Source organism: Enhydra lutris, unplaced genomic scaffold (assembly GCF_002288905.1).
Source record: "Enhydra lutris kenyoni isolate GAN:26980312 unplaced genomic scaffold, ASM228890v2 scaffoldscaffold5, whole genome shotgun sequence".
NCBI classification, from domain to species: Eukaryota; Metazoa; Chordata; class Mammalia; order Carnivora; family Mustelidae; genus Enhydra; species Enhydra lutris.
Genome location: NW_019154089.1, coordinates 50688018 through 50832196, shown reverse-complemented (window position 1 = coordinate 50832196; position 144179 = coordinate 50688018). Strand labels below are relative to the sequence as shown.

At 39.7% G+C, this 144179-nt stretch overlaps 5 protein-coding genes and 1 pseudogene across 10 annotated transcripts in view; 1 reads left to right on the top strand and 5 right to left on the bottom strand.

The window, feature by feature from the left end:
- Positions 1-877, bottom strand: part of LOC111141212 (UDP-glucuronosyltransferase 3A1-like) — a 54477-nt gene extending 53600 nt beyond the window's left edge. The window contains exon 1 of one of the 2 annotated variants that reach the window (XM_022493619.1): positions 773-877. In XM_022493619.1, the coding sequence (XP_022349327.1) occupies positions 773-877 (105 nt within the window). The remainder of the gene's footprint in view (positions 1-772) is intronic. The other variant, XM_022493622.1, reaches the window with a different exon arrangement.
- A 2969-nt stretch (positions 878-3846) lies between these two features.
- Positions 3847-24124, bottom strand: LOC111141186 (UDP-glucuronosyltransferase 3A1-like). Of its 3 annotated transcripts, none has more exons than XM_022493566.1 (7): positions 24004-24124; positions 22185-22286; positions 13408-13522; positions 10021-10552; positions 7596-7824; positions 5879-6098; positions 3847-4417 (listed from the first exon to the last, which is right to left on the bottom strand). In XM_022493566.1, the coding sequence occupies exons 1-7, from the start codon at positions 24122-24124 to the stop codon at positions 4141-4143; spliced, it is 1596 nt and encodes a 531-aa protein (XP_022349274.1). In that variant the 3' UTR covers positions 3847-4140. The 3 variants fall into 3 exon arrangements, with proteins under 3 accessions (XP_022349274.1, XP_022349275.1, XP_022349277.1); XM_022493567.1 differs by having other exon boundaries at positions 24031-24124; XM_022493569.1 differs by lacking the exon at positions 22185-22286 and having other exon boundaries at positions 24031-24124.
- A 7949-nt stretch (positions 24125-32073) lies between these two features.
- On the bottom strand, positions 32074-37279 carry LOC111140782 (annotated as a pseudogene).
- A 7974-nt stretch (positions 37280-45253) lies between these two features.
- Positions 45254-88490, bottom strand: LOC111141158 (LMBR1 domain containing 2). The gene is made up of 18 exons (XM_022493518.1): positions 88213-88490; positions 78167-78403; positions 77811-77908; positions 76165-76260; positions 72826-72993; positions 71379-71589; positions 69243-69317; positions 68082-68195; positions 67531-67714; positions 64292-64473; positions 63620-63753; positions 61990-62095; positions 61230-61327; positions 57528-57631; positions 56077-56123; positions 54773-54878; positions 51824-51953; positions 45254-50891 (listed from the first exon to the last, which is right to left on the bottom strand). Exons 2-18 carry the CDS (start codon positions 78338-78340, stop codon positions 50831-50833), a joined length of 2088 nt encoding a protein of 695 aa, XP_022349226.1. The 5' UTR covers positions 78341-78403; positions 88213-88490; the 3' UTR covers positions 45254-50830.
- A 179-nt stretch (positions 88491-88669) lies between these two features.
- Positions 88670-121937, top strand: LOC111140933 (S-phase kinase associated protein 2). Its single transcript, XM_022493198.1, has 10 exons — positions 88670-88929; positions 89414-89685; positions 100476-100587; positions 102972-103115; positions 105037-105171; positions 106814-106912; positions 108051-108181; positions 115057-115108; positions 115298-115405; positions 120552-121937. Exons 1-10 carry the CDS (start codon positions 88886-88888, stop codon positions 120763-120765), a joined length of 1311 nt encoding a protein of 436 aa, XP_022348906.1. The 5' UTR covers positions 88670-88885; the 3' UTR covers positions 120766-121937.
- Positions 121938-138548: 16611 nt separating this feature from the next.
- The window catches only part of LOC111140960 (NAD kinase 2, mitochondrial), a 44182-nt gene continuing 38551 nt past the window's right edge, over positions 138549-144179 (bottom strand). For all 3 annotated transcript variants that reach the window (XM_022493235.1, XM_022493236.1, XM_022493237.1), the window contains 2 exons: positions 143177-143300; positions 138549-140620 (listed from right to left, as the gene is read on the bottom strand). In XM_022493235.1, the coding sequence (XP_022348943.1) occupies positions 140482-140620; positions 143177-143300 (263 nt within the window). In that variant the 3' untranslated portion in view covers positions 138549-140481. The remainder of the gene's footprint in view (positions 140621-143176; positions 143301-144179) is intronic.

Below are 144179 nucleotides of genomic sequence, written 5' to 3'. Positions count from 1 at the left end.
AAGTTCTAGGATCCCCAGATTCACAGGGATCTAAAAGTGATCCTGGAAGACCCCTGTCTTTTCACAATGGATCCAAAAACTTCTTGGGGAAACTCCATCCTATGATACCTCCTTATCCTGATAAATGTTCCTGTTTACTTTCTGTTCCTTTGGGGGGCAAAAAATAAAGGAAATAAAACTGAATTCCCACAGAACTACTTCTCTGTCTTTCAAAACCTTCCACCACCAAGGGTGAAAAGAGAGAGGGGCTCCCAAGATCATGATTGTCCTAGGGCCCCTTCCTCTGCCTTGTCAGTTCTCCAGGTGTCCTATTAATGACACATTCCCAGTCTATACAGCTGCCCCCAGAAGCTCCCATCCTTGGCCTCCAAGAGCCTGAAACTGACCTCACCTTCCACTTTCTACTGGCTTCTACTGCACACCCCCAGACTTTCAGGGTGTGCACCTGAAAGTCCTGGCTGGTGACCTGGAATAGGCATCTCTGGCTCAAGGTCTCCAGGTCAGCACTGGAACTAAATTCTGGCCCCAGCTATGCACAGTACACAATGGGAATCACCTCCAGAGCAGACAGAAAGAGAGGAAAGGAAACTTGCTGTTTTCTCCAGAACTGACTTCCCCAGCACAGCAGTGGGACCCCTCTCTGCCACACAGGCACGCCCACTTCTCCCTCCTCTAGCCTGAGACACAATCCTTTTTCTGGAAAACCACATAGTGTTTTGTGCCTGAGCCCTGGCCCAGGTGCCTAGGATGCAACTTTCTCTGGTTCTCCTGCCAAGCACTCACCCAATTTGGATACAGTCAGAATTTTCACAGCCTCTGAGAGCAGGAGTCCAGGCAGAACAAAGCCAGCTAGCCACAGTGTCCTCTGTCTGGCCATGTTCACTCCTGTATCAGCTGTGGAGCCAAGCCCTATGCCCAAAGCCCTGCTGCCTGAGCCTGGCACAGCGACCAGTGCACTCATGGGACACGTGTGGTGCTGGCAGCCAAGGAAACTCACAAGCCAGCAGATTGCGAAGAGGTGAGGGGTGGATCCCACCTGTCTGTCCTTCACTGGCTACTGCCCTTTGCTCCTCCTCCCAGGGTGCCTGCTCTACTGGCTACTCTGTCCTCACCCTCCCTAATCTGGGGCAGTGGGAAGGAGGGGTTAGTGAGCTCTCTTTAACCCCTCTCTGTCCTTGATCACCACACTCTCCACAGAGAAGATTCTCTGAACCAGGAATGTAGGGACTTTAGAAAGTTGCTTCCAAGGTCGTTCCGCCTCCAGATGACTCAGATCCATCTCTATTTTAGGGAACTTTTTCCAAATTTTCCCACTCCTAATGGCTCTTTTGACTGCACACGCCATCCCCAGGCCCCATTTCCCAGGTAACTGCTTAATATCTCTTATATTCCAATCTCAAGATCCCAGAAGCTGATTCCCATTGGAAAATGCCTACTCTTACTGCTCAGAGTTTCTTTGGAAAGTAACTTACTGGTGTCTCAGTAAGTAAGTACTTAGTAAGTAAATACTTAGAAAGTAACTTAGTGTCCCCTAGTACTTAGTAAGTACTTAGAAAGTAGCTTAGTGTCCCCTAAGTGTTAAGCTCTACGGGAAGGCCAGAACTTGACTGAAGCACTGAACCTCTAAAGGTCAGTCTATAATTCTGAATGGGCATGACAATATAAGAGAGGGCAGTGGGCCCCAAAAGGTTCTATTCTTATAAATGTTTCAAATTATTCATTAGAAAGATTTTTAAACTCTCTCAATATTATTCCGTTATTTCCCTTCAAGTTCTTTCCGTGTTTTTGCTATGGAGTCTTTGAGAACATGGGTCACATGCATACACATTCACAGTTATGGGTTCAGGTATTCTATCTTCCCAGGGAAAAAAAATAATCTGCATTAGGAAAGCACCATTTAATATGAATCTAATCACATTACTTTATCTGCAAATCTTATTCCAATTCCTCCAATTGTCCGATTAATATCCTCTGTTGTGCTATGAATTTGCTGGTGCAGGAGCTACTCCAGGATCACACATTGCACTGAGCTATCACACCAGTTCGTCTCCTTAAGTGAGATTGGTTCTCAGCCCTTCTTTGTCTTTCAAGTCATTGATATGACTCTTTATTTTATATGATGGATCTGAAGTTGAGTTTGCCTTCTCATTATGCTTCAGGTAACTAGGGAGTTTGGTGGGAATACTATAAATGTGGTGTTGATTCCATCTCAGTGAATCACGATGGGAGGTATGTGATATCAGATGGTCCTGTTATTAGAGATGTTAACTCTATCCCTTGTTTAAGGTGGTGTTTATTTAATCTTGGTATTCACCAAGATTCTCCACTGTAAAGTTCCTTTTTTTTTTTAACCCTATAATTAGGAAATAAGATGTGAGAAGACATTTTGAAATTGAAATTACATTCCTCATCAAATTTCCCTCCTTTTATCATCTTTTATATTTCTTATCTGATTCAAGTATTACTGTCATAGTGGCAAATCAGTGATTTTTATTTATTTATTTATTTATTTGACAGAGAGAGAGAGAGAGAGAGAGAGAGAGAGCACAAGCAGGCAGAGAGGCAGGCAGAGGCAGAGAGAGAAGCAGGCTCCCCACTGAGCAAGGAGCCCGATGCGGGGCTCGATCCCAGGACTCCGAGACCACGACCCGAGCTGAAGGCAGCGGCTTAACCCACTGAGCCACCCAGGCGCCCCAAATCAGTGATTTTTTAAATCAGCAGAATCCTGGGAACTGCAGTAGTACTGAACCTGAGGCCCCAAGACTTCACACAGAGGTCCAGGTTCTGCACTTGAGGTCTCCATGACTACATTTTTCAGAGTGTTAATCTTGAGAAGGGAAATGTGGGAAGTGAAAACCACAGCATGAGCTATGGCCCAAAGGCAGCCTCCAACTCTGACCAGCAAAGCAGGTGCTCTTTACAGGAGGGACTCAGGACAGAGACCAGAGGTGGAATCTTGGCGGGAGGCGGAGGGGGGGGGGAGGCACACCTGGCTAACTGCAGGACAGAGACCAGGCTTCCTGAGCTTGGAGGTGAGGTGAAAAGGAGATGCAAGAGAAAAGGCCAAAATGGAAAAACTGGCCAGTATCTTATATCATATCATGAAAAGTGAAACAGGTAGAAAGAAGGAGAGAGACTGAAAGTTTCTGAGACAGAAAGTCATATACTTTCTGTCTCAGAAAGTATATGGTTCTTAGTCAGAATCAGACTAAGGCCATCTTGAGAAATTCCACCACAATAACTGCTCTGTGGCCTAAAACCTTCTTGAGTACAGCCCCTTCCTCCATTCTTTTCTTTTGTTTAACACACCCTTAAGTACACCCTCCAGGCAAAGCTTCCTTCATCTGCTCAGGATATGACTCCTCCTGGTAGCTCCCAGCAGGTACTGCCCAGTCTTCAGAGCCATAAAAGCAGGTCTAACTGGAGATGGTATTGTGGAGATCTACTCATCTTGTGGCAGCCCAAGACAGGCTTCTGTTCATATAATAATTGTTCCTAATAAACCATTTCTCATCAAGCTGGACCTGTTTGCCTTTTACTTCAGTGTCCTGGCTTCTTTGGCCTTTGAAGTCAGTTTTGCATATAGCTCCCTTTCAGGGAACAACAGGATGACTAGGCAGGGCATTGTGTCTAGGAGCAGGGAGTGGAGAGGAAGCTGGGGGCTGTCTGCCGAAAGTTTGAGTCTCAGTGAGGAGTCCACTGATGAGGGGTAAGTTAAGAAGCCTGAAACTCATAGACACAGAAGGTAGAACAGGGGTTTTTAAAGAGTCAGGATGGGGGCATGGGGTAGTAACTCCCATGGGGGGCATGGGAGTTATTATTTAATCAGTGCGATTTCAGTTTGGGAAGATGAAAAGTTCGGAGATGGATAGCAGTACTGTTTAAACCACAATATGAATGTACTTAATGCCCTAAACTCTATACTAAATGGCTAAAATGGTCAATTTCATGTGATGCATATTTTACCACAATTTTTTTGAAAGACCTTCAAGCGTGCTTCACAATAATTTCTAAAAAGAGGCAGAAAATAGTGTGCCACCTTAAAGTGCCAGTATGGAGAAGACACCAGGGGTGCCCTGTGCTGGGGAAAGCCTCCTATAACCAGTGGCTCCCCAAACACCCATCAAGACAGCACCTCCATCAGGCCTTCTTCAACTTCCTGGCCCCACACAACCATCTAACCACCATACCCAGCAGCTTCCTACAGAACCACAGGGTGCCCAGGGTGACCACCAGCAGGAATAAGAAGACGTCCAGCAGGTACTGTTCATGCCACGGCTGCTGCAGGCCATGGGCCTTGAGGTGGGCCGCACCCCCTGTTTGGAGGATGTGGTCAATCCAGCCCACCAGCCTCTGGGCAGGAGTCAGGGGGTGGGATCGCCTGATGATGCTGGCGGCCACAGCTGCTGACTTGTACCTGTTGGCAGAGACAGAGGTTGGGTATTACTCATGTGGTCTCAGAACCCTTAGAGACCTTTTCTCTCTCTCTCTCTCTCTCTCTCTCTCTCTCTCACACACACACAAAACACACACACACACACACACACACACACACACACACACATTTTCATCCATATGCACAAAAGACTCAGTTTCAAGGAAAGGTTGTTGGCCTGGCCTTGCCACAGTCTAGCTGGGTCCCATGGAAAAGTTCAGACTGAACCCTCCATACAAAGGTCCATGCTTTGTGCTAAAAGTGCTAAATTATAAAAACTGACTAAGTCTATAAGGGCTAGTTCTACCCAAGGAGGCTTATCACATACTATAGAAAATTATATGTATAAGCAGCTATGTTATGCTGGTATCTGGGCTAGATATCAAACAGGACTGTGGGGACTGGGGCCCAGGACAAGTCTGTACTTTCCTACCTCTTCAGAGCATCATATTGGCCAGCACTGGCTCCATGGACTACCCCCTACACTTTTGCTCAGCACCCCACACTTAGGTCCTATGCTTGCTTTAATTCTCTGCTGCCATTGTCTTAAAATTCTTAAACTTTATAACGATAGGCCCTACATTTCCATTTTACTTTGAGCTCCACAAATTATATACCCAGCACTGATGCATAATGTGTAGGGACCATCCCAGCCTAAATGATTCCATCACAGGGCCAGCAAATGATGGACATTTCAGGTCTAGGTCTTTGAATAGCCAATGAAATTCACAAGCTCATTCTTCAGAAGCAAACATTTGCTACTCATGAGATACCAAACATAATGAAATGTCTGAGGTTATCTGACCCCCAGAGTTTACAGTTTTTCTAGGATTAAGAATCATATGCTATGTGGTGACTTCCAGTCATCTAACAAGAACTCCTTTGGGTCTCCTTTGTGCAAGGTAAAATAAGTCTTGAGATCTGAGTCAGTTTATGCCCTTGAAACTTTAAGTTATTCAGTTCTTCTTATTTTTGAGGTAGAAAGAATAAATTTTTCCTGCCTCTCTGAGGAGAGGACATTGGAGGTAATTCTGACTGTCATTAAGGAGCCAGCATTGTAAAAAGAAAGGAAGGGTGTTCTAGCAAACAGCACTGATAAAGGGCCTGAGGCAAGAAACACTGTGACATATTGGGGGACAGAAAGGCAACCTCCTGACTCAGTTGGAATTCTACTATAAGCACCCCCAATACATAAGACCCCTCAGAAACCCTGTATTCATAGGTCACAGGGTCTTCACAACACTTAAGGCAGAATTGTTCTCAACATCTGAACTAAATTGCCTGGTCTTCTTCTCAGAGGAAACACGTCATTTGTAAACATCAGCACATATTATTCTGTGTCTTGGATGTTTCATCTTTTATTGTAAAAAGTGTCAAACATTGCCATTTGTGTTTGATGTCTTCATTCAGTCTAAGTGACCATAAGCTTCGAGAGCTCCATACCTCTTGTCTTCTATGATTTGCTTCATCTTCAGAGTTAATGTCTCTGCCTTGATCTGCTTCAGCTGGATAGAGACACCAAACTTTTTGGCTTCGACATGGTTCAGGTTTTCAGGCTGGTCTCCAAAAAGAGGAATCCCCACCATAGGTACACCATGTTGGATGGCCTCCATTATGCTATTCATCCCACCATGGGTGACAAAGAGACGGATACATGGATGAGCTGTTCCAATTAAGAAGTAGAGCAGAATATTTCAGATTGAAAATTTTCAGAGTGAAAAGTTTCAGAAAACCGTGGAAAGCAGAAAGGACAGAAGAAAATACAAAAGGAATTTCAAAGTCTGTTGGAGTCATTATAAAGATATTTTGCTTGGACACATCCAAGGTGCATGTTACTAATATACAGGATTCCAAACCTTGCCTTTTTATGGAAATTCCTTGCCCCAGCCAGAACCCACCCAGGACTCAAACCCAGGGGACTCCAGACAATACTCCTAAGCAAGGTGTATATCCCTCTCCATCCACCCATCCATCTTTCTCTCTATCATCCTAGTCATTCCCTTTGTTTTGCTCATCTGTATTTTCTCATTGTGTCTCTCTGTCTCAGTGTCTCTCTCTTTCTCTTTGTCTTGAGCACTCTTCTCACCTGCCAACTTATTTCCCTCTTCTCTGAATTCCTGACCATTCATTAGCATCATAACTCATGTGTCAATCATAAAAATTATACTATATGCATTTTCTCCTCAAATACATGATTAGCCACTTGAAAGCAGAGACTAGACCCTACGTTTGAGTATTTCCATTTACAGCATTTCCATCCCACCCTATTTAAAGCTAACTAAGATTATTGTTGAAAATGAAGAGTTCGTCTCAGCCTGTGTCACTCAACTGGGATGTGTGTCAGAATCTCCTTATTTCTTTTTTGAAAGAAACACCATGTGCCCACTCCAGACTTAAAGAATTAAATTTGCAGAAGTGGAGCCAGGAATCTGTTCCTTAATTCTCCAGGTTATTCTGAGTCATTGTCTTAATCATGAGCCTTTGATTCAGTCAGTGGTTATGACAGTAAGGAGTCTGTAAAAAGCAGCACTGAGCATGAAGAAAACCTATTGGTGGGGGTGGGGGCAGGGAGAGAACTCTGGTACCAGAGACGAAATGGACCAAATAACTGACTATGAGCTTGTTCATCTTGGCACTCAGGTATTTTGGCACATCCTAAAGACACTATTGACATCAAATGCTGTGAAGGTATGAATTGCTCCCTCCTTAATATCTAAGAAAGGTGTGTTTGCAGGAGAAGTGAGTGTATATATACATGTAAGTGCACGTGGATGAACAGTTACTCTTGAAGCCACTAAATACAGTGGCAAAATCCTTCCAGTATGTTTTCTTTAGAATCCATAGGTTGTTTTAGATTGTGTTTGGGTGACGCTGTTCAAGAAAAGGCAGTAGATCAAGGTGATTTGATGTCTGCTGACATCTGGCCTGGAATAGAAAACAATGAAGGGGAGATGGCTGTTTGGGCACTGATTTCATTAGAAGTAGAGTCTGATGCCCCAAGAACTCCAGCTGGCTGCTCTGTTCCTTCCTTCTACAGACTTACCTTTAGCTATTAGCAGCTCCTTCTGGTGCAAATGGGATTGCCCTACTAGAGGTCAGAGCCTGATGAGTTCTAAAAATACGTAAATGAAAAGGTGAAGCAGACCTGAGCAGCCCTTACCCAGGAGATCATTCTGAGGAAGCCAGTTCACAATTTTCACATTTGCTGACAATCTGATGTCTTTGGGCCAATGAGATGGTTTATATTTCCATATAACTCCTTGAGAGAGATGAGCAAAGGCACTGTTCATCTCCCTGAGAAGATCCACTTGAAAGTTGCTCACCATGGAGCCCAGGGCCACAAGGATAAAACCTGAATCTCCAAACTTGTTGATGAAATTCTCAAATTCCTGGAGAAAGGTAAGAAAGGAAAAGGAGTTGAACAAAGTTGTTCATGAAAGCCTAGACAGCCATGAAATGAAAGCCAGATATTTACCAAACACGCTCTCTTGTCCTTCTCTGAGTTCATAGCCCCTGGGACAGTACCCTGTGCATGCTGCTTATGCCCATGGTGTTGGTGGGAATATCTTTCTTCTTTAAAATCTTGATGCTAGTGTCAGGGTCATCCTAGATCCTCTGTTCATCGTAGGTCAATGGAGACACGGTTACTTGGGAATTTTCCAAGGCCACCAGAAAATGGTAGTATAGGAAGAATACTGGTGGGGTGCTAGGGTCCAGCAGAGGGAGGTGCTACACTGGAGAAGCCAGGAGAAAGCCTCTGGTGTAAGAAGTGGAAGAAATGGAGAAAGACTCCTTACCACTCACACTCAATGTACCACGTGGAGTGCTTTGCTCTGATACATTATGATATTCTTATTAACTGATCTTTGTAATTCATCTTCTACCTCAGTGGCTCACCCACATGACTGCAAATTATATCCACATAAGAAGACAAAAAATGGTAGTGCCCAGTCCTAACTCCAGCTTATTTTTTAAAATCCTCAGGCAATAGTTAAGAAAAGTTGAGATTTAATCTTGTAATCTTGGCTTTAACCCCATTTTGGTGAATCTTGCTTCAAGTATTTCTTCAGACCCTGACTCTGGACTGCTGGAGCTCTCCTCCCCCAGCTTCTAGACTCTCATCCCTATACTGATTCTGTGCAGCCTAACACTGCCTGATTTACCACCTCAAAGGACCACTTTAACAAAAGCTTTGTTGTTTTTTTTTTAATTTAAAAAGCTACATGACACACTATATAAAAACTAGAAAATAAAGAGAAAAAAAATTTTTTTAAGTCTCTATTATCTCACAGCTGTTACAACCCTTACTCCCATTATGTTCCTGCTTGACAATCCCCTCCCCCTACCCTCTAACCAAGGCATACCCCAACTTCCTATCAAGTAAAATCTCCTGCAATCTGGTCTGGCTACATTTATGTAATTGAATCTTCTAGTCTAATCTAGCTAGAGTCACCAAAGGAACCCAGAGTCATGCCTGTCTTATTTTGACTTTGACACATTCAGCTATTCATTCTTTCTAACTGAAATTCCTTTCCTCCCTAGCTCCATCCGTAAAAAATCCTGCCATCAACCTAAAGCCCATCTAGCCCATGGATCATTCTCCAATTCTCCCTGCTTACTCATTTCAAGGTCAGTAGATAAAGGGTAGATACTAGGGTGCCTGGAAGACCCAGCCAAATCAAGTCTTCCTAACTCTGAAATGAATGGCAGTGGGAAAGTCACTTACTCCACCTGAATCTCTGTATCCTTGTGTATAAAAATGGAGATCATCATACTTCCTTCCAGTTGGTAAGATATTAAATAAGATAAATTCCATAAAATGTCAACCAGTGCTGATAGGCAACAGGAAGCCAACTCAGCTGAGCTCCTCTCCATTTAAAAACTTCTACTTCAATAGTTCTGACTTTAAGCCTTCAAACGAACCTAGCAGCTTTCACAATTCACAATCCTCAGGACTGACCCCAGATCAATCAAATCAGAAGGCCTAGGTGGAATTAAGAACTAAGGCTCTTCAGGCTGGGGATGCTGGTGATGATGCCCACAGTTCTTACTGTCAGTCCCACCACTCCCACCTTGGTTTCATAGTGTTGTGTGTTTCATTGTGAGTAACTCGTCTTTTCAACAATTCTCGCATATAATGGATGCTTGCCACACAGTTACTACACATATGTTCATGTTCACTGGACATAAAAATATTAACTTACTAAAAGGCTTATCCCAGGGCACCTGGCTGGCTCAGTGGAAAGAGCGTGCAACTCTCAACCTTGGGTCTTGAGTTTGAGCCCCATGCTGGGTTTAGAGTTTATTAAAAAGAAAACATTATTTTAAAATTTAAATCTATCCCACCAGCATCAGAACTGGAGAGGACCCTGGGTATACTATGTAAAGAGGTCCTCAATCTCAGGGTTATACAAATCCTAACACTCCAATTGCATGACCCTGAAAGTGATTCATCCTTAAAAGGTATGTCTTAGGTGCAGTTGCCTCACCCTACTCTGTCCCAGTTCCCACTGGCAGGGGAGCCATCAGCTCTGCAGTGCAGAGCTCTGCCTGAAGTCCATATTGAGACCTCAGGTTTTACTTACTTGTGGTACTGCTTTAACAGGTCTCACCATTAAGCCGCCAACATACACAGTGTTGGGAAGCAGAGGCCGAGCAAATTCAAGGGCAAAATCAGAGTTAACAAACCACAGCTCTGCTTTCTTTAGAAGATGACACAATACTGGCCTAGAGCCTTCTGGGAAATGTTCCTTGATGGTGTTGTCATATGTAGACTGGATTTGCCATTGTCTTATGGAAAAATCAAAGAACATCAGAAAATTCTTCACTCGACCCCAGAAGTCCATGTGGTCACTTAGGAAGGAATGGAATACTGGAACATAAGACAGGGGGTTTGGTAGCCCAATATCTATAGCACCAAACGAGGAAGAAAGAATGGACACAAATGGTTTTCCAAGCTTCTCAGCAACCAGGAAAGGACAGTAGTCAAAATTTTCAACTATCACGAGGTCAAAGTTCACATTCTTTAAGGTGTCCATGATATCCTTTCTCCTTAGAAAATGACTGCACTGAAGCCCCAGTTGTTCCATAAAGCTTAAAAATTTTCCAAATGTGTATCTGTAAGAAAGAAGATAAATGATAAATATTCACTGGAGGTGTTAATTTCACAATACATAAAGGAAACTTGGGCTAGAAAGAAAATAACCCAGGTGAGAAAGACCACATCAAGCAGTAGCGTACCTGTCCTACCACTGTCCATAAATACCCTCTCAGTCACTCTGAGCATGCATTCTGCTCTGGAAAGTGTTCCCTTCCTCCCCTCCTCTTCCCTCTCTCATCCAAATCCCAAGCACTCTCTATGCTACATTATTCAAAAAACTATAACTTTTGAGTTCTTAATTCTTGAAATCCATGGACACAACTGAACTATGTTAACTGAAAACAAATTGTCACTTTTGGACCTTCTGCTCTGGGAACCTTCTCTGATCATAGCAAATCTCACAGAACTCTTTCTACTTGATAAATTCTGTAATGTTCTCATTAACTTTCTTTTACATACTGACTTTTTATGAGTGATTTTCTTGTTTACTCAACCAAACTGTGGAAGTCCCTAGATGACACAGTTCCATAAATATTGGTCATATAGGCTATTTTTAAAAATCACTGCGATTCTAGGGCACATGATATGATGAGCACTGAGTGTTATATGCAACTGATAAATTACAGAATACTACAAAAGAAAATCTACTGAAAAAAAAATCACTGTGTATTCTGAATGTGATAGATAACCTCACCCAAGGGATTATTTTATCACATTAGAACTCAAATCTCAACTAAAATGGGAATTCCACATTTCAATGCCCACAAGTTAAGCAATTAAAGAAAAGAAAAGACAAGACAAGAAAATAGAGAAGAAAGGAAAGCAAAGCAAGGCCTGGTTAATAATAAACATATTACTAGCTTTTCTTTTTTTTTATATTTTATTTATTTATTTGACACAGAGAGGGAAAGACACAAGCAGGCAGAGCAGCAGAAGGAGAGGGAGAAGCAGGCTCCCCACTGAGCAGGGAGCCCGATGTGGGGCTCAATCCCAGGACCCTGGGATCATGACCTGAGCTGAAGGCTGTCGCTTAACCAACCAAGCCACCCAGGCACCCCTCGCTTTTCTACTACAATAGATTGACATGTCCAGAGAAGATAATAGAAGATAAAGATAATAGAAGGTGAAGAATATTAACATGTAATTAAGACTTGGTGCATGGGACTATTCCAGGGACCTATCTCCTTAAAATGCTTTCCCATCACTGCCTATATAGAATGTGACTCTGTTCCCTTCCTGTTCCCTATGGGGAAATAGATAAGAATGTCCTCCCGCACTTTAAGGTATCAGAGGTAACAAGTGCAAGAACTCAATACATCATTGGCTGCTGGCTACATGGAGGACCAAGAGAATCAATACCCTGGCACCCTGTAATTGTTCACTACTGTACCATTGCACCCCAGATAAAGAAGGACCAGAAGTGAAGAACTTATTAACAATACACAGATCTCTGCCTGGTATTTAGGAACAACTTCAAGTCATACAATGGAAGTGATTGGCAGAAATCACCCTTGGCTGTGTATTTTTGAAGATTTCAAGTAACAAAAGAGTGTGATTGTCAGATATTTTAGATAATTTCAGGAGTGCTATAAAAATTCCTAGAATATATCTCATTAATCATATTTAAAATTGAACTAACAAATAGAAAAAATTGTTTAAGAATACATGGCTACCTATGCCTGTCTCCAAAAATATTACATTAAGGGAGAAGAGACAAAGCATGTATTTAAAATATGTAACTAACCATGCAAGATAATATAGACTAAGTATCAAATGAATAGTTTACATCAGATCTTGACAGGGGGCACTGTGGCTTCCCAATTTGAAGAAGGAAAAAGACTTTCTGAAAAAAGGCAAATGTAAGCAAACCTTGACTAGTAAGTAAAAGTTTCAAGGTAAAAAGAAGGTGGGTGCCTGCATAGCACAGTTGGTTAAGCATCTGACTCTTGATTTCAGTTCAAGTCATGATCTCAGGGTTATGAGATCAAGCCCTTCATCAGGCTCAGCAGGGAATCTGCTTGAGATTCCCTCCCCCTCTCTCTCTCTGCCTCTCATTCCACCCCTTCCTTCACTCTTGCACTCTCTCTCTCTCTCTCTGGGTTGCCCCAGCACATAAATCTTTTTTTTTTTTTTTTTTTGCTTAAGTATTTTTTTTTAAAGATTTTATTTATTTATTTAACAGACAGAGATTACAGGTAGGCAGAGAGGCAGGCAGAGAGAGAGACAGGAGGAAGCAGGCTCCCTGCGGAGCAGAGAGCCCGATGCGGGGCTCGATCCCAGGACCCTGGGATCATGACCTGAGCCGAAGGCAGAGGCTTTAACCCACTGAGCCATCCAGGTGCCCCATTGCTTAAGTATTTTAAATGACCAAAAATTTTAAAAATAAAATAAAAGAGCTTTACATGGCCAGATGTTCAATTACTACAAAATCAATGTTCATAAGTCTTCCCCCCATTAATAGAATATATGTGAAGAAAAGAAGGAAAAATGAATGGAAGAAGGTCACTTTCATTTCCCTATCAACAGTGAGAGATTGAAGTACCTATATTTCTGTGTTGGGGAGGTTATAAATAAAGATGTAAGAGAAGTGTTGAAAGGATGTTCCAGAAGAAACAATCTCTACTTTCTACAGAAATCCATTCATGGAAGAGGGACAGTACAGAGCAAAGAAGACTCTCCAGTGACTGAACGGGACAATTTGGTGTGAGTGCTTGTTTCCCCAACCATTCACTCATCATGAATTCCTTCATTTATCCACCCATCCACCATCCCTTTCTTATGTCTTCAGTCCAAACATCCATCAATTCATCCATTCATTTGTATCGCTAAAATAGTGACTCTTTGGTTCAAATAATAAAAAAATAAGACTTACCTGTCACCCAAAGCTTCTTCCATAAAAAAATCAAAATTGTCCTTCAATCCTTTGTTATAATCTTCGGGTGGAAGCCAAGAAATAACTTGGTATGATTTTTCCTTCTCTTTAAAATCTAAAAAACACCCATGGGTTAAAAATGTTAAATATGTCACAAAACATGGATTAACATTAGCGTGAAAAGATCAATATTTGTTTGCTCAAATAATTTTTATTTATTTGAATGTTTGCCTTTTGAACTATTTTTATGTGCTTTGGTTGCATTCTCATTCATTCTGTCTTTTAAAATGATAACATGTACTGAGAACCTTACACTAATTAAGGAGTGCTTCTCAATTTAAAGTCACGGAAGTTTCCTTTTTTTTTTTTTAAGACGTATTGTTTTTTGAGATAGAGCACATCGAGAAAGGGAAAGGGCAGAGGGAGAGAGAAAGGGAGGGAGACAATCTCAAGCAGACTCTGCTGAGCATGGAGACCAATGAGGGGCTCCATCTCAGGACCCTGAGATCATGACCTGAGCCTAAAACAAAAGGTCATATGCCTAACTGACTGAGCCACCCAGGCATACTGGAAGTCTCCATTTCAAATTTCCATAATGGGGCACTTGGGTGGCTCAGTTGGTTAAGCATCTCCCTTTGGCTCAGGTCATGATCTCAGGGTCCTAGGATAGAGCCCCACAACGGGATCTCTGCTCATCAGGAAGACTGCTTCACATTCTCCCTCCACTCCTCCCCTCTGCTTGTGCTTTCTCTCTCTTTCTCTTTCATACTCTGTCTCAAATAAATAAATAAAATCTTTTTAAAAAGTTAAAAAAATAAAGCTTTCATAAGATATAGCTATTTGTCTCATTTTACGGGTGAGAAAACAAAGGTAATTAAAGATACAAAGGTAATTATCTTAAGCAAATTAAGATAATTTGTCAAAATTGCACACATAGGAAGTGATAGAGCCTCTGCCCTTTCTGTTTTAGAAAAGCTCATTTTCATTACTTAGAGTGATAAATCCAAATAGTTTTTTTATTTGATTTGATTTATTACCAGCATGGCTTCACCCACATATCCATGTGTAATGAAAAGTCTGAGTCCATTTCTGATGTTTGACTGCTGACAGTTTTCAAACCCTATCTCCCACTCCCTCTTCAGTACTTCATCTGGACAAACTATTAAGAAAGTCAGCATGCTCCTACCTTTGGCCCTAGTGGGAGTTTCAAACCATGCAAGTGAAGGCCAGTGACAGGGAACCCTCAACACATCCCAACTCTCCACCCACAATAATAACTCAAACTAGTCATCCCTCCCTCCTCTGGAAAACCATTTTTCAGATTTGCTTAGGAGCCTGTCCAACTCATCTTATATATATATTAAAAAAAAAAAGCTTTATTATTTGAGTAACAAAAATTCCATGCTCTCTTATACATGTATGCTTTCATCAGTCAATAACCTCCGATCAGATTGTGTGTAAACTGAAGATAGATTAATGCACAGCCTTACATATTAAAACTACCGAGCCCAATCTTAGTGAAATTACTGCTATCCAAGTACGTACTGGCAAATACTTTGCAATCATAGATTTGGCAACTATGTTCTTCAGTACCGGGTCAACAGGCTTTGAAAGTTAGTTCCTTCGCTTTGGAAAGGACACAGTGCACATTTAACTAATTGTCCATGGGGTATTTCAACAGTCCTACCATTGGCCACGATCTTTACTGGCAAGACCGTAACCACATCCAACTTTCACCAGGAACCCAGGTAGGACGTTATATTGAAAATAGCCTGCTCTAGGGGCGCCTGGGTGGCTCAGTGGGTTAAAGCCTCTGCCTTCAGCTCAGGTCATGATCCCAGTGTCCTGGGATCGAGCCCCACATCAGGCTCTCTCCAGGGAGCCTGCTTCCTCCTCTCTCTCTCTCTCTGCCTGCCTCTCTGCCTACTTGTGATCTCTGTCTGTCAGATGAATGAATAAAATCTTTAAAAAAAAAGAAAAAAGAAAAAAAAAATAGCCTCCTCTAAGGAGATTCATTTGACATAGTCATTCAGGACAGAGAAATATTCCCAAAGGAGCCCACACAAAGGGATGTGCCATTGCCCAACACAAAGCTCAAGGGATAGGACCTCGTTTAAATTCCTGGGAATTATTTAATCAGTTAAGGCCTCTCTATCCATGACACTATCAAGAAACAACTATTGGGTCACCTGGGTGGCTCAGTCGGGTTAAGCATCTGACTTCAGCTCAGGTTGAGATCTCGGGACCCTGGAAATCCAGCCTCAAGTTGGGCTCCCCTTTGAGGAAGGAATCTACTTCTTCATCTCCCTCTCCCTCTGCCCCTCCCACTGCTTGTATGTTATCTCTCTCTCTCTCTCTCAAATAAATGAAAAAAAAAATCTTTTTTTTTTTAAATCCAGCCATATATTTTAAAAGGTTAATACATCACAACCAATTGGAGTTTATCTCACAAAATCAAAGCTGGCTTAACATTCTAAAAGCACAGCCTAAACAAACAAAAATAATATTATTACCTTGATACATGAAGAAAAAGTGTTCGATAAATTTCAACAGTAATTCCATTAATTCCTGTTAATACTCCCAGCAAACTAAAAATAGATGGAAAATTCCACAATATGCTAACAGGCATCTACAAAAAAACCTGACAACTAGTGTCATGTGTATTTTTTTTTTTTTAGGGCTGAATTCATTTTAATTATACAATAGATGGTTGACTAGAAGATAGGGCAAATATGATGAGCAATGCCTTCATGTTTTCTTTTGTTTTTTTAATTTTTTAAATTTACTTTCAGTGTAACATTATTCATTGTTTTTGCACCACACCCAGTGCTCCATGCAATCTGTGCCCTCTCCAATACCCACCACCTGGTTCCCCCAACCTCCCACCCTCCGCCCCTTCAAAACCCTCAGATTGTTTTTCAGAGTCCATAGTCTCTCATGGTTCACCTCCCCTTCCAATTTCCCTCAACTCCCTTCTCCTCTCTAACTCCCCTTGTCCTCCATGCTATTTGTTATGCTCCTCAAATAAGTGAAACCATGTGATAATTGACTCTCTCTGCTTGACTTATTTCACTCAGCATAATCTCTTCCAGTCTTATTAAAAAAAATGAAACACCTATTGACTCACATCATAATATCTCAACAAGTCCAACAACTTTTAAGCCTTTTTGCAATCTAGAGGCAATGTATTTCTGATTTATACATTTTCCTTAAATTTATACTTATTTTTTTAAATAAGTATTTTTTTTATTTTATACTTACTTTTTAAAATAAGTATATTTTTTTAATTTATACTTATTTTTTTAAATCATCCCACTTTGAATAAGGCCAAATAACAAAAAGATCTAGAATCTATCCAAATTGCAATACAATAGGCACTGTCATTAGTACCTCCCACATTTGCATTCATTATGAAGCCTTCAACAACCTCTTCCCATACTTCCTGGAGTTCTCTAAACCACCTGCTGATAGCAGTATTAGTCTCCAATTGCTGCTGTAGTAAATTACTATAAACTTAGTTGCTTAAAACAGAACAAATCTATTATCTTACAGTTCTGGAGATCATAAATCTGAAATGGGTCTCACTAGGACAAAAACAAGTTGTGGGCAGGCCAGCATTCCTTTTGAAGGCTCTGAAAGATATTTTTGTGCCTTTTCCTTCTTTTAGTGATTACCTTCATTCCTTGGCTCATGGTCTCTTTTTAACTGGCATTGACATCATCTATCATCTACTTTCCTTCCATTATCACATTTCCTTCTCTTATTCTCCTGCCAACTCTTTTTGTTAATCAGTTAATTAACATATAGTGTATTATTAGTTTAAGACACAGAGTTTAGTGATTCATCAGTTGCTTATAACACCCAGTGCTCATTACATCAAGTGCCCTCCTTAATGCCCATCACCCAGTTACCTTACCCCCTCCACCTACCTCCCCAATCTTCTTTTTTGTAAAAGAACTCTTATAATTATATAGAGCTTAAATTAATAATCCAAGACAACCTTCCCATCTCAAAATCCTTATATTAATCACATCTACAAAGTCCTTTTGCCATGTTAGGTAGAATATTTATTGGTTCTAGAAATTATAGCATATCTTTGAGTGGGGCCATTATCTTCTACCACCATGTTCTGCTCTCCAGACCTCAAATACTCATGTCCATATCACATACAAAATACAGTCACTCCATCCCAACACTCCCACAAGTCTCAAACGATCACATCATCAACTCATAGTTCAAAATTTCATCTAAATATCATTGGCTCAAATGTCCCAAATTATATTATCCAAATAATTCAATCAAGTAGGGGTGGGAGAGTCCAGATATGATCCATCTGTGGACCTATGAAAATTAGGAAATAAGTTTATCTGCTTCCAAGAAACATTAAGATACCACTTAGAGATATTATCATTCAAAGTGGAAAAAAATGGAAGGAAGTTATGAGTTTCTGGTCCTAAGAAATGTTGACATTCATCTGGGCGGACAATGTTAGGTTTTAAAAACTGGAAATAACCTGCCATGACTTGACGCTCGGCCCTGTAAGCTTGAAGTTCTACCCTTTATGTGCACTGCTTCACACTCAGACTTTTCATTTGTTCTTCATGAAAGGTAGCATGAGTTTACAACTAAATAGTTTATGAGCATGTTTCTTACTTTGGCAGAGTCCAATAGCCTTCTTTCATGTCACTCTTTCTCTGTCCTTTTAGTCCAAATTGGCAGTATTTATCCTGTATAAAATTCTCAAGTACCTTATAGATCTTCTGGGTATGTCATGGGAATTCAGTCTGCTAGACAAAAGCCGCTACACAGATGTTTAAAAATAATTTCATCTCTACTTTTGGCTTCAGCCAACAAGGCTGAAGGGACTTATGATTCACATACCAAATAATTAAAGAGCTCTGTGAGACTGAATATTCTGAGCTATTCAGAGGCAACAGCAAGAGGTAAACCAGCCACACCACTAGTTTTATCTTTCCTGGCAACAAAAACCCTAATTTTAGAATCTTTTGCAATGTGGATAGGCTGAGAATTTCCCAAATCATGAAGTCTTCATTTCTTCATGCTTAATGGTTCTTCCTTCAATTTATCTCTTCCCTCTCACATTTTACTATAAGAAGCAAGAAGTCCTTATTACCTATATTTTTACCAGAAGTGTGTTTATGATGGTTTACATATTGTCTCAGACAACACAGATTTTCTCTACCATATTCCTTACTTCCTTCTTAGTCCTCATTAGCAGAGTTCTTATATTTTTTATTAAGACACAAATGACATGTAACATTACATTAGCTTCAAGTGTAAAACATAAAGATTTGATGTTTTTATAAATTGCAACAAAGTTCTTAAGATCTACATTTCTACCAATAGTCTCTTAAAGACAATCTAGACTTATTCCATCATGCTTCTTAATATTTTTCCAGCGCCTATCAATAACCCAATTATAAAGCTAGATATTGTTTGGAGCAATAGTTTATGCAAATATTAAAGATCTTTGCTTCTTCAATCTGATACCATTTCTTTATTAAAGTAGTAAGTAAATGAACAAGATGGGAAAGTATATCCAAACAAGGAGTTAATAAATGTTACAATACACCGAAATGGGCATCAGGTCAGAAATAATAACTACATCATGTGTTTTCCCCATTTGCAGACATCTAGTCAGGCTCTATTCCTAAGGTAATGAATTAATATGCTGTTTCAAAGCCTCAGAAATCCCTGTGATTGGGGAATATTGGAAGAAACTCTAGTCTTTTGAGCCTGGAAACTAAGGATAAAACTGAAAAGATCCAAAAGAAGACCCCCAAATAGCCAACAGACACATGAAAAAGTGTTGAACATTACTCAACATCAGGGAAATACAAAGAAAAACCACAATGAGATACCACCTCACACCAGTCAGAATGGCTAAAATTAACAAGTCAGGAAACAACAGATGTTGACAAGGATACAGAAGAAGGAGAACTCTCCTATATTGTTGGTGGGAATGCAAACTGGTGCGGCCACTCTGGAAAACAGTATGGAGGTTCCTCAAAAAGTTAAATTAGAGTTACCTATGACCCAGCAATTGCACTACTAGGTATTTATCCAAAGAATATAAACATAGTGATTCAAAGGGGCATGTGTACCCCAATGTTTATAGCAGCAACATCCATAATAGCCAAACTATGGAAAGAGCCCAGATGTCCATCAGTAGATGAATGGATAAAGAAGATGTGGTGTACACACACACACACACACACACACACACACACACATATGGAATTTTACACAGCCATCAGAAATTTGAGATCTGGGGCGCCTGGGTGGCTCAGTGGGTTAAAGCCTCTGCCTTCGGCTCAGGTCATGATCCCAGGGTCCTGGGATCGAGCCCCGCATCCGGCTCTCTGCTCAGCGGAAAGCCTGCTTCCCCCCCTCTCTCTGCCTGCTTCTCTGCCTACTTGTGATCCCTCTTTCTGTCAAATAAATAAAATCTTAAAAAAAAAAAAAAAAAGAAATTTGAGATCTTGCCATCTGCAATGATATGGATGGAACTAGAGGTTATTATGCTAAGTGAAATAAGTCAGTTAGAGGAAGGCAAATACCATATGAATTCACTCACATAAGGAATTTAAGAGACAAAACAGATGAACATAGGGGAAAGGAAGGAAAAATAAAATAAAATGAAAATAGAGAGGGAGGCAAACCATAAGAGATACTGAATTCTAGGAAACAAAATGAGGATTGCTGGAGAAGAAGTGGGAGGGGGAAGGAATAATTGGGGGTCGAGCATTAAGGAAGGCACTTGAAGTAATGAGCACTGGGTGTTATATGCAACTGATGAATCACTAAATTCTACTTCTGAAACTAATTATAAAAAAATAACTGATGGGAACCATGAACTACCCAAATTGTTTATAGATTTTTACGTATATATATTAAAGGGGTAGATCTGTGGCTTTTATTATTTTCTCAAAATTCATGGAAACTACCAAAATTATTTTCAATCAGTCTAAAATTTTAATACAACTTAATTTTATTAAGAATTTTAATTAAATTTAATTGCAATTTTCAAAATTAAGAATAACTACTTGAAAATTAATACACTGCAGCTATTTAATCATGTCTGTTGTCAACACAGATTCAAAACAATATGTGTATAAATAATATTCAATGAAAAATGGGGAACCTAATCTGGAAGGTGATTAAAATGATTTTAAGCAGAGACTCAAATAAATATTTGTATACCAGTTTTCATAGCAGCATTATTCACAATATCCAAAAGGTGGAAACAACCTAAATGTCCATGGACAGATGACTGAGTTAACAAATGTGGTATATACTTATGATGGAACATCATTCAGTCTTTAAAAGGAAAGAAATTGTAATCTACACTACAGTGTGGATAAGACTTGAAGACATTATGCAATGTGAAATAAGCCAGACACAAAAAGACAAATATTGTATGTTTCTACTTAATGAGGTATCTCCAAATTATTAGAGAAATAAAGTAGAATAATGGTTACGAAGGGCTGCAGGCAAGGGAAAATTGGCAGTCACCATATAACCAGTACAGAGTTCCCATTTGTGATGATCAACAGCCGTGATGGTTACACAACAACATGAATGTACTTAAAGTCACTAAACTGACAAAACAAATGTGTAAGAGATCAACTTTATGCTGTGTATATTTTACCGCAATAAAAATCGTAAAAGAAATTTTTGCAGAAAAAATTATTTTAATAAAATCTGAACAATAACAAAGCCTGATTACCTTCAAAGTTTTACAGTTTTTCAGAATTTTATTCCTCAAAGATGCTGCTTAAAATTGAGTCTTTTTTAACATTAAAGCCTAAGATAACTTCAGATTGAGCAATCCAGAGCTTAAAGTCCTAAATCCTCCCAACACTATTATTAACCTGCCATATCGTCTTGTGCAAACCATTTCAGTTCTCTGGGCTGTTGTTTTCTTGTCTGTCAAAAGAAAAGAGTTGATAAGGTTTGTTTTCTCATGTCAGCTGAAATTCACTGGATTTGATGATTCAGTTAAGAATGTCCAACATCATTATACACAAACTGTTGGTCAAGCATTGATTTTTCTAGAGAATAAAATCATCTCAGGGACGCCTGGGTGGCTCAGTTGGTTAAGCCGCTGCCTTTGGCTCAGGTCATGATCCCAGGGTCCTAGGATTGAGTGCCGCATCAGGCTCCTTGCTCTGTAGGGAGCCTGCTTCTCTCTCCACCTCTGCCTGCCACTCTGCCTGCTTGTGCATGTGCTCTCTCTCGCTCTCACTCGCTCTGACAAATAAATAAATAAAACGTTTTAAAATCATCTCAGTGATAGATTCTGATCTTAGCTGGATAAATGACAGACTTCCTAAGAAAGACTTTCTTAGATTTCAGATATCAAAAAAGGAGAAAGTAATCTATGATATATAAAAAAAGTAATCTGTGATATAAGAAAAGAAAATGGTATATTTGGCTGAACATTTCTGTTCACATGTTTTCAAGCTGCTATGAAGTACCATTTACCAAAATAATCTGTAATATATGGAGGGTTGCTGGGGATGAAGTGGAAGGCAAGGTAAGGGAGGAAAATATGGGACTACAGAGTGTGGAGTGGCACACTTGGCAGACAGAGCCAAGTGTTCCAACACCTTACATTAACACACACACACACACACACACACACACACACACTTTTCATACTTTCACTCCAATTAGATTTTGAAAACAGTTTTCTAAGCAAAAGACATTGTTATTTCACGTAGAAGAAATAAAGAACTGGTGAGAAAAGATACCTGATATAAGTGAATTTCCTCTCTGGTGAAGCATGGTGACATTATGACCATGATCTTGAAGAATCTGAGACACCTGGTCCAGCAGCAGATGATGGCTTCCACCTAGGAAAAATGTACAACTTCACTTTTGTAATGATGATAATAGAGTCCCTGAAGCTGATACGCTGAGAGATCCGGGAGATGAGAATTAGCAAGCAGAAAGCTGATGGTGAGGAGAGGAAGATGAGCTTATCAGTCAGTCTGTCCATCTCCATTTGGATAAGCCCCAGCCACTCACTCAGAGCCCATGGCCCCAAATCTTGACTTTGGCAAACCTCCATCATATCCTTTTTGTGACTCTGGTCACAAAAGTGACCAAACATCAGTGTGACGAGCTTCTCTGCTTATGCCTTAAGGAATTGCTGATCTTAAAGATATGCTAAGTTTAGCCAGACCTCATGGAGACAGTGTGACCTAAAGAAATAACTGTACTGGTGGGAAGAGTGGCACAATGCTCTCTATGAGCGGGAAGGGTTCCCAATGGACGATCAATCAGAGTTCGTTCTGGAGTCCTACTCTTGGAAATTTAAGCTAGTGTAATGGCCAGAAATATGGAAACTTGTATATCAGTCTAAGAAAGAGCCACTGGAGCAGAAGGAAGCTGAGCCACCACTTAGAACCAAGAAATTCAAATATACATATACTTGGCAGGGTATTTCTCAGTTGGGGTCTGCATTTTGCTGAACATCAAATTAAGGCATTCAGAACAACTGTGCACCCTTGGGGTGGAACTACAGGATCCTGTGTGCATGAAAGGACATCACCCATCCTAGGAAAATCCTGGAATCCTAAGGAAACAGAAGCATGATCATCTGGGGAGGTACAGGTTCTATTACACTAAATCTTATCCAAAACCAGATGCTCAGGAAATCCCTTGGAGGAGGGGGTAAGGGGAGGGCTAAATGAGATTACTTATGGTTCCTTCCAGCTCACGATTCCAGTGATCTATACACAGTGAGTGACCTCAAAGAGCCCGCTGTGGGTGGAAATACAATCTTGAGAAAGCTGCATCTTATGGTGATCTTTTTATCCTGATCCTTTTCCCTTTATCCCTTTTCCTTTTCATCTTCTATTCCCTTCGGTGGAAAAGTAAAGGAAATAAAACTGAGGCCACGAAATGCAGAATTAACAGTTCCCGGAATCCTTCAAACACTTCCAGTCGCACAGGTGACAGGAGCGGGCATAGGCAAGACCGGAATGTCCAGGATCCAGTCTCCAGCCCTGGCCAGTTCTCCGGGTTTCCTCTGGATGAGAGCACTCCACCCCCCACCCCACCCCCAGGTGTCTCTGAAATACTTTCCCTGCTCTACCTTGGCTCCCATGCAGTATCAGAAAACTCGTGCTTCTGCCCCCCGCCCCCGGCCCCCTCCCGCACACACACACACACATAAGCTCCTTTCCGTGGTCTCCAAAAGCCTGGAAAAGCTCCCACAGCCTCTATTGGCAATTGCTGCTCACCACCCAGAAGTTTAGGGTGAGCTTCTGAATTTGCAGCCCACTCCCTGGAGGGAGGACGCAGCCCGGGGTCTCCAGCACTGGGAGGGATCCCAAACCTTGTGGACCCATTCCGCGCCTAGGAGAGCAAATCTGAGTAGGCAGAGGGAGGAAAAGGTATTCTATTTTCTCAAGAAGTTTCTTCACCTCTCGGTGGCAGGGTCTCCTCATTTCCCCACACCCCCATCCTGCCTCTCCCCCCTCTAGCCTGGGACCCAAGCCCAGTAGTGCTTCCCTGACCCAGAGCTGTCTGACTGAGCCTTCCCGCGGATGTCTGGAACTGTGCCTATCTGGTTCTCCCGCAAGCACTCACCCACCAAAGACAGAGTTAGAATTTTGGCGGCCTCTGAGAGCAGGAACCCAGGCAGAAGGAAGCCAGCTAGCAGAAGAGCCCGCTGCCCCGCCATGTTCTCTCGGGTATGAGCTGGGAAGCCCAGCCCAGCGCGCAGAACCCTGCGCCCCGCGCCCGGCACAGCGCAGCGACCTCTGCGCCCTGAGGACGCGCTTCGCTTGCAGCCAAGGGTGGACCCTGAGTGCGTTCGCTTCTGTTTGCGGTTTCTTACCCTTCTGCTCCACCTCCCAGGGTGCTTGCTCCGCTGGCTAATTTGTCCTCACCCTCCTTAACCCCGAACTTCAAACTTCGGGAAGGAGGGGTTACTGAACTCTCCTTAACCCCACTCTGTCCCTGTCATGACCGCACTCTCCGCAGAGAAAGTACTCTGAGCCAGGAAGGCAGGGAGCTTAGGAAGTTGCTTCCAAGATAGTTCCACCTCCAGGTGACCCACGCCCACCCCCGTTTTAGGGACCCCTCCATGAATTTCCCCACCTCCTAACTGTTGATCTCATACCGTCATCCGCATGCTCCATTTCCCTAGGTATTTGCTTAAAATCTCTGAGACGCTACTCCGTGGAAGGAGTGTCTACTCCCTGGGAGTAGCTTGTGTCTATTCTCTAGAAGCAAACCCCCGAAAGAAGTAGACCCACCCTTCCTGGATTGTGTTCCAAATACCTCTTAAGGAGGTCATTTATTCATGAAGAGATGCTTGAGTCCTAACTCCAGAAGTCCAAGTGTTTGCAGAGGTTTGAGCTTCTAAAGCCGAGACCAGAATTCTGAATGATAATCATAAACTAGGACTTGGAATCTTTCCACTGTCTCCTCAGGCATCTTGTAATTCTGCCTTTTTGTAATGTCGGCCCTGGCGGAGGCATCTTTGCGCGCTCTATCCTCAAAGCAAGACTGCTATTTGTAAAGGTTTTCAGTGCAGCTTTCTTTACAGCCTGTTACAGGTAACAGAATTCTGGGCAATGAGGACAGAGTCTCTTTTCCAGGGGGAGGGGGAGGATAATTCCGTGAAAACTTTTACTTTCCTGATCAAGAGCTGTATTTCTTTGAAAGCTTATATAGCTTTCAGAGCTTTGACAAGAGTTTACAGGAAAGGCAAATAGAAAACGAAGGGATAGGATATGTAAAGTACCCATTTTAGGTGTGATTCCAAGTGGTAGAAGCAGGAGTGAGGGAAACAGGCTGGGAAGATACTGGACGTGGAGGTTGGAATGGTTCAGGTCCATTGCCTCAAAGAGGGGCATGACAAGGAAAGTGTCCTCAAGGCTTAAAATATGAAAGTCATTGGTCCAAATTACCCTGGGACAGAATCACAGAACAGACCATACTGACTGGCAAATGAAGAAGTCCATAACGGCTGAATAAAGAATTCCAATATTAGGAAGAAGCCAATGAGCAGGAACTTGCAACAAAATTAGCAAGTAGATATGATGTGGGGAATAGGAATTGCCAGAATTCCTATTCGGTGGGAATTTCTTAAGAAATGGTAACACTGCACCCCTCCCCCCATTCTCTGTTTCCTAAGATACGCTTGGCATCAGGCCTTCTTCAGCTTCCTGGCCCACACAGCCAGCTGACCACCACACTCAATCGCTTCACATATTGCCAGACATGGCCCAGGGTGACCACCAGCAGGAACAAGATGTTGAGAAGGTACTCTTCATGCCACAGCTGCTGGGAGGTGCAGGGGCTTGAGGTATGCTGTGCCCCATCTAGAGGATGTGGTAGATCCAGCCCACCAACCCCTGGGTGGAACAGGGGGGTGTCAAGGTAGAAGTGTCTGATGATGCTGGTGGCCACTGCTGCTGATCTATACCTAATAGCAGAGACAGGAGGTGACAACATTGGATGACAGGTTCTCAGCAGCTTACACTGGACAGAGAAGACTGGTTTTCAAGTAATTAAAATCTGGTCCTGAAATTTACCAGCTGGATGCCTATAAACAGTTTAATTTTATAAAGATTCTTGTATGCACAGAATCCAAATTAATGCTGAAAGGTGAAATTGTGCCTAAGTCAGTCCCTGTCCTCATAGAGCTCATGATCTATTAGACCAAAAGATACCTGTATGGTGGCTAGGTGTGCTCATTGCTAACAAAGCACCACTGTTTATACTCCTTTCAGTGGACAGAGCTAAGAAGTATTTGGTTATAGATATAGATATCAAGATCCCATATTTATTTCCCTACTTATAGATGCTGTAGCTATCTATTACCTAGTGACAAAAAATCAATTTATAATTTATACTGGTATCTCAATTCAATAATCACAGGGGTTGTTCCAATTGTCCCCACTTCCACATTTGTAATTTTCTTTTCCAAAAGTAAGAAACAACATCAATACATTTACTCATTTGCTTAGTCCTATCATGCATAGAAAGTGAAGTCAAATATACTAACCCACACAACTGTGAAAAACCTACTCAACAGATAAGCTTTGTTTGCAGTTCTTTTTGTCTTTAGATTGGATATACATAACTGATCCTTGAACAAATGGGTTTGAATTGTACAGGTCCACTTATATGTGGATTTTTTTTTCAATAAATATGGTACAGTACTGTAAATATATTTTCACTTATGATTTTCTTAATAATATTTTCTTTTCTCTAGCTTATTTATGGTATATAATACATATAACATATACATGTAGTACATGTAATAGTAATACATATATATCTAGTATATAATACATATAACATACAAAGTATATGTTAATCAACTCTTTATGTTATTAGTAAGGCTTTTGGTCAACAGTAGGATATTAGTAGTTAAATTGTGGGGGACTCAAAATATATGCAGATTTTTGACTATGTGAGGGATTAGCGCTCCTAACCCCATGCTCTTAAAAGGTCAATAGTACTAGCAAAACAAATTCAGCAGCATATAAAGTTGACTACACACCAATACCAAGCAAGATTTATCCTGAAATACAAAGAGGGTTCAACATATGGAAACTGATCAATGTAATACACCACATTAACAGAATGAAAGAAAAAAAACACATGATCACCTTAATTGATTCAGAAAAAGCATTTGACAAAATTCAACACCCTTCCATGATAAAAACATTCAACATAATAAAAGCCATTAACTAAAAACCCACAACAAATATCATACTCGTTGATGAAAGACAAAGCTTTCTCTAAGATAAGGAACAAAGCAAAGATACTTGTTTATATCACTTCTCTTCCACATAGCACAAGAAGTTCTAGCCTGAGCAATTAAGCAATAAAAAGATATAAAAGGCACCCAAGTTAGAAAGGAAGAAGTAAAATTATCTCTATTCACATGTGACATGATCTTACATGTAGAAAATTCTAAAGATTACACACACACACACACACACACACACACACACACCTGTTAGAACTAATAAATGAATTCAGCAATGTAGCAAGAGTACAAAGTAAGCCACAAAAATCAGTTGCATTTGTATACTGACAGTAAACAATCTGAAAAGAATTCTACAAAACAATTCCATTTACAATAGCATAAAAAAGAATAAAATACTTAGGAATTAACTTAACCAAGGAGGTGAAAGACTTGTACAATGAAAACTGCAAAACATTGCTGAGAGAAATTAAAGAAGATACAAATGGAAACATATCGCATATTGGTGTGGAGCCATAGCACTGATCCTGCAGCTCCCTCCCACTTCTCTGAGCCCTGGCACAGTGCACATACAGCTCTGTGATAAAGAGGCCAACTTCTCTTATAGGTCTGCTAGGGCATTGAGACTGGAGGTATGAGAGACATACATGGGTTCTAGTCATCTCACAAGTCCCAGTCATCCTTGCCGGCTCTAGTTTATTTCTGCTTTCATTCTCCTCCACTTTGTTTTTCCTCACAGCCAGTCTAGGTGACTTAAATTTCAAGACTAGAACCTTACATGGGCTGTTGCACCTGCTGCCACAAATATGTTAAGGTCTAGACCCAATGATAATTATTTTTTTCTACATAATTCATAGTGTTCCTTCTTCTCTGATCAAAGCCTGACTCAATATTCCTTTTCCTATTCTGCTTTACTAACCAAACCTCAATTTTATTTGGAATAAAACTTACAAACAAAAGGAAAGCCTCTACATTTTCCAACCTCTATTGTAGATAGGAGTCATCATGTGACATAGTTCTGATTAATGAAAGTTAAATGGGAGTCACTGAATAGTTACAGCTTTCAAGGGGGACATGCTCTATTAGGTTTCTATTTCCTTTTGTAAATAATTACCATAAACTTGGTGGCTTAAAGCAACATGACTTTATTATCTTACACTTTTGTAAGTTAGAAATCTGTTGTTGGTTTTACAGGCTAAAATCAAGGTGTTGGCCCGGCTGTTCCTTTTGAGGACCCTAAGGATGGATTCATTTCCTTGCCTCTTCAGTTTCTAGAGGTCCACCTTCCTTGGTTCAGAGTTCCTCTTCTGTCTCCAAGGCCAGCTACATTGCATCTCTCTCGCCATTCTTCCATGGCCACATCTCTTTCTCTACCTCTCCTCTCCTTCAACTATACAAAGGGCCTTTGTGACTGTATCAGGCTCACCTGATAACCCATGATAATCTCCCTATTTTAAGGTTAGCTGATTAGCAACCTGAATTCTATCTGCAATCTTAATCACTTTTGCCATGTAATGTAACATATTTACCTGTTCCAGGTATTAGGACATGAACATTTGTGGGGAGCCATTATTCTGCCTGTATCACACAGAATTCTTTTTTCCTCCTCTCCCTTGCCTAGAGCACATATATCCTGGCTCCAGCTACAGCAAGCCCGTAGCACCCATGAAGAAATCTTGTGATGGAAGCAACTGGCAAGAGTGACTAGCCAGAAAGGAAAGAGGGGACTGGAGAACTGTTGACATTAGAGAAGTGCCATTCTAATCCCACATTTCCACTCTAGCCATCTTTCATGTAAGAAGGAAATAGACCCATTTTATGTTTAAGGCATTATTTTTTGAACTTCTATGACTGGTCTTCAATTTAATTTCTAGTGATACATAACATATAGGAAGGTCCATTGCAACGAAATCAAAAGGGGATGGAATTCTTTTCCTGAATCAAAGTAGTCTTAGAAATCACCACATATCCATTGGGGATGGTATGTGCTATGGTGAGTGCTGTGAAGTGTGTAAACCTGGCGATTCACAGACCTGTACCCCCAGGGCTAAAAATACATTATATGTTTATAAAAAAATAAAATAAATAAAATAAAAAATAGAATTAAAAAAAAAAAGAAATCACCACATATCTTGCTGCCTGACTCACAAAAACATATCAAGGCTAAACACAACTTTCATGGTCCCGTTTGACTTTCTCATAACCCCATGTTAGAAAGCAAGTGTCATGGAAAGATTTCATGAAAGAAAAAACTGTTGAACAACCTGTGGGCCCTATGTGTAGTCAGCAGAGATGGTACTCCCTGCAGGAGGGGATATTGTAGCTGCAGTGGAGTTCTGGGAGGGAAGATTATGGGAGGGAGGGTCTGCATGTATTTAGGGGGTCGCTTTCTGGAACCAGAACTTTGAAGGGAGTTCAGAAAAAGAGGCAATTTGGGTTTGTCTCACTCAGTTCTGGCTACTATATCAAAATACCATAAATCCGGTGGCCTATAAACAAGAAATTTGGAATACCTGGGTGGCTCAGTCAGTTAAGCATCTCCCTTTGGCCCAGGTCATGATCGCAGGATCCTGGGACCAAGTCCCACATCGGGCTCCCTGCTCAAGGGGAGTCTGCTTCTCCCTCTCCCTCTATCCCCATCTCATGGTCTATCTCTCTCACACACACATTCCCTTTCTCTCAAATAAAGTCTTCAAATTTAAAAAACTTTTTAAAAAACAAAATTTATTTCTTACAGTTCTGAAAGCTGGGTAGTCTGAGATCAGTGTGCCAACATGGTTGGCTTTGGGTGCGGAGTCTACCTGGCTTGTAAACAGCTAACTTCTCATTGTATCCTCACATGGTAGAGAGGACTAGTTCTAGTTCTCTGGCCTCTTCCTATAAGGGCATTAATATTCATGGGGACTCTATGCTCATTACTTAATTGCCTCTCAAAGGCCTCACCCCCAAATACCATCACACTGGAGTATGGTTTTCTACATATGAATTTAGGAGAAACATTCAGTCTACCGCAGTCCCAGAAGCAGACCCTGAGATAAGGACTTGAGTACAAGTAGTTTATTTGGAAAATGCTTAGGAACACTGGTGTGAAAATGGGAAACTGATACAGAGAAGGGAAGTCAGCCAAAAAAGTGTGACTCAATAAGCCAGTTACCATAGTTTAATTCCATAGGAAAACTGCAAAACAGTGTAGAAGACATGACTTAGAATTATCCCACAAGAGAAAAAAGGGAATTGGGATATTTACATGCTAAATCTCAAGACCACTGGTTGAGGGTTGTTCCCAAGGGTGTTAATTAACCGGAACTTCCATACTGTCTTATACGTGGGCAGCACAGCCTCCCACAATTCTGGGGAGAAAATCACACATGCTTAGAGTTGCAGGTACTGACCTCTGGCACTTGTCAGAGCACACTGGAAAGTCCACAGCATGAAGCAGGATTTGATAGCATCTTCTACTGGGATGGGGCAAGAGTGGGAGAAAGAGACTGAGAAAGTGCCTGAATCAGAAGACTGGAATCATCAGAGCATAGTGCCTAGGAGAGAAGAGTGATAAGCTAGGGACAAGGTTTTAAATCTGAGAAGTCGGTCGAATCACACACAGGCAGAAACACAACATAGCCCCAGCTATTCAGTAAGTGAAAAAGCCAAAGAGCTCTGGCAAAAAAATGTTAATAGAGAAGGAAACACCCATGGGTGATATATGCAACTAATGAATCATTGAATACGACATCAAAAATATTGATGTACTAATGATCACTATAGTGGCTAAATGAACCAAATTAAAAAAAAAGAAGAAGAAGAAGAAGAAGCAGGTTGTGCTAATATAAACAAGAGGAGTTGAGGTAAAGTGATCCAAGGTAGTGGGAGACCAGTATGGTCTATGCGAGTGTGAGGCATACCAAGAACCAGTGACTTCCCAATACACCCAGCCCTAGGATGCATCCGTGTCACATCTGCTTCAGCTTCCTGGCCCTACAAAGGCCCCTGACCATGTCTGGCAGCTTCACACACAGCTAAATAGTACCCAAGGTGACCAACAGCAGGAACAAGAAGACGTCCAGCAGGTACTGCTTATGCCATGGCTGCTGCAGGCCATGGGGCTTGAGGTGGGCCACACCCCTTGTCATGCTGAACACCATACAGTAATTACTCCAGGCATGGAATGACTCCTCCAAGCAGCAGTTCTTGGCCCTGCTGGGTTTTAGATCCCATTAACAGTCTGATGAACATCATAAAAACACATTCTAGGAAATGTAGATATGAAAACACATACCCTTCACAATTTTACATTTCTAGGGGTTCATGAGGCCCAGGAGCATCACTATGTTGCTTGAGCCAAGAACCTCTGATGTAGAGGACTAGTATTTAGTTATTCTTTACTTGTTCAACAATTACTTATGGAGTGCCTACTGTGTGCAAAGCGGTGAGAGAAGCCAGGATAAATAAGAAAGATATGAACCTACTCTCATGAAGCTTACATTCTAGTTGGAGGAAATAGTCAATAAACAAACTAATGAACAGAGTAATTACAAAGTATGACACGTATTGTGAAGGAAATTATGTGGAATAGCTGGCAATGATCAGAGAAGGCCTCTCTGAAGTGATGACATTGGAGCTAAATGGAAAGAATGTACCAGGACAGCTAAGGGCAAAGACCTCTAGAGGAAAGAATGACGTGTTTGAAGAAGCAAAAGGACACCCCTGTACCTGTCCAGAACCTTACTTTAAACATCTTAAGAGAAATAAAAACTCTAAAAAGAGAAACTTTTATAAGTTTCTTTTAAAGACACAAAGTTCTTCCTATCATCTGCCTTGAATTTGTCTTACTGAAATATAAGATTAATTCTTTAACTTGATATTCAGTAAAAATAGGTCAGCTGGTATCTTAGTTTAGCTGAGTTTTAGCTTATACGGGGGTGGAGGAGAGAGACCTTCCAGCCAGTTCCCCTAGTGCTACTCCGAGGGCTACATACATATCTTTTGCCTTCCATGACTTGCTTCATCTTTGGAGCTAGGGTTACTTTTGAGCTGCTCTATCAGAATGGAGATACCCAGGTCTTTGGCTTCTACTTGGAGTAGGTTTCCAGGCTGGTCTGTGAGGAAAGGAATCCCCACCACAGGCGCACCATGATGAATAGACTCCGTTGCACTATTCTGCCCTCCGTGAGAGACAAATAGGTGAATGCTGGGGTGAGCTTGGACAAGAAAGAAAGAAAGAAAGAGGGAGGGAGGGAGGAAGGGAGGGAGGGGATGCTGGAGAAAGGATTTGGTGAATCTGGAAAAGCAGCAATGTCAGGAAAACATGCAGGGGATTCTAGAGGTGTTTGGGAACAATTTCAAGAGTCAGTTACTTGGAAGACACTCTGTGAGCACTCTCAGAACATGGGTCTAACACCTGAACCAAAGAACAGCTAAAGCTAAGAATGCAGAGAGAGCACTAAGTTCAGCATATACCACCATGCATCCATTGATTCCTTCATTGTGTCTCTACGTCATTTTAAAGCAGGGCTTATGCCTTATACTTTAACACTGCCAGATCCTGTCATACTGTCTCTCCCTTATTTGTAGCAAAATAAAATGTTGATGAGGAGGAGCTTATCCAGCCGAAGGACCTAGAAACCCTTAAAGTACTTTTGGTAAACGCAATGTGCTGGCTCTACCTGTGGCTACTGAAATACATTTGCAGGGACGGAATCAAAAACGTGTATCTCCAATTCACTGAGTGATTCTGATCCAGTCTGCAGCTACGCACAAGAAGCATCCCCAGAATGCAGCAGGGGCCAGAGAGAGAAACCCCCTTGAAGATGCGGTAGGACAGCTCAGACAGAAAAATGAGGAATTTTAATCACATTAGGAAGACACCATGGCCCCTATGTCTCTCGCACTCCTCGTGAGAAGGAACTGGGCCAGTGCCTGTAGGGGGTCTGTGTGTAACCAGCGGGTGGCTTCAGGCCACTGCACAGCAGCGACATCCTTTCTGCTCTGCATACTTATGTCTCAGAACATTTATAGTTATTTCTTGGAAGGGTCTGATCCTGATCACTTACCAACAGCAAGAGGCCACAGTAACCCCTCTTGAATATCACTTGTGGCTACAGATAACCGGTCTGGGTTACAAATGAATGAAATGACCCCAAAGTGATGATCTCTTCTGGTGTTTTGACTTCTGCTAACAGGTGCTTTCCTTTTCAAGGGTGGTGTAGTGCCCAGGTAGGGGTGACTGCTGCAATCAACACTAAAGAAAAAGTAACTGGAGAGAGAGAAGGGCAGAGCGGCTGCTGCCTTTAGAAGGAGGAAGTCCTTACCCACGAGGTCACTCTGAGGAAGTCAGTCTACAGTTTTCACACTGGCTGCCAATCCGACACTTCCAAATCACCCCTGGGGAAGGTGGACAAAGGCAGTATTCATCTTCTTTAGGACTTCCTCCACCTTTTGGTGTGTACCATGGAGCCCAGTGTCACAAGAACAAAACCTACATCTGCAACTTGGCAGTGAAGCTCTCAAATTCTTGAGAGAACAGAAAAAAGAGTCATACCATTCATGCAGCACACCTCTGAGCTCTCTGTGCTTCCCTTGTTTAGGATAAATTGAAACCTTTCTTTTCCCTAGGATAACATGTGTTGGATAGCCTGGAAGAAAGTGATTTTTCTGAGCCTTGATTTATCCTTTTTCTCCAGGATCACAACATGGGTGTTTCCTTTCCCTGCAGGTTTTACAGCTGGATGAACTGTATTTTAATTTCCTCTCTTGTGGGTCAGGAGGGAAGACAGGGACAGTTTTTGATAGTATCCTCCAGAGGACTCTGTGAACACCTACCAGCATCCGGTACTATGGGCTTTCCCCAGAGGAGACTGGGAGGCAGGCAGGATTCCCAAATGCTCAGGAGCTGGATCTCATCCACCCTTTCGAGGGAGGCAGCTAGAATATGGTCAGAGAGATACATGTGTTCAAATGATACAATATGGTCTCAAATTCTCAGTTTTCTAAAGGTTTCCAGTGACCTATGTGGGCTTGGCCACCAGGCAACCTAAGTTCATAGGTATTTGTGCCCCTCCCAGCTTCCAGTCTCTCCATGATGTTCTGCGGGTACACTTTTGAGAGGGCCTGTAATCTCTGCTCTCTTCTTTTTCTGTGCTTCCAGAGTCAGCCACTCCTCATGCACTTGAGCTCATTGCTTTCCCCCATGGTAGTGGTTGCTACAGGATCAGGGAGGACTTAATGGAAAAGATGATGGTAAATCTCTCAAGAATGCATAGAAAGCTATAAGCCAGACTGAAATGTAGAGCATCAAAAATACAGAAGGAGTTGGATCTTTGCCTCCCAGTTAACACTAGCCAAGAGGCATGTGTCCGGTTTTTCAGTACTTGTTAACTGAGATGTAACGATAATAATAAAAAAGACCCGGGGCGCCCAGGTGGCTTAGTCGTTGGGCATCTGCCTTATGCTCAGGTCATGATCCCAGCATCCTGGGATCGAGCCGCACATCAGGCTTCCTGCTCAGTGAGAAGCCTACTTCTCCCTCTCCCACTCCCTCTGTTTGTGTTCCCTCTCTCGATGCCTCTCTCTGTCAAATCAACAAATAAAATCTTAAAAAAAAAAAAAAAAAGACCCACTTAGTCATGCCTAACATGTGTCAGACACTGCAATGGAACTCTTAAAAACATATATCCAATCCTGTCGACTATCCTGAGTGCCAAGTGCTCCTTCACACCCCCAGAAACTGAGGCTGAGACCCAAAACACTTGTTGGAGAGAATATATGAAATAAATGGCAGAACCAGGATTCAATTCAGGCTGGGTCTGACCCTGAAGTCCAAGTTTTTTCTACTACACGACATCAAAATGGACTAACATTTGGAGAGAATGATGATTTCCATATATTTATCTTAGAGTATTCATAGATGGACTCATAGTGAAAATATCTTTCCATTTGCTGTCTCACTTTGGGGTTTAGCACAGACTGGAGGGAAAGAGTAAAAAATAGAGGTTGCCTCACAGTCAGTTTTATAGACTCAGTCAAATATTGAGTCAGTATAAATACAGTTTGGGTGTGTTGAAAATGCAAATTATGAGGATTCAAACCTAGAGATTCTGATTCAGTAGGTCTAGGGTGGGGCCTGGAATCTGTATTTTCTATAAGTATCTCAAGTGAACCTGACAAAGATGAGCTAAGAACCACACTTTGAGGAAGACTAATCCAGAGCATGGCCGGCATAATCCTGAAGGACCAGGGTAGAAGGGTACAGCTCCCTAGAGCTCTCTATATCTCCTGGGGTTGGGCTGGGAAAGGCTCTGACAAGGCAGCATGTATGACTGATAAGATGCCTATAGTAGAGAACTAATTGTTTCAGAGCACCCAGTGCCCATGGGTCTCCTTGTTTCTATGAAAAATGAAATATCCAGTTGTCAGATATGCGAAGTGAGCAAATTATTTGGACAAACACAACTTATCAAAACTGGCACTAGAAAAATTAGAAATTTTAAATATCTCTAAATAGCTTTAGTTTCAATTTTTTTTACAAAAATTAATTTCAGAACCAAAAAGCTTTCTAAAAAGAACCTTCTAGAAATATAACCTCATAAAATACAAGAAGAGGGTACAATTCCAACGGAGTTTTATGAAGCCAGCCTATCCTTCAAAATATTTTTAAATGGAATCCAGCAATATATAGAAAACATAGTACATCATGAACAATTCTTCTATCCAAGGATGCAAGGTCAATTTAAGTCAAAAATTATCATTATAATTCACCTCAATAACAAAGTAAAAAGGAAGTTTCATATGATCTCCTCAATAGATGCAGAACAAAACTTTAGCAAAATTCAACACCCTTTTATCATAAAACTCTCAACATGGCTAGGTATAGAAAGTAATTTCTTTGGTGTGATAAAAGGCCTATGTTGAAAAAATTCTTGATCTATAATAATACTTAATGGTAAAATACTGAACTCTTCCCACCTAAGACAGGAACAAAGTAGAGAGGTCTGCTCTCACCACTTTTATTTAATATCATGGTATAAACTCTAGCCAGAACAATAAAACAAGAAAAATAAGTAAAAGAAATAATGATTACAAAGGTAAAAGAGAGAGTTGTTAGTTGTATGAGACACCATCATCTATAGAACCCTGTGTGTCGGGTTCCGCACTCGGCGCAGAATCTGCTTGAGATTCCCTTTCCCTCTCTCTCTCTGCCCCTGCCCCTGTTTGTTCTCTTGCTCTCTCTGTCAAATAAATAAATAATTAAGTCTTTTTAAAAAATCCACCTAGATTTAACCTTTGTCTGAGCAATTGCTATCTGTGCACTAAAGGCACCATCATGAGAGTGATTCCTCACATCCAAATGGAGCACAAAGGTTTTACTCACCTGAGTATTGGTTCAACAGGTCTGACCATTAAGCTTGCAATATAAACAGTGTTGGGAAGCAGGGGCCGGGCAAAATAAAGGCAAAGTCAGAATTAACAAACCGTAGTTCTGCTTTCAGTTAAAGATAAAATAGGTCTGGCCTAGAGCCTTCTGGGAAACGTTCCCTGATAGAGTCATCAAACTGAGAATGAATATACAATTCTCTCAAGGTCAAAATGAAGAACATCAGAGAGTTTTTCTCTCGGTCTCAGAAATCCGTGTGATCTGTCAGGGAGAGTAGAATGCTGGAACCTAAGACACAGGCCCAGGCAGCCCAAAATTCATAATTCCAAATGTGCTAGTAAGGATGGTTGCAAATGGCCTTCCAAGTTTCTCAACAACCAGGAAAGCGCAGCAGTCTGTAGCATAACCAGCCCTAGGTCGAAACTCTCATTCTTCAGGGAGCCCATCCTATCTGTCCTTCCTACCACATGACTACACTGAGTTGCATGTAAAGCTTCACGACCTTTAAAAGCTTTGTAAATGAATTCCTGTGGAAAAGGGAAGGAAAGAAGAAAGGGAGGGAGGGAGTGAGGAAGGAGTGAGAGATATTCAATATTCATGGACAGTGTTAATCTTGAAACATATGAAGGAATCTTGGCACCAGAATTGAATATCTTGAAAGCACTTTTGGTAATAACCTGTCCTATTGGTCTCTCCTGAGAACTTTCTGCTCTAGATGCTGGTTTTTTCTTGATCTCCATATCTACCATGGCATTTTCTTGTTTTTTTCCTTGCTACAATTCTTTCTGATGCTTAGAATGCTCCTGTTTTCCTCCCTCTTCCTTTCTTCCCCTCATGGAAATCCTACCCATCTTTTGATGCTCTTCCTTCCCTGGAAGATGTTACCAGCTATAGCTGGTGCTTATGATCTCTCTCCACTGGCTGAATGCTGAAGCTCATCCATGATGCTCTGTATGACCTTCAATTATATGTGAACTTTGCTCTCAAATGTACATGTGTGTAGGATGTATTTTCCCAGGGCTGTAAGCATCTTGATGTCAGTGTCCCGTGAACATAAGTGAAAAAACAGCATTTTCCATTGGAGAAACCACTGTAGAAGCTGGGTGCCTGTGATAGCTGCTGGCTTGCTTTCAACTACTGGGCCAATGGATGTCTTCATACTCCACTGGCAACAAATCCTTCAAAAAGATCACTGTTGCTTGGGCTTCCCACGTAAGGGTCAGTGAATAAGGACTTTGAACTTTTATCTGCCTCTAAGGGCCTCTTCTGTGATACAAATTCTGAAATCTTGCTGAATATCAATGTTCCGTGTTAGCTTTTACTTGAGCATTTACTGTATTTTATTGAAGATTCATTTACTTTTCTTCTAATAATATTTGAACATTTGCTAAGGTGATTCTGTACTGGTGATTCAGGATCCACAAAGTGAGCTAAAAAATGAGATTCCAGGGGCGCCTGGGTGGCTCAGTGGGTTAAGCCGCTGCCTTCGGCTCAGGTCATGATCTCGGGGTCCTGGGATCGAGTCCCGCATCGGGCTCTCTGCTCGGCAGGGAGCCTGCTTCTCTCTCTCTCTCTCTCTCTCTGCCTTCCTCTCTGTCTACTTGTGATCTCTCTCTGTCAAATAAATAAATAAAATCTTTAAAAAAAAAAAATGAGATTCCAGCTAGGATACAGGCAGTTGACTTATAAACTGAAGATCAGCCATCAGCTGCTTGATCTCCTTTTGTTAAAGTGAAGACCAAACACTTAAGGAGAACCCATAGCCCTGCGCTATGCCCTCTGGTAAGTGGTGAAGGGAGAGAGAAACATGGCTCCACAGGGAAGGTCTCTACCCTGACTGTGTGCTATAAATCCTGGGGAGTTTACATAATTTATATATAATTTACACAAGACTTTCTGAAAGTGGGACCCAAACATAAATATTTGTTCAAAGTTCCTCAGGTGAGTCTAATATGCAGCCAGGGTTGAAAAGTGCCAACCTGAGAGAGAGAGAGAAAGCAAATACACATTTATCGTAACATAAGGACTCAGGGTATACCACTATTCATGTATATTTAAATGGTTCAACTATTTTTTAAAAATATTTAATTAATTAATTTATTTATTTGAGAAAGAGAGAGTGGTGGGAGGGGCAGAGGGGTTGGGAGGGGGTGAGAGAGAGAATTTCAACCGGTCTCTGTGCTAAGCACTGCGCCTGACTTGGGGCTCAGTTTCATGACTCTGAGATCACGACCTGAGCTGAAACCAAGAGTCAGAGCCTTTTTTTTTTTTTAATTTGACTTTATTTTGTGTGTGTGTGTGTTCCAAAATTCATTGTTTATGCACCTCACCCAGTTCTCCATGCAATACGTGCCCTCCTTAATACCCACCACCAGGCTCACCCAACCCCCCACCCCACCCCCTCGAAAACCCTCAGTTTGTTTCTCAGAGTCCAGTCTCTCATGGTTTGTCTCCCCCTCTGATTTCCCCCCAAGTGAGTCAAGAGTCAGAACCTTAATGAACTGAACCATCCAGGTGACCCTGGTTCAACTATTTTTAAAAATTTGTTCAGGAGAAAGAAGAAGATGTAAAGAACTAATGTTGGGACTAATGTTGTTAAAAGTTCACTTCCAATGGAGAAAATTCTTTCCCTGAGGATAATTTCTGACAATTACTGGGGACAAGAGAGAGGAAGTTGTTTTGTCATTTCAGCAGTGCGATGGGCAGAGCAGGCTTATTCCAAAAGGACAAGATTATGAGGAGAAAATAAATGGGATCAAATGGGCAGTCAGTTTAGTAAGTTTGACAGGGTGTTCTGATTAAATCAGAGAGCAGGCAGACAACTACTTTAAGCCAGAGAGGAAGCCAAGGAGGCTTCTTGAATTCAATGATCAGGATAATCTTCCTAATTACATCTGGGGCAATAGCAAAACTATAAAAAACTAGTCAAGTAAGATGTAACTTATTATTTGACCTAGTCTTTTCATAAATCTTCACCTTTCAGTAATAAATGTTTACCTTCTGTCTTCTATGTACTATACACTCTAACAGATTCAGTGGATCCAGTAGTGTGCAAGGAAAACATGACCTTTGCCCTGATGGACCTTACAGTTTGCCAGGAGAAGCAGATATTGAGCAAATCGTTACAAGTAAAAAATTATCAGTGTGTTAAGTGTTTCAAAAGAAAGAGCTAGGTATTTGAAAGTGTACAAACTACCTACTTAACTTAGCAATTAGTACCATGATTCTTTCTGTGTGCCAATACCAATTACCCACATACATCAGAGGGGATATATTTTAAAAATTAAGATTTTTTTTAAAAATGTTTAAAGGAGCCCTGGCTGGCTCAGTTGGTAAAGCATGTGACTCTTGATCTCAGTGCCATGAGTTCAAGCCCCACGTTGGGTGTGGAGCTTAGTTTAAAAAAAAAAAAAAAATTAAGGTAATACATGGAATAGCTTTGAAAAATTCAACTCATCTGGTACAAACTTTTGGAAATTAGCACATGAAAATATAAACATTAACTTTATATGAGAGAGGAAAGACATGCAGAAACACATTGCTAGGACTTAGAGGTCACACTCTGAAAGGGTATGTTCCCATCTAGTTGGAAGACGAGAGAACAGAGGGAAGACTTGAAGATTTTTTGTTTGTTTTTCCAATAGCTTTCATTCTCTGCTCTGTCTCTAACCCCTACATTGTCTGGCATATATTAAGTCCTCAGTAGATCTTTTTAATGAAAAAGAGAAAGCACAAAAGTAAGTGCTAAGTCAGCTGTACAGATAACCTTAAAGGAAGAAATGAGGTAGATAAAATAGATTTTACAGAGGAGGCAGTATTTAAGAAATGCCTTGACTAGTGAGTCACATCTTTTCTCAGAAATAAGGGAGGAGCAAGGACATGCTACTTAACACAGAGCATGATTTTCCACTCTGTGATTTCATACTTAAGATGAGTACTTTCTTGTCATTTTGAGTTTCAGATGAGTGGAATTTCCAAGAGTCAGTCTCATGACTTACAGTCTGCAAGGCTGAAAATGAGTCTTAAATAGCCAGATTCCAGTTCCACTGTGAATTAATCTTAATGGCCATCTTGAAGTTCTGCAAAAAGAAATCTTTGTAAGTGACCCCCATCAACAGAAAATTTATGAAAAAAGAAAGGAAGAGAAAGAAGTGAAATTGAGTGACTAACTATATCCAACAATGAAATGGTGAGCTGTCCATCACTGTCCCTAAGCTGGAGACAATAAAGGCAATCAATTGAGGGGAGTTTCATAAGGTGAGATTCATCCCAGTTTCTAAGGGTAATATCTGCTCTTCCAGGTTTGGAAGCTGAACAAGCTAGGAATGTTTGCCAGCATACCATATCCACAGGACTGTCTGGTGTGATCAGTTCAGAGATGAATGAAATTGTTTGATTCGTTCATTCATTCATTCACTTACTCACTCACTCATATTTCTCAAAAAATAATTGCTTTATTTTTGTTTAAAAAAAAAAAACCTACTATATCCCAAGCAAAGCTTCCTTTAAAAGGTAATCAGAATTAATCTTGAATTCCTATTTATAGTCTTCTGGAGGAGACCAACTGAAAATTTGGTATTTTTTTCTCTTTCTTTTTAAAATCAAAGAGACAGAAGAGAAAAACTAATCAAATATATCCCAAACCTAGATTAAAAGAAATGGTAAGGGACCCAGTTTTAGTTCTTTCCCTTATTTATAACTCAGAATTTTTTTCTTTTTCTTTTCTCTCTTCAATAATATCTCTATTGAGTGATAATTCACATATCCTAAATTTATTCTTTAAAAGTATACAGTTTAGTGGGTTTTAGGGTATCTGCAGAGTTGTACCGCGAACATTTCCTCACCCCCAAAAGAAACTTCATATCTATTAGTAGTCACTCTCATTGTTCTCATACTTTCATTTAGTTCTTTAGACACAACTGCCTTTAGTTCTTTGAATACATTTCTAATCACAGGCTTAAAGTAGCTGGATATAAAAATCAATGCACAGAAGTCAGTTGCATTTCTATACACCAACAATGAGACAGAAGAAATAGAAATTAAGGAGTTGATCCTATTTACAATTGTACCCAAAACCATAAGATACCTAGGAATAAATCTAACCAAAGAAGCAAAGGATCTGTACTCAGAAAACTATAGAATACTCATGAAAGAAAGAGGAAGACACAAAGAAATGGAAAAATGTTCATGCTCATAGATTGGAAGAACAAATATTGTGAAAATGTCTATGCTATGTAGAACAATCTGCATATTCAATGCAATCCTTATCAAAATACCATCAACTTTTTCCACAGAACTTGAATAATCCTAAAATTAAATGGAACCAGAAAAGACTCCAAATAGTCAAAGGAATATTGAAAAAGAAAAGCAAAGCTAGTGGCATCACAATTCCGGACTTCAAGCTCTATTACAAAGCTGTCAACCTCAAGACAGTATGGTACTGGCATAAAAACAGACATATAGATCAATGCCAGAATAGAGAACCCATAAATGGACCTTCAACTCTATGGTCAACTAATCTTTGACATAACAGGAAAGAATATCCAGTGGAAAAAAGACAGTCTCTTTAACAAATGGTATTGAGAAAATTGGACAGCCACGTGCAGAAGAAGGAAACTGGACATTTCTTTACACCACATACAAAAATAGACTCAAAATGAATGAAAGACCTAAATGTGAGACAGGAATCCATCAAAATCCTTGAGATGAACACAGGCAGCAACTTCTTCAATCTCAGCTGCAGCAACTTCTTGCTAGACACGTTTCCAAAGGCAAGGAAAACAAAGGCAAAAATGAACAATTGGGACTTCATCAAAATCTAAAGCTTTTGCACAGCAAAGGAAACAGTTAACAAAACCAAAAGACAACTGACAGAATGGGAGAAGATATTTGCAAATGACAAATAAAGGGCTAGTATCCAAAATCTATAAAGAACTTCTCAAACTCAACACCCAAAGAACAAATAATCTAATCAAGAAATGGGAGAAGACATGAACAGACATTTCTCCAAAGAAGACATACAAACAGCCAACAGATACATGAAAAAGTGCTCAAAATCACTCAGCATCAGGGAAACACAAATCAAAACTGCAATGAGTTACCACCTCATACCAGGCTAAAATCAACAAGTCAGGAAATGACACATGTTGGCGAGGATGCAGAGAAATGGGAACCCTCCTACACTGTCAGCAGGAATGCAAACTGGTGCAGCCACTCTGGAAAACAGTATAGAGGTTCCTCAAAACTTGAAAATAGAGCTACCCTAAGACCCAGCAATTGCACTGCTGGGTATTTACCCCAAAGATACCAATGTAGTGATCTGAAAGGGCATGTGCACCCCAATGTTTATAGCAGCAATGTCCATAGTAGCCAAACTATGGAAAGAGCCCAGATGTCCATAGATGAATTGATAAAGAAGATGTGTTTTATACACACACACACACACACACACACACACACACACATATACATACATATATATACACATAAAGAAGATTCACAACACACACACACACACACACACACACACAGAGGATGGCTTGTTACACAGCCATCAAAAAAAAATAAAATAAATCTTGCCAGTTGCAACAATGTGGATGGAACTAGAGGATAATATGCTAAGCGAAATAAATCAATCAGAGAAAGACAATTATCATTTGACCTCACTGATATACGGAATTTAAGACACATACAGAGGATCATAGGGAAAGAAAGGGAAAAAATAAAACAAGACAAAACCAGAGAGGGAGACAAACCATAAGAGACTCTTAATCTCAGGAAACAAACAGGGTTGCTGGAGGGGAAGAGGGTGGGAGGATGGGAAGACTGGGTGATGGACATTGGTGAGGGTATGTGTTGTGGTGAGTGCTGTGTTCAGACTGATGAATCACAGACCTGTACCCCTGAAACAAGCAATACATGATATGTTAATAATAAAAAAATAAGCAACAACAACAACAAAGTCTTTGTCTAGTAGAGCCACTATCTGGGCTTCCTCAAAGATCATCTTTGTTGCATAGCTGCAATTAACTCATTTTCATTTAGTTTTTCATGTATATATCCATTGTGTTAGATAAATAATCTATTGTTTATTGAATTGTTTATGGTTGAGGTTATTATGAATAATGTGGCTACGAGCACTTATATGTCCACATAACACATTCTTTTGATATATTCATTGCCAAGTCCAAAGTCTATTTTTCTACATTATCTTCTAGAAGTTTTATAGTTTTGTGCTATAGTTTAAGGCTTATGATTCATTTGGAGTTAACTTTTGTGAAAGGTGCAGTGAGCAGTGTCTAGATTTTTTTTTCTTTTGGCATGTGGCTGTTCAGTTGTTCAGACATCATTTGTTGAAAAGACTATCCTTTCTCCATTGAGTTGCCTTTGTTCCTTTGTCAAAGATCAATTGACTATATGTGGGTCTATTTCTGGGCTTTCTGTTCTGTTTCACTGCTCTGTCTACTCTTTCGTCAGTCTCACAATGTTTTGATTACCGTAGTTGTATAGTAAGTTTTGAAGTGTAAATTCTCTTTGGTCTTCTCCCTCAATATTGTGTTAACTCTTCCAGGTCTTTGGCTTTGCCATATAAACTTTGGAATATTTGTCAATATCCACAAAATAACTTATTGGAATTTTGACTGGGATTGCATTGACTCTATAGATCAAGTTGCAAACAACTGACATCTTGACAGTGTCAAGACTTTCTGTGAACATGGAATCTCTAGATTTATTTAGTTCTCTAATTTCTTCCATCAGTTTTGTACTTCTCATACACATTTTATACATATATATGTATATATATAGAGAGATCATATATATTTTATATATATATTGTTATGTTTATACCTAAGTATTTCACTGTTGGAGCTACTAATGTAAATGGCATTGTGTTTTTAGTTTCAAATTTCACTTGTCCATTTGTTATATACGAAAGTGATAGACTTTTGTATATTAATCTTGTACCCTGCAACCTTAGTATACTTGTGTACTCCATGAGTTTTTTTGGTCAGTTCTTTTAGATTTTCTACATAGACCATCGTGTCATCTGCTAACAAAGAGTTGTAATTCATCCTTCTAAATCTGCATCTCTTTTATTTCCTTTTCTTGTCTTAAATTGCATTAGCTAGGACTAATATAAATGGTATTGTGTTTTTAATTTCAAACTTCGATGGTTGCTTTTGGTATAAAGGAAAGCAACTATATTTTCTTAGCCTGGCCAGGATTTAATCAATTTTATTGATATTTTCAAGCACCCAGCTTTTGGTTTTGCTGACTTTTATTGTTGTCCTGCTTTAAATTTCACTGATCTCTAATTTTTGCAACAGTTACTTGTTTTAATTATAAACACTGGACAAAGTAATATAGAACCTAAAGTATACACATTTAATTATTTATCTTAAAACATTTTGTTTGGGGTACCTGGGTGGCTCAGTGGCTTAAAGCCTCTGCTTTTGGCTCAGGTGATGATCCCAGGGTCCTGGGATCGAGCCCCACATCGGGCTCTCTGTTCAGTGGGGAGCCCGCTTTCCCCTCTCTATGTGTCTGCCTCTCTGCCTACTTGTGATCTGTCAAATAAATAAATAAAATCTTTAAAAAAAATTTTGTTTGTAATATCCACTATTTGTAAGGAACAAAGAAAGCCTCAGGGTCCTTAGGAGTTTAATCTCAAAGATGGTATGAAATGAAACACATAATCAGCAAAATTCTTAGGAACTTGTAGAAATGTACTTTATTTCATGCAAAGCCACATAATTTCCTATATTTTAATAGCTAATCAAATAAACATTTCAAAAATCCATTACATCACAATAAGTTAAAATACTACAAAGCAATTGCAATTCCACAAGTTTATCAAAACCAAACCAAGAGAACATTATGCACAGATAAGGCCAAAGATGCTAACTTACTTATAGGTAGCACTTTGCAGCTTTTTCCAAATACATATTTGAAAAATGTAGTGAGAATCTGCAGAAAACAGTAGTTAAATCTAAAACCCATTGGTCAGATATGAAAACATTTTGTCATTACATATCAGGTAGTAATGGCTGATTAAAGATAAATTTGGCATCATGCACCAAAGATGAATATAATGAACATGTAGAAAAATTATGATCAGATGCACATTTGAAGACTATCTTCTATTTCATCTAACCCACTGAATTAGATAAATAACAAGTACTTTATTAATGCAACACAGAAATTGAGCTTTTGGTATACTTCTCTTGGGTACTATATAAAAAGACACTGAAGGGGTGAAGGAATATTTCAAATTCACACTGCACTACTGAATTTTAGAGTATTGCCCTAAGGAAATATGATGTGGGCAGAACTTATTTGAGAATGATTTTTAAACTATTATAAGCACTACAATTAGTTACTACAAAAACATTTTATAGAAATTAAATACCAGAAAGTAATATCAATATTAGAGCTCTTTTTTCAATACTATTATTTATAAATATATATTAGATTACAGTAATTTAAAAGACATGTCCACATGTTCTCTACTTTCTAAAATGAGAAAAATCCTTTTAGGCTGTTTTTAAAGTATGGACAAAAACAAATCCATTGGATTGCTTTTAATAAAATAAATACAAGTCTCTCCCCTACAACTTGGTGTACTAAGTAGGGAAGATGCTAGCCAGCATTCTTTTGAGAAATTCAGCTCTAAATGACTAGGTTGATACGATTTATATCAATAATATTGACTCAAAATGGTGTTGTACAGTCAGAGTAATAAATTATGACTTTATATATGTCTGCCGTAGTAAACCACTTTTTCTACTCTTTTGCACTAAGTACAGAAAAAAAAAACTTTTATAAAATGATTTGAGATCAAAATACTCACCAAAGAAAAGATTTTTGGAGAAAAAAGTTAATTCTCCCACGGAGTGTGTTAAAAACAAATGTCTTTTAGGTTATCAGTAAGAAGAAGAACATGTCAATATTCTTGCTTTATTAACAAATTTAAAAATTAGAGCAAGGCTTCAATTAACATCAACAGACAAATCTTTTGACAATGATAATAAAATTTTAAGAACACCAGGCTGAGTGTAAAAGGAATTAGAGGTGAGGTCATGTTCCCATTGATGGGACTGAGGATGGGGCAGGGCTAGTGCCTGCTTTGTTGGGAAAATGATTCATAGGGCCTGGTCTCCAGCAGTTGGGATAGGGGAAGACACAGCTTTGTCTTTAAGCTCTGAGCACGAAAAGGTCCACTGGGAAAAAGAACCCTACATGGATGGACGGAATTCGTATTTTAGAAGGCCTCCTGTAACCCTCTTGTATTGTTCTAACCTCTCCTAATGAAAACTTTGACAATCATGTAGGTTATTTACAAATTCCTTCTCATAAAAAGGTATCTCAAAGTTCTTAATCTTTCTGGTTTTCTGTTTTGTTTTTAACAATCACTGTTTTTGGAAATCCATTTTTATGCCAAAACCTTACACTGAGAGTAATTCATTTTAATGAAGTGCCCTCTTTAGTAACCTAAAGCCAACACACCGAGCCAGCATACATCACATTTATATTCAGATGTTGCTTCGTTGTCTAGAAAAATCTGTTTCACTACTTTAGGTGCAATATTGCTATTCAAGCAGTGGAATATGAAATCAGAACTAGTTCCTTTTGAGTGTACTGATCATCAGAAACAACTGTGTGCACAAAACAGGAAAAATCTGTCAGCACATTAAAAGTCGTACTGTGAAGAGAGGCTTCAGAAAGGAAGGAAGGTATAAAAGGAATGAGGAAGGAAGAAAAGAAAGGAAAGATAAAACTCTAAATCCATTTACTCCTTAACATTTAGAATTTAATGTAATGTGATCCATTACATTTTGGAGATTCAAGTATGTTAAGATTTTTCAGGGACATGTTTTGCCTCTTTAGTGCAAATATCTTTGTGATTTTCAGGCATAGTCCACTCAAATCACAAGTATAAAACTCACATTACTGAACAGTGTGAACTATAATTATGGAAAGTTTACTTTCCTTTAAGATGGTAATCAACACACCATTAAGAACATTGCCGGACTCTATTACAAGATAAAAAATGAGGTTTGTTATTGTACATAAATGAAATTCTTTCATCCATACACTGCAGTATACTTAAAAAACACACACACAAATTAACTTCCTATCCAAACTTAAATTTCGTTTGGGTACACAACCAGTGTAAATTTAAGAACTGATACTCTAATAAACAGTAGAGCCCCAAAATAAATCAATTTGCAGTATTTACTTTTGATGGCATGGATTGTCCAATTTTCTGATCTATTTTTTATAAATGGAAAACCCTTGAATTTTCTGATTTAGCTCTTACCACTCTTGTGAAATGAGGACCTCTTGTGTGTTGAAAGTACTCGAAAGCCCTGTATACATATGGTAAGAGAGCAAATTCTAATAATTAGGCTTATACCTTATTTCTTATTTTAATAATGATGTTTATAAAAAAGCTCCACTGATAAGAACAAGTTATTGATGTAGCAACAAAAGTTAATTAGCAATGTACAGGTGATTAGTGAAATTAACAGATTATTAATGATTACCTTCTGTAATGGTTATTTTTAAATTATTGTCTGACTGAATATCCTTACCTAACAATTATTTAGAAAAATAATTTAGAAAATTTAATCAGATATCTATTAATACATAAGAAAGACATCAAAAGCAAATTATCAGAAGAAATGCTTTAGGAAATTACTTTGCATTTAAAGTATATGAATTTAGTAGTAATGTTTTACAGTAGATGTCATTATATTTTAATAAGCTTCCCCAAACAGAAAACTTCTGTTCTTACTCCACCTTTTTTTTACACAAGGTGGCTTAAAAATTTTTAATTTAGTTCCCCCCACCAATAAGCTCTTTATTTTTCATGGGTTAAGTCATTACCTTATGAACTCAAATTTGTCCAGCCAGGTAACCTTCTTATATGATCATCTATAGATCCTGTAAGATAAATTCTGCTTAAAAAGTTGCACTCTAGACTTAAACAACTAAAAATTATTTTGGAAATAACTCAGAAGTCACAAAGGGAGCTAGGTTATTTGTATTACCTATACTTCAATTATTATAACCATAAAAATTTCAATAATAAAGTCAGTAGTACATTCCCTTACATTGTCCTATCAGTTTATTTTAGGGCATTATAAGTTATAAAAGTGACTGGATAATCTCTTTTTCTGCTTCTATTTCTTCTACAGCATCTGGGTTTCATGACAAAACCTGATAAGAAACAACGTTATACTTAAGGAAAATATTCCAAGGTAAATCCAAAGACCAAATACACAACAATATACTCTTTTCAAAGGATTTTTGATTAATCAGTCCAAAAACAGTTTTTGCTTTGGGGACTTAAAGTCTTCTCTGTAATTATAAGAAACTGAACCCCTCTCTGGGCTGATCATTTCTCCATCCACCACCTTCAAGTGCCACCAGGAAAATTAGCACAGGTGACTGTTTTTTGTTGTTTGTTTGTTTTTTAAACTCTGGCCTATCAACATCAACTCAGTGCCCTCACAATAGTTTTGTGAGGTAGATCAGTAGGTAAATAGCAAGTATCATCTTCATTTTACGAATGAAGAAATTGAGGCACTGAGAGGTTACATAATTTGCCCGAGATATTCAATGGTCAATCATGAAATTACAAAGAGTACCAAATGATTTCTGCTTCTGGCCTACAGCTCTCTAACCACATGTTAGAGTGAAAGGCTGTGTGTTTGTGTGCTCAAATGGGCGGCCTGTATAACCTTTGACGGACAATAAAGTCTATCCATTTATAATTATTTTAAAGGGGATCTAACCTCAAAGATCATAAAACTGAACAAAATCAACTATTTAGGATGATGCACCATTCCTTTCGGTATCTGCATAGAACCGTCTCTTAAAAATGTGCGTGATAATACTAAGTAAAAAGCAAAATAAAAAATTTGAAATTAGGATTCAAGGGAAGATTGCCTTCAAGAAACATACAATCATATTGTTAGGGTAACCAGATAATTCATTTTCAAACTGGGACACTTCAGAGTGAAAGCGAGCACTAGTAAAAGTTACACAGAAGAGCAGGTTAAGTTAAGCTGAGACTGTTGGGACAAACTCACGAAGAGTCACCAAGGGATGAATCCACAGCGGGGATTCTCTGAGCTGCAAACATTTCGGGGACATAAAAAACTCTCTGCAAGCATGCTGTGCTCAACTGTGCAGTATTCACTGTGCAATAAAACACTGATGATTTAACATATACCCAACTTTGGTTTCAACACAGAAGTTTAAAAAAAACCATTTTAAAATCATAAGCATGTTTAACAAAATTATTACACATAAACCACAATTTAAGTGTTAACAATAACAGTAAGTGGATTCACATTTTACCTTTAAATAACCAAATGTTATTTGCCACAAAGCATCAACAGTCAACTTTAAAAATCAGAGAATTTCGTGGGGACTCTTTGGCTGCTTTAAAAAAAAAAAACAAAAACAACCCATTATTTACTATTAATGCTTTGGATTCTCTTTGAGTGGAATGATCAATACTTAAATCAATATACTGAATGATAAAGGTGAACATTTCTCCCTGAAATGAAAAATCTTTTACAAAGCAATACCAAAAGCGTAAAGCAATTTCCAGCTACTAGCCAAGACTGAAAGAATAACACATCACCTGATTATAGTACACATGCCAAAGATACTAACACTATCACTTGAAGTATAATCTTAATTATACATGCAAAAAGCACACTAATTTGCATACAGAGTTGAAAAAGAGCTTTCTACATTCATGTCTGGTTATGTCTGGTAAGTAAGCCTTGTTTTAAAACATGGGTTCTGTAAATATAATTGTTATTTGAGGTCTCCATCTCTTGGCGAAATACAGGATTAACATATTGTGCAGAAAGAGCAAAAACGTAAATCACAATAATAAAACCGTATGATGTTATTTAGGCATGACTTTTGGCTTTCTTGGATCTGTAAAACAACTTTCCCGAAAAAAATTAACCTGAAACAAACCAAACTACATGTTCTCAATCTATACTGATTTTTCTCATGAACTGAATCCTTCCACTACACTCCGACTTCTAAGGCAGACGCTTCAGGAATCATGTATAATAAAAAAGATGACACTCTATTCGATGGCCAATAAACTATTATTACTAAGATGTGAGTAACTTTCAGTGCCTTTTTTGTCCTGACACTTTTTACTAAGAGTACATATAAATTCTAGGGCATACATATGTTCATAAAGACTGGATTGATGTGTTGATCTTGGTCAGTTGTTCCAAAAATTCTCTCCGACTTTACACATCATCAAATATTCCGGTTCGAGACATGGAGAGGTATCGTCCCCCAGGCTGATACCTGAAAGGTGGATAAAGAAATGATCTGAGGTGTCAAAAATAACAAAGGAGGAGAGAAAAACAAGGACACATTAAAAGGAAGTGGCTACATAATTTGTAAGCATAATTTGTAACATCTATTCAGTAGCTGGAAGCAGAAACTTACAAAGATATTATTCCAAGGGGACTTAAAACTTAACTATAAATTAATCAATAGCTTTTTTAGAGCTTAGAAGACACGTATGACAGGGAGAGAGATAAAAAGAAAGGGACAGAGAGATGTAAACACATCATGGAACTGAAGATTTCATAATCACTCTTGATTGTTCAACAGAAATAGAATGTTCTAGGGTTTTTGCTGTTTGCAGAAAATACTGCAGAAATTTCATCACACATTTGATATTTCGCTTTTGCTTAATTATTTTCACAGAGCACAGTGGCTAAAAGCACAGACTCTACTGCCAGAGTCCTGGTGTTTGAATGCCTGACTTTACCATCTGCAAGCTGTGTTACTCTGGGTAAGTTACTAAGCCTCTCTGGATTCAAATCTGATTGGATTTACAACCATAATATATAGTATTGTTGGTAATGTGCTTAGAATAGTGTCTGACACCCAGTCACAGATATGTAGCTATTGCTAAATATGATAAATTTCATAAATGGGTTCATTAGAAACAGGCATATAAACATTGTTAAGATCCTTACTATCAATTTCAATTTTTCTTATTTAGAATACCGCTAGTAGTTTACGGAGATAGCAATTTCAATTATCACCATAGGATGCTATCATTTTTAAAATATAAAAGCATCAGCAGATATAAAAAGTTACCAAAGTTGATTAATATGGTTAATATTAGCAATAAAAATGAATATTTTCCTTATGTTTATCTCACCAAGTTGTATGCTAGTAAAATTTCAGAATGCTGGAGCCAAAATGCCCCAGCCAGAGCTTACCTTTCTGATTTAGATTCAAGAGGATCATCAGTGAATGTTTCTGCATTAAAATCCAAAGGTTCTACATCTTGGAGGAGTTCTATTCGGTCTCTTTCAGTCCTATTATTGGCCCTGGTATATTTGGATGTTGCTGTGAACGGAGGAAAAAATATCTATCTACTTTTCTATTGTCTTTATGGGTCAGTCTATGGACTCATGAAAAAAAGTCAAGATTATAAACAATCTGAATTTTGATTGTGAAGACAATAATAAGAAAAGATAACTACTTGATTCCTTTAAAATCAGATTAAAATGAAAAATAGTATGATAGGAAATAACACAGAAAAGTTTCTCCCTTGTAGCTAGTCTAAGCTCAGAAGCAGGTACAATGTAAAGATTCAATTATTGTGAATCAGAATCAACATTTAACATATGAACTATGAAATTGTTCATTCTCAAGTTTCAGCTGGTTTCATGGTGAATCCAGGGGTCCCGTATCTCAGTTCTCAGCTAAAATTTCTTTAACATGTACTCAACTCAAGCTCTTCAAGAAAGGCCTGAGTCTTCTTCCCAGGAGACAAGAGTTTAGGCAAGCTAAATCCAACAGAAATAAAATGCAAACACAGTATTTACTTATAAATTTTCTAGTAGCTACATGAAAAAATAAAAAGGAACAGGTGAAATTAATTTTAACAGACTTAATTTAGTTCAATATATCCAATATATTATCATTTCAACATGGGGCACCAGCCTCATTGTAATTGCTCAATGGCCACCTGTGGGTAATACCGACCATCCTTGTCAGTACAGATCTACTGAATTCTCCATTCTCTCTATGTGGATGGGCTGGGTTTTCTTCATAAACAAACCAAATTTTCACGAAGTTCTTCTGAGCAGTCCAATAGCTTCAAAAGAACTTTGTGATATAGCTCTTTTTGAAAACTTTAGGCAAGCCAATTCAATTCTATCTTACACTTTTGTCATCTTGGACTCTGACCTTCATCTTTTCTCTCATTCATTCAGCAAATATTGGTTGCCTCCCATATTCCAGGTTCTCTTCAAATCAGCATCCTAAGGCATTGTGTTCCCTTTTCTCTTGAAGATTCTCCCACACTCCCACATCTTCCTACCACATCAACCTCTACTTAAACTTCTAAATCTTTGTACAGTCCCCTCTCTTTTTCCTAGTTTTTTTTTTTTTTTTTTTGAAAGATCTTATTCATTTATTTGACAGAGATCACAAGTAGGCAGAGAGGCAGGCAGAGAGGGGGAAGCAGTTCTCCGCTGAGCAGAGAGCCCAATGCGGGGCCTGATCCCAATACCCTGGGATCATGATCCGAGCCAAAGGCACAGGCCTTAACCCACTGAGCCACCCAGGTGCCCCCCCGCCTTTTTAAGATGTTCTCTGAAAGAGAGAGAAAGAGACAGAAAGAGAGGGAGAAGCAGGCTTCCCACTGAGCAGGGAGCCCGACACAGGGCTCAATCCCAAGGCCCCGGGATCATGATCTGAGTGGAAGGCAGACACTTAACTGGCTGAGCCATGCAGGCACCCCTCTTTCCTCGCTTTAACTAAACCTTTAGCTCTCTCCCATGTCTTCTACCCTAAATCTCATTCAAACACATCCTTTCCTCTTCATCTCCAGGATCACTGGTTATCTTGGGCCCTCATTTCTTTTTTTTTTTTTTTTTAAGATTTTATTTATTTATTTGACAGAAAGAGAGAGAAAGCACAAGTAAGCAGAGTGGCAGGCAGAGGGAGAGAGAGAAGCACACAGGCTTTCTGCTGAGCAGGGAGCCCAATGCAGGGCTTGATCCCAGGACCCTGGAATCCTGACCTGAGTCGAAGGCAGCCGCTTAACCAACTGAGCCATCCAGGTGCCCCTAGGCCTCACTTCTTGATCGCATTACCAAAACAGACATTAAATTGGTTCCTTTGTCTCACTTCCCTGGAAATCATGCTTGATGTTCAAATTCACCTTCTGAAACCAAAGATCTGAGCATGCTCCTTTCCCGAATTAAATCTTAACTTGATTTGAAAGTCTTCACTTCTGAGCATGGTAATAGCTACTTGCCCAGCTGTCCTTGCAGCCTCCCCTCTCATCAGGCTCCTCATACTAAATTTAGGATCTTGTGACAGAAACAAACCTGCATTCTCCCAAAGGTTCTCTTAAGTCACTCATTCATCTTTCTGCCTAAAACCCCTTCACTGGGCAAAGTACCATTCACTCCCAAATGCTGAGTTAGTATTACTCTATCACAGAAATCCTTTCCCTATAAAGAACTCTTTTTCTATCCCCTCGGTTGAGTTCCCTCAGCATCGGGAGTGTACCCTTCTACTCTCTCAGCATTCCTGCATCTCCCCCAAAGACAAACCTCCTTTGCCATCTACTCTGGGCAGAGTCCCGGGCAAAAACATGTTTCTTACCACCTTCCCAGGGGCAGATGGCAGGGTCAAGGGATATGGGGGGGTATCTTAACTCAAACCACTGGCAAATGTCTTCTACTTGGTTATCAGTCCCTCACAAAATTAATTGGCATCCCAAGGACAGGAAATTTATCTTCTCTATATCCCTGTATACCTGGGAAAGTATCTGACATAAGGGTCAGTCAGGAAATGGTTATAAAAATGACTGAATTGCCTACATCTACTACCAGAAAAGTAAAGAACAACAACCAGGTAAATCGTAGAAATCAACACCTGCCTACAACATGCCTGGGATAAGTACTGGTATTATTTAGGGTCGTAAGATTACAACTATTCATGCGTTGTCCCAATTCTCCATCTCTTATAAGAAACGCATACTTGAGTTTCCCTTTCCTTCTATACACTGAGGGATGAAAAACGAAAGACAATGCAGAACCACCTCTACAGTTCTCTAAAGGCATTTCTGAATGGATACCTTCTCAGTCTCTATGCAAGCAAGTATTAGGAAAACAACTTCTAAGGGAACTAGAAAAGAAATGACTTACATCGGGTGGTACTAAGATCTGAGAGGCTTGACTCTTTCGGGTCAACATGAACATTTCTGTTTCTAGTGGAATCTTCTCTACTGTGTCCATAACGTTCTTTCCACTCCTAAGTCAGAAACACAAATAAATAAATAACAGAGGAACTCACAGGCAGAAACTAATTCATCAGTGTCAACAGACTATAGAGTTAGAGAATTTAGTTACTTTTATCAGAAATTCACCAGATAATCAGTATGATTAGTATAGTACCGTGAAAATTTTCAAAAATAATTTTTGTCTCTGAACTTTTTTCCAAATGAAAATTTACAGACATTTTTGCTAGCTATAATTCACCTGTTTAGTTCTTCTGTTTAAAATGTCAAAACAACATGACAGCTACAACTGGCTTACCTTGACCACATAAAAGTTATGAGAACTAATAGTTCATGAGATGTTAACAAAATCTTCTCCCATATAAATAAACTACAAATATCAGAGACCTGAAAAGTCACTTTCAAAAGCAAAATTAAAGTTGTATACAAACATGGTTAGATAGGTATAATCAAACCATATGAAGTGGGATGCTACTCAGTCAATTCTTAGAACTGAAAGGAATCTTAGAGGGCACCTTGTTCAACCTCTCCTGCCGTGTAGGGTTTCATTCTAAAATAGCCATGCCATTGGCTCTCTTATTAGATGACATGGAAGTTTCTATTGCAAGCAGCCCATCACAGTTTTGATAAACTGAGGAAGACAGAAATTTTCACCAAGAGGTGAAATCTATCTCCAGTAACTTCCACTCTCTGGTTCCAATTATGTCTTCTGAAATAAAGAACAAAGCTCCTTTTTACATGACACACACTAACATATATGAAGACAACTATCATGTCTCCTTCTCTGAGTCTTCAATTCTCCAGTATAGATATACCCCGGTGTTGAAAATTTGTGGTAACTGTTGACTAAATTTTTCTAATTTTCTGCCTTTTCACTCTCTAGGAGGAAAGGACTGAAGAAAAATTGAAGAGGAATACAATTAATGCATATGACCAAAAAAGCGTAACAATTTCAAAGCAATCAAAATGACTTTAATAGCAAGATTGCATGAATTTATTAATTCTCTCATTAAGTATTCACACAGCACTGACCTTAGGCAAGAAACTGCTAGACGTTGGACACAAAGTAATTTAATACTAATGGCTTTTTAGAACAGGTCTACACTGTTCCCACGGTTCTTTGGTCTTTAGCCAATTCTTAATCAGTAAAATTCTTACCATTACTTCACATTAGTCTTTAGGTTACAGCAAATTAACAAGTACTATACTTACTCTTCTTCGATTTTCACCTTCTTCTTGCCTTTGCCTTTTTCTCTTCTCTAGAGACAGAAAAGTGGTCTCAAATTTGGTATAACATGGTTTAATTATACATAGAGTAACTGAAGTAAAGGTATCAGGCTATGACCAATTTCCTTTAAATTACTACAAAGTCAAAAGTAATAGGTTATTGTTGGAAAGGACCTTAGAGGTCACCTAATCCACAGAGAATATCTCCCATATTTTTGTTGGAGATGACCTTTAGGCCTTGTCTAACAGTTTTAGTGAGGAAAAAGTTCTTCCTCATGGTGATCTCAAATTCTGGATAACTTATTTTTCTTCGCCTTACCTTCAAAATGAAGTTGATACTTCTTTCTGCATAAAAGTCCTTTCCCTTATTCTCTTCAGGCTACAAACTCAGTTTTGTTTTGGCGGGGGGGGGGTTGTTTGTTTTTGTTTTTGCATAAGATACATTCTACAGTTGCATAGTTCTGGCTATCCTTCTCTAAATACCTTCTAATTTATAAGTTCTACTCTTGAAATCTTACCCAGGACTGAATATGATACTTCAGATGAGATCTTAATTAATGTTAAAGGCAGTAGAACCATTATATCAACAAGACCGCACCTTTCTAGGAGAGAATTTGAAGGATACAACAGCTTCTATTGAAGCTACAACATATTTTGGCTGACATTTAACTTATGATCACACAAAAGCTCCAGACCTACGTAGGGGAATGTCTAGGAACCAATGTCCCCACACTCGAGTTTTGTTTTCTTTTTTCCCTGCCATCACTCAAACACCAGTAAATTTGATACATTCAGTGTTGGGATTAGATTCTAGTGGAGGGCCATGTATTCTAACAGGGTGTTAATGTTCATCGCATTCTCAAACCCAGCCTTGGCCTGAATGATTTTCTGTGCGGTATCAAATCAATAATTCTTTCAACTCATGAATTTTATAGTTGTACTGAGCCTGGCAAATCTGTTTCCACAAAAACACCAAAATGACTCCAATGCCATCCAAGAGAATTATTTAGTTAAGGATAGACTAAATTTCTGCTGCAGTATTTCTTAAAGATGGATGAAACCCCCATTTGTTTTCAAATTATTTTTGCTATGAAGATTGTACATAGATTTTTAGCTAAAAAACATTAATTTCTCTTTTTTAAAATATTTTTATTTATTTGACAGAGAGAGAGCATGCACACAAGCAGGGGGAGCAACAGAGGGAGAGAGAGAAGCAGGCTTTCCACTGAACGGGGAGCCTGATATGGGGTTTGATCCCAGAATCCTGGGATCATGACCTGAGCCAAAGGCAGATGCTTAACCGACTGAGCCACCCAAATGCCCCCCAAAACATTAATTTCTTAAGAGAGATTAAAAATTACAAATTATACAAACACTAATGTTGTATTTTGAGTCTTAGAGCTTTCCTTTCATTAATTTTAAAAGACAAATCTTACCTCGTCTGATTAATTCTTTTCCTTCATCAACCAAGTCTGATGTCATATCATTATCTCCCATGAACTGCTGGAAACCAAGTAGATTCAAACAACGGGTTCCCAAACTAATAAAAGTAGATTTTTTAAAAGACATGCATTATTTCTCATTGTAAATGTTTAGATAAACCATTATTTAGTATTGTCACCCCAAAGAAGCCTATATTTTATTATTAGTTATCATAGCAAGTTACATAGTTATTCTTGTCTTTCTTCAAGAAGAACTTATTTCTCTTTCTAAGTTTATATAGCAGGTACTTCCCTGACATGGTGTGCACCATACCCAGATTTCTTCCAAAAATAAATTGATTTGGGCCATTAGTATACCTTCAGAAAATTATTACACAATACAAAACAATGGCTATAATACAAATGCAACGGATTCTTCTCTTATATTCGAACAATTTTAATGCTGAAAATACACAGAAAACCAGTATTCCCAAGTGTAAAATAATCTGGTTTAGAAAAATCTTAATTATGCAAGTTGATTTTCATGTTCAATTTTTTTTAATAACCTGAGAGCTAGTCAATTCCATTTAAATAACTTTAATTACACATTCAGAATTTATCACTATATCTTATCTGAGGGCTATTATTTTATATTATTTGGTATTTACTTTAAACCTCACTGTTGTATAGGACAAGAATACTCTGAAAATATGACATTCAAGGAAAAAAGCAATGGCTGGATGGGCAGGATTCATATTTGTTAAGGTCCTACTATATACATCAGCCAATTTACAGATACTCTCTTATTTTATTCTTACTGTAATCCTAAGAAATAATCACTTTACAGATAAGAAAACAGAGGCTCAGGGGGTTAAATACTTGCTAATGATCATTTAGTAAGTTTTAAAGCTGGGATTTAAATCCAAGACAAAACAAAGACCAAGTTCTTTTTATTGCCTTAGTTTTCAGATGTTTTCACTGATATACTCCTAATGGTATAAGCCTGAACACATACATGGAGCCAGAGGGGGAGAGAGGAAGAAGGAGAAAGCGGGGAATGAAGGTGCGTGGGTGTTGGTGGGGGTGGAGCTTGGGGTGTGCGCACGCTGGGAGGAAAGAAAATAGTACAGCTGCTACAAGAAAGTGAAGGTCTTCCATTTTACATGACCAATATGTAAAAAACCTGACTGTGTAAATCTGACGATGTGGAAAAAAATAATAATGAATCTCCATGCTTTAATATACCATTTACCATTGAGCAACACTGGGGTTTTGGGTAGGCGGTCATACCAATTCAGTGACTTTAAAAATTCCCTTACTATTTTCATCCTTGTGGGAATATGATACCCCAGGGTGAGGAACCCCAAACTGGATCCTTGACTGTGGGACGGTCATAACTTTTTCTAAAGTGTCAGGAAACAGCCTTATACGCTCCACGCAGTCAAATCTGGATATTAATTCTGGGAATGGCTGTGTTGTTAGTAACATGGAATTAGTAGGGTGCCTGGGTGGCTCAGTGGGTTAAGAATCCAACTGACTCTTGACTTCAGCTCAGGTCATGATCGCAGGGTGGTGGGATCGAGCCCCTCGCTGGGCTCTGTGCTCAGCAGGGAGTCTGCTCACGATTCTCCCCCTCCTCTCTCTCAGCCCCTCCCCCCTCTGTGAGCGTGCGCACCCGCTCCCTCTTTCTCTCTCTCTCAAAAAATGAATAAATAAATCTTAAAAATAAAACAAAACACGGGAATTGACTAATTATGGCAGCATTTCAAAAGAAAATGAAACCTATGAAGAAAAGAAACCTATGAAGCAAGTTACCATTAAAGTGTCACTAAGGCAATTGCTTCATATGTCTCTATTAGATAGAGTATCTATTTTGAGACATAATTTGAAAATTAAAGAATCTGGCCTTTCTTTTCCTAAAAGACAAACTGGCCCTCAAAGTTTATCCCATTTAACTCTAAAACAAAACCTTTAATGGATTAATAATTTTCCTTTTAGACATAATAAATCTTTATATTTAAGATTTTATAGTTGATAAAGCACAATCCCACCCATCTATTCCTTGATCCATATAATAATCTACTAATGTAAGCAGAGATGCTAATCTTGCAAACATAACTACTAACATGTGAAGTCCTAAATCACACATCACAAGCTCCTAATGTTTCATTACTAGTTTTGTAAACTTTTAAAATAAATAAACTAAGTTTTGGACATGTGAAATACAGTCTCTTCCTTTACCACATCATTTTCACAATGATGACACATTTTCACAAACCTATTGTCTTTTCTATCTTCAGAAAAAAACTTGAAAGTTAGATGTACTATCATCAGTTCATATTAACAGTTTTATTTTAAAAAGTAATCTTTTATTTTACCTACAAGAAGGTAAAATGTTTTAAAACATTCAATAAAGAATTTATTTCAAGTAATACTTGTCTGTTTACTCAATAGCTTCTTATTGAGTATACATATATTATCTGTAATAACTATATAACAGTATTAGAAGATATAAATGAAAAGTGATGAAAATCACTTTGATGAAACATTTTCATCAGAAAAACAAACTGACTAACATCAACAAATTAATTTTTAGGGGCACCTGGGTGGCTCAGTTGGTGAAGTGTCTGACTCTTGGTTTCATTCAGTTCAGGTTGTGATCTCACGGGTCATGGGATCCAGCCCTGCCTCAGGCTCCACATTCAATGTCGAGTCTGCTTGGGATTCTCTCTCTCCTCTCCTTCTGCCCCTCCTCTACTCGCAGATGCTTGCACACTCTCTCTCTCTCAAATATATAAATAAATAAATATTTTTTTGAGTGGTCTTTTTGGCATGTCATGGAGCACTGAAGCAGTCAGTGAAGAGGGAAGACCCAGCACAGGATAAGGGCCTCTGACATGTGCAAGTAGGGAAGACAGGGTGTTAGAAACTAAGCACATCTGTCTTTACCTGCTTTTGAGTCATACCCTAGCCAACAGTCAATCATTTTTTTCTAATCCTATAAAAAATAGTAGCCTGTGTCCTTTCCAGCCTTGTATGTACGGCCTAATTACAATTGCTCCCCATCTGATGTTTGGTGCTGGCAAAGGTCTGAGGCCCCTAAAAACCCAGCAATGACTATGGGGAAAGCCCTAAGGCTCATTTATATTACTGGATAAAAGATGGGCATGGGGGTATTTTTTTTTTTTTTATTTTAAAGATTTTATTTATTTATTTGTCAGAGAGAGAGAGAGGGAGAGAGAGCAAGCACAGGCAGACAGAATGGCAGGCAGAGGCAGAGGGAGAAGCAGGCTCCCTGATGAGCAAGGAGCCCGATGTGGGACTCGATCCCAGGACTCTGGGATCATGACCTGAGCCGAAGGCAGCTGCTTAACCAACTGAGCCACCCAGGCGTCCCATGGGGGTATTTTATAAGCTACACTGCCTGTCAGTGTTGAAGGCCAGAACTTAGAGTTAACATTCTGTAATCAATCCTACCACTTTGTAGCCTAAATACTTGTAAAAGAATGACTATAATTCTCTTAAAAAAACTTCAGAGGGAGAGCCTGACTTCATCACTTAAACAAATCCTTTAAACTACATCCAGTACCCCCAAAGCCACAATAAAACAAACAACAACCAAAACCTAACCACTAAATATTTAAAAGAGTTTTAAGGAGAAAGGATATCCAGATTGGACAAGAGAAAAAAAAAAAAAAGCAATGTTAAGCTTCTTACCTAAAGTAAGTAGCGATGCAGAGAATTACCACCAACATGGGATAATATATGTAGAATCCATCTGCAATAAAGGATAAAACTTTCATGGAACCCATAATCTAAAGAGAAAAAAAAAAAAAAGAAGAAGAAGTTAAAGTCATACAGTTCTGTATTTTTCATTCTTTTCCACCATTAGAAAATTCACTCATAACCAACCATATTAACAAATTTGGACTTCTCACAAAGTAGAAACAAAGCACTAAATGGACTGATTTTTAAGTTCTCATCACAAGAAAAAAAAAAAACTTGGAAGTACATGAGGTGACGGATGTCAACTAAAGATACTGTGGCAATCATTTCAAGATAGATACGTATATCAAATCATTCTGCTGCACACCTTAAACTAATGCAATGTTATATGTCAATTATATCTGAATTTGCTTATGTATTAAGGTTTTTACCTAATTAATATTTTGTGAATATTATTGAAAATTATCGTGTACTGAAGATGATAAATATAAAAGCTAATAATGAGGTCTACTGATACTACTCGGCTGCACAACCTATGTGAACCAAAAAACTTTTTTTTACGATAAAAGAGAGCAAGGAATTTTTATAGTGTCATTAGTATTACATATACAACTTTTAAAAGAAAGTGTGATATTAAAAAAAAAGATCCTAATCACACTACAGAACTCTGCTGGGATTAAAAAGAAATTCCACAATAATACATCTCATAGAGACAACAACTCTAAAAAAACTGTGTTCTGACCATACTTACAGATGTATAAGCAGTTGGCTGTGTATTCTGGTGAGAGATGGATGAGTCCATATGAGTCAAACCCAAGAAATTAAGACACAAAGGAGGAGTCAAGCGGCAAAATAACCTGTAGTAAGCATTGATAAACAGAGTATATTAAAAATATGGTAGCAAAATCCATTTTATTATATTGAAATATAACTATTATTTTCATCCTTTTGTATTGTATTTATCTTAAATTCTTAATGTGAACTGTCCTTACCTGAGAGACATTCTGAAAATCCTATTAATTGCATTTCCCTAAAACATCAACACCTACATGGCAAAGTTCCGGCCTCAGGCTGCCTCCTTTGGTGGTGTTTACCACTGCTTTAGCCTCAGAATTTCTGGATGCACTTCTTCCAAGTCTTTCATCTGTGTAATCTGTCTCAGTATGGCAAGGACAGCAACATCCTCAAGGGGAACTATACTCACTACACAAAAGACCTAAAGTTGTATCAAAGTACACCACTCTGACAAGTTCAGGTACAAAGAACTGCTAGAGCTCAGTTTTGTCCAGCCTCACAGAACTAGACTTGGAGACTGGGGGGACAGGAAAATGGAGGATGTGAATACAAAGAGGCAATATGAGGAGTTATTTTGTGTGATCGAACAATTCTGTATCTAGATTGTGGTGGTGGGTACATGAATCTACACAAGAACACACACACACACAGATGAAGGATAAAAACAGTGAGAACTGGGCGCCTGGGTGGCTCAGTGGGTTAAGCCTCTGCTTTCGGCTCAGGTCATGATCTCAGGGTCCTGGGATTGAGTCCCGCACTGGGCTCTCTGCTTAGCGGGGAGCCTGCTTCCTCCTCCCTCTCTCTGCCTGCCTCTCTGGCTACTTGTGATCTCTCTCTGCCAAATAAATAAATAAAATCTTTTTAAAAAAATGGTGAGAACTAAATGAGGTCTATAATCTAATTAACAGTAACCTCTCGGTGTAAAATCCCTGCTTTTGATATTGTACAATGGCTATATAAAATGACTCCATTCGGGGAAGCTGGGTGAAGGTTAATAAGACTCTTTGTACTATACTTGCAACTTCCTATGACTCTATAATTATTTGGAGAAAAATGGTAAAAGAAAAAAACCTTCAAGATACTTCAGACATGGATTCCTCTGTGAACTTCCCGAGGTCCACCCTTTATAAATACCATTATGACTGATTAAACAATAGGGACAAACAATAGCCCAAGCTAGAGCTGTCACTCTACCCTCTTGCTAAATCTCTTAGCAAAGACTATTCTTGTTCATTTTCATAAGCCCTTTATGATGCAGTTTGATGCCATGGGATCTCAGAACCCTCTAGGTCTCACTTCGCCTCTAAACTCTCAGATGGTCCTAGTATTTACTAATCTATTTATTGAATCTCTTATCTGTAAATCCTGGCTGTCTTTCCTTTCCTCCCTAACCTAGTAAGCCTGTGAGTAACCTTAAACTTCAAGGAGGATTTAGCTAGCAACCAAACATCTAACTAATGCTTAAACCTAATCAACAAGCTCACATAAACACAGGTGTCAGTGGAACACCCATGAAGGACAAGAAATAAATGAGAGATCCAAAGAATGTGAGTCAGTCCCGTGTATCCAAATACCATCCCACTTACATGCCACTGAAAAGAAGGCTGTAAGCATCAGTCTGGTGATGTGAGGCCAAGTAATAATAGTTAAATACACGAATCCTGAACACAGTAGAATAAACACAGATGCTGAGAAAGAAGATGGAAAGGAAGCAAGCAATCTGAAAAACAAGCAAAACCAGTTTAAGATGCATGGACTCGAGCACTTTTGTATGTTCCCAAGCATTATCCTTTATTCCCAGCTAACATTTATTGACAGTCTGAAATTTAAACACAGTAGCAGTTTTTCTTAACCACATAAGAAAATGAATTTATGAAAAAAATCTACATCTCAACCCATTCAACATCCTGTCCATGAGTTTCAGATCTACCTCCTGAAGTGAGCCCATTCTCCCACTCCCTTGGCCATTCTCCCCATGAAGACTCTAAGTTATATAGCTTCACTGGCATAAACAGGATCAAAGTATTCTTAGAAAAGAATTTTGCACTATTTTGTACCCTATCATCTCTCCTCAAACACAGTTGTAAGTTTTTATAGTCTGGGTAAATGGATGAAGCTCATTTTTGAAAGTCTGAATAGTAACACTGCAGGGAACTTCACTGCTTTCCTCATTACTAGAATATATAAAGAAAAAGACAATAGTTAAAAACTATACTATGAACTGACACACATTTATGACAGATATAAAATCAACTGACCTCGATATAAATATAGTTGTAAGTTTTTTCCGCCAGCTGTATGAAGACTGCAAAGAGGGATAAGACAGGTGTCGTACTAAAGAATGTGCATTCTGACCACACAACAATCACAGAGAAGACGGACAAAACCACGGCAAGTATCCTATAAAACCATGGTCGCAACAGACATTCCCAGTACCATTCTGGAAGAGAAAAGAAAAAGATGATTAGGAAAACCATAAAGAGGAACACAGTATTCACCCTGTTTCAAAATATTCCGTACAAGATACATAACTGCAAAGAGGAAAATATTAAGTTCACAGGGCAGGAAGCAGGCAGATCTCCTCATCACCCAATAATCACCAGGAATGTGACAAACTGACATCACGTGCCTCCAGCCATGGAACACTGAGAACAACACTATATCACTGCAGCAGTATTTCCACCAAAAATGCAAAACTTGCATCCAACCGGAGGAAGTATCACACTCACATTCCGGGACACCCGATAAAACACAGGCCTAGAGTCTCCAAAAATACCAATGTCAGAAAACAGAAAGAGGCACTGAGACTTTGGTCCAGATGAAAGGAAATTAAGGGGACATGACACCTGAATGAGATGCATGATCTGGGATTTTCAACAAAGAATATTTTGGGACCATTTACAAAATCTGATTAAGGTCTATAGATAACAGTTGTTATCAAAGTTCATTTCCTGATTTGGTGATTGCATTTGGTTATATAGGGAAATGTCTCTTATTTTAGAACATAGATGCTGAAACATTTAGGAGCAAAAAGTCATCATATTTGGATTCAACTCTGAAAAGATTAAGGAAAAATATATACACAGAGAGAAAGATAAAGCAAATGGATATGGTAAACCGTTAACATGTGGAGAATGTGGGTGAAGGATATACAAGAATTCTTTTTACTATTCCGGCAACTTTCAGTTCAGTATGACTTTAGGTAAAAAATAAAAGATAAGAAAGTTCCCCAAATTGAAAAGCTGTATTTTCACTCCATTCACAGAGGTGTGGAGCTCTTTCAACCCTACTCTCCACATAGTTCCTGGTGAGTTCAAGGTCCACACTGGTGATCCTTTTTTTCAATACCCTGGGGTCTTCTTTCAAATTCAAACCTTGCCCTCCTTTCCTCCTGTGATCTCATCTTCCACTGTGCCTTCACAATTCATTCCCATGGCCATCCCTAAACCTCTTACCGTCAAAAACTCCTGCCCTTTTAATCTCATTACAGTGGCCCTGTTTCCAGGCAATATCTTCACCTAATATTCCAATTCCACTGACTGACCTTACCTGAACTAATACTCCATTCATTCTCCACCTTTTGTATTGCCGTCTTAACACCTGGTATCCTATTGCTTTCTTTACCAGCTCCGATTCCACAATCTTTGAGGATAATTACTCTCCAACATTCCAATTTCTTTGCCCTTTCTTCTTCTCTGCCCTTGCTAAGTGAAACCACACCCTGGTTAAATCCAACCTTCCGGCTGCTCTGGGAGCTGCATTCTGCAAAAGACACACATACCTTTGTGGACTTTTTTCACTCTAAATGTTTAATCCCCAGCTTCAGGTGGACCCTGAGCACTGCCGGGCTAGCTTACTACAATTCACCAATCCTCTCCCACGCCTTCTCTCCTTAGCAACTATTTTGTACCTTTTCTTCTTTCTTCGACTCTCCAAAATTTCTTCCCCTACACTCATTCTGAGCATTTCACTGAGAAGCTGGCAGAAGGGAGCCTCCCCAAGTCCCCACCACTATCTCTTTTTACCTGCTCAGGTACATTTGTGCCTTACTTCCTAATCGAAGGGCATTCTCTGCACTGTTCACTATTTCCCATTTCATCTCTCCTCCTCATGGACATCATCCCAGCCATTCTCTTCTCTCATTACATTTCCTCTAAGGTATCATTCCCAAATTACATGCTATAATTGATCTTGACCCTGCCATCCTCCTTCAGCTAGTACCTCTTTTCTCTACTCCCTTTTGTAAGCAAAACATTTTGAGAGTTTTCTATTCTCCCAGTTTCTAATGGCTCTTTAAACTCTAACTGGGCTTTCTTATTCCCTCCACCTCCACGTCACTTCTCTGAAATCCAGCGGTCAAGGCTTCATGGGCATGACAGTAGACCCATCCACATCTGGAAAGGTACTTTACATATCCCTTGCCACAAGACACCTCACCATCCCGCTTTTCCTCCTACTTCACTGGCCACTTCCCATTTAGCCTTTTCCTGGTTCCTCTTCATGAAGCTGAAGTCTACCTTATGTTGTGCCTCAGCTTGGTCTTCAGAGTTTGTCTTCTCTCTCCCAATCACTTCTTTGTTGATTTTATTCTGACCCAAGGCTCACTGATACACTGATGACACCCTGATTTATACTTGTAGACCAGACTCCTCCCCTGAACTCCCATTTCTACAGCCAACTACCTGTTCAGCACCTTCTTCACACCTTTATGAGTACATTGCCTGTTTTTCTCACTCCATAAAGAGGAAGTTGTCTTTACATTTATTGATATATAACAAGCGCCCAACAACAGATAGCATATATGTTCTCAAATATTTGTTAAATGAATGAAAAGAAGTATTTCTTTTATCCAATTAGAAAAGATCTTGGCTGAAGTTTTCCAAGATATGTTATGGCCATTATGTCTTTGTACTCAAAACCAAACATGAGAAAGAGAATCAGATGAACATAATTGTTATTTAGATAAATAAGGTAAATGGAAGTTCTAATACTATGACACTTTGGTATGTTTTCATTAAACTCTTCATATCAAATTTGATAATTTGAAGAGTGTCATAAATAATCATTAAAGAAAATGAAATAATTATGACTACTTAGTGTAGGTCATGTAAATAGACCAACAGATGCAAATAAAGAGGACTTCTTAGGGGAATAGTTTAGTAGTATATAAAGACTGAAGAAGGGACCCAAGCTTGTGATGTAAAATTGCTTAAAATTCTATTTTAAGTATATATTATGATTACATAATATTCCTGATGTATGCATATATTTTTGCACAGGATTTTGATTAACTTTGAAGTAACAGTGCAAACTGAGAGATTATCTGTTAATATAACCAATAATTTTAGAGGGGGATGTTTATCAGACACATAATATTACCACACGATATATGTCAAGTAATACAAATACAATTCAACTCTGCACTGGTGAAAATATATACTTTTTTCCTTTAGAAAAAATTACCATTAAATTTTGAAATTTATGTCAAATTACATACCAACTGTAGGATTATAAAAATACTGGATAAATTTATTTTCTGGCTCTGGTGACTGGAAGGTGTGAACAAACTGATGAGTAGCACTAGTTTCATTTTTTGCTACATCTTCTAGATAAAACGCTTGCTCTAAAAGAATCCGCCACTGTACTTGAGTTCGACGGTGCCTCTGAACTGAATAAATCACCTATAAAAGAGAACGGAGGGTGGGGGGGGGAAGGGGGCAGGATATATCGGTCAGTGTTCTGATCCAACAGTGTTTCAGGAAGATGCTGGTTATCACAACAATGGCAAAGTGTTAGTGGTTATTTGCTGGGTTGGGCCAAGGATGTTAATATTCTAGGATATATGTAACAATTCGGCTCAGTGAATAATTCTCCCTCCCCAAATACCAAGAGTACCCCTGTTGAGAAATACACAGTTAAAACACAGGATCAAAGCACAGAATCAAAGAAAGTTTCAAATATACATTTATTCCAAATTCCCTTTTTGTGGGCAGTAATTATAAAACTAAGATCCTTAGCAAGCAAAAAAGCTATTATTAATAAAGTTACCTGCTTATGTAGTTTTACCAGACTCTTTTCACTTGGATAGGTATTATGCTTTTCATCAAAATCTTCATAATCATCCATGTTCCTACCCATTTTTTCCTGATACTCTGTAGGGCACTAAAAGGGACAAGCACTAAATTTCATTTGCAAAAAACTTAAAATTTTATTTTTACAATAAAATCTTCCATTCCTGGGCATATCTAATTTACTCAAAAACATCTTCCTCCTTTACTGGCATCTCTAAACAGCTGGACTTTTAGTTGCTGACATTTCCTTCAAAATATTTTAGATGTATTGAGTATCTTCTTACCCCTATTAATATTAACCTTTATGATCAGATATACTTGCTATGGTAGGGTAAGGGAGCTAACCTACATGAAGCAACTAGTATTTGAAAAGATTAGGCTATGTAGGCACCTGATCAATTATTTTCCTACCTAAAATGAAGACAAATCACAACAAATCCAAGATGCTGAATTTTTAAAGGTGTGGTACAGAAAAACAAACACATAAATGATTTGGAGTCATCTGCCCTATCAGTCATTCATTACTTATCTGAACTTGGGCAAGTTACTTTATCTCCCTGAATTGATCTCAAAAGATAGCAATGTAAGAGAAATGATGAGAGAACTTATTCTCACGACCATTATCTTAGCTGAAGGGAACACTAGCTAGTAATAATACAACAGATTTAAGATAGAGGAAAAGAAATAGTTCAGTGGTTCTATGGTTATAAAGACAATGACTGAGCAGCTCATTTTTGGAATAATCATTTTGGAAGTATATAAATAGCCCTAATTCAACCCCAATGCAGCAGAACCTTAATTGCATTGCTTCCTGTTAAATATCTCATAGGGTCATTCAGTTTACAATGTACTTCATATGTCATAAACTGACACAAAGGAAGTAAGTGAAAGAGAACATTGGGGCCCTAGTTTATTAAGGAGGTATGCCTGTAGTGACCACATTCAATGACACTTAGAAACTGTAAAGGTCCATCTCCATTGTTGAGTCATAGCAATTACTACACATCATTTACCATAACCTCTACAACTACATTTCAATGAAAAACATTGCCAATAATTAAATGTCAAACTTGTAATAACAACTGGAACAAATTCTAAGTGCAAATTACTACTGGTTTATGAGGATATGCTTAATTACCTTTTTAAGTATTGTATCCACACATTTTCTCAATGGGTGATTATACTTGATGCTTTCATTCACTTTGCGAACCTCCTATAAAAACAGTAAGCGGAATAAAAATATTTCCATTTCTATACATCATACATTTCAAATGAGACTATTCTAGGTACTATATATGTTCTCACAAGTTTAATTCCAACCCAGACTACTCAGCATATACATGAAGCTCCATTCACTGAAAAAAGAGTTCTTAAGAACATAAGTAAAAATACATAGTTCTAGAATAGCAATACCTATACCCTGAGGTTTTTACTACTTTCTAAGATTTATTCCCTTATCATTTGCTTACTTGGTAGACAAAGATGAGTAAATGTTATAAAAAAGTCATGAAGGACCAGAAAAACTGTGATGCTGTGCCCCTCCACCTTGCTTAGGAAGCTCAAATATCTCATTATCTAAAACACACTAAAGAAACCAGAGGAAGCAACAGGCAACAAATGTCACAAACCACCTCCTCCTTTCCAACGACTTATTTGTTCCACATTTGTTTATTAAGAACACACTGGATGCCAGCAGTCACCACAATCCATGCAGGAGGGTGCTGTAGGAAGACATGATGTTACAGGTCTTTAAAGACTGTCAGCTGGTGGTGCGGTGATAAGCAATTCAGTGAGTATGAAAGCTATAAAAGTATAAAGGGGGTCAGGGAGGGGAATCTTTAGAACCAGTAGTTCCCAAAGAAGAACAATATTCTATAATAGTAATGAGTTTTTTTAAAAGTGAGAACCACTGTTTTAGACAAAAGAAATGGCATGTTCAAGGGCTGGGCGGCAAGAGAACTGACCAGGGTATTAAAAAGAACATTCTGATTGTAGAGGAGACAATGGCCCTACGGGATACAAAACTGGAGGCAGGGAACCCATCTGGCATATAGACAAAATTATGAAAAAAATCCACATATAACCAAAAAAATCACCTCCCTTAATATATGGAAAGTGCTTACAAATCGAGCGAAAATTAGGAAGACACCTAAGAAATACTATTGGTCAATAAATGTCTGGAAAGCTAGTCAAGCTCACTAAAAACAACTACAAATTTTAAAAATAAGAACAGTTTTCTGGCAAAATTATATAGCCTCTTTGAAAGGTAAATTAGCAATACCCATCAAAATTTAAAATATGTAGACCTTATGAATAATCTGTACCAGTAGATATTGCTCCTGTTGAGAGTTTAGCTTAATGAGGAAAACAGACATTATTCAAAAAGAAACGGTATGGAAAGCGCTGTGTAATCTAGCAGCGGAGGCCTTCTGATAAACTGATGACTTAAGCTGAAGTAAAAAGCAGGAGGAGTAAGGTCAGCCAGCCAGAAGAGGGAGCAAGAACATTCCAAACGGCCTGTCTAAGGCTCCAAGCAGAAGTGCACAGGGAGTTTCAAGGAACTGAAAGTACAGTGTGACCGGGGGAAAGGAGGGTGAGCACCTGAGCAGCACTTGATCAGGCCAAAGAAAAGCAAAGCGCTCCAGACGGCCTTAGTAACAGTTTACCTGAGGTCAGTGAGTGAGGCCTAAATGTGGGAATGACAGGAGAAGACCTGGGTTTTTAAAAGACGCTTGAATCATCACTGCATTAGTTTTCTAGTATGAAATTGCCTTGAAGTTTTGTTGACTTAGCACAACTCTGAATATGAACCATACAGTCTGGTTATACATTGTACATAAAAATACTGTATTTTTCCTTAAAATTCTTAAACCATATTATATAAAATTAAGTACTGAAATAGTTAACTATTGATATTTACTATACCTGTTATAAATTTAAGGTTCCTTTAAAAGTTCCTAACTTCTATGAAGTGTACAAAGTATTTGAAATATTGCTTATTTTCTTCATATACATTTAAGAGTAAAAGAGGGAGCTATTCAAAGTTCCCTAGATGACAATCATAATGTTGCACTGTGAACAGATTTGCACCGAATCTTTGGTGGTTGGAAGATGGAGGGGACATCTCATGAAGCTGAACAGCCAAAAGGAAGTCATGCTAATCGTCTGGATATTCTGAAGGACCACACGTGACCACAGGGTAAAGCCCACAGATGTGCTAACAGCAGCAGCAACCAACCAAACGTGACTGGCCGTAAGGTTTAAACTTGCATACCTCCATGACATCTTCTAAAGTCTCTTCCGCATCTGCTTTCTCTGTCATCAGTTTGGCAGCCTTAAAATACGTTTTCATAAGTAGATAACCTCTTTTTGCTCCATTCCAGTATGACCGAGGAATTTCTACCAAACCATACCCTAGCAACAACACGAGAAGGAACAGGCCCCATGTATTTGCAGCAGCTATCCCAATTGTCTGAAGCTGGTTCCTAAGAGGAAACATACGCAGATGGTGTGATAGATAAATTTTTCCAACAAAATGTAACATAAGACTAACCAGCATTAAATGATTTTTTGAGAAAACAGCCCTAAAGGATGGCTAGGATTTTATATGAAAAAAATTGTATCTTCCAAGACTCAGCTACTCTTTTAGCAACAGCCAAAAGATAATCTGTGTGTTTTAAGGGGAAGTAAGAGCGTGACTGCAGAAATAGACTAACACAGGAAACTCTGCTTCCATTATAATTAAAATTAGAATGTAGGATAATTCCTGGCAAAAAATATATATATTTTGTTCAAAGAAAAGAAACTTTTTTTCTTTTCATTAGGGGCTATCTTATTCACCATTAAACAATAGAAGCCTGAAAAAATTTTAAAGCCTAAAAATTTTTAAAATTACTTTGAGGCACACCTACACAAACCTCAGGAATGCAATAGTGAGAATTATCATTTCTGCTCTATTCCTAATTTCTGAGATCTCTTCATATGTATTATATAGATTGCAAGCATAATATAGATTTCAATTTTATTATTATGTCTGAATCTAAGGTCAGAGAGAAATATGCCCTCAAACTACAGTCAGAACAAAAGAAAAAAATATTCTCAAGTTCTGAGGCACTGAGGTGGCTTAGGCAGTTAGCGTCTGACTTTTGGTTTCTGCTCAGGTCATGATCTCAGGGTTGTGAGATGGAGCTCCACATGGGGCTCTGGCTCAGCATGGAGTCAGCTTGAGATTCTGTCTGAAGTCAGTTTGAGATTCTGTCTTTCCCTCTCCTTCTGCCCACCTCCCTCTCAAGTGTCTGTGCGCACTTGCTCTCTCTCTAAAATAAATCAATAAATCTTTAAAAAAAATACTCACAAGTTCCAATGAGAAAGAAAACTAGTTATTTTGTCATATACAAAATCATACACCTGAACCTAATAGTACACTGTATATTAACTAACTGGAATTTAAATAAAAACTTAAAAGAATTCATAAGGGTTAACACGGAGCTATTAGACAAAGCATTAGTTCTTCATCTAATAGCTATATTTAAATATATTACTTCATTTTTTCTTCTTAGTAATAGGGATTACTCTGATTTTCTTCTGGGGGAATCTATAAAACACGTGACTTGATATGTTTATCAATGAAATGTCTGTTTATCAGCATATGTAAGATAAAAATAAATTTTAAAAAATGCAAATACACACAGAAACAATGTTAAGAAGACAACTTTTCTTACCATTCTAAGTGCAAATGTGGGTTTACAGCTACATAAATTAAAAATGCTCCAAAAATCAGCAAATAGGTGCCATAATAGATTGCATTCTCGATCAGTGCAGTTTTGATCTTTCCAGTGATGGAAAACCCTCCTGATCTTGCATATGACTGCATGAAAGGTAACAGAATCCTAGATAGTTGGAAAAAATATGATTAAAGAAACAACTGATATGTCTATTTAACCTCAAAATAGCAGGATTATGTAAACCTCAATTTCAATGTGCAGTTTTCATAAATAGGTATGATTTTTAATAATTATTAATAACACAAACTCTAATAGATGACTGAGTATTTTTGTAACATTAAATTTTGGAGAAAGCAAAGCACATTTCTGGGAGCAAAACAGGTCATAATGACCAGCAGAGAGTACAACAGTGTGAGGGACTTATAATGAATCTTAAAAAAAAAAGGATTTGAAGTCATTATAAAGACTTTGGACTATTCAGACAATGAGGAATCTTTTTCTTTATAGGGGACATGATCAAATTGAAGTCTTCTATAAACTGATAAGGCTTCAGCAGGAAGAATGGACTGAAAGGGAACAAAACCGGGACTACGTGGGAGAGGTAAGGGGTGGTGATGTGGTAAGAAGCAGGAGGGGCGAAGACTGGCTATCAATACACTGATTTGAAGTACTTAGGACACATCTCAAAGGAGCTGAAAAACAATCGGAGGGTTTTGAAGGGGCAGGGGGTGGGAAGTTGGGCCAGCCTGGCGGTGGGTATTGCGGAGGGCACGTATTGCATGGAGCACTGGGTGTGGTGCATAAACAATGAATTCTAGTACACTGAAAAGTAATTTAAAAAATTAAAAATTTTTTAAAAAGGAGCTACACAGGAAGTAGTTGGCTATCCAGCTTCAGAATTCAGGAGAGAAGAGTGGAAACACAGATAAATTCAGGAGTCCTCACCACATCAGTGGTACTGACGTGACACCCGTAGATGACATTTAGAAGGATGAATATGTAGAAGGAGAATGAAAGAGCTGAGGCTGAGCCCTGAGAAAAATTATCTTTTAAGGGACAGGGAGAGAAACAGGAGGAGAAGAAGCCAGCAAGGGAGACAGAAAGAACAGCAGAGAAGGATGGGAGAAAACAAGGAGCATATGGAGAAGAAAACAGGAGAAGGAAGTATTTCAAAGTAGAGAGAGAAAACAATAATCAAATGCTACCAAGAGGTCAAGTCAATGAAGACGTGTGTGAGAGGAGAAGTGGGGCTAGAAAACAGGCTTCAGTGGGTTGAGGAAAGAGTGAACAATGAGTAAACGAAGACAGTACATGTAGACAATTCATTTGAGAAGTTTGGCTGGATAGGATAAACTGTGGCATAGTCACATCAAGGAAGCTTTTCCAGAAATGAAAAAGAATACTGATACACACAATACAACACAGATGAAACTTCCAAATTTGTGAGCCCCAAAAGAGATGCAGAAAAATACATACCATACAACTCTGCATTTACAAAGCCCCAATTGGCAAAGCTAACCTATAGGGATGGATGTCAGAATCATGGCTACCCTTGGGAGGATATGACTGGGAAGAGGGGTATGAGGAAAGCTTCTAGATGTAGCATAAACATTGTTAATGTTCTATAATATCATCTGAGTGCTGGCTATCCAGGTGTATTCACTTTGAAAAAAGTGAAACTAAACACAATCTGTCACCTTTCTGTACCAATTTTTACTTCAGTAAAGTCTCCCTCCAAAAATAAGCTGTGATGAGTAGATCGATGAGGTTAGAAGCCAGGAAGTTGGAAAGGGTTGCATTTGAGAGATTTTTGGGCTTTTTCTTTCTTTTTCTAAAAGGATGAGAGAACTCTGTATTCTTTGTTGAAATGGAATGCGAGTATAGGTAACAAGAGTTGAAGGAGATGGGTCCCTATTTCAGGAAGAGGGATTTCACTCTGAAGTCACTTTGAGAGTCACTCATTCTTTGAGAGGAAGGGAAGAGGTTGGGTTGGTAGGTGTGCTGGTGAGAGGCTGAAAGGGCTGTCATCTGATGACTTCCATTTTCACTGTGAAGTAGAAAACAAAGTTCTCTGCAAAGGGAAAAGGTGATTGATTCTAGGACGTAAAGCAGAGAGAAAGAGCCACAAAGAGAACAGCAGAGGTCTGAAGTCTTGCTGTGGAGAATGAAGAGCGAGAGGACTAGAGATACAAAGGAGGAAAGTCTGGCAATGCTGAGGGCCCAGATGAGTTCAATGAACATGAATTTACGGGGCGCTACTCTACTCTACTGTGTAATTTTTCTCTTGCGATGTTCAGTAGCTTCAGTTTTAGAGCTTAGTTGCCTGCAGAGTATCTAAAATGCTCAGTACATAGTGAATAATGTGTTTGGAGCACAGCAGAAAGACAAAGTTTCGGTGCACCTGGGTGGCTCAGTTGATTAAGCCTCTGACTCTTGATTTTGGCTCAAGTCATGATCTTGGGGTCATGAGATGAGGCCCCACCACAGGCTCCATGCTGGGAATCTTAAGATTCTCTCTCTCCCTGTCCCTCTGCTTCGCCCACCACCCCCTCTTAAACAAGCAAACAAAAAGACAAAGCTGTAGTGAGTGGAAACATTGTGAATACATGGGTGGCTACAGCTAAAATAAGAGCTATACAGGAAGGGTCAGGTAACAAGATGACCAAAGATGAGACTCTAGGGAACACCAACATTTAGGAAATGGGCCACAAAAATAGAACCCGTGAAGAAAATTCAGCAGGTTGGGCTAAGCAGAAAAAAAAAAAACAAAAAACGGGAGACAATGATGACCTTAGCAAGAGCAGTTTCATAAAAAACTGGGACTGGAAGAAGACGGAATTGAAGAAGGTAAAGAGAGAAGGCAATAACTAGAGGGGAATGGTGGCAGCAAAAATTTTTTCTTTCTGTTCTCTAGTTCTTGTTTGTCTGTTTTTTTCCTTTTCTTTCAAGATGGGAGAGAACCATATGAGCAGAAAATAGAATATACAAATTTAAGGGGCCCCTGGGTGGCTCAGTGGGTTCAAGCCTCTGCCTCTGGCTCAGGTCATGATCTCAGGGTCCTGAGACTGAGCCCCGCATCAGGCTCTCTGCTCAGCAGGGAGTCTGCTTCCCCGCCCCCCTCTCTCTCTCACTGCTTGCCTCTCTGCCTACTTGGGATCTCTGTCAAATAAATAAATAAAATCTTAAAAACAAAAAAAAAGAATATGCAGATTTAAGAAAAAATAAGTAATATTCGAATAAATTCTAAAATATGAGGATTCATGAAGAAAACATAATCTTTTTTTTAACTTTAGCCAAAATTTTAAACATTTTTTTTAATCCTTCACTGCCACTTACCATGTCAAAAACTGTGATGTCCAATACACTACCCTCCAGAAAATTGGCATGATTCCATCAGGAATGTAACTCCATGGCTTGAAACATGGATGTTGGCTGTTTAATAACAATTTAAAGCCAATTAATAAATGATGACTACTTAAATTACACAATTAATTTGTGCATGGCAGAGTTCATTTACGTTCAGATGTTAAATTACTGCTTCTAACTTTTAAAATTTCATAGAAAACTTGTAATTCAAAGCTGACTATCAAACTAAAAAAACACACAGAAAGGAAACAAAACAGTTTGTTCTAGAAGAGGAATGCCGTTTATATTTTCAACTTTCAGTGTATTTTTAATTTTTTAGCAATAAGAGGACATAATGTTCACCTAATAGATAATGTGACAGTCTTTAAAAGTGAATGCATCATGAAACTAAATTTCTGATTTGATAGCCGTTAAAATACATACCCCCTAAAAAAAAAGAAAAACAAAATAAAATAAAGAAAAAGAAATAAAGTAAATAAAATACACACCCCATTTGTGGGTTGGTTATTTCTTAGGGAGGAGGGAAAAGGGAGGCGAAAGACATTAGGTGATTAACTCCTGAAACTAGAGCCCTAAAAATCAGTCACTGTAGCACAGCTCCTATGGAGAGAGATACCAGCATTTGTATAATTCTGTTTGAATTTTCTGAAGATATGTGTATCTGACCATAGATTCTTCCATTAATAGTCTTCCTAGACTGTAAGGATATTGTTTAGTCCAGGAACTTGCAGCAATTCACAATTGCTACTGATCTATATCCGATTTTTAATGTGCTTTAAAGGGGAGTAACATCTACATTTCAAATTTACCCTTATTCAGATTAAAAAAATAATAACAAAAGATGCATCAAGAAAAGTGCACATACCACTTAAAGCACTGGTAAAATAATAAAATAGTCAACATTTCTCAAAGTTTTTTACTTGGAAGTTTGATATGAATTTAACATAACCTTTCAATAATTTAGCTTTGTTTATTCTCAGTTTAAAACTATAAATGATTTCAGGGCTTGGCTGGCTCAGCTGGTAGTGCCACTTTGATCTTCAGGTTGTGAGTTTGAGTCCTATGTTGGGTATAGAGATTATTTAAAAATAAAATCTTTAAGAGAGTAAAAATAAAAAATAAAACTATAATGATTTCAAAGGATGCACAATATGAAAGGAACATCCTACATACAGAATAATCTCCTTACGCTTTATTTAACCTTGTAAATAAGGCAAAAGAGAAAATGAATGTCCCATTTTTCAGACCAGAGAGAAGCTGACAAGAAAAATAGCCACTGGAAGTCACATTCTTAGTAAGAGATAGAATGAGGGCTATCTCTTAGTAAGAGATAGAACGAACAAAAACCAGGTCTTCTAGAACTTTCTCCTTAACATCTACTAAAAGGCCTTGTGTACCAATAAATACTCAAAATGTATTTAAGATTTAAATTTAGATAGAACACAATGTAATTAAAAGTCTATTAGCACAGGACAGAACTGGAGTAGGGGGGATGAGTAGAGAATGAGGATCAACTTTTATAAAATCCAAATGGTAAGAACTGACAATGTTAAAGCAATTTTTCTCATCTACCCTAGTTTTAAAAACAAACAAACAAACAAACAGGAAGCAAATACCTGGGACCTGGGGTAGCAGTTGCGTATAATCCCGTGATGTTGCTATTCTCAGGAGGGCTGGAGTTTGCAGCAGCATGCTTGCACCGGTTGTATATGGTCTAAATCAATGAACACATGGTTTAAAAATGAAAACCAGAAGGTTGTCAAGTACTTAAGGGATATGGGAAGGTATCAACCTACCCACCAATTACCTTCCTGGCTGTAATTTTTAATGATCAAATTCCTATAGTAAGATTGAAATACAAAATATTCAGTATAACCTTATATAATTCAGCTATCTTAAGAACTAACATATCTCAAATATGCTGTATGATTACAGTTGCCTCTGGATTGCAAAACTCAGTTTCACCTCTTACCGTACTAACATCCAGAGGCAGTATGAAGACGATAAGAAAGCAGAGATACCAAGCTAGCAGTGTTCCGACAATTACAAGTCTGTGCTGTTTCTTGAAATCTCCATATCGATGAAGTAGGAATAATGCCAGAAAAAAGACAAAAACAATCTCGAGTCCCAAAGCTGCACCACTCATTATTGAATGTTCACTCTGACTAACCGAAGTCACTCATGTACAGATCTGGGTCATATCTGTAAACTGGAAAAGAAAAAAAAAAAAAAAAGGCAGCATTAACAAAGGAAATAACCACTTGGAAATGTCCTAAAAATTTGCTTATTAATATATCAATAAATTCTCTGGAAAATTGTCAGGCTTTTACATTGAACTACAAATAAAAGGAAAAGGATAATTCCTATTCTCAAATATACATCTTATTTTTTTAAAGCAGATCTTAAAACTTTCACATAAACTATATCTTCAGGAAAAAAGTTATCTTAATGAAAATGACACTACTTCTAAAAATATTATAAGAATACTATATGAGAACAGTTTTAATGGTGTCATTTGGAGTTTGTTCCTTAGGTTATAAGTCCCAACAGAGATTTTATATAAATACACTACTAGATACCAGAAAATTAGATATTTTCTAAAAGTTTTCTAAGTCATCCATAACCCATTACTTAAAATATTCCAAAAGATGGAGAGAGAGCATGAAAAAGAGCATTTGAAAGTAACATTTCCTTTGTTTGAAACAGTTTTATTTTTTGGTGATAATCTTGTCTAACAAATGTAACAACTTGAAACTCTGATTTATTTACTGCTTCACAAAATACAGTTGACCCTTGAACAACATAGGTTTGAACTATGTGGGTCTGCTTCTACATGGATTTTTTTGATAAATAGAGTACTATAAATGTATTTTCTCTTCCTTATGATTTTCTTAGTAACATTTTCTTTTCTGTAGCTTACTTTATTGTGAGTATACAATATATATACAATGTATATTGAATCATTATGTTGTATACCTGAAATATAGCGCAGAATATTATTATATTTCAAAAATACTCATATTACAAAATAAATATCAAGTTCATCCAGTAAAACACACACACACACACACACACACACACACAGAGTTAATCAGCTGTTTTTGTTATGGTAAGGCTTCTGGTCGACTGTAGGCTATTAATAGTTAAGTTTCCAGGGAGTCAAAAGATATACACAGATTTTCACCTGGACAGGGGAGTGTCACCTCTAACTCCTGCATTGTCAAGGGTCAACTGTATACTTACCATTTTCCGTTTATCTATCTAAATCTTATTTTCTTTAAAGAAAGTTACCATTAAATGCAGAAGAATTTATCAATGATTATTGAATAAAGTCATACATGAGAATATTTTTAATTATAAATGCCAATAATACAGACATCAGCAATGGTTTATTTATCTCTTTACTCCTATAAAGTAATTTACATTTTTTTAAAGATTTTATTTATTTGTCAGACAGAGAGCACAAGCAGAGGAGCAGCACAAGCAGCAGGCAGAGGGAGAAGCAGGCTCCCCGCTGAGCAGGGAGCCCCATGCAGAACTTGATCCCACGACCCTGGGATCATGACCCAAGCCAAAGGCAGACACTTAACCGACTGAGCCACCCAGGCAACCCTAAAATAATTTACCTTTACTAACTGAATGCAATATGTTCTTTTCACCTTTGTAAAATCAATCTCAGGCACTTTTGTTTGTCTATGGACTAACTACAATATTCCAAGGAATTAATATCTTAACAGAGAATCAAGGCTGTGATGCAGAGTAAAAGATGTAATCAATAAAATACTTCAAATCAACATCTCCAACCAAAACTAGTTATAAAACAAAGAAAGTTTGGGTTTTTAACTGGCTAAATTTAAATTCATGTAAGAAATATCCTTACATGGAATATCACAGACAAAAAACATACATAATAAACTATTTTCTTATTTCTTTATATTGTTGAAGTACTTTCTATTTCTCTGTGCATTTCAACCAATATTTTCATATTTCTTAAATATCTAAAATTGACCCCCTCTCATCACTATGACCACATCCTGCCGTTTTTTCTTCAAAGCACTTATCCACCTAATATAATGTATGTTTACATTTTTGTCTCCCTGTAACCCCTTCCTCCCACCTCCACCCACCTCATGAAAGCAGACTTGACTCTTCAGTACTATATCCCCAGTCTCTAATATAGTGTCTAGCATAGAGTAGATATTTAAAAAATATTTGTTGAATGAATAAATGAATAAAAAACTTACTCTATACTCTGGTACATACACTATTTTTATTAATGCTGACTACAAAGGCAACATAAAATTCCTGCTATGGTCTCCAAAATTGATATCACAAATACTTATTACAACTCAAAGACTTATTAAAACTGTCATAATTACTACTCAAAATTTCGAGTTTCATATTCTATGAAAAAAATCTATACCATCACAATAAGAGTAAGTCAAATCTTATTTGTAAGCCAAGAAAAGATTAAGTGGGTAGCTCAATGTAGAATGTGCTGATGACAACCATTATCTCTTTCAAGATCCAGCTTTTGAAAAAATATAATTCAATGTGAATTTAAATGTAAGGCAGTTATTGTTTGAAAATCCCTTCATGGTTTGACCTAGATATTTATTTTCCTGAAATCGTCCAGTCCAAGGAATATGATAATCATAAAAAAAAGACGGAGTATCAGAAATCACCAAGGAAATGCTAAAATATGGCAGAAGCAGATGATGGAATATTATTGAAGTGTAAGAAATTATGTTTGTTAAGATTATTTCATAACATTAGAAAATTACTGTAATATTAACTGAAAAAACCCTCAATCCATACATTTTACATTTATTATAATATGCATGAAGAAAACTAAGATAAAAATGAAATATATGAAGACATTAAAAATAGATGGCAAGTCATGGGCATAAGAAAACAACAAAATCAGTTATGAACTTGCTACTAGCTACCAATATTCTTTTACAATGGCTGTCAATTTTTTGGTCAGATTCATAGTACTTTAAAATCTTGTAGATGAATAAACAGAATTATGGATCCTTTATTCTAGTAATAAAGAAATGATTTGGTTACATCTCTTCCCATTCTCATTGTAACAGTCTCCTATTCCTGCTATAAACAATTCCTATAAACTTAGAGGCTTATAACAACACCCTTATATCATAGTTTCTGTGGGTCAGGTATCCAGGTACAACTTGGTTCAATTAAATTCTCAAGATGGAAATCAAGATGTAAGCAGGTTTGTGTTCATGTCTGGAGACTTTGGGGGAAAATGTACTTCTAAATTCATTCAGGCTGTTGGCAAAATTCAGTTTGTTGTGTTTATGGGACTAAGACTCCGATTTCCTTGCAGACTGTCGGCTGGCATTTGCCCTTAGCTCCAGAAGCCTCTTTCCAGTCTTTGCATGTGGCCCAGTGTATCTCAGAGTCAGCAATGGGTTGTCAAATCCTTCTCAGCCTTGGAATCTCAGATTTTCTTTTCTACCCTTAGCTGGGAGAAAATGCTTTAAAGAGTTCATTTGATCTCACTGGGAAAATCTCAATAATCTAGTTATATCAGTAACCAAAGCTGTAAAAAAATAATTCCTCACTTGATTAAGGCATAGATATCCGTAAGGGTCTATTATTCTGTTTATCACACCATCTATTTCTGTTCAAGCTGAACTCAAGTTATCTTGTTATGACACAAGCTTAAGCCTGGGGTCCCATTAAATTGGAGAAGAAAATTGGGGTTTCCCTAATCTGAGATGAGAAAATAATAGTTTTAAAGTCTGTATCTTTCACCTTGTACCTAAATACAAGTGAGGAATTATTTTTTTACAGTCCAAAATGATAGCACTTTCCTAGGTTCTTGATGAATCTTATATCCTATATACCTTGTTTTGGTTATTTCAACCGAAAAATTTTGTGTCCAAAGCTAAGTGCACCTTATCCTCCACCTGATCTAATTACTTCTATCTTAAATTCATAAAAGTCACTGTTAATTAAAATCTAATAAAAATAAAGATTAGACAACTCAGGTTTGGTTTATTGAAAAAATTCACCACAGGGAATACAGCAATTTGGCAATATATACCAAAGACCTTAAAACAGGTACATATCTTTTGTCCTAGGAATTCCTCTTCAAAGAACTTAAAGAAAACCCAAAATGTGAACAAAGATTTATCTATAATGTTATTTTTCATGGCAGCATTATTTAAACATGAAAACATAGAAACAACATCATTTGTACTAAATAGTCCAGGAAGTCTTAAAAATGTCCTCCAGTCATATTGCTGTCCATTCCCTTTTTGCAAAAAGCAACCAAGGGTTTCATAAATCACTAATCCTGCTAACCTGTCCATGACTCATGGGAGCAGGGATCTGCGCCGAGTCTCCTGCACGTGAGTCAAGGGCTACGTAACAGCAAAACTCAATTGCAGGCAGTGATTCAAGGAGGCTACCAGATTCCCCTAGCCTAGAGGAAAGGTGAGATCCACAGGGACTTTAGAGATATCAAAAGGGACAGGGTTGGGGTCTAAGGGAATACACATATGAAACGCATGGGACAAATATACTCCAAAATGCTAACAGTGGTTGTCATAAAATGGTAAAGAGATTATTTCTATTTTCTTTTTGTGCTTTTGTGTTTGTGTGGGCTTTTAATTTTAAATAATGAACATTTATTATTTTATAATTTTAAAATTATTTAAAAATCAATGTAGTAATATGAAAGTGAAATGAGGAAATGAGAAATTCTGCTGCTGGTGTTAAACGCCTAAAGTTACAACTATTTTAAAATACAAATGTTTTGTTATAATGTGGTAAACCCGGGTTCCAAATCCCAATGTATAATTTTATGCAACTTAAGCAGTTAAGTGAGAATAAATAATCATCTCACACAGGTTGCTATGAAGATCAAATGAGACACAAAAGTGAAACACCAAATAGGAGTTCTAGAAACAGCAGGTCCTCAAAAATGCTAGCTGCTCATCACCTCCTTCATATCATGTGCTTCCAGAAGATAACTAGTTGCTTCAATAGTCTCAAAGCAAAGCTTTACACTAAACAGTTTCCTCTCCCACCATCCTCCCAAAATATGAATGGATACCAAATGCTTTTTGCCTCTCATTCTCTGTGGTTACCACAGCTTGGGCCCACCCTGATTCTTATAAAACAAAAAATGATCTTTGCTCCAAGAAACTGCTCCCCTTGCTTCTCTCAACAAATTGGGATTACCTCTCCAGGTCTACAAGGTAGCCCAAACACCCCTTCAACTCTTTTGTAAAGGGACAGAACATATCTAAGAGCCATGTCAAGATGGTGTATTAGATACACCAATGTCATGTAGAAAGACAATGCCATTCTTCTAGGCACATGACAAAATGGTGGTGGATTAAAATGGATCATTTGCTGACCTGCAACCATGCACAGCTGTGCAAAAATATTCTCAAGGGCAAAAGAGGAAATATGCCTCTGACCACAAAAGTGGTCCTTCTAGTAATATTCCTCAAATATTAAAATAACGTGTTTAGGCTAACTGGCAAAAATCAAAGAAGAATATGCAAAATATGCAAAAATTTGGAGGAAAATCAAAATTCGGTTCCATGTGATTAGAAATTGAAGGAGAAATTCAAAGCTATCATAGGTTGACCTTAACACCACAGCAGCAAAAGTAGATTTTACTCAAAATCAAAATGCCAGTTCATTCATTCTAATTTTAGTGTCTGATGTCCAGACGTAGTCTACCTTTCAGAATACTAGTTCTGAAAGTCTTTAAACACGTAAAATCCAATTTAGACCCCTATCAATTATTAAGTTACCGTAGAATGCCTTTCAAATGCCTTTCATAATTAGCTCATTAATGTCACTGCCTTGGGGTACTGCTTACCAAGTACTTTACGGCTCATAGTGGTTTTTTTTTAGGCTAAACACACTTTAACTGGAAAATTTACAGGTTAAGATAATTTTGGAACTTGAAGCATCCCCCACATATCTTCAAAAAGAAAGAAGGAAAAGACAAGGAAGGATGAAAGGAAAGACTTGTGGTCGCAACTGAACAAAAGAACACAGACAAAACTTTTGTCCAAAACTAAAGTTCTGAAGGTGAATGAAAAATTTCTAGCCAGAACCTCATGACATATGAGAGTCAGACTATGCTAACTTAAGTAGGTATCTTTATTCAGATATGTGAAATAATAAAAACTAGCAGACAACTCAACATCTTAATAATGAAAAACCGAAAGTATCAGAACTACAAGTGAGTGCTGTGAAAGTCAACAATTGTCTACTACCAATAAAAAGTGAAATCTTCTGAATATAACCACCATTAGTCCCTGTTTAAGGATTCCAAGTAAAAGGAGGATTCAGCTTGGGATATACACAGAATACCACAAGAGAATGTGGTGCCCACTCTAAAAATACAAAATAGTTGTAATATTTTTTGAAGCCACTCTCCAAAAATGAGCTGAGTTGCTAAACCAACCAGGTAAACTGAATTCCAAAGTGTGACAAGCCCTTCTGAAGAAAGATATGTACAAAGTGCTTAAGGTAAGACACGAGAGAGAGAGAGAGAGAGAGAGAGAGAAAGGGAGCAACCATGTGAACAAATAAGCAGAAAACAATTGGAATTGTAATGGTTTCTTAAAGATTTCACATAAAGAGATTACAAGACTTATTTTGATAATTAAAGGATAATCCTTAGAACCCTTCTTAATAAAACAATTTTTTAAAAAAGAACAGCTACCATTTAGTATGAGTTTACTAGATGCCAAGCATTATGCTAGCTCTTAACATACTTTATCAGATTAGACAGCACAAGTCAGTAAGAAAGGACTATTGGGGGGTGCCTGGGTGGCTCAGTGGGTTAAGCCGCTGCCTTCGGCTCAGGTCATGATCTCAGGGTCCTGGGATCAAGTCCCACATCGGGCTCTCTGCTCGGCAGGGAGCCTGCTTCCCTCTCTCTCTCTCTCTGCCTGCCTCTCTGTCTACTTGTGATCTCTCTCTGTCAAATAAATAAATAAAATCTTTAAAAAAAAAAAAAAAAAAAGAAAGGACTATTGGTATCCTTGTTTAATAGAGGAGGAAAGTGTACAGAGGGAGCCAGTAGTTTGTCCACATTCCCACACAGCCAGTGAGTGGCAAAGCTGGGATTCAAACCTATTCATCCTAACTACTACTGGGATACTACAGTCTTTTTTCAAATCCAGACATACCTTCTTAATGCAATTTAAATTGTTTAAATAATTTCTTCTGTTTGGTTTTCACAGTGAACAAATTAGAAACATTCTATTAGTTATTCCTTTAGACATTTCAAGATAGAATGCTAGAAAAGTCATGTTTAATATAGAATTTAGTGAAGTCTTTTCACCTCCCAGGTAAGAATGCTATATTACTTACAGGTAACATATGACTCTAATTTACATGGGGAAGGTAGGAAAGAAAACCAGAGCAAATTAGAATAGGGAAAGAACCCTTCTGTTCTTGCTCCAATCTGTCCATCACAGACAGCAATAAGCTACGGAGATATAAAGATCTACCTTAAAAATAATGGAGGAAAGATACTTTTGAAATTTGACTGGCAGGTAGAAACTTCTTGCTATATAATCGTTGTTGGTCTTTTGTTCCCCCAAGCTAACTAACATTAAAAAAAAAAAAAAAAACTAAAGAAATCTTTAAGATTTATTTCGTGCTTTGATGGAACTAAGGAGAAAAGCACATCACTCTTCTATTTAAATACAATCTCTTTTGTTGTATTTGATTTTCAAAAAGAACACTAATATACTACAGAATATACACACAGTTTACAGTGAAATGTAGTTTCCAGTCCTTTTTGGACCCTCCTGTGCCCTTGTAATATTGACCATTTTGTCTCTTTTACAACAAACACTTTCCCAATTTACAAAGTTGCTCTGTATTCTACCTCAAGCTTCCAAAGAGTACTAAAAATTTCTCTAATGTCATTTGCAGAGATTAAAAAAAAAAATCGTGGGGCGCCTGGGTGGCTCAGCGGGTTGGGCCTCTGCCTTCGGCTCAGGTCATGATCCCAGGGTCCTGGGATCAAGCCCCACATCCAGCTCTCTGATCGGCAGGGAGCCTGCTTCCTCCTCTCTCTCTGCCCGCCTCTCTGTCTACTTGTGATCTCTCTCTGTCAAATAAATAAATAAAATATTTGGAAAAAAATCGTAATTCATTTGTCCTAGATACTGATCTAGTAATTCTAGTTTCAGAAATTTAAGTTACACCTTTCATTAAATGGGAGGTGGGTATGCTTAATCTTGCTTCTTGAGAGCAAGATTAAATAAATGAAATTAACCAGGAAAAAAAAAATCCGTTATCAGTAGGAAACACAATTTAATTCTTGAAGAGACCAGACTGCATTATCTATGTAGCTGGTAATCTCGTCTCTTCAATAGACACAATTCCTTATATCAGACTCCCATGTACCAATTTAAACTTTTATTTACTATATAAAGAGAACAGCCATGATTAGAATAATGCAGAAAAAAAAAAAAAAGTATTCCTATTTCAGCAAGCTAAAGTATTTTTGTTACCAGGGCAAACTGTTAGTAAAATATCTATTCTAGAATTTGAAGACTGATTTTCAAAGCCTGAATTCTCTGAAGCCTCCTACAGAAGGCTTCCTGCCCATCAATTCTCAAGTATTCTGAGAACTAGAAATGTTACCTGGTTCCTAGGAAACTACTTGCTGAAACCTACTATCAGGATATTTCTCATCTTTAAGTTTAAAACCATCCCATTAGATCTTCCTATCTATAAGATCTACTTTATATATCAAAACTTTGTTTATTCTCATCATGGCATTTAAAATATTTTTTCCTTGTTTCTTTCTCCTCCATTAGTGTAAACACTCCGTCTTACTTTAAGACTATAACTCTTAAGAATATACAATTACGATCTCCGAGGAGTTGCAATTTTAAGGGAAAGGATGTAGATTTCAAAGGAAGGCAACTGCTTTCTCCTTAGCCAAAGTAACATAAAAGAAACTTTATGTAAAAAATCAGAATATTGCACTTAACAGCATTTCCCATAACATCACTTTAATGAATTGTGAACATTCAGCCTAGTATTTTTACCTAGTTTAAATCAACTTGTAAGCATATCCCTTCCTTACACCAATTTCACTTATTTTCAAGAAAAAAAAAAAAAACAACTAAAGATTCGTGAATACCTTAATCAAGAAGTGGTCACTTTTCAAGCTAAGCACCGAGCCTGAAACCAACACATACCCTGGCAAGAGAGGTTTAATTCCAGCACACAGCGAAATCATTTCTTAATGGTATGTCATACTGTTTTTTTAAGGTATGTCGTACTGCATACTGAAGTAATAACTCTAATATTTTTGTGATGACTTGGGTCTGCTTACTTCTGAACTTTATAAATCCTCTCCATTTTTATGAGGGTTGGAATTTATTCCCCTCCTCTCTTCCACTGTTTTCCAGGGGTCACGGTTATGGTACAGTGTGCACAATGGATTTCGCATGGTCATCCTACCTCAGAATATGGCACACTCCCTCCTCTAACCGCCTCCAAACTCTTCCCGCAGGAGACAGGCTAAAAGCAGCTCGCTTTTAGACGGCGACGCAACCAGACGTAGCCGGTTGAATGCAGGTGACCGAATGGCTTCGCCGGTGGCCCGTAGCGCTGCGCTTTTGCAAACACACGGTCACCTTATTTGTTCCCGTGCCGGCATTTGTGAAGCTCGTCAAGGCTTCGAGGGGATGCGCAGCTTTCCCTCCGCGCACAGGAACCATTGTGTTCTTCGGCTCACCTAAAATCAAACCACCGCCTCTCCTTCGAACTGCGCTTCAGTTTACACTACGCTTTCACAAGCGTTATCTGACTTGACCCTCACGCCAAGCGTGTTCTCAAGATAAGCCTCGAAGCCGCGGTGCCTATTTTACTGTTGAAGGAATCCTGTGCACAGACCCAGTGCTAAGGGTCACTCTCTCCCCGATGGAGGAAGCAGCTTCCCCGCGGAGGGGACAGCAAGTGTGACGCCCGCGGCCCGCATCCTCTCACCTGGCCGGCGGACCCGGCTACCGCCTTCTATCAGTGGCCGGGAACGTAGGCCCGCGGTAGCGGCTGCTCGGGGTCTCCGAGGTCTTCTCGATCTCCGCCTGCGCTCGGCCTCAGACCCCAGACCCCAAAGTGCCTCACGCTCTCGCCATCAGGCTAACAGTCCGATCTTGCCAGACAGCGTCTGGAAGGACCGGGAAACTCCGCGCTCGCCACTACCGTCCGGGATCTGGGACCTACAGTCCGAGGCGACGGCAGTGACGATCACTAAAAGGCCTGCAGGCTCTGGGGGGATGAGGAAAACCCGTCCCCAGTCAAGCGGCTGACATTTCCCAGCCATCCGGAGCACCGCCCACTTCCGCTTCCCCGCCTACCCCTGTGGGTAGCCCAGCCTCACAGCCGCGGGGGGTTGTGGGTATCTCGAAGGCGGGTAAAGTAGCGACAAGGAAGTAGGGGAGAGCCTGCCGGACTAGGCAGAGCCGAAACTACAGTTCCCAGCAGGCAGCGAGGCCGCAGACGGCTGCGGCGGAGGAGAGCGAGTAGAAGAGCCCTGCGCGCGCGGCGAAGATGGAACGTTGCTAGAGTTCGCGGGTCTTGCTGCTGGGGGTCGGAGCTGCACGCCGTGAGCCGCCGCGCGCCAAAGCGGGAATCCCGGAGGCTAGCAGTTCTGCAGTTAATGTACGCATTTAAAACTCCAGAACCTGTGGACGCAATGCACAGGTAACCCGATTGCAAAAGGGGGCGGCGAGTGAGTGAACCGTCTCAATTTTTAGGCCGCGAACATTGCTGCTTGCTAATATTGTTACAAATGCTGTAACGTGAATAGTTGCTTAGCTCCTTCTTTGGGAAGGTGTGGATGGCTGGGTGCTTTAGTGCGGTGATCAGCGTGCGGTTTTATTTGCCTCCCTTGTTGAGCTTTCCTGTTGCTGTTTTCATCGTTGTGCCCTCCCACTCGTGTGTTCCCTCCACTTTAAGACATTCTTGAGGCCTTCCCCGTGATCGTAAATCCAGAAGCCTTTTTGATTTTCGGTTATTTTCTCTTTCCTTCTTAGAAACTCGCCGCCAGCACTTAAAAGCGATTCCATGAGACGCTGTGAAAGTTCCGTGCATTCATTGCATAACTTGCAGTTTCATTTAGGCCTAGCTTTCAATTACTTACGGGTGTGCTTTTGAAAGAAACCGGGGCTGTTGTGCACTTTTCCAGGAAACACCTCCAGGAGATTCCCGACCAGAGTAGCAACGTTACCACCAGCTTCACGTGGGGATGGGATTCTAGCAAGACTTCTGAACTGCTCTCAGGCATGGGGGTCTCGGCCTTGGAGAAGGAGGAGGTGGACAGTGAGAATATCCCCCAGGAATTGCTTTCCAACCTGGCCCACCCTCAGAGCCCTCCCCGAAAACGGCTGAGAAGCAAGGGGAATGAAAAGGACTTCGTGATAGTCCGCAGACCTAAGCTAAATCGAGACAACTTTCCAGGTGAGGTATGAGGGTAAAACTGTCGGTCACATAAGAGGTGGATTGAAGTATTTTATTGGTAATCTTTGTTCAGCGATCTTTAGGAAGGTACGCTTTTAAAATTGCCACTTCTGAAGTCGTTTTTCAAAGAAATGGGACAACTGGTCACTGAAATCTGAAGGAATCTTGGTAGGTATATATTTTCAGGTGCACAGTTGACTTTTAACCCGTGTGAAATTTTAACCCAGGAGAAGACATTCCTGCCTCTTTCCTTTGAAGGGAATCTGCATGTTCAAAGGCCAGTTCGGTGCCACTGATAAATGGAGACATAAGCAGTAATCTTGCAGGATTTTTTCGTTTGTTTATATTCTGCTGCTGTATAGCCTTGACTGAGTTTGTTGCCATAATCACTTTAGTTATTTGTCAAAGGACTGCTAAAGCGAGTGTTAAACTAAGTGTAGGGACTTATATCTCCAGGAACCTCCCAAGCGGATTTTTCTGGTATGCTCTGTCTCCATTACTGCCAGCATTTTCTGTTCAGTCACCCAACCAGAAACCTGAGGGTCAGTCCCTTCCCACCATCCTCCAGCATCCAACCAGTCATCGAATCTTTCCGTCTTGTCTCCTAGATGTTTTTCAAACTCTGATTATCTCTTGCCTGAATACTGGAATGGACTCATAATTCCAGTCTTATCCTCCACAGATCCACTCCCAGAGCTAGAGCGGACTGACTGACGTGTAGAACTCACCATATCATTTCCCTCTTTGATAGCTCCCCATCCCCAGCCTTCTCCAACAGGTCAATGAGTGCCTCCCAGAGTGGAACAGAGCCCCAATAGTACAAAAAGCCATAGAGTGATAGGGTAAACACAGTACAATGACTTGGGGTTATCAGCTTTTCTTGCCAGTAAGTCATCTAAAACAGTCCTGCAAGTATTTGCTGAGCACATGCTATGTGGGGGCATTGTTTTTGGTGTTGGGGAGAAGGCAGCAAACAAAATCTAAACATTCCTGCCCTCGTGAAATTTCTGTTCAAGGGAGAGGATGCAAGGAACATAATAAAGGTGGTTTGTAGTATGTTAGAATGTGATAAATGCTGTGGCCAAAACCAAGTACAGAATAAGCCAAGAGGGATTGGAAGTTCTGGGGTGGGAAGATGGATTGCAACCTTAAGTAGGGTATGGAGGGAAGGCCTCACTTAGACACAAGCTTTTTAATCAAAAGCATAAAGGAAATGTGAGGAATGTGCCATGCAGATATCTTGGAGAAGAGAGCTCCAACCAGAGGACAAAGTCAGTGCAAAAACCCTGGGGCAGAAGCATGTCATGTCTGCTTAATTAAGAAGGAAGCCATATATGGAATGAGCAAAGGGGAGAGTAATGGGAGATGGGGCTGGAGGTGGTGGTGAACAGAGTTGTGATAGGACGTTTTAAAAGGACACACTGATGTGTTGGGATTAAACTGTAGGCAGGGTCAAGCGTAGAAGCTTAGAGATTTGTTAAGAGGTGTGGGAGTGGTGATAACTGTGCTCAGATTCTGGATGAATTCTGAAATTAGAGTTGACAAAATTAGGAGGCTATTAAAGTAGTCTGTAGAGGAGGTGATTAAAGCCTAGACAGGAATTGAGTGGGTGATAGGGGAGAAGAAACAGATTAAAGAAATGAAGTCTTGCAGAGCCACTGTAAATAAGTATATTCCTCAGTTCTCCCATCTGACCTTCTTTGAAGAAGGGTTAGTTGGTTCCTTTGCTTTAAAAATACAAAAACAAAAAACTGTTGTTTGGGGATTTTGACTTTCATTGGGAAAGAGAACCTGCAGATTAAGGTCTGGAAATCTACATCGGGAAGGGGTGAATTAATTAGAAAGGCAATAAGGAATTGTGAAGTCAGACAGATGTGACTTTACATCCTAATTCTGCTGTTTATCAACCTTGGGAAGTTATTTAAGCTCCCTGTACCTTTGTTTCTTTGTGAAATGGAATAATCATACCCACGTCATATGTTGGTGTGAAGATTAAGTGAGAGAGTGCACATAGAGCTCTTAGCATGCTGTGTGCATGTAACACATGGTAAGTGACCCCAGTTAATCTGGTCAAAATTTCTGACACTCATTTTGAAGCCACTTCACTTTTTCTTTTGTCCTTAATCCTGTTAACCTGACCTTGTTAGTATAAGAATTTTTTTTTTTCCTCAAAATTTAATGTTCATGTTATTTTCAGTGTCTCGAGTGCAGCACTGGCAGTTTGGTTCTTGACCAACTAAATGTGGTGAAAGACACTTTCTGCTAAGATGAGCAGGTTTTGATTCATTTGCCTAGTGCCTGTGGCTTTTAGAAGTTGAGCATGATTCCTGTGTGTCCTTCCACAGTCATACCCAGAGAAAGACATATAAATAAAAAAGTCATTTTTTCATCCAGGCACTACAGAAGATGAAGGGATGGTTGCTGTTTGTAGAAAATTCCTAGTAAAGCTGAGGAGAAAAGACAATACGTACTAAGAGAAGCTCAGAGCAAAAGATGGCAGCTAAAACCGTAGCATTCAATGAGCCTTTCAGGTAGTCAGTGCTCTAGGAGGCCAGAGGAAGGAAATCCCTTGTGCCGAATTGAGCCAGGTGCGGCTTCCCAGGTGCAGAAGGGCTTCCAAGGTGATTCCCAGTAGATGTGAACCATCTTTCTCCTCCTCCTCCTTAGCACATGTGGAGGCTCTGAGGAAAGAAAGATCTGGAAATGGTCCAATCAGTCTAGATTGTTAAAATTGACGTCAAATATACATGTCTGAAGTGAGAGAAGGAAAGAGAAATAAAATTTTTGTGTTTGTTATTACCTAAGAGAGAGGCAGAGAGGGAAACTAATTGCATACGTCATATGTGCGTGGTATTACCCAAAATATGGCTTGGTTAATTGGTGTGGGGAGGTAGATTCACTGATGGCAGGAGGGACAGCTGGGCTAGAGGACTCCCAGTGGGCCTCCAGTGTATCTGGATCATGATCGGCTTGGGGGGAGGGGGGTTGGGTTGTCTGCAGTTGTCAAGACAGGTGGCTAAGAGCTCTGCCAGGATTAGGGTAGAAGAGGCCACACCTGCTTTATGTAGCGATCTGATGACAGGGGCCCTGGGCTATGAGTTTTTCCTGGTTCTTCACTCATCAGTCTCCCTGCAGGCCCCATGCCAGACTCACACACGTCTGGTGACTAAATCCTCATCATCATTTTATTTGGGAAGATAAAAAACTGTGTGGCAAAACCATATGAGGACAGGTCTGTGCGGCCCTCTGGGTGAGTGGATGGAAGGAATTGGCAATAGGTGGCTCAGTCATGAGGTTAATAAGAGGCACAGAGAGGACATCACTCACAGTCATTAAATGCTGTCTTGGTCCCTTTTCTCCCTACCCCCTCCCCCACCAACCAACAAGAGGGCCATGAAAACACTGGTGAACTAATTTGTTGATTAGCTTTTTCGTGGCTGTTAACCAGCTTGACATTCCAGACCCTGAAATGGTTCTCAGAGTGGAGACTCTGAAGTTTAGTGTCTGCTGAGATCCCCGAAGGAACTTGTTCAAAGTGCAAAATTCCTGAGATTCTGATCCAAGAAGTCATCATGCCTGGTTCCTGAGAATCTGCTTTTTAATGTCCCCAGGCAAACATTTTTCCTCCCGTTTTTTTTCTTCCAACCAGTAATAAATGTATTTTATGTTGTAATTCTGGGCATGTGCCAGAAACAGAAACTTCACAAAACTATATTTCCCCTTACTAAGATAATACCCTGCTCCATTCCATTCTTTCCAAACAGTGCTGTTCAAACTAAATTGATTTCATGAGTCACCAGTGAATCTTAGCCCGCAGCTCCCAAAGCTCAGCCCTGTAAGAGCCAAATTTCTGGGGCCCTGGGAGGCATCTTTTCTTTGCCCTTTAGCTTCCTTTCATTTGTTCATTCAACAAGTATTTATTGAGCATTCTAGAGATTAGGAATACAGCAGTGACCATAACAGACCAAAGACCTGGCTCTCAGATCCCATATCGAGCATTTATATTATACCTTATTCTCTAAAGTCACAATTTCCATGGTTTCTCCACCGCTCTTCACACATTTCAGGGTTGAGCTAGTCTCTTACGGATATAGAAGACTGGACGGAAGGGTCATTGAGGACCTGTTTTTGTTTTGCTTGTGTTTTGCTTATTTAAGTTCCGCCCACTTAGACAAAACAAAAACCGAAAATACTAATTTTGTATGGTCTGGTGTTTTTATGATTTGTGGGCAGAAGAAGGAAAACTCATCCCAGCATGACAGAACATTTATGTTTTCCCAGAAAGGAAGCCTAGGTTATTACTTCAAACAAGCTAGCACAAGCAAACATAAAGTGTTTAAGTGTTTAAACATAAAAAAAAAATTTAAAAAAAGGAAAAAGGTAAATGTGAACACAAGTGCCTGCTTTTTCTTCAAGTATAGTTTGTTTATCCATGTTTAAGGAGAGGAGCAGTTTTTAAGAGTCAACGTTTTGTTTATGATTAAGATTTGGAATTTTAACTTGAATCTGAGTGTAGGTGATATTCCAAGAAATAGATAAGCCAAGTAAGATGAGTAACCTAGACTGCGAAGATCTCATGCATAGAAAATTCTTCCCTAAGCTGCTCTCCCCAGAGGATTTGAGGCATGGGCAGCAGTAAGGTTACAGACGTGGACAGCTGGTTTGCACGTGAGGGAGAAGTGGAAATGATGGTGGCTAAGGATGATGACCAGCAGGTTTATTAATCTGGCCAGTTTTCGCCCCTTTCGTGGCTCTGAAGTAGGTTTAACTGCCTTCACGTAGTTGAATACTTGAGCTTGAATAATTTTTTCCTTTACTGCGTGGGGCTGGTGTGCAGCCCTGGGGGGTTTAGAAGAGGCGAGTGCAGGAAAGCCCTGCTCTGGACTTTTCCATCCGCGCGGGCAAACAGACCAGACAGCAGAGTAGTCAGGCGTCCAGGAAACAGATGGTTGATGTTTTGAGAATTCAATATGGCGAGTAAAATTAGATTAAGCATATCACAAGCCTGGATCCCAGCCACTGGGGGTGGAGAACAGACTTCTGTTCCATCTGCTTGGACAGCAGCCATTCTCAGGCTTCAGCCCTCCAGCCAGGAGCCCTGCCGTCAGTGGCCTGTGGTCAAACTGAGGGAGCCCTGGGCACTTGGCTGCCCTCTGAGGCCGTGCATTTTCTCGGCCGTTGTTCCTCCCCTTGGAAAGCCCACTTGATAGCTCTCGGCATCTTTGTTTTACGCCCTCTTCCAGCCAGCCCTCCCTCCCTCACCCTGACTGAGTTCGTTTTCCATAGCAAGTCAGGTGTGATTACTAACCTTCCCTAACATTATAGAAAACATGAAGAACTCAGGATGGGGGGGGAACGTAGAATATTTGAGCCTCCTGTGGTTGAAAGGACATCATTTGGAGTGAGACATGGGGTTGAATCCCCAGCCTGACACTTACTGGTTGTGTGACCTCATCCCCTTTGTCACAGTGGCATCTTCTTTTGAAGCCCCTCCCCCCATCTCAAAGACAACTCCTGTACTGATGTGGGGACATTACGTTTGTTTGCTGGGTTTTGGTCTCCAGCCTCCTTCCCTGAACACCAACAGTGCTGTGTTGTTCCTTTGCAGGTATAGTCCCCGTCCTGTTCCCCGCCCTCCCCCCACACCCATGGGCAACCTCCCGACATCCACCTTTGTCTGCACCTGCACCTCAGGGCGTGGCCTTTTGGCCTGCTCAGACAGAGCCGCCCCATCTTTGCCTCCTGGCTTGGCCACCTAGTAGTTGAGGTCACCTTGGTGAGGTGATTCCGCTCTGCTGAGACCAATTTCCTTCTGGGTAAAATGGCCCTACTGAGTGCCCAGGGTTGCTGCGTTTAAGTCTGTGTGCTGGAATAAATGCTTGAGACGTTTTTAGGGTTTTCAAGTAAATGGCAGTTTTGAAGTGTTAAGTTTTGTGTTTGTTGAGTAGTTTGTCTCCAGGCAGGGCTGTTGGGCAAGGATCCGTGGCTCACACCCAGCTCCCAGCTCTGGTGCATTGATTAGGCACCCAGGAATGCTAGTTGGCCGTAGGCCAGCCTTATCATTTCACAGATGAGGAGACTAACTGGTCTTAATAGTCAGCAGTGGTCTTGCCCGTCTCTAGAATAAAGCTGTCATCCTTCTTTTGGGTGTCAGTCATTCCTTTGTGAAGTGTCAGCTGAGTACTTTCTAACATTCATTGCCAGGCCCTCCCCTAGACACCAGGTGTGTGGTCGTGATTTGGTTAGCAGAGGTTAACCAGTCACACAAATACAAAATCAGTGCATTCACAGATCATCTAGCAAAGATTTATTGAATGCCTGTGGGCTGGGTATAGCGCTGTGGGCTGGGAATGCCAGTCTGGATTGGGCGGGGGGGGGGGGGTGCTGCGATGGAGCCTTGGGAGTGCTCCTCTGAGGGGGTGACATTTAAGCTGAGATCCGAAGGGTGAATGAGTAGGAGTTCTAGTGTTATTACCGGTGTGGCTTCGGTGACTGGCTTTGGTGTCCTCTGCAAACCTCTGCCTTCATTGCTGGGGCTAGTTTTCCTTCTAGCATTTTCATTACTTAGCTGTTGTTTTGATTTCTTATGTGTTCCCAATAAAATAAGCACTAAATTCATTAATTTATTTCTCCCGCCCTCCCCTTCACCACAAGCCTCCCTACTTTCCTTTCCTGCCATCTTTAGTGGACGTATGCATCCCATTCGGAGCTCCACACCTTTATATGCCTTTATATGCCAACGGCTGTCTCCTGCATGCAGATGTGCCTGCTTGACGCCTCCCTTGGCAGGCCTCTGGGAGGTTAATATGCCTTCCTGTTCCCTGAACCCCCCCAATCCAGTGACTGACAGCCGTTGGTGGATTAATACTGCAGCACCCATGCCCTCAGCTGGGACAGCTCTGGGGCAGGAGCTGTAGGGTCTCCTGGAGTCCCCAGCGGACTTGAACTCCACTTGGCCATGGTGATAACCTGCTTTTTAACATACCCTGCATTGGCTTCCTTCCCTCCCACATCTCTTCACTTCCCAGTGCTTCCTGGAATTACTTACCAAATAAACTACTTGAATTCAGGTCCCCCGGATCTGCTTCTGGGGATCCCAAACTTAGGTAGAGCACTGTCTGGGGCTCTTGGTAAATTGTACCATGTAGCCCTTGTCCAAGTAAAACCTCGTGCGTTTCCAAGCAGCTGAAAATTCTAAGCAGCATTGAAAAGAAAAGGTCCTCATGGAAGGCAAGTGCACAGATTTAATGGTGAGAGGAGAGAAAGAGTCAAGACGGAGAAAGGAAGTGTGACTCTGCTTCTTGATCTCTTCCCTTACATTATTTAATCCTCACAGGGAACTGCTTTGCAAAATAAATCCCTTTATTCCCATTCCTGCAGATGAGGAAACTGAGCCTGAAAGATTGGTTAACTTGCCCAAGCTTCATAGACTTGGGCACCAGAGTTGGGTTCCCATGGTTCTCAAAAATGGGGATGCCGAGCACCTGGTGCCCCGATGGGCTGACGGGTCATAGTGAGTCTAACATACTAGATTCGAAATATCTAAGTGTCATCTCTTGCCAAATCACCGGCTAGAATCTGATCTACAGGGGCAAGAGGCAGCAGAGGTCAGGGAGTTAAGAGTTAATGGGAGGAAAACTTAAAATGCTGTCTGTCAACTTTTTTCCAATTTGGGAGGCAGAGTAGGAGCCCTGTTTGAGACCCTCTGTCCTCTGTCCATGCTGAGCTTGGATGAGCCTTCTGGTGATGATGGAGGGTTGCTGCCACACTGAGAAGGTTCCAGGTCCTCTCCAGCTGCTTCCCCAGGTTGTGATCCAGGGTCAGTAGGGATGGGCTGCCTTCTTCTGTTTACCCCTGGTTGCAGAGCTATAGTGATTCATTTTGTCCTCCAGAGAGGGACGGTAGGCATTTATGAGCAACTGCATATCTCCTCATTTTTCAGTAGAGGCCACTTCCTCTAGGATGGCTTCCCTGATCACTGCTCTACCACCACACACTGCACAGCACTGCACCATGAACCCCGCTGAGCCCATCATGATACTTCACTGAAATTTCCTGTTTGTGTCTCAAACCCTGAGCTGGCCATCCCTTATGCCTCTTTGTAGAACAGACACCTGCACATACTACCTGTTCAGTAAATCTGTGCATGGACAGATGTATCAGACATTGCTCTAGTTCCTGGAAATAAAAGATTTTTTTTTTTTTTTAAGTCATTTTTTTGCTCTCCAGAACTCACAGCCCAGCCGGGGCAGGGGCTAAACAGATGAGTAAGTACATAATAAAATTGTGGTTAAGAAACAAAGTGACTTGTTCTTGGTGATGTCATAGGAAGCCTTCCATAGGCATTGGGGTTTTAATAGCAACTTGATTTTAAATCAGTAGCCATCGGGGGCAGGCACAGTGTACACAGGGCTATGGAGATGTGGCACGGAATGACTCATTCTGAGAATTACAAGTAGGTCCAAATGTCTGGAGCACATCTCTACATAATGAACCGAGACAAATGAGAGGGGCCTTGACGTAAGGCTTTGAATTTCACACCCAGGAGTTTGGACTTCAGGCTACTTACATGGGGGGGCACCACTGAAAGGTTCTAATTGAGGGAAGGTCCTGATTATTTTAGAAAGATTGCCCAAGGGTCCCACCCGGAGGCAGCAGGTGCATCACCCTCCTCAAGGCTTTTCTCCATCAAGTCCTCCGCAGAGTCTGGCCCGCTGTGCTGGTGCAGTAAATACTGACACCTTTTAGATGGGGAGGGCCGGTGTGTTAGTCATCAGGGTTCTGCAGAGATGCCGAATGAGTGGGAGACATAGGGAGATTTACTATAAGGAATTGGTCATGCAGTGATGGAAGCTGGAAAGTCCCAAGGTCTGTGGTCCAAAGGCCTAGGAACCAGGAGAGGAGATGGTTAAATTCCAGTCCAGCTCTGAGGGCAAGAGCCATGTCCCTGCTCAAAGGCAAGGATGAAGCCTGTTCTCCCTTCGTCAGTCGTTCTTTTTTTTTTTTTTTTTTTTTTTTAAGATTTTTTTTTTTTTTTTGAGAGAGAGAGAACACAAATAGACAGAGAGAGGGGGAGAGAGAGAGAGAGAGAGAGAGAGAGAGGGAAGCAGGCTCCCTGCTGAGCAGAGAGCCCGATGCGGGACTCGATCCCAGGACCCTGAGATCATGACCTGAGCCGAAGGCAGCGGCTTAACCCACTGAGCCACCCAGGCGCCCTCGTCAGTCGTTCTTAACAGCCTTGGACTGGATGAGCCCCATGCGCATTGGGGAAGGGAATCTGCATTTCTCAGTCGATGGACTCAGATGTTCATCTCATGCAGGAACACCTCACAGAAACACCCAGAATAGTGTGGAACTAAACTGCTGGATGGATACCTCTTGACCCAGTCAAGTTGACACACAAAGTGAACCATCACAGAGGGAAGAGGATAGGCTCGGTGTACAAGAGCCATTGGGGGCAGAGGGAGACAGGGGAGGCCAGTTACTGAACTGACCTCAGCACTCAGCTGCTTCGGTGCCTACTCATTTCCTTCTTGACCATTGTCCTGTTGTCCTGATCTCGCTATTCTATATGTTCATATGTAACCGTTCTGTTTAAAAATTGTTTTTATAAGACAAAACTTAAAGTATCTACCTTTTTTCCCTCTGGTTTTTTTGTTTGTTTGTTTATTTGTTTTAACACAGAACCTGAGCAATCCTTTTAGAACTTTCTATGCTCAGAACCCTCTAGTTCCTCATGACGTTCAGAGTCACAGCCGGAGTAGAAATTTCTGCATGACCCGGCCCCTCTCACTTCTCTACCTTATCCTCTATCACTGCCCCCTCCCCGCTCTTCTTGCTGTTCCTCAAAGCAGACATGCTGTTTCCTGTATCTAGAACATATCCTGGGTACTCACAGGGCTAACTCCCTCACTTTGTTCAATCCTTTGCTCAGTGATCCCTGTCTCGGTCAGGCCTTCCTTGGCTGAAATTTGTTGAGATTTTTTAACACTGGTCCCATACCTTCTATGTTGTCCTTTACCCTGCTTAATTTTTCTGCATAGCATGAATCCAATCTTTACATATGATTTAATTTACTTATTTTTTTTTTTTATGTGTGATTATTTCTTCCCACTAGAATGTAAGCTCCATGAAGCTAAAAGTGGTTTGTCTATCTGATTTCCTGCTCTCTCCCCAGCACCTGAAGTGCTTCCTGGCCCCATAGGAAGCAGAGAGGTACATGAGACCACCATTTGGATATTGCACTTGTAGGCAAATTGACTTCTAAATGCTTTCTGTAAATCTGAAAGAAGGATGAGGCTTCATTTGCCTTTTAGATAAGGTCACTACTCAATAAATCCACCACAATTCCACTTCTGAGAGAAACAAGGCATTTCTTAGCGACCAGAGGCATCATGTCTTAGACATTGCTGTACACTCTCTGAGGGGGCGGGGACTTGGTCTGTACCACCCTCAATGCAGTCCTGGCCTAAAGTTGGCCAACAGGTGCTGAAGGCAAAAACAATATGAAAAGTATTCTTGGTTTTGTCTTTTCTCCTTTGCGGAGAATGTGTGGCGCTTACCACTGGTTACAGAGACCACAAGTGACAAGAAAAACAATTGTGGATTGAGTAATTCGATTTGTGTTAAATTCCCCTTTTAAGTTCAGTATTTGTGTGTATCCTGGTGTGTAAGGATATTCTTGTGTTTAAGTTCAGTATTGTGTGTATCCTTGATGAGCATGGACTCAGTAAACTTGATTGGGTAAAAGAATGGTGATGAGAAAACACATCTTTTTTTCTCCCTTAAAGGTGTTTCATGGGACTCACTTCCTGATGAGCTGCTCTTAGGAATCTTCTCCTGTTTGTGCCTCCCTGAACTCCTAAAGGTCTCCAGTGTTTGTAAGAGGTGGTATCACCTAGCGTAAGTATTTTTCAGTCCTCCCAGTATATGTGTGGGGAAAGGGGAGGGTTATCTATTTATTATATACATTGGGGCCTGGTGAAACAAAACTAAGAAAAATATAGTAGCAGAAAGAAAACTAGGTATCTTTGTACTTTTATTAATGATTAGTGTCTTTGTTTCACAGTGGAAGGGAGGGGAGGAGTCTCCTGGAGGTATAAACTTAACCACCTCAGAAAACTTTTTTCGATATTCATGTGTTATTGGATCCTGACTGTGGACCAGGTGATGCACTAGGAGTGGGGGGCTGCATGAAGGCCTGGCCACTCCCCACACAAGGGGCTGGGCAGTGAGTGCAGTGGGGAGAGCAGTATTAGGACTCAGTGTGAACCCCCCATTTCTGACACTCTACACTCTGTGGTGGGGGGGACGTACTTGACACTTCTGAGCCTTAGTCTCCCCCGTATATACAATGAGATCATAGTACCTTCCAGACAGGGCAGTGATGAGGGTAAAATCCCAAGATGTCGACGCAGTGCCTGGCTCGTGGAAGCGTAGGGCATGTGGTCGCCAATAGTCGTGGATGTCTTTGTTGGTTTGGGGGCACACCTTCAGGTTTGCACAGTGACCTGCACGTGGAAAGTCTCAGTGCACTGGAAGCAGTAACAGGCTAGAAGGGGCGGGGTGGGGGGAGGCTTTGTTTTTCAGTTGGAACTTCTTCCATCTATTCCACTTGTCCTCTCCAGCCAACCAACCACTAGCCATCCTGGGCACTTGAAGGCCGTCTGTGTTTCATCTCCCTCCACATATCTGTGGCTCTCACTGTGAGATGGCAAGAGCCCCTTACCCTCCATTCAGGCTCTGCAGGCAATAAGACATTACAGGCATTTCCAATGGTGGGCTTCTTGCTTAGAAGACCCTGGGAGGGGCGGAAGGGTGTGCATACCTGGAATGCTGGAGCGCCAGGTGGTGGAGTTGCACTGATGCACTGATCCCTCCCCGGTGACCCCATAGTGATTTTCTTTTTCATCCAGGTGTGCTCTTCATGCAGAGTCTATAAATCCTCACCTCAGTTGTCATGAGTAACAGGTGGCATCTAGGAAGCATTGCCTTCTTAATCATAGAGGTCACGTGATGCCTTGACAATTTCATCATGCAGAACTATTTCAGAGCCCAGCCAGTGGTCTGCTTATTTTAAGCAGTATTAAAAAATACAATTCTAGTAGGCATTTAAAATGTTCCCTCCTGTGCTTTAGCTCATGGGTTTTTTTTTGGTTTTTTTTTTTGCTAAGTTGAATTAATCTGTAGCTGTTAAACCTCCCTTTTTGTACTGTTCTGTACATTTTAGTACTTCATTTTTGCTTTAGAAAAACTATCCAAACTCTAAGTAATGTTTTTCCTCTCACATTAGTTCATACATATACATATATTTCTGTGCACACATACGCTTTTTTTTTTTTTTAAAGCTTAAAGGGTATTGTAAAACACCCAAGTGCCTTTGTAGGGTTCCTTATTCCTCATAGATATTTGATAGTCATATCACTTAATCAAGTGTAGTTGACCCTTAAGCAACATGGGGGTTAGGGGCACTGACCCTCCTGCCCACTTAAAAAATCCACGTGACTTTTAATTCCCCAAACACTTACTACTAATAGACCACTGTTGACCAGAAGCCTTACCCATGGCATGAACAGTCCATTAACACCTATCTTGTAAGTTAAATGTATTGTATATTCTTATTCTAACAATAAAGGATGCTAGAGAGAAGAAAATGTTATTAAGAAAATTATAAGGAAGAAAAAATACATTTACAGTACTGGAAAAAATCTGCATATAAGTGAACCTGCTCAGTTCAAGCCCATCTGCAAAGATCAGCTGTGGAGCTAACTTTCTTCCTTTTAGTTCTATTTCCGTGTTACTTAGGGTAATTGTGGTAACTCATGTATGCTTTACAAAAACACCAAGTGGGATCGTTGAGGCCATTTTGAACCTACCTACCTATTCAGTAATCAATTAAGTGATTGGAGCAATCATTTTTTAAGTTACTAAATTGTATCAAACACTAAAATTTTATTCTGTGGTTCCAGATCATTACATGGCTATGATAGCATTGAACCATCTGAAGGAAAAACATACGGATAGATATATGTGTGTATGTGTGTCTCTGTCTCAGTATGTGTGTGTGTTTGTGTATGTGTGTGCAAATGAAGGCAGAAGCTTATCCATGATACGAGCAAGAAATATTCATTTGTGTCTGAAAAAAAATACCATAGCTAGTTGTATAGTCAGCCCAAAACCGAAACTTCCTTCAGAATCTGCTTCAGGGTGATTCAGTGGCCAGAGCCTCCTTGTCGCGGGGTGGTATCCAGTGCCCTCAGCTTACTAAGGCCCCCCCTCTTTTCCAGGTTTGACGAGTCTCTGTGGCAGACTTTAGACCTCACAGGTAGAAACCTGCACCCGGATGTGATCGGTCGGTTGCTGTCTCGAGGAGTGGTTGCCTTCCGCTGCCCACGATCATTTATGGATCAACCATTGGCGGAACATTTCAGGTAAAAAAAGAAAAGCCCCCAGAAAAGGCTGTTTGTAAATCTTAAGGTGGAAACGGATCAAAACTTTGTTTCTTTCCCGTAACTTACGGCCTGTGACAAGTCTGTGCAGGGAAAGGCTAATAGAATTTTGCTGTGCAGTCTTTGTGTTGAAACACGGCACAGCTTTCAGTGATGCCGTTTCCACTCTTGGGCTCTTGCGGGGGGTCAAGAGGCACATTTGGCTTCCCTCAGGTGGGATCCTTGGAGGATGGGCACCATGGGCCCCGTGAGGCAGGAGCCATGCAGTGCACCCACTCGCACATGCAAGGCAGCCTCGCTCTTCCCACGCTGCCCGTTTCTGACAAAGACAGAGTATGAGGAGTCTTCTCAGATTTTGAAGCTCTGGGTATCTGATCTTATGGTGGACAAATTTGCAACCTGAGCAAGAATGCCTCTTTTTGTTCATTTTGTGGAGGATTTTGAAGAATGACTTCTCTTTCTGATAGTTTGGCGGTATGATTTAGAGCCATGGAGTGGAATAACTAGATACTGAACAGAAAAATAAGCTAAGAACAGCAGACTTAAGGACAAAACCTACATCCCGACTCTGGTACTTTCCTCTTCCCTCCAGGGTTATATGGCAGCACCCTTTTCTGCTGCTGGTTACCCTTGTCCCGTGGCTCTTCCTTCTGGGTCCCCTTCACGTGTGCACTTTCCTTGGCTACTCTGGGCTCTGTCCATGGTCCCTGGCTGCCTTCTCTTGATCCACACACTGGCCTCGGACACACTGTCTTATGTACCTGCCGTAGTGCTGGAACTTCCAGATCCTCTTCTCCAGTTCAGCCCTCTCTTTCAAACAAACGCCTAGGCCTAGTTACCTAGAAACTTCCACCCCTGCATTTCCTCCAGGTACCTTAGTGTTAGCCCCTTATAGCTGGCTCTTCCACTGTCTTTTCTGTTTTAGTAATTTACTCACTCATCTTTGCCTGCAGGATTCATAGGCATAACTTTGTCACCCACATTCAGCTCATTCTCATGATGCCCACGAATTAATTTCCTAAGTGGGACTGTATAAGCAGCACCATCTTGATTTGGCAGAAATTCTCCTGAATTTAATTTTTTTTAAAGACTTTATTTATTTGAGTGCGTGCACATGTGTTAAAGCAGGGGGGAAGTGGAGGGAGAGGGAGAAGCAGACTCCCTACTGAGGAGGGAGTCCAGTGTGGGGCTTGATTCCAGGACTCTGGGAACATGACCTGAGCCGAAAGCAAATTCTTTTTTTTTTTTTTTTTTTTTTTAATTTATTTATTTGACAGACAGATCACTAGTAGGCAGAGAGGCAGTCAGAGAGAGAGAGGAGGAAGCAGGCTCCCCACTGAGCAGAGACCCCTTTGCGGGGCTCGATCCCAGGACCCTGGGATCATGACCTGAGCTGAAGGCAGAGGCTTTAACCCACTGAGCCACCCAGGTGCCCCCGAAAGCAAATTCTTAATTAACTGAGCCACCCAGGCGCCCCCTGAAATCCTCCTGAATTTTAAAATGAATGAGGGGAGGGAGTTATCTAGTAGCAGTTTATTTTAAGACTGAAACTGTGGGGCGCCTGGGTGGCTCAGTGGGTTAAGCCTCTGCCTTTGGCTCGGGTCGTGATCCTAGGGTCCTGGGATCGAGCCCCGCATTGGGCTCTCTGCTCAGCGGGGAGCCTGCTCCCCCGCCCACCCCGCCTGCCTCTCTGCCTACTTGTGATCTCTGTCTGTCAAATAAATAAATAAAATCTTTAAAAAAAAAAAAAAAAAAGACTGAAACTGTACTACTTAAATGTGTATTTGGGGGTCATGTTTGTGATTGGCGGCTCATCTGGGGAGGAGATGGGGTTGGATTTGATTTGGAGGTATGTGTGTAAGCCCCCTTAACAGAGCCTCTCTTTTCCTTCCTCTGTGCCCAGCCCTTTCCGTGTGCAGCACATGGATCTGTCCAACTCTGTAATTGACGTGTCTACCCTCCATGGCATTCTGTCACAGTGCTCCAAGTTGCAGAACCTAAGCCTGGAAGGCCTGCAGCTGTCAGATCCCATCGTCAAGTGAGTGGCCATCAGGAACACGTGACAAAGGCAGTTGTTTTGACGGGTGTTAACTTCCTTTTCTGAATATAATCTGGGTGCCCTTCTGTCCATGTCCAGATGGACTCAGAAAAGAGCCATGGGGTGCCCTGGTTTCTGCAGGACTCATCCAGGCCACCCAAGTTCACATGCTAACTCTGTGCCGGGCCTTATGCCAGGTTCCAGACATACAGGGATGATGAGTAAAGGCAAGGTCCCTGCCTCATCCGTGGGAGAGACGGATAATTACAGTGCAGTGTGTTTGTTACATGCGTCGGTGGATACGAGGCATCACCCCGGAGAGACCTAGTTAAAATGAGGGAGGGCAGCCGCCTTAGAGGGAGTGACTCCTAAGCTGAGGATGGAAGGTATTCAGGTTAGAGATCGCCGGGTGATGAGGTAAAGGAGCCCACGAGGTAAAGCTGCCTGTGTGGTTCTAACCGGTGTGGCAGGCGGGAACTTGCGGAGCACGGGGTGCCGTGAGGAGACCCGGGAAGGGGGGAAGCAGCTCAGAACAGGCCCCTGCCATACTGTAGGAAGTCTGGACTCCGGGGCAAAGGGGAGCGTGCCAAAGAGAGGGGTCCTGAGAATGGAGAGGACGTGCAGAGTGGAAGTTTAGATAAAGAATCTGCTGGGCACCTGGGAGGGCTAGCCAGCTGTGGAAAAAACTAGACTAGCGAGATGCTGTTGTGTTCATTCAGGTGAGAAATGATGAAACCTGATGTAAAAAAAATAGCAGTAGTAGCGTTAGAATAAGTTTCTTGAACACTATGTACCAGATACTCGGTTCTTCAAAGGTCACCCCTGACGTAAGTTCTGATTGTTCCCCTTTTTACAAATACAGAAACTGAGGCACGGAGAGGCTGAGTAACTTGTCTGAGCTCACATAGTTTATAGGTGGCAGAACCACGATTTGAATTTGGCTGTAGAGTATGATTCCAGAACTCTCGCTCTTAATCATGGAGTTCCACTAACACAGGCTTTTAGGAGTGTAGAGAAGGCAAATCTGAGAGATGTTTACTTGGAAGAACGTGGAGACTCAACACGTAGTAGTGTGGCTACAAGCTAATGCTAATTATGGGTAAAATAGAGATGATATTTATTCAAGCACTCTTTTTTCAATTTAAAACCTACATTGCTTGGTGTTTTGGGGTTTTTTTTGGAAGACTTTATTTATTTGACAGATAGAGATCACAAGTAGGCAGAGAGGCAGGCAGAGAGAGAGAGAGAGGAGAAAGCAGGCTCCCTGCTGAGCCCAGAGCCTGATGTGGGGCTCGGCTCAATCCTAGGACCCTGGGATCATGACCTGAGCCAAAGGCAGAGACTTAACCCAGTGAGCCACTGAGGCGCCCCTGTTTGGTGTTTCTTGTGTGGTTCCTTTGTGCCAGGCATTGTGCTGAGTCCCTTATCACATTCTATAACTTAATCTTGACACTACTAAGAAGGTACTGATTCTGCCATTCCACAGATGAGTAAACTGAGGCAAAGCATCCTGCTTGCTGTCCTACAGAGTGAGACGTGAACTGAAACTCACTTCTGGTTGTAAGGCCTGTGTGCTTAGCTGCTGACTTCTCTAGCCTGCTTTCCTCAGAATGCTTACTGACATTCGCCTTTTTTTCCCCAGTAATCTTGCACAAAACTCGAATTTAGTGCGACTGAATCTTTCTGGGTGTTCTGGATTCTCCGAATCTGCCCTGAAGACCTTGCTGAGCAGCTGTTCCAGGTAGGAAGGATTGGAGACTTGGTTATACAACTGTTTTTGCAAATATATGACTATCCCTCCCGTGAGCGAGGCATTGGATCTATTTCTTGAGCTATTCCGAACTCTGAGCTCTTGGTGATACGTAATATCCTTTACCCTCTAAACTTCCTGTTCAACCTGAGGAGCCAAATCAGTCAGGTTGGCAGAGGCTACTTGGGTAGTAATCCGCCTCTTTTTCTTCACTTGAAAATAAGAAAAATTTGGTATGTGTTTATTGAAATTAATTTCTTTATACCTGACTATAAGTCAGGCTTTTTCCCTATAGTATCTGTAGACCTAACTTAGCGGATATCATAGATCTGGGTGACTCCATTAAAAACATCTTTATATTGTGTAATAGTGTCAGTATATAAAGAAAGGTACAGTGGCAGCCATTTCTAAGTGAGAGGAGGACGTGGCTCACAGAATACTTTGTGTGTGTGCTTTTTAATAGCCCTTGATCTTTCCTCTCTGGCATTGTATGTATGTCTCTTTAATGACCTGCTGAAAGTAGATTGCCTTAGGATAAGAGTGTTACCATGAGAGAGAAATGTATAACCCTCCATTCGTTCTGCAATGTCAGGAATGGGGTGTGTGGCTTAAACGGTGGATATTGTCTTTGAATTCATTGGCTCAGTCAGCACAAGCTAGATAAGATGAAGTGGGCTTTTGCAATGTCGCTGTCTCTTTATTGGGAATCCCTGGTATAACCCATCAACTTTTTAAAGCCTCTGGAGTGGTTGGTTCAGCCTCTGCTGTTTGCGGACAGCCTGGGTGGTTGAGAAAGAAAACGAGGCTGGAGCTGCTCCACTTGGTCCTGTAACCTGTGGGAGCCCTCAGGAGGAGCGGAGAGTGTTCCCTCCATTTCCAGAAGGGGGCAGCACTTACTAAGGTTTGGGCTTAGTTCCGCTGGGGCACACCAGGGCAGGGGAGCATTTCAGGAGGGGAGAAGGCAGTCTCAGGTGAGCAGAGACAGCTGTCTAGAGAAGCAGAGGTTCTCTGCGTGAAATGGTTAGGAATCTGTGGCTTCGTGTTTTCTCTGCAGCTCTGAGTCAAGTGCTTTCCTAGAGCTCATTCCTGGGTCCCGGTTTCATGCTTTCCCTATTTCTCTTCTGTGCAGATTGGATGAGCTGAACCTATCCTGGTGTTACGACTTCACCGAAAAGCATGTGCAGGTGGCTGTCGCGCATGTGTCCGAGACCATCACCCAGCTCAATCTCAGCGGCTATCGGAAGAATCTGCAGAGATCAGGTAAGCCCCTCCGGGCCCTGGACCCTGCCAGGCAACGAGGGCGGCAGTAGGTGTGATTTCTTGGAGAGCGCCTCTAAGTACTGCCCTGCGTCGTTTGTCTCCTTGAATCCAGGACTCCTGTTCTTAGTGGTGTTTTTCAGGTGTGGTGGCGGCTGATCTGAAGGGGTGGGTAAAGGCAAACAGCTGGTGGGGCGGCATCGAGATCAGAATCCAGAATCTCCAAGTGGAAACCTTTCTACTTGAAACCAATTTATTTCTAAGCAGCACTTCTTTTAATCTGCTAAATGAGTGGGTAAGACCTGCAGCAGGAAATGAATGCCGTGTTTGATCAGTATTCAGTGGTTCTCAACCAGCGCCAGTTTGCCTGCAAGGGGACATTTAGGGAGGTCTGGAGACGGTTGTTAGGGCCACGGCCGCGGGGGTGTTCCTGGAAGCTGCTGGGCAGAAGCCAGGAATGCTGGTAAGCAGAGTGCCCAGGACAGCAGAATAACACAAAAGATAATCTGATCCAAAATGTCAGTAGTGCCAAGGTTGAAGCCCTATTATAAACTCTGTGAGTTCATGTTTAAAACTCCTTTTAATTCAATCTAAGACGATGATGAGGTGGTTTAGTTGAACACGGACATTTGAAGTGAGAGGTAATGTGTGATCGTTAGCCGTCTTTATAAGCCTACATATTCAGTTATGCTTTAATTGTCTAATATTGGCAGAATCCTGATCAGCAGAGATACGTGTTTGCAAATGGCATAGATTTTTTTTTTTTAATTAACATATAATGTGTTATTTGCTTCAGGGTTACAAGTCTGTGATGCATCAGTCTTACACACTTCACAGCACACACCGTAGCACATACCCTCCCCAACATCCATCACCCCGCCACCCCAGCCCTCCCACCCACCTCCCCTCCAGCAACTCTCAGTTTGTTTCCTGAGATTAAGAGTCTCTTATGGTTTGACTCCCTCTCTGGTTTCGCCTTGTTTCATTTTTCCTCCCTTCCTGTATGATCCTCTGTCTTGTTTCTCAAATTCCTCATATCAGGGAGATCATATGATTAATTGTCTTTCTCTGGTTGACTTATTTCACTTAGCATAATGCCCTCTAGTTCCATCTATGTCATTGCAAATGGCAAGATTTCATTTCTTTTGGTGGCTGCATAGTATTCCATTATATATATATACATCACATCTTCTTTATCCATTCATTTGTTGATGGACATCTAGGTTCTTTCCACAGTTTGGCTGCTGTGGACATTGCTGCTATAAACATTTGGGTGCACATGCCCCTTCGGATCACTACGTTTGTATCTTTGGGGTAAATACCCAGTAGTGCAATTGCTGGGTCGTAGCATAGCTCTATTTTCAACATTTTGAGGAACCTCCATGCTGTTTTCCAGAGTGGCTGCACCAGCTTGCATTCCCACCAGCAGTGTAAGGGGTTCCCCTTTCTCCGCATCCTCGCCAACATCTGTCATGTCCTGACTTGTTAATTTTAGCCATTCTGACCAGTGTGTGGTGGCATCTCACTGTGGTTTGGATCTGTATTTCCCTGATGGCCAATGGCACAGCTTGTTTGAATGGCTTCCCCTCGCGATCCCAGGCCGTGGGCGATGCAGAGCCTCGCCGAGCTAGCAGCACACCTCAGCCGTGTCTTCAGGACTTGGTGTTGGCTCATGAAAATGCTTTGTTTTTATGGTTTTTGTGATACTCTAAAAGATTTGAATCAAACAGTTGCAGAGTGTGTCTTCCTAGAATGTAAGCAGTATTTGTAAACTGCTTCATCAGGACAAGATGCCAAGTTCAGTGTATCAAGGTATCGTGAAGAGGACCTGGGTTCTTGGGGGTAGCTGGGGGCTTGAGGCCTTTGCTGGGCTCCAGTCCGGATGCCTGCAACTGCAGACAGGGGAACATTTTCTTTAGACAGCTGTGAGAGCAGCAGTGTGTCTGTCTTCCCGCTCTCCCCTACACATAGGGGAGTTGTGTTCTACATTTTTTTCCCTCTTAAACATTATTTGGAATCTGATGACAGTCCTATATAGTCTTTCTCAAAAAGACATATACTATGGGAAAAATCATCAGTAATCTCAGTAACCTCTTGCTGGTCTTTTTCCTGCATAGAAATGTTTATTAAAGTGGGACATAATGCATGAAATACTTTGCAGTATGCTTCCCCCCCCCCCAGATAATCCCATTTTAGTAGCTGCACCCCATCATTTTCGGTGGCTGTGTGGTAGTCCGTCAAGTAGATATGGAATAATTTGTATCAATTGAATAATAATTTCTTCACTTGATCTCCTTATAATGGACTTTTAGAGTCTTTCCAGTTTTTTCCTTTTTTAACAACCTTGTCACGGACAGAGACAAATCTTGGAGTGCATTTCTAAGGGTGGATTCTTCTAAGTGAGTTAAGGATTAGGATCTGTTCTTAAGCTTTGGGTCGTTCTTGCCAAATGACCTTCCAAGGATGTTAAGCTCCCACCAGCGAGCAGCCTCTTCACATTGAATCCCACCACCAGGTCTTTCCTGTTCATCCCTGCGCCGAGAAAAGGCAGTGCCTCATTGACATTTCCCTCCTGTATCTGAATTTCCCGTTGCTTTAATTGAATGAAAGAAGGTTCTTGGTGCAAGGTTGAGAAATTCTGCTGTAAGCAAGCTGTGTTGGGCCTAAAACTCTTCTCTTTGTTCCTCCAGAAAAGGAGAAAGAGCCTGTTTACCAAGCTCTGGCCAGAATAATAGGTAATAAAATCCTGCTTGCTGGACACATTCAGGGCAAGGACAAAGATCTGGAGTTGAAGTGTGTGTGTTCTTAGTTACACAGTGGGAATTGGGAGATTTTTTTAACAGTGGCACCCACTACTTCACCATTTAGAAGATGGTATGAATGTCCTTTTAGCTCCTACACTGGCGCCAGTCCACCCAGGTTCCAGTTCCTGCTCTGCTGTTTACTGGGTAGTCTGAAGCAAGTTGCTGAACTTCCCTGTTCCTCAATTTCCTCATCCGTAAAACGGAGATAGTAGTGGAAGCCATCTCTTAGGATCACAGTAAGGAGTAAATGGGTGAATCCCACGGAGCGTGTTACCTAGTAAGTGTGCAGTGATCGTTGCTGTTATTTTTGCCACCCCCGTGGGGCAGTAGGGAAGCACTGCCTGGGGTCCTGGAGGACCAGCTCTTGGTCTTGGATTTGACCTTGACTTCTCTACATGAAATCATCTCTCTCCTTGAAATGACAGGTTAGATTTGGGGGTTTATAAGATGCCTTCTGGCGCAGGTGGATCTCCAGCTCATGGCAAAATGAAGGGGACAGCGTGTAGAGAGAATCTTAGCAGTGACTACTGTTTACGAGCCCTTTCCGCTGAGGGATGCCAGGGCTTAAGTGAGGGCTGGAGAGTACCAGTTCTACCCAACCACCCCCCTCCAAGGTTTTGTTCTTTCCTAGGTGGCATCAAATGAGATTGGGTCTAATTGGGGATTTGGGGGATGGCTAGTGGGCTGGCTGGGTGATGGGTCTCTCAAAATTGTACTGTGCCCTTCTTCATTTTTTTAGTCACTCATTAGACAAATGTTTATTGAGCACTGCTGATGCACAGAGCCCTGTTCCTGACTTGGGAGCTGTGACCTTGAACAAAACCGAGGAAGTCACCCCTGTGCAGCGTACATACTGGCAGGGAAGCCAGGCAGCCCACAAACAACAAAATGTGGTGAAAGGAGGGGAGGAGAATGTTGGCCAGAGGGGGCTGTTTTCAGATGGAATGGCCAAAGAGAGGGCCTCTGCCCAGAAGTGACACCTGAGTAGAGGCCTGATTGGGTGATGGTGGGACCTCTTTAGATAAGTAAGGAAAGAACATTCTGGAACAGCAAATGCAAAGCCTCAATATGGAAACCAGTGTTAGAGGGAGCAAGGAGCACAATGATAGGAGGTAAGATAGCCCAGGGTTCTCTAAGCCAAGGCAGAAGCTTTGTTCGGATTTTCTCTGAGTGAGATGGGAAGCCCCCGTAGCATTTTGAGGAGGAAACGATAGGGTCTGACTCCACTTTAAATGTCGTCTTCTAGTCCTGTGTTGAGAAAAGGCTGTAAAAAACGGTGGGGGTTGGGGGGCGGTGGTGACGTAGGACGTGGTAAGAAATGATCAGACATTAAAAAGCCAACAGACTGGATGTGGGATGTGAGAGAACAGTTGAGCGTGCCTCCTGGGGTTTCGGCCCAAGCAGCTGGATTGGTGACGTTAGCACTTTCCCAGAGACAGGGAAGACTTAGGAAAGGACCAGATTTAGAGGAGAAATAACTATTGGCTTTTAGGCCTGAATTTGAATTGCCTGTCCCACATCGCAGTGGATGTATCAAGACAGTTTAAAAGATTTTATTTATTTATTTGTGAGAGAGAGAGAGAGAGGATGAGAGAGAGAGAGCATGAGAAGAGGGAGGGTCAACGGGAGAAGCAGACTCCCCACTGAGCAGGGAGCCCGATGCCAGACTCGATCCACACTCCAGGATCATGACCTGAGCCGATGGTAGTCACTTAACCAACTGAGCCACCCAGGCGCCCTATCGAGATAGTTTAAAATGCAAGTCTAAGATTCAGGGGAGGGAATGGGGCTGAAGACAGAACCGTGGGAAGAAAAGGCCCCAACTGTGAATGAAGCTTACTTACTTTAAAAATAAATAACATATATTGATTGATTTTCTTTTTCTTTTTTTAAGATAAAGTGAGGAGGGGGAGAGGGGCAGAGGAGAAGCAGAGGGAGAATCCTAAGCAGAACCTGATGCTGGGGTGGGGAGGGGTGTGAGGTGTGGGTCTTGATCTCACGAGCCTGAGATCCTGACCTGAGCTGAAATCAAGAGTCAGACGCTCAACCAACTGAGCCACCCAGGCACCCCTATTGATTCATTTTCTGAATACAAAATAACACATGTGACTCTTCCAAGTTTTGAAAAGCTACCTGTAATCCCACCATCCTTGAGTGTATTTCCTTCCAGCCTTCCCCTCCTACCCCCAACCCCATGAACTTTTTCTGTCTGTGAATTTGTGTATAAATACGAGTTTGGGGAGATTCCTGGGTGGCTCGGTCAGTTAAGCATCTGCCTTGGGCTCAGGTCCTTGGGATCGAGCCCTGCTCAGCGGAGAGCACGCTTCTTCCTTTGCCTGCCACTGTCCCGGCTTGTGCTTTCTCTCTCTCTTTCTCTCTCACGAATAAATAAAATCTTTAAAAATAAATATGAGTTTTTGCATGTGTTTTTACTAAATTGAGATTATAATGCATTATACGTATTTTGTTTTCACTATACAATATATCTTGAGTATTTTTTCATGTCATGAAGTGCGATCTAAAAGCTTTTGAGTGACTGCCATTGGCATTGTGTTCCACAAAATGGATGGAGGTGAATGAATTAAAATAATTGGGGAAGGGGCTATTACAACTATTGCTGAAATGAACGTCTTCATGCATACCTCATTGTTTTTCTAAAAGTGGAATTACTGAGCCAAAGAGCCAAGTGTATAATGCTCAAAACACACCAAAAACTCAGTTCACTCTAAAGAAAATGAGTTTGCTCCCCTGAAAGGCTGCATAAAATTAAATATCCACTTGTATATGTGAGACCTGCTTTATTATATTTCATCAATTCTGGATATTATGATAGAATTTTTTTTTTCATTTGATAGCTGAAAAGCAGTATTTTAGGAGCACCTGGGTGGCTCAGTGGGTTGGGGCCTCTGCCTTCGGCTCAGGTCATGATCCCAGGGTCCTGGGATCGAGCCCCGCATCAGGCTCTCTGCTCAGCGGGGAGCCTGCTTCCCCCTCTCTCTGCCTGCCTCTCTACCTACTGTGATCTCTGTCTGTCAAATAAATAAATAAAAACTTAAAAAAAAAGGAATATTTTAATTTTATTTTTACTTTCTTGCACCATTTTTCTCTCTGTTTGGCCAAGTATCACTTCCATATTTTTTGCCCATTTTCTATGTTTATCTTTCTTTACTCTTTATATAAGACCATTAACACTCTGTTTAATGTTGGAAACATTCCCAGTTTCCTGATACTTTTTAAATTTTGTGTTTTGTTTTGCTTTAACATGGTAGACTTAAAACTTTTATGTAGTAAATTACCGCTTTCCTTTATGTTTTCCTTTGTGTTTAGAAAATCTAAGATCCAATGAATAATTACCCTATATTTATGCATTTTAGGACCTTTTCATATACGTGGGATTTATTTGGTTATATTATTTGAGTTGGAGAAATAAGTTTTTTTCTGCTTGTAGTAGCAGTGTCACTTTTTAAAATAATCCATGATGTCCCCCATTGGTTTAAAGTGCTACTTTTTTTTTTTTTTTAAGATTTTATTAATTTATTTGACAGAGAGAGATCACAAGCAGGCAGAGAGGCAGGCAGAGGGAGAGAGAGAAGCAGGCTCTCTTCTGAGGAGGGAGCTTGATTCAGGGCTCGATCCCAGGACCCTAGGATCATGACCTGAGCCAAAGGCAGCGGCTTAACCGACTGAGTCACCCAGGCGCCCCTTAAGTGCTACTTTTATTATACGTTATTTGTTTATAGATGATGGTGTTTGGTTTTGCATTTTGCTAGTGTAAGTGGGATTTTTTTTCTTTTTTCCCCACCTAGGTATTGCAAATACATAGCTAAGCTGTGGATTGTTATTAACTTACCATATTACATAGTTCTCTTACTATTTCTAGTTGATTCTCTTGGATTTTCTGGATTCAAAATCTTACATACCAAGATGATGATTTGGTGTTTTCTTTCTCATAGTGTGACTCTAATTGCATTCATTGTTCCGAGCTTCTAGCACCAAGTTAAATGATAGTGTTGATAACAAATATCCTTGTCTTGTTCCTCATTTAATAGTGACCATCGTTTTTTTTTTCCCTAGATGTCTCTACCTTAGTTGGAAGATGCCCCAATCTTGTCCACCTAGACTTAAGGTATTTTTGTTTTCATTTATTTATTTTAAAACAAAAATTGAAAAATCATGACTGCTCATTAAAGGTAGAAAGGATCTTAACTTGTTGAATTGAATGAACCAAACAGTTGGTTATTTCCGTTTTCTCCATCTGAACTGATATGTAGTTCAGTTTGAATCAGTTTGAATCTTCTCTTCTGCTCTGTTGCAGCGATAGTGTCATGCTGAAGAATGACTGCTTTCCGGAATTTTACCAGCTCAACTACCTCCAACACCTCTCACTCAGTCGGTGCTATGACATTGTACCTGAAACTTTACTGTAAGTATTTCATTTTCTAAAAGTAGGAGAAGACAGGGAACAAGAGAAGCCACTTGGGGTAGTATTTGTTATTATTAATAGCAGGTGTTTAAAACTTGAACATCTGGAGGGGAGACAGGTGGGAGGGAGGGAGGGTAACTGCGTGACAGGCATTAAGGAGGGCACGTGATGTGATGAGTACTGGGTGTTGTGTGCAGCTGATGAATGACTGAACTCCACATCAGAAACTAATGATGTACTATGTGTTGACTAATGGAATTTAAATTAAAAATAAATAAAACTTGAACATCGATATGGGTGTACTACAAATAGGTTAGGGAATTCCAGCAAAACAGAAAAACCAAGACACAATTTTTTCCTTAAAAAATCTTGGAAAGTTGACTGGGATAGTTTACTGAACATTTATTATTTAGTTAGAAGCAGGTTTAAATATTAGAATACCATACTCTAGTATCTGGAAGACTTGAAAAAGGAAAAATCCTTCTTACCTCCAGGGAGCTCAGAGTATAACCGGGGAGGCAGACCCAGTGGGGGCTTTCCCCCCAACATTTTTCAAATCAACTCCCGATGACTCTGACAGACTCCCTCTGGGCTGAGAGGAAAGTTCTGTAATCTTCTAGTGATGTCTGTCCTGGCCGGTGGTCAAAGAATGGGAAGAATGGCATCACGTAAACCATAAACGGTAAATGTCATGAGTCCAGTGCTGTCTTGGAAGGGGGGAGACTGAAGTCCAAAAGAGTGAAGTGACTTAACCTGAAACTATAAAGTGAGTTAAAGGCGAAGCGAGGTCTGCATGCTAGGTTTTTTAGATGGATGAAAATAGTCTGGCTAATCCAGTGGCTCTTATGAGGGTTAATTTTGTTTCTGCTCAGCAACTTCCACAAATCAAGGGAGAGCAAAAGTTGCTGGTCTTTCTTTTAGAAGGTGCTGTTCTCAAGTCTTCTTAGAAATAACATTGTCTTTTTATTTTTTTAAAGTTTAAAACTTTAAAAAAGTTTAAAGTTTAAAAAAATTTTTTTAAAGTTTTTATCCCCAAAGGACTGGAAAATCCTTCCTCATGTAGGATGTAAATGTATAGCAGTTCTATTGAAAACCACAAGAAGTCAGTTCCAGCCGATATACCCTGATTGAGGCCACTGCCACATGTAGCTCACTGTCCCAGAGAATGTCATTTAGCTTCTGGTTCCTACCAAGAAGCATGGGGAGTTTGAACAAAGAATTTATGTAGTTCACAAATGATTGGTTTGGATCTTCTAAGTTAAGTTGCAAGAATTAATAAATGATACTTCAGCTATATAGGGTTAACTAGTAGAATTAGAAAATCCAGTAATTATATTTTTAATTAATCACTTTAATTAATCTTGGGGCTCAGGGGCTCAGCCAGTATTTCGTTTGAAAGAGCACTGCCTAAAAGGGATGGCAGTCTTTACTTCCATGTGTCTCAGACGGTAGGGTGTGAACTCATGTACAAGGAACCCTTGTTGAAATCTTGTGCCCTGTGCTAACCAGAACTCCTAGGAGCCTCTAGTTTCCATCCAGAAAGGCGTCCCTGTCACCTCTCTCTCCTATCTTGCCCTCTGGGCGTCAGCATCATTGCCCGTGCAGCCCCTGGGGATGATAGTGATCAGTCTTTTTTGGTTGCTTTTCTCAAGAGAATCTGTTCCCATGTCTCACTTCTGTTCTTTTTCTCCAGAGAAAGAAGCTAAGCAGGTAATTCCCAGATGCTTTTTCTCAAGCAGAGGCTAAGGGAAGGCTGTGAGCTCTCACAGTTTAGTATTTTTATCCAGTAGGATAATAACACCTACGGAGTCCTGCCTGCAGGCAGTGTGAGTTGCTGCTTAAGGGCACAGACCTCAAGTCACAGACCTACGTTTGAACCCTCACTGCCTTGTGACTTGTCCTAACCTTATCTTGAAATAAGAGAAACGGGCATGGGGAGTTCGGTTACAAATCAGATCACCAAAAATAATGAGAACAGAGAGAAAAAAGATGCTCTCCTTGTACTTCAAGGTAAAAGAGTGTGTTTCTTCAGGCATTATGTAAATAGTACGCTGGTTAACCTTATGAATCCATTAAATGAGTTTGCCCATGACCTATCCTTAGACGTTTCTTAAGATAGACTGTTATTTTCTCTAATTTCATTCTGGCAGCTGACGTACTCGAAATTCACAGTAAGAATTCCAGGATCCTCGAGGAATAGTAATTCTGAGAAAGCCATTTATGCTAAAGAATTTTTATTTCTTAGAAGTGGGAAAATAAGGCACCTGGGTGGCTCAGTGTGTTAAGGCCTCTGCCTTCGGCTCAGGTCATGATCTCAGGGTCCTGGGATCGAGCCCTGCATCGGGCTCTCTGCTCGGCTGGGAGCCTGCTTCCCTTCCCCTCTCTCTGCCTGCCTCTCTGCCTACTTGTGATCTCTGTCTGTCAAATAAATAAATAAAATCTTAAAAAAAAAAAATAGAAGTGGGAAAATAAAATTTGAGTGACTTTCTTCTGTAATGCTAGTGCTTTAGACTACTTGGGAAATGAGGTTTTTCTTCTGCAGGGTATGTCCGCATTGTGTCTAGTCCTTTCGGCCTGAATTGATTTTATTCCAACTATGTCCAGACTTTCTTCTGATCATTCAGTATTTCTCACCCAAGTAAGAAAGCCACACTGGAGCCAGTGAACTGATCTGAGATTGGGAGAGACTAAGTAGAAAGTCAGTGTAGGAGAATTTGTAGTTAGGCATTGATTAATTACATATGGTACATACTAACTAATAGTTACAAATATAGTTACTAAATAATATTGTTACATACTTACTAATAGATTTTATAAGGAAAATAGGAATGTGTAGTTGAGGTAAAGTGTGAACCTGTGAAAGGGTCTGTAAGTATCTTTTGTTTACTCAGATGAAACAAAGATACACAAGACATTATCAAACAATAACACACAAAGGTACACGAGACACAGGGACGCCTGTGGCTCTGTTGGTTGGGCCTCTGCCTTCAGTTCAGGTCATGATCCCAGGGTCCTGGGACTGAGTCGATTCGGTTTCCTTGTTTGTTCAACAGGGATCCTGCTTCTCCCTCTGCCTGCCTCTCCCCCTGCTTGTTCTCTCTCTCTCTAACAAATAAATAAACAAAATCTTAAAAAAAAAAAAAAAAAAAGACATTATCAATGTTCCTTTATACTTCTTAAAATTGGAAACAATGGCTCTTCATTGCTATTTACTGTCCTTCAGTTGCTTTTCAGTCTAAAGAGTTGCTTATAAATTTGTTGTGTTGTGTTGTAGATGACACGTGTACTAAGGGGCTTTTGACGCTTATTTTGTTTCATCCCCTTAAAATTTTAAAAGACTTTCTGGCTTTTCGATATGGATCATTCCCCGTCCCATGGTATGCAGTTCACTCCTTTCTCACTTAGGATACCTGCATGTCTCTGAGAGTCTGCTGTCCTTTCCTTACGCCCACCAAGGTTCCTTCCCAGTGCTGTTGTGAGAACATTCTTCTTCTGCCATCTGCTGCGCACCCTTTGCTGGCTCCCACCTGCAGTGTCTGCTTCTGAGTCTAATTCCGTCCACTGTAGAAGGACTTACAGTTTGGCTAATTCGGATATCCCAGCACCCAGATTCTCATTACAAAGTTCTCAAATACTCGGATTTCACATAAGAGGGATTTAAGATTTAAGGTTGGGGCAGAATTGCTGTCATCTTAAGGGATTTTGCGTATAAACGTCTATGTGCTGTGACCTTTCTTTGCACTCCTGCTGCTGTATTCCAGAGGTTAGTTTACTTTAAGAAGAATGGTACTTCACTATTCCTGATTTTCTTTTTTGGCTGTTGTAACCTCCAGATCGTATTGTCCTTTTATGAACACCAAGCATTTTTATTTTACTTAGTCATTTTCTAAGCCTTCATCTTTATTCAGCTAATATGTATTAAACATCTGTGGTGTTTAATACACTTGTTGAGTGTAGAATAAATACATTTAGGGGGTAGTAGGGTGACCGGGAGGGTGGGTTGAACATGGAAAGTCCTAAGGCCGGCAGAACAGTTTGAGTTCCGTAAACAAGAGGGCAGCATCAAAGGCTTGGGGATGGAGGCGGTGGAAGGGTGACGTCATCTTAGCTAAGCTTTCGGAAGATGCCTTGGACATTGGCATATAGAATAGACTGGAAGGAAGAAAGAGAGGAGGACAGGTGACAATTACTATGAAGAAAGTTTGTGTTTTTAGTGATTATTGGCAATATGAAAATACAAAGGATGCTGCTGACACTAGGTCATTGATGTGTTCATCGATCTGCAGTGGGATTTTGTTGATATTCCTAACTAAATATTCCCTTTCCTAAGACTTTGTACTCTGTGTCCCAACCTGGAGCAAATACAGATCAGAGAGATGAATTTCTGAGTACAGAGATCTGAGTTAAAGAAGAAAGAATTATTACCTAAAAGTATTTACTTTGGGGAAACAGGCTCCCTTTTTTGTGACCAGAATGTCACTGTGGACAGACTTGTGTTTCACTTAATGGGAAAGAGCTGAGAAGAGGATTGGCATATATGCAACCAAAAAAAAAAAAAAAAGGTAATATGTAGGGAAGTCAGATGGCTTTCTTTTCCCTCTCATAGAAAAGGTGTGACCAGTTAGTTACTCCTTTTCTCCATCTGCAGCCAACTACATAGCCTTGTTTACAGTACTTTTGCAAAGTCGTTGTTAGGTTTTATCACAGGTTATGGACTTACTAAGAAGTTACCATAACTTCTGCTGCTCATCTTTTGAGAGGAGGAGACTAGTTCAAATAAAGGTCAAGTCCATGCTTGGAAATCACATATAACCTGAGGTGATTCAGTAAATCCTCTCAATTTAAATCAAGAATAGAGAAGGGTAACAACTATGGTTGGATTTTAAATAAACCTCAGTGGTTAGGTTGTGAGAAAACATGTAATAAAATGCACCTGCGTGGGCCCTAAGGCCATGTTGTCCAGGCTGTGGTCCACGCTCTCTGGTTTCACTCACCTTTGCTGTTTTCTCGGGTCATGGATGGCACGTGGTGTTTTCAGTGGGCGCTGTATAGACTGTGGTACAAATGGTAAAAATTGGGTCATGTGACTTGCGTGGATCAGTCACCGTAGATCCTGTGACTCTGAAAGGTCTCTCTTCCTTTCCAGTGAACTTGGAGAAATCCCCACACTAAAAACACTACAAGTGTTTGGAATCGTGCCAGAGGGTACCCTTCAGCTATTAAAAGAAGCCCTTCCTCATCTACAGATTAATAGTTCCCATTTCACCACCATCGCCAGGCCGACCACTGGCAACAAGAAGAACCAGGAGATCTGGGGCATCAGATGCCGGCTGACGCTGCAGAAGCCCAGTTGCCTGTGAAGTATTTATCGCAGGATGGTGTCCCCTCTTTTCTTTGGAACAGGGAAAATGGGCAAGAAGCCTGCCTGCTGGAGCGCTCGGCTCTTTTTATTCTTGGTTTTCCCTTTGCCTGCCTTCCACAAGTATATTAGACAACCGTTTGAGAGTGAAAACGATGAAGTTTTGCTTTTTCTCAATAACCAGAAGAGCTTCGGTCACTGCTTCTGTGCACTTACGAGCCCAAGTTTAAGGCCCTTTTAGGAGAGCCTGTGATTTCAGGATAACGTTAAGCAGCAAAATTTGAGCCACCTCTTTCAAGTGCCCTTCTTGTTCCGTCTGTTTAGAATCAAGTGTCAGAATCACCACCAGCAAATCATTTTCACGATCTGTGTGGTAACGTTCTTCTATTTAATTTCTCAGTATTGCCTTATGAGACGTAGATTGGTAGAAGTGTTTGTATTGTGAACGGAACAAAAGGAGAATCGTAGGATGGTCGCATTCGTGGCACTCTCTTCTGGAGACTGCAGAACAGACCTTTCAGCCTTGCCTTTAGATTTGAAATTAGGTTCATGGAAACAGAGCCCTGGGCAATTCATCTTGAAACCTAAATGAGAAACAGCTAGCCATCAGAGGCAAAGAATTGGTCCAGCATCTAAAGGCTCAAGAGGCTGTTTTCCATGCCGGGTTGATCTGGACTGTCCTCTAATGAACATCCGTGAAGTTTCCTTCATGTGTTGTGTTCCCAGAATGCCGAATTGTGGCCTTCTAACTTTATGATCAAATGATGTTAATGTGCGTTCTTTAGCTTTTAAGATGACTCGCTATGTTTTAGAAAGGTGATAGTAGCCAGTCTTTATTCTTGAAACGTTGGCTGAAATGCCGAACTGAAACTGCCTGCCATTTTCTTTTATTGCCAAGGTTCTTCAGGTTATTTTTATATGACTCTGGAATCAAGTATTTTTAATTGCCTTCTTTAAAAAAAAAAAAAAATTTATCTCCCACAATAATTGTTGGAAAGTCATTGTTGTTTAAAGTTCCTGGACCTAGAGTTCCCGGAGAACTACGTGTTCGTTCACCCAGAAATACACGCTCGAAGTAGGTGTGGGCTTCATGCGGTTTCAAAGCAGTAAGACAACTTGAAACTACATTAAAGTTAAGATTTGGGTGTGGAATCTTTGGATGGCAACAGTGATTTTTTTTTTTTTTTTAATGGTGTCTAGAAGAAAAAAGATTAAATTCTACCTAAAAAAAAAAAAAAAACAAAAAAAAACACTACTTTCTTTGAATTGATGACCTTCCCATATGTTTGAAATGGAACAAAAGGAGCTAAAAACCTGTTACTTCTAGTAACATTAATTGTTTTTAAATCAGACTTTTCAAATGTTGGAAACAACGATATGAAGTGCCCTTATCTGCTCAGACCTAAGGAAGAACATTTTAAAGTGGCCTTGTACGGGAAATGATTATGTTTCAATTTTGTACTCGTTAAAAAGTGCTAAATATACTACATGAAATTATTGTTTACAGATTAGTGACAAGGGCTGATGATAGGATCCATTTGGACTGTGATTTCCAGATGCCCTCAAACGTACAGTACTTCCAAACTCAAGTCCAGCCATAAGCTATTTTTGTATGTGATTTCTACTTTTATAGACCTGTTTTAAAATAAAACACATTTTTATAAAAATGAGTACTTTTGCTAAGTTGCATTCCTTTGTTCTTTGTCTTTTTTTTTCCTTAAGTGCTCTAGTTAGAAAGCCCTTGGTGTGGTGTGTCCTTGCTATGTTGTGCTCTGGGTCATAGCCCTCTAGTTAAAGACCTACAAAACTAGCCTTAAGTGGACCTCTTTGTTTCATCTACTTCATAGTTTTTTGTCAAATTAAAATGATAGTGTATAATGCTTTCTGAGAAGGTGTTAAGTAAGGCTTATTCTTAACCTTTAAAGTGCTTCTAAAATAGTAATATTTATAAAACATTTGAAATTCAGGTGACTAATGTGATACTCAAGTACTAATAAAAGGCAGCGAGTGGCACTTTTAAAATTTAGACTGGACCAGCTTACACTGTATATTTTACTCTCATTAGGAAACTGTTTGACTGGTTCACTCCGTACCTAAGAGGTCTTGGGAATTCAGTTCCCTCTGAACCGTCCATTCAAATGGTAGAATAGTGATTCTTGCTGAACATCACCTTTTTTTTTTTTTTTTTTGCTGTTTTTGGTTATGCTCTGTTATCACTTTTAGGCTTCCTTAATTATGAAAAATGTCAAATACATGCAGAAATTAGAGACTGTCATGAACTTCATCACTTTTGTCATTAACCTACAGCCTATCATTAGAGCCATCATCACAACCCCCCTACACACCCCCACCTGCTCAAATTACTTTGAAGCAGAATTATATTTTAGTATATACATCAGAATTTAGTATATACATATACTAGTATATAGTATATACATATACTAAATATAAAAATTTAGTATATACATCAGAAAGAGATTCTCCTGAATTAATTCTGCAACATTGAATGTCAAGATGCTGTAGAAAATTCCCTAGTGGGTCTCAAGTGCTTTCCTTACACGGGTTTGTTTTGATGAGGCCTCAAACGTAAGGCGTGATCTACACGTGCACTTGATTGACACTCTCTTAGTCTCTTTGGGTCCCCCCCGCCAGCTTTTTTTCCTTACAGTTTGTTTACTGAAAAAAGAGGTTATCCTGAGTTCAACATTGTGACTGTTGACGTGATCCCTGGAGTGATATGTAACAGGTTCATCTGCCCCCTATTTCCATAAATTGGTAGTTAGATTCAGCAGCAAAAAGCCCTAAACCAAGGGGGATTTTGCCATCCAGGAGACATTTAGTACTATCTGAAAACATTTTTGGTTGTCCCAAGCAGAGAGGTGCTGTTGGCATCTAGCAGGTAAGAGACCATGGGTGCTGCTAACTAACCATCTTACGATACACAGGACAGCTCCCCACCACAAAGTATTTTCTGGTTCAAAATATCGGCAGTGCTGGGGTTATGAAACCCCAATCCCAAGGCTGCTCTTACAAGTTCCTTTCTCAGCGAATCAGTTCTTGCTAGGTGGTATTGTGTTCTTCGGTCAAGAAGCACCTAACATCTGGCTGTCCTTCTTTGTATGTTCTAACATCTGCCTGTGGCCCTTGATTCCTCCCCTCTCCCATACCCACTAGTTCCAGAGATCTGAATTTCTGGATAAGGTAACTTGTATCTCTTCCATCCTGGTGAACTTGATTTCAGTCCAACATTTACTGAAGACCTACAATGTGGAAGATGCTGTGTTAGAGGGGCAGCACCTGGGAGGGTACAGAGCATCTGAGGAAAGGCACAATACCCAGAGACTGGGAAGACTAGAAAGAAACCCCTTTCCTCCGGCTACCCTAACCTTGCCCAGAACAAGCAAGAAGGCAGCCGCCTCTTTGTCTTCCCCTTCCCAAACTAGCCAAATATCCAAGGAAGTCAAAAAAAGACTCTTCATCTTGAGGCCAACTCTTGTGAAGCTCTAGATTTTGGCAATATTTTACACTGCTTTTAGAGTGGATAATCTACAGTAACCCACTTAAAATCCTCACGGAACTATTTAAAAATCAATACAATGATTTTGTGAGAAATCATTCCACAAAGAGATGTTTTGAAGAGAAGATCTGAGGCAGGAGGAAATAGCGATATATTCAAAATGTAATTACCAAAGATATTTTAAATAGATTGTTTTCCTGTGAAAGCCAAGAAGAACCAGCCTAGTGTGACAACATCACTCAAGCCCTCTTCATCCATTTGAAGATAGTAAGTGTGGGAAATAAACAGCATTTGTAGTTGGGGGAAATGTCTGTTTAGAAGGACAGTTTGTAAAAACCTTGTTCTCAAATACTGTACTACTTATTTCAGATACCCATCTATCAGATCCCCCTACACACACACCATAAGGAAAGAATGTTAAATTTCAGTATGTTAAAACTATTGTTTAGTATTGTAATTAGCAGTTTCTTCCCTAGCTGTTATCCGTCTTTATTCATTGTGCAAGAGTACAGATGAGAACTTATTGTCCCCACTCCTGAGGAATTCACAATTAAATGGTATCAAAAGTTGTATCTTATTCAGATCTCTTCTGTAGTTTTTTCAGGATCTCAAATTTTTATTTTTTTAGCTATTGATATTCGGTTTTTAGAAAGGGAGAAATGGGGGCTCCTGGGTGGCATGGTCGATTAAGCATCTAACTCTTGATTTTGGTTCAGGTCATGATCTCACGGTGGTGAGATCGAGTCCCGCATTGGGCTCTGTGCTCAGTGTGGAGCCTGCTTGTGACTCTGTCTCTCCCTCTGCCCTTCCCCACCACGTTCTCTCTCTCTCACTAATAAATAAATCAATCTTTTTATGAACAAAATTAGTTTTAACCCATGCCTTTACTACCCTATAAAATATTCAAATTAAAATATTTTTTCTAATTTTCTCTTTAATTCCCCTTGTTTAGTCAGTAATTTTCTTTAAAAAAAAATGTATCTTAAAGCCCATGATACTTAAAAAAGTACTCTTCATATTTTCCCTTAATGTAGAAAACTTAATAAGCCTTCTCGTTGACTTGTGTCCTAACCCCTCATGCTTATTTTTAATGTTAAAAGTCAAGAACACACTGCATTTGAAGTAAACAATTCCTCCTTGTAGCTCAGTAATTCATCAGTGTATTTACTTCTATCTCTTCCCTCTCATATATCTAATTCTTTTCATTATATCATTTATATGTCATGATATACCCAGGATGTCTTGGAAGATACTATCCCTGTGTATAATGATGCATATATTATGTTACATCGACACAATGTATGGATTTTTTAGTGATTTAAATCCTGAATTACCTCTTTTGTTTTTAAGTCCTTTTTTAAAATTGAAGTACAATTGACGTAAGTTTCAGGTGTGCATCAGGTTGATTTGACAATTATACGTTACAAGCGTTCACGGTGGTTAAGTATAGTCACCATCCGTCTCCATAGAACCTTATTACAGAATTAGTGGCTATATTCCCTATGCTGTACTTTTCATCTCTATGATACCTCTTAATCCCCTTCACCTATTGCGCCCAACCCCCTATTCCTTCTCCCCTGTGGCAACCTAGCAGTTTCTTCTCTGTATTTGTGAGTCTCTGTTTTGTTTATTTTCTTTTTTAGATGACACATTTAAGTGAAATCATATGATACTTGTCACTCTCTGTCTTCTTTCCCTTGGAGTAATACCCTTGGAGTAATACCTCTGTCCATGTTGTCACAAATGGCAAGATTTAACTTCTGTAGGTAAATAATATTTTTTTGTCTACCATATCTTTACCCATTCATCTATCCATGGACACTTAGGTTGCTTCCATATTCTGGCTATTGTAGATAATGCTGCAGGGAACATAAGGGTGCATATATCTTTTTGAATTAGTGTTTTTATTTTCTTCAATAAATATTCAGAAGTGGAATGGCTGTATTATATGGTCGTTTTATTTTTAATTTTTTAAGGAGCCTTCACATTCTTTTACATAGTGGCTACATCAATTTACATTCCCACCAACAGTGTACAAGGGTTCCCTTTTCTCCATATCCTTGCCAATACTTGGCTTTTTTTTTTTTTAAGATTTTACTTATTTATTTGACAGATCACAAGTAGGCAGAGAGGCAGGCAGAGAGAGAGGAGGAAGCAGGCTCCCTGCTGAGCCGAGAGCCTGAAGCTGAGCTCAATCTCAGGACCTGAGATCATGACCTGAGCCGAAGGCAGAGGCTTTAACCCACTGAGCCACCCAGGCGCCCCAACACTTGGCTTTTTTAAAATAACCACTCTGACAGGTGTGAGGTGATATATATTGTGATTTCAATTTGCGTTTCCCTGATGGTGAGTGATGTTGAGCATCTTGTCATGCGTCTGTTGAGCATCTGTGTGTCTTTGGGAAAATGTCTGTTTGGGTCCTCTACCCATTTAATCAGATTATTTTGGTATTGAGTTCTGTGAGTTCTTTCTTTATTTTGGATAATATCCCCTTATTGGGTATGTCATTTGCAAATATCTTCTCCCATTTGCTACTTTTTTTTTTTTTTTGGTGGTTTCCTTTGCTATACAAAAGCTTTTTATTTTGATGCAGTTCCATGTGTTTATTTTTGCTTTTGTTGCCCTTGCTTGAGGAAACACATCCAAACAAATACCGCTAAAACCGGTGATAAAGTGTTTACTGCCTATGTTTTCTTTTAGGAATTTTGTGCTTTCAGGTCTTTCTTACATTTTAGTCATTCCGTTTTCGAGTTTATTTTTGTCTCGAGTGCAAGAAAGTGCTGTCGTTTCATTCTTGTGCGTGGGGCTGTCCCGGCTTTTCCCGCACTATTTTTTGAAGAGCCTATCTTTTCCCCATTGCATATTGCTGCCTCCTTTGTCAGGGATTATAGTGGATCCTTGAACCAAATGGCTTTGAACTTTATGGGACCACTTACATGCATAGTTTTTGAATAAATATATTGGAAAAACTTTTTAGAGATTTGTGACAATTTGAAGAAATTCTCAGATGACCCATGTAGCCTAGAAATATCGAACAAAATTTCAAGAAGTTAAATATGTCACAAGTGCATAAAAATATGTAGATATTAGTCTATTTCATCAATTACTACCATAAAATAGACACAAACCTATTACAAAATGTTAAAATTTATCAAAACTTACATAAGCACACACAGACTGTACATGGTGCAGTTGAAAGAAATGTAAACAATGTGAAGATGCGGTTTTAAACCGTAATTATAAAATTAACTGTAGTTCAGACTGTGCCATTGTGGTAAATTTATAGCCACCTGCTGCTGCTACTGCTCTGAGCTCAAGGGTTGTGAGCATTCACGTAAACGACCATGTGAAGCTAATAATCTCATGAGCAGTTCATCTTCAGCAAGTTGCATATTGCTTTGAAAAAGTAATTTCTCACAGTTCTTACATATTTTTCATCATGCTTAGTACAATACTGTCAACCTTGAATAATGCCTGAGGACCCATATGAAGTGCCACTAGTGATACAGGAATTGGTCCCAGGAAGCAAAGTCACGAAATTACAAAAAAACTTGAATGGCAAGCTTGATAGTTACCATAGCTTGAGGTCTGTGGTTGCTATTGTCCATCATTTCAAGGTAAGTGAATCCAGCGTAAGAACTCTTATTAAAAAGGGGGGGGTGGTGCCTGGCTGGATCAGTGGGTTAAGCCTCTGCCTTCAGCTCAGGTCATGATCTCAGGGTCCTGGGATTGAGCCCCACATCCGGCTCTCTGCTCCACGGGGAGCCTGCTTCCTCCTCTCTCTGCCTGCCTCTCTGCCTACTTGTGATCTCTGTCAGATAAATAAAAATCTTAAAAAAAAAAGAAAAGGAAATGTATGAAGCTGTTGGTGCAACCACACCAGCAGGCATGAATACCATATGCTTTGTACAAAATACCTTTTTATCTTGTATTGAAAATGCAGCTTTTATATGGGTTCGGGATTGCTATAAGGTATACCTATAGACTAATACAATTTGAGAAAAGACAAGGTCATTATATGACAACTTAAAGCAAAAGGAAGGTGAAGCATTTTAAACTGGAGAATTTAATGCCAGCAAAGGATGGTTTGGTAATTTTATAAAGAGGTTTGGCTTTAAAAAAAACGCCAAGATAACAGGAGAAGTGCCTACTGTCAACAAATAGGCAGCAAACAAGTTCCCAGACCCCATTAAGAAGATCATTGAGGAGAACGGATATCTCCCTCAACAGGTTTTAATGCGGCTGAAAGTGGGCAATTCTGAGGAGACAAAAAAAAAGGCCACGAAATACATTTATTGGTAAGGAAGAGAAGCAAGTACCAGTATGCAAGGCAGGAAGGGACTGGCTACTTTTTTACTTTATTTATGATCAACACTGCCCATTGCTAACCCCCAAGCCTTGAAGGGAAAAGAACATACCAACTGCCAGGATTTTCATTGAGAAGGCCCAAATAATAAGAACTCTTTCTAAATTGGTTCCATTACTGCATTGTCCCCAAAGTCAAGAAGTACCTTGCCAGGAGGGGACTGTTTCTTAACATTCCTTTGATATTGAACAATGCCCCTGGCCATCCAGAACCTTGTGAGTTTACCAGAGTAGTCTACTTGCCCCCCAACACAATGTCTCTAATTGAGCCTCTTGATCAGGGGGTCATAATGACCTTCAAGGCTTATTACACACAGTATTCTATGGGAAGGTTGTCAATGCTACGTGAGAGAACCCTGACAGAACATCATGGAAGTCTGGTAGAATTTTGCCATGGAAGACGGCATAGTTATAGAAAAAGTCGTGAAAGCTATCAAGCCCTGAACAAAGTCTGGCTGAAGAAAACCATGTTCAAATGTTGTGCCTGACTTCACAGGATTTATGACAGGGCCAATCAAGGATATTATGAAAGAGATTGTGGATATGGGGGAAAAAAAAAAGTGGGGGATGAAGGCTTTCAAGATACGGTTTTTGGAGAAATTCAAGAGCTAAAAGATACCACACCAGAGGAATTAACTAAGGATGACTTGATGGAGACAGTGCTGAACCAATGCCAGATGACGATGAGGACAACACAGAAGAAGCAGGGCCAGAAAACTGGTGTTAGACAGTCAGGCAGAAGGGTTCTGATTCCTCAAGACTGCTTTTTTGATTTCTACTACCCGGACCCTTCTATGACATGGCCACTGGAATGAAACAAATGGTGGGAGGAAAACTGGTACTGTGTAGAAATATTTCTAAAACAATGAAAAAAGAGCAAAAAGGACAGAAATTACGATGTATTTCCATGCAGTTACTGAGTTTGCCTGCCTCTCCTGCCTCCCCTTCTTCTCCTCCCCCTCTTTGCTTCTGCCACTGTGTCTCTGTGCAAGACCGGCCCCCCTCTTCCTCTTCCTCAGCCTACTCAACATGAAGACAGTGAGGAGGAAGACCTGTATGATAATCCATTGATGAATAGTAAATAATCCTGCTGTATTCTTAATAAACTTACCTGCTGTATATATGAGCGTCTTCGTGTGAAATCAAACTGTACAGCAAGAACGGATACATCTTTGTGTCGCCATCATCATCACCTCAGTATTCCTACAGCAGAACGTCATATGCAAAGTGTGTGTGGAAGTAGATAGCCTGTCCTTACATAGGCTTAAGGTGAGTGATATTTAATATAAAATTAATAAAATACTTTTTAATTTTTTAATTAAATTTTAATTTTAATTTTTTATTTAATAAAATAAATATTTTATAACTGCTTTTGAAGAATTACATTACAGTATGCCTCTTTCTTGTGATTGGAGAAACCGTATCAGCCCAATAACAAGGTAAGTGGTTTTTCAAAAAAAAAAAATGTAACAGTGTTTCTAATACTGTGTAATGAATATGACGGCAGTACTCTATACCATAAGTATTTTAAAATTAATGATTCATTCACTGGTGTACAGGCTAGGCACTGTGAAAGCATAGGCTACTATAAAGCAATGATATTGCTGCTATGTGATCGAAGCATGAATTGTTATACCTATAAATATGAATTTGTTTTTCACATTATCTTTTCATTTTTCATATTTAGTGTTAATATGTGTAACATTTAGTGTTTTGTGTAAGACAGTATTGATGTTAGTAATGACATCTGATTAATCTTATAAACAGATGTAAACTTGTGGGATTGATAAATATAGTAAGAATAATACTGTAAATGTATTTCCCTCAGGATTTTCTTAATATTTTCTATAGCTCACTTTATTGTGAGAATACAATATGTAGTACATACACAAAATGTGTTAATCAACTATTGTTCTCACTAAGGCTTTCAGCCAACAGTAGGCTACTAGTAGTTAAGTTCTGGAGGAGTGAGAATCCTTTGGAGGATTAACTGCTGGCAGGGGCCCCTAACCCCCCGCTTTGTTCAAGGGTTAACTGTAATTGACGTTCTAAGTATGGGTTTATTTCTGGGCTCTTACCCTATTTCATTGGTCTGTGTGTCTGTATCTGTGCCAGTACCATATTGCTTTGATTACTATAGCTTTGTAAAGCTTGAAATCAGGGAGCGATACCTGCAGCTTTGTTGTTCTTTCTCTAAGATTGTGCTCAAGTCTTGTGGTTCCATATAAATTTTAGGATTATTTATTCTAGTTCCATGAAAAACGCCACTGGCATTTTGGTAGGGATTACAATGAATCTGTAGGTTGCTTTGGGAAGTATGTACTTCTTAACAGTATCATCTTCTAATCCCTGAGCATAAAATGTCTCTCAGTTTGTGTCATCTTTAATTTCTTTCATTAGTATCTTATAGTTTTCATAGTTTTTCTTTCATCGCCTTGGCTATATCTATTTCTAGGTATTTTATTCTTTTTGACAGAATTATAAGTGGGATTGTTTTCTTAATTTCTTTTACATAGCTTATTTTATGTTTATAGAAACACAACAGATTTCTGTATATTGTGTATTATGCAACTTTCCCAAGTTCACTTATTCAGATAGTTTTTTGGTGGTCTTTAGGGTTTTCTTTTTTTTTTTTTTTTAAAAGATTTTATTTATTTATTTGACAGAGAGATCACAAGCAGGCAGAGAGACAGAGAGGGGAGGGGAAGCAGGCTCCCTGCTGAGCAGAGAGCCCGATGTGGGACTCGATCCCAGGACTCTGGGATCATGACCTGAGCTGAAGGCAGAGGCTTAACCCGCTGAGCCACCCAGGTGCCCTCTTTAGGGTTTTCTATGTATAATATCATGTAATTGGCAAATAGTGACAGTTTTACTTCTTCCTTTTCAATATGGGTGCTTTTATTTTTTTTTCTCATTTGATTCTATGACTAGGATTTCCAATATTACATTGAGTAAAAGTGGTGAGAGTGGGCACCCTTGTCTTGAAATCCTAATCTTAGAAGAAAAGCTTTTGGTTTTTCACTGTTGCTTATGATGATAGTTGTGGGTTTGTCATATATGACCTTTATTATGTTGATGTTTCTTTCCTCTATACAAACTTCGTTAAGAGGTTTTATCATAAATGGATATTGAATTTTATCATCTATTAAAGTGATCATATGATTTTTATCTTTTTTTTTAAGATTTTATTTATTTGACAGAGAGAGCACATTAGGGGGTGTGGCAGGCAGAAAGAGAGGGAGAAGAAGGCTCCCTGCTGAGCAAGGAGCTGATGTGGGGCTTGATCCTAAGACCCTGGGATCATGTCCTGAGCCAAAGGCAGATGTTTAACCAACTGAGCCACCCAGGTGCCCCTATTTTTATCTTTTGTTATTGTGGTATATCATGTTGATTGATTAGTGGATATTAAGTCACGCTTGCACTTCTGGAGTAAACACTGTAATGGATTTATGATCTTTTTAATATATTGTTGAATTCAATGTGCTAATATTTTGTTGAGGGTTTTTGCTTCTATGTTTGTCAGGGATATTAACCTGTAATTTTTGTTTGGTTGGTAGTGTCTTTGTCTAGTTTTCTTATCAGGTTAATGCCGACCTTGTAGAATGAGATTGGAAGTTAAGTGTTCCTTCCACTTCAATTTCTTAGAATAGGTTGAGAAGGATGAGTATTAACTTTAAAAAAATGTTTTTGCTAAAGTTTATCTGACTCCCTCTGGTCCTGCACTTTCATTTGCTGGCAATTTTTTTAAATTACAGACTCAATTTCTTTACTATTAAGTGATCCGTTAAGGTTTTCTCTTTCTTCTTGATTCTGTCTTGGAAGATTATATGCTTATAGGAATTTATCATTTTTTTCAAGGTTGTCCAATTTATTGGTGTAAAACTATTCATAGTAGTCTCATAATTTGCAGTGGCAGTTCTAAGTTCACTTTGAATTCTGATTTTATTTAGGCCCTCTCTTTTTCTTGAGTCTAAAGCTTTGTCAATTCTGTTTATTGTGTCAAAGAATCTGTTCTTTTGGTGTTTTGGGGTTTTTTTTACTCTTTATTTCATTTATTTCTGCTCTGAACTTTATTATTGCTTTCCTTCTACTAACTTTGGGTTTTGTTTATTCTTCTTTTTCTAGCTCCTTTAGTTACAAGGGTAGATTGAGATTCTTACTGTCTCTTGAGGTAGGCCTGTATCACTACAAACTTTCCTTAGAAGTGCTTTTGCTGCATCCCACAGATTTTGGAGTATTGCGCTTCCAATTTCATTTACCTTTAGGTATTTTTTGATTTCCTCTTTGCTTTCCTCATTGGCCCCTTGGCTACTGTTTAGCCTCCACATGCTTGAATTTTTTTCCATTTTTTCCCCCTGTAATTAATACCTATGTTTAAACTGTTGTGGTCAGAGAATTCGCTTGCTAGGATTTCACTCTTCTTAAATTTATTGAAACTTGTTTTGTAGCCTAACATGGGATCCATTCTGGGAAATGTTCCATCTGCACATGAAAAGAATGTGTATTGACCTGTATGGGGGTGGAGTGTTCTATATATGTATCTCCTAAGTTCATCCTGTCTAATGTGCCATTTAAAGCTACTGTTTCCTTATTGATTTTCTATCTGGATGAAGTATCCATTGGTAAAAGTGTAGTGTAAAAGGCCCTACTATTACTGTGGTACTGTTAATTTCTCCTTTTACGTCTATTAGTATTTACTTTATATATTTAGGTGCTCCTATGTTAGATGCAGATTTATAAGTGTTCTATCGTCTTGTTAGGTTGATCCCTTTATTATAATTATGATGATGATGATGATGATGATGATGTAAGCCCTTGTCTCTTGTTAGTTTTTGTTTTAAAGTCTATTTTGTCTGACAGAAGTATTGCTACTCCAGCTTTCTTTTCATTTCTATTTACATGGAATATCTTCTTCCTTGCCTTCACTCTTAGTTTGTGTGTCTTTTGGTCTGAAGTCTCTTGTAGGCAACATATAGATGGTCTTTTCTTTTTTTTAATTTTTATTCAGCCACTCTCTTTTGATTGCTGCATTTAGTCCATTTACACTTAATTATTCATAGGTGTGTAATTATTGCCCTTTTGTTCATTATTTTCTGGTTAGTTTTGTACTTTTCTTCTGTTGTCTTCCCTTGTGGTTAGAGAACTTTTTTGTGTTACTTTTCTGATTCTTTTCTCTTTATTTATGGTGCATCTGTTCGAGGTTTTTGGTTTGTGGTTACCACAAGGCTCATATATAACAACCTATATAAATAGCAGTCTGTTTTAAATTGATGGTTGCTTACATTTGAAAGCATTCTGTTTTTTTTAAGATTTTATTTATTTATTTGACAGACAGAGATCACAAGTAGGCAGAGAGAGAGGGAAGCAGTCTCCCCGCGGAGCAGAGAGCCCGATGCGGGGCTCCATCCCAAGACCCCGAGACCACGACCCGAGCCAAAGTCAGAAGCTTTAACACACTGAGTGGCCCAGGCGCCCCTGAAAACATTCTAAAAACACATTTTTACCCCCTCTGCCCATGCTTTGTTTTTGACATCATATTTTATGTATCCCTAACTACTGCAGTTGTAGTTGATTTTACACTTTTTTCTTTAACCTTCCAACTAGCTTTATAAGTGGTTGATCCACTACTTTTACTCTAGGTCTGCTTTTACCAGTGAGATTCTTTCTCTTTCATAATTTTCTTCTAGTTATGGCCTTTTCTTTTCCACTTAAATAAGTTCCTTAAATACATATCGTAAGGCTGATTTAATGATGAAGAATTCCTATAACTTTTGTCTGAAAAACTTTCTCTCCAATTCTGAATAATAATCTTGCCAGATAGAGTGCCCTTGGTTGTAGGTTCTCTTTTCCTTTTCATAGCTTAACATTTTAGCAATTCCTTCTGCTCTGCAAAATTTTTGCTGAAGAGTCAGCTGATAATCTTATGGGGGTACATAACTAGGGTTTTTATCTTTAGTTTTTTAATGTTATAATTACCGTATCTTGATACAGACCTCTTCAGGTTTATCTTGCTTGGGGCTCTCTGTGCATCCTGGACCTGGATGTCTGTTTCCTTCCCCAGGCTTAGGAAGTTTTCAATTATTATTGTTTCTTCATATGAATTTTCTGACCCTCTCTCTTCTCCTCTGGTACCCACCCCTATAATAGGAATGTTAGTCCAGGGCGCCTGGGTGGCTCAGTGGGTTAAGCCGCTGCCTTCGGCTCAGGTCATGATCTCAGGGTCCTGGGATCGAGTCCCACATCGGGCTCTCTGCTCAGTAGGGAGCCTGCTTCCTCCTCTCTCTCTCTCTCTCTCTGCCTGCCTCTCCATCTACTTGTGATCTCTCTCTGTCAAATAAATAAATAAAATCTTAAAAAAAAAAAAAAGGAATGTTAGTCCATTTGATGTCATCTGAGGGATCCCTGAAATTATCCTTATTAGATTTTTTTCTTTTTGTTCAGCTTGGGTGATTTCCACAACCATGTCTTCCAGATGCTGGTAGTACTTCGGCATAATCTAAACTGCTGTTGATTCCCTCTAGTGTATTATGTTAGTCTTCAGGTCTGATTGTTTTGGTTTGGTTTGGTTTTTTCTATATATTTGTTGAAGTTTTGAATTTCTTCCAAGTTTGATAAGTATCTTTATGACCATTACTTTGAACTCTTTATCAGTAGATTGCTGATCTGTTTCATTTAATTCTTTTTCTGAGGTTTTATCTTGTTCTTTAGTTTGAAATATATTCCTGTCTCCTCATTTTGCCTGACTCTCTGTGTTTCTGTATGTTCGGTAGATCAGCTATGTCTCCCAGTCTTGAAGAAGTCGGCTAATGTAGGTGTCCTGTGGGACTCAGAAGTGCAATCTACGCTTATACCAGAACCAGGCAATCCAGGGTTGTCACATGTGGAGTGTGTGCACTTTCCTGTTGTGGCTAGGGCCCAACTGCTCTGAACCTACTGCTGGGCAGAGCTGACCCTGAGCTCAGCTGGCTGGAGCAGCCTGGTGCAGTCACTGTAGATACACTGGTCAGCTGCGCTGCTCTCCCAGGGGAGGAGCCACTTTGGGGAGACAGAAGTGCTGGATCAGACCAAGGCTGCCCACTGGGTGTAGTGGCATGGGAACTATTTTGGAGAGGCACCTGCTAGAGCAGGCTGGTTAGATAGATGAGGTCTGCAGAGGAACGTCAGGGCAGGACAAGGCAAGCAGTATTAGCTAGGTAGAGCCAGAAACAGTGCCTACCACCACTAGACCAGCGAGGTCCTCTGTTGAAGATTAATTGTATATAGTATACAATACAATAAATAATTATGTTTACTTCTGGGGTTTCTGTTCTGTTCCACTGATCTATGTGTCTGTTTTTGTGCCAGTACTATACTGTTTTGATTACTACAGTTTTATCATATAACTTCAAGTCTTGAATTGTGATACTTTTTCCAGGTTTGTAATTCCTTTTTTTTTTTAAGATTTTATTTATTTGACAGAGAGAGAGACATCACAAATAGGCAGAGAGGCGGGCAGAGTGAGAGAGGGAGAAGCAGACTCCCCACTGAGCAGGGAGCCTGATGCGGGGCTCCATCCCAGGACCCTGAGATCATGACCTGAGCTGAAGGCCGAGGCTTAACCCACAGAGCCACCCAGGCTCCCCTGTAACTCCTTTTTGATTGCTTTGGCTATTCAGGGTCTTTTGTTCCATACAAATTTTAGGAGTTTGTCTAGTTCTATGAAAAATACTGTTTGCATTTATTTTTTTAAGATTTTATTTATTTGACAGAGACAAAGAAATCACAAGTAGGCAGAGAGGCAGACAGAGAGGGGAAAGCAGGCTCCCCACTGAGCAGAGAGCCCAATGCGGGGGCTCTATCCGAGGACCCTGAGATCATGACCTAAGCCGAAGGCAGAGGCTTAACCCACTGAGCCACCCAGGTGCCCCTACTGTTTGCATTTTGATAGAGATTACATTAAATCTGCAGATTGCTTTGGATAGTATAGACATTTTACCAATATTTTTCTTCCCACCCATGACCATGGAATGTGTTTCCATTTTTTTTTTTACGTCATCTTTCATCAGCATTTTATAGTTTTCAGAGCATATGTCTTTTACCTCCTTAGTTAAGCTTATTCCTAGGTATTATTTTTGGTGCAACTGTAAATGGAATGGTCTTAATTTCTCTTTCTGCTGCTTCATTATTTGTGTACAGAAATGCAACAGGTTTCTGTACCTTGATATATCCTGTGGCTTTGCCGAATTCATTTATTAGTTCTAGTAGTTTTTGGTGGAGTCTTTAGGACTTTATTCTCTATATAGTATCATGCCATCTGCAAGTAGTAAAAGTTTTACTGCCTTGTCAATCTAGATGCTTTCTATTTCTTTTTCTTGCATGATGGCTGTGGCTAAGATTTCCAGTACTATGTTGAATAAAGGTGGTGAGGGTGGACATCCTTGTCTTTTACTGACTTTAGGGTAAAGGTTCTGTTTTTCCCCATTGAGTATGATGTTTCCTGTGGGTTTTTCATATCTGGCCTTTATTATGTTGAGGTATGTTCCCTCTAAACTTACTTTCTTGAGAGTTTTTATCATGAATGGACATTATACTTTGCATCTACTGAAATGAGCATATTTTTATCCTCTTATTGATGTGATCTGTCATGTTGACTATTCATGAACATTGAGCCACCCTTGCACCATGGGTATAAATCCCACTTGATCATGGTGACTTTTTAAAAATGTATTATCAGTTTACTATTATTTTGTTGAGGATTTTTGCATCTATATTTATCAGATATTGGCCTGTAGTTCTTTTTTTTTTGTGCTGTATCTAGTTTTGGTACCACAGAATGAATTTAGAAGTTTTCCTTCCTACTTCTTGAATAGTTTAAGAATAGGTATTAGCTCTTCTTTAAATGTTTGGTAGAATTCACCTATGAAGCCATCTGGTCCTGAACTTTTGATTCCTAATTCAATTTCTTTGTTGGCAATCGGTCTGTTCATATTTTCTATGTTTCTAGGAATTTATCCATTTCTTCTAGGTTGTCTAATGTGCTGGCATATAATTTTTAATAATATTCTAATTGTATTTCTGTAGTGTTGGTTATTTCTCCTCTCTCATTTGTGAGTTTGCTTTTTTTTTTTTTTTTTGAGGAGTCTGACTAGAGATTTATAAATTTTGTTGATCTTTTCAAAGAACTAGCTCCTGGTATCTTTTTTTTTAAAACTTCTTTAGCATTTATTTCTGCTCTGATTTTATTATCTCCTTCCTTGTGCTGGTTTGGGGTTTTGTTTGTTCTTTTTCTAGTTCCTTTAAGGGTAAAGTTAGGTTGTTTGAGCTTTTTCTTGTTTTTTTCTTGCTAGAAACTTCCCTTAGAATTGTTTGCTGCATCCCAAAGATTTTTTGGTTGATTCATTCATTGTTTAGTGGCATGTTATTTAAACTCCATGTATTTATGGTCTTTCCAGATTTTTTTCTTGTAGTTGATTTGTAATTTCACTGACTTGTGGTTAGAAAAGATGCATGGTAGGATTTTGATCTTTTTGAATCTTGTTGAGAATGTTCCATGTGCATCAAGCAACTCTGATACAAAATTTGTATTAACTGGTTCTAATGGTTCTATACGTAGTTTATTTTGATACTTAAAAGTATAATGAATGGAAATTCTTTATTTGAAGGCTAGTAAAACATTTAATATTATTTGATTTACTAGGGCTATGAATATAAATACCTGAGAAACATCAAAAATAGTAGGTACTTTACCCTTTGCTTATATAATAAGCCCTAGTTCTGTGTGAAATATTAGTAGTCAATGAAACCAACAGGGCACAGCACTGGAAAAGGTCTGAAACATAACATTTTGAAAGAATCTGGCTTTCTAATGATGCTGTAAGAGTAAGAAATAAATGTAGTTTAAAAAACAAAGATAATACTAGTTTAATTATGTTTATTCACATACAGTTGCCATTAAAAGGTTAACTCATTCATAAAAACATTTCTTCTATTGTAATATCCTTTGCCTCTTCTCTCTTCCAAATAAATCCCCACCCCATAGCATAAATGTTAGAAGTTACAGTGCAAAGGAAGCAAATTAACTATTTTTTAAACCTTTAAAACATGACTGATGAACAGTTTTACAGAGCAGGTTGCCTATTAGTATGTTACATATTAACAGACCTATGGTACCATTTTGGACAATCAGATTTGCTGGATATAAAGATGGAGCTGGAATTTTTGTCAAGAAGGTATTTAAACCTCTTAGAAGAGTTTTTATAAAGAACTGAAATCCCATACCATAAAATGTTCTCTTCAGTTAATCATTTTAAATCAAGCCAGAAACTAGATCCACCTCTAGGGAAACACTGATTTTTTGTTTTTATGCATCATGTAAACACTGCTCTGTCTATGCAGATACTTTTAGAAAAGAAAAAGAGATTCTTGTTCTGGATATACGTCAAAACCTAGGTTACCTTTGTGTAACATTTATTTAAAAATTTGACAAGAACATGTTAAATGTTGGCAAAGCTAATAGCACTCAATTTGATTATACATCCTAGCTTTCACAGAATTTGAGCTCACAAGACTCAAGTTCTATTAGGATAGACTCTTTCATTCATCAGTGTATACCCAGCATCTGACACAATACATGACACAAGGTATGTGTTCAATAAATATTTCAATGTTGAATATAACTTCTTAACAGCAAATGAAAAAAAGATACAACTCTGAATAAATTTGTCTCATGATGCAGCAATAGATGCTTTTTGTAAGAATTCTAGGATTGCTTATAAGTAGATCAAGAATTAGATAATTTCTTCTCAAACTAAAGGAACTCTTATGGGGGGGGGAGGGGAATGGAAGCCGTAAAATTTTATCTTTCACAAAGCTAATTTGTGAAACATGGAATACGAGGCTAGGTAAAAACTACCATAATATTAAAAGTAAGGCAGTTCCAAAACTTATGTCTTGCATATTTACTGAAGAATCCCATTTTCTGACACTTCTCCTAATACTAGATGAAAATATTTTTTAAAGGTTTTACCAAACTACTAATATATCTAATTAGCTCATCTCTTTAGTCTTTGATTCCATGTTAGAGTTTTAAATACAGAAGAACTCTATTAAGATTCAAAAGCATTCAAAAAAAAAAAAAAAAAAGTCTAGGACTTAAAATAGCTATTAGATAATACATTTGTAACAGTATCGTGATTTGTCCAGATGTACTTTTTCACCCACCACTCTCAAAATTAACCTGAAAGTCAATTATTAAATGAAAACATCGATAATTTCAAAAACGATTGTTTGAACTTCTTAAATCAGTAGAGAGCTGTAATATTTTACTCTGAAATTAGAAAATTCTAAGCACATATAAAAAACACATTTACCTACTTCAATTAGGTCAATGTCAGGATTTATCAAAATTCTCCATCAAAATTTTTTAAAAATCTTGATTTTTAGGTACTATAAAAATATACACTAATCAAATGATATGTGTTTGGTCTGACCAATTCCGCAGTTAGAAAGGGAAGGGAAAAAAAAAAAAACTTGTACAGTGAAATTTCAAATCCTAAACATTTAATCCTTTATTTGAGCCTACCCTCTCTCAAAAGGTATCCGTACTCTTGGATACCAACTATAAGCAATATAGAAATTTCACTGGTATCAATTCTAATCTGTTTAGTCCATCCATTTTCTAACACAGTGAACAAACTTTTCTATCCAAATTCAAAAGAAGAATAATGCAAATCTCACTTTCTTGGTCACCTTTGAAGCCCAGGGCCAATCAGTCTCAAGAATAACCAAAATATGGTAGTCTGTTTCGCTGTGAAAACATTTTCCCACTAATCAAAATCTGTCATCTGAGGAAATCTTTCATTGTTCTAGAAGCACAGTTCGAAGCTCATCTTCTTTATTGATCATCATTGAAGCAATTGCTCCATCATTAAACTCAAAAGAAGTACCTCCATCTACAACCATGCAGGCATCCCAACAACGAGAACGAACACACACCCTGAGAAGAAAGAAACATCTCATTAAATATTAAGTTTTCTTAACCTTTAATTATGGTTTCTTTAAAACTCTTAATAATTTTTGATGCTGGTAGATCATTTGGCCTTGATTTTCAAAATCAAGTTGTTCTTTGGTTTGAGAGAGTAATATGTATGGATACACTACCAAAATCTAATATTCAGGATAGCTCCATTCACCCAGACAGCTATGAGAGAACAAGTCCAGACTTGATAGAACTCACAGGCTTTTTTCATACAAAAAAATGTTGAGCTATTACAAGTGCTAATATTGAGCAAGAACGTAACTGTTTTCATAGTTTAACACATGAAGAGGCACAAATTTGTAGTGTACAGCTCAATGAACACATTTGTGTAGTCATTCCTCACCCAAATCAGGACTCAAGTGTTCCCCAGTTCCCCAGAAGCCCCCTCCTCACTGTCCTGAGCCCACTCCTTGCTACACATGCACTATTCTAATGTCAGTCACCATCACAGTCATAGCTGTTTATTCTTAAACTTTATATAAATGGAAGAATACAATAGGTCTGCTTGTGTCTAGCTTTCTTTTCCTTAATAGTATGCTTGTGAAACTTATCCATGGTTATTACCAGTAGTATTGGTGTGTTCATTTCATTGCTATATGAAAATACTTCCATTGTATGAAAATACCAAAATTTATGGCTCTCTTCTATTCACCAACACCTGAGTTTTTACTACTGGAAGCAGTGCTGCTGTGTATATTCATAATATTTTATTTTATTATTATTTTTAAGATTTTACTTATTTATTTGACAGAGAGAGAGAGAGGAGACACAAGCAGGGGGAGCAACAAGCAGAGGGAGAAGCAGGCTGCCCTCTGAGCAGGGAGCCCAATGTGGGGCTTGATCCCAGGACCCTGGGATCATGACCTGAGCTGAAGGCAGCCTCTTAACTGACTGGGCCACCCAGGTGCCCTGCTGTGTATATTCTTGAGCATCTTTTGTTGCAGACATTTGTGGATCTACAGCTCTGGTGGAGGGACACCTAAGAGTGGGATTGCGGGGTCAATGCGTGTGCTATACTCAGCTTTGGTAGATAACTGCCAAGCAACTCTCCAAACTATTCCTAACAATACCTAAGTTACAGTTACTCCCACCTTATAGCAACTAGCATCTCAGCCCTTCTGTTGAGTGTGTATGGTATCAGAATAGGAAGATTTAATTTGCATTTCCCACATGAATAGTAAGTTCAAGGATGTTTTTCATACATGTAACCATTCGGATACCTTCTTCTGTAAAATGCTTGTCCAGAACTTTGGCAATTTTTCTACTGAGCTGCCTTTTCTTGTTGAGTTGTAGGAATTTTTACAATACTCTGGATATAAGTCCATTGCTGGATATAGGTACTGCAAATATCTCACTCTGTGGCTTGCCTTTTTTCCCCCTTAATGTTGTCTTGATTAACAGAAGTTCTTAATTCTAACATAGTTCAATTTGCCAATCTTTTGTTGATAAGTGCTTTATATGACATGTTTATTTTTTTTTATTTTATTTATTTTTTTTGAACTTTTTTTTTTAATTAATTAATTAATTTATTTGACAGACGGAGATTACAAGTAGGCAGAGAGGCAGGCAGAGAGAGAGGAGGAAGCAGGCTCCCCGCTGAGCAGAGAGCCCGAAGCGGGGCTCGATCCCAGAACCCTGAGATCATGACCCGAGCCGAAGGCAGAGGCTTTAACCCACTGAGCCACCCAGGTGCCCCATATATGACATGTTTAAAAAATACTGTCCAACTGCTAAAGTCATGAAGCTTATTCTGTTTATATGAGCAAAAATTTAAATGTCTTTGTAGTATCACCTAAACTGAGTACAGATTTATTGAGTAATCAAAATTAACTCTCAAAGGAATAAAATGAGTTTCCTTGTTTTTCCTAGAAAAAAATCAACAGTATTTTTTTAAAAAGAGTATGTACACTGTATAAGCAGCAATTCAAACTTAAACCATTCTTTGCCTGCCATGAGACAGATGACACTTAGTTTTTTTGTTCAGAAAATTGGACAACCTTTACAAAATAAATTATGTATTTTTTTTATATCCATCCTTCAAAAAAAATCAAATCTGCTAAATGTGGAATAGGGAGGGGTTAGTTTTAGGGAAAAGGTGACAGAAATGAGTCCTACTCTAAAAGTTTATTGCTACACAACTGAGGTTTTACTATGAATGTTTATCTTGCTTTTTATCACATTGCATATAAAAAAAAAAAGTTGCTTTCCAGAAAAAGTGATTTGATCTTGTATGTCTTAATATATTAAAACAAATCCACATCACCCAATTAAATATTTATGCTCCTTCTATTTACTTACAGTTTCTCTAAAATGGTACAGTATGTTAGAAAGGAAAATACCATTCTCACCAGGGTATATAGCATGACACCTCATTAGTTCCACAAGTTCTATACTTTTCCTACCAGATTAAGTTTGAATGAGTGGATTTCATCAAACTGAATACTTTAAAACCAAGAGTCCTTTATAATTACAAGAAGTGAAAGCACAGTCACAAGTCATCCTTTGGAAGCTTACTTTGAGGAGAAGCAGCGCTGACGACTGCTGGAGAAAACTCTGTTTGCTATTGGTTCTCGAATACTGAAAAGTATTTTTGGTTCTTCTGGACTGAAGAGCAGCGATTCATTATATTCATTTGTTACTATGAAGAAAAAAATATAATAGCGCAGTCAATGAAAGATGGTCACTTCTGAGAAGTGCAAAATGAAAAATGAATGCTATCCTCTTCCCAACTTAAAAGCAACTCTGTTCCAAAGGTCTGTTTGGTATAGGTCTGTTCGGCACAAAGTTTCTTGGAACTCACAATACATTCCATTAAAACAAAACAAAACGAAACAAAAAAACCCACCTTATAAATGAGGATTAGGTTCCAAGATTAGGCCATCAAAGCCTGTATCAACCACAATACAGCAGAAATAGATATACTGGGGTGGGCTACAAAACCAGTAATTAAACAGAAGGAACTACCTTGAGGCACTCAAATGGAACTTGGGCTCCAACAGTCACTTTGCCAAGTTCCATTCCAAAATACCATGTCAAAGTGTTCGTAAGTTAATCGTCTTGATGTAAAATGCAGTCTTAAACAATAACAGGCAAAATATGTTTTCTCTAATGAAACTGCGATTACTCAAGATATTTTTAGAAATCTTTGAGACCTGATTTTCATAACCAAGGGGCACATCAAAGTTGATAGGCAAAGCACAAATTGGTTAAAAACAACTGTACAAAGAAATCAGGCTTGTAAGAATGTTTACTTGAACACCACATTAAAACAAATTGTAAGACTGTCAGACAATCTAGCTTATTTACCAAAATTTCACTTAAATTATTTGGCTCTTTGAAAAAAAAATGTCAAAAATAAAAATGTGCTTCTCTGGACACACACACACAGAGACACACACAGTGTCCTAGCTCCAGGGGGCCTAGCTGGCTCCAGTCACTAGAGCATGCAATTCCTGATCTTGGGGGTGTGAGGTCAAGCCCCATGTTAGGCACAGAGAGAACTTTAGAGGGAAAAAAA

Coding starts and splice junctions, on each gene's coding strand:
- LOC111141158 (XM_022493518.1), bottom strand. CDS start 78,340: ATGAGTGGTGCAGCTTTGGGACTCGAGATTGTTTTTGTCTTTTTTCTG. Junction 56,124..57,527: donor AAAAGAATTAATCAGACGAG/GTAAGATTTGTC, acceptor TTCTGTCTCTAG/AGAAGAGAAAAAGGCAAAGG. Junction 50,892..51,823: donor CTTGAATCTAAATCAGAAAG/GTAAGCTCTGGC, acceptor TCCACCTTTCAG/GTATCAGCCTGGGGGACGAT.
- LOC111141186 (XM_022493566.1), bottom strand. CDS start 24,124: ATGGCGGGGCAGCGGGCTCTTCTGCTAGCTGGCTTCCTTCTGCCTGGG. Junction 22,287..24,003: donor CTTGCGGGAGAACCAGATAG/GCACAGTTCCAG, acceptor CATTTTTCCTAG/GTGGAAGCCATCATCTGCTG. Junction 13,523..22,184: donor AGGAAATTCACTTATATCAG/GTATCTTTTCTC, acceptor GGTGTTTTTTAG/ATTTTAAAGAGAAGGAAAAA.
- LOC111140933 (XM_022493198.1), top strand. CDS start 88,886: ATGTACGCATTTAAAACTCCAGAACCTGTGGACGCAATGCACAG. Junction 108,182..115,056: donor GAAGAATCTGCAGAGATCAG/GTAAGCCCCTCC, acceptor TTTTTTCCCTAG/ATGTCTCTACCTTAGTTGGA. Junction 115,109..115,297: donor CTTGTCCACCTAGACTTAAG/GTATTTTTGTTT, acceptor GCTCTGTTGCAG/CGATAGTGTCATGCTGAAGA.